This window comes from Myotis yumanensis, unplaced genomic scaffold (assembly GCF_028538775.1).
Source record: "Myotis yumanensis isolate MYYU_CA2020_CCGP unplaced genomic scaffold, mMyoYum1.0.hap1 SCAF_23, whole genome shotgun sequence".
Classification (NCBI taxonomy): Eukaryota; Metazoa; Chordata; class Mammalia; order Chiroptera; family Vespertilionidae; genus Myotis; species Myotis yumanensis.
In genome coordinates this window covers 10,504,011-10,625,906 of record NW_027223774.1, presented here as the reverse complement: position 1 = coordinate 10,625,906, position 121,896 = coordinate 10,504,011, and the positions used below count along the sequence as shown (strand labels likewise).

General features: G+C 56.2%; 4 protein-coding genes, 1 long non-coding RNA gene, 1 other non-coding gene and 2 pseudogenes across 9 annotated transcripts; 5 read left to right on the top strand and 3 right to left on the bottom strand.

Annotated features, from left to right (window-relative positions):
• The first annotated feature begins 1,093 nt into the window (after positions 1–1,093).
• On the top strand, positions 1,094–22,269 carry EHD2 (EH domain containing 2). Its single transcript, XM_070402258.1, is given in 8 exon segments — positions 1,094–1,189; positions 3,776–3,874; positions 3,876–3,974; positions 3,976–4,259; positions 5,003–5,100; positions 9,752–10,164; positions 17,199–17,363; positions 20,606–22,269. Coding segments are annotated over 7 exon segments (1,635 nt in total). The 5' UTR covers positions 1,094–1,189; positions 3,776–3,853; the 3' UTR covers positions 21,161–22,269.
• A 1,344-nt stretch (positions 22,270–23,613) lies between these two features.
• Positions 23,614–33,652, top strand: NOP53 (NOP53 ribosome biogenesis factor). Of its 2 annotated transcripts, XM_070402259.1 has the most exons (13): positions 23,615–23,865; positions 24,362–24,426; positions 26,487–26,595; positions 27,248–27,447; positions 27,794–27,864; positions 28,741–28,836; positions 29,991–30,095; positions 30,190–30,405; positions 31,012–31,187; positions 31,401–31,467; positions 32,181–32,257; positions 32,433–32,489; positions 32,706–33,652. In XM_070402259.1, the coding sequence occupies exons 1-13, from the start codon at positions 23,642–23,644 to the stop codon at positions 32,710–32,712; spliced, it is 1,470 nt and encodes a 489-aa protein (XP_070258360.1). In that variant the 5' UTR covers positions 23,615–23,641; the 3' UTR covers positions 32,713–33,652. The 2 variants fall into 2 exon arrangements, with proteins under 2 accessions (XP_070258361.1, XP_070258360.1); XM_070402260.1 differs by lacking the exon at positions 32,706–33,652 and having other exon boundaries at positions 23,614–23,865; positions 32,433–32,493.
• On the top strand, positions 31,513–31,621 carry LOC139000437 (small nucleolar RNA SNORD23). Its single transcript, XR_011469613.1, has one exon. It is a non-coding gene; the product is annotated as a small nucleolar RNA SNORD23 (small nucleolar RNA).
• Positions 33,653–53,118: 19,466 nt separating the features above from the next.
• On the bottom strand, positions 53,119–56,540 carry LOC139000102 (HLA class I histocompatibility antigen, B alpha chain-like). The gene is made up of 8 exons (XM_070402379.1): positions 56,431–56,540; positions 56,030–56,314; positions 55,522–55,797; positions 54,686–54,961; positions 54,452–54,562; positions 54,020–54,052; positions 53,834–53,883; positions 53,119–53,685 (listed from the first exon to the last, which is right to left on the bottom strand). Exons 1-8 carry the CDS (start codon positions 56,522–56,524, stop codon positions 53,623–53,625), a joined length of 1,188 nt encoding a protein of 395 aa, XP_070258480.1. The 5' UTR covers positions 56,525–56,540; the 3' UTR covers positions 53,119–53,622.
• Positions 56,541–63,084: 6,544 nt separating this feature from the next.
• On the bottom strand, positions 63,085–66,074 carry LOC139000101 (class I histocompatibility antigen, Gogo-C*0202 alpha chain-like; annotated as a pseudogene).
• A 12,159-nt stretch (positions 66,075–78,233) lies between these two features.
• Positions 78,234–81,671, bottom strand: LOC138999522 (saoe class I histocompatibility antigen, A alpha chain-like). Of its 2 annotated transcripts, none has more exons than XM_070401659.1 (7): positions 81,565–81,671; positions 81,164–81,448; positions 80,656–80,931; positions 79,755–80,066; positions 79,572–79,667; positions 79,112–79,144; positions 78,234–78,781 (listed from the first exon to the last, which is right to left on the bottom strand). In XM_070401659.1, exons 1-7 carry the CDS (start codon positions 81,656–81,658, stop codon positions 78,777–78,779), a joined length of 1,101 nt encoding a protein of 366 aa, XP_070257760.1. In that variant the 5' UTR covers positions 81,659–81,671; the 3' UTR covers positions 78,234–78,776. The 2 variants fall into 2 exon arrangements, with proteins under 2 accessions (XP_070257760.1, XP_070257761.1); XM_070401660.1 differs by having other exon boundaries at positions 79,791–80,066.
• A 7,280-nt stretch (positions 81,672–88,951) lies between these two features.
• LOC139000344 (nucleus accumbens-associated protein 1 pseudogene) lies at positions 88,952–90,528 on the top strand (annotated as a pseudogene).
• A 2,287-nt stretch (positions 90,529–92,815) lies between these two features.
• LOC138999858 (uncharacterized) lies at positions 92,816–97,814 on the top strand. Of its 2 annotated transcripts, none has more exons than XR_011469463.1 (6): positions 92,816–92,925; positions 95,083–95,107; positions 95,192–95,245; positions 95,417–95,491; positions 95,622–95,719; positions 97,450–97,814. It is a non-coding gene; the product is annotated as an uncharacterized lncRNA (long non-coding RNA). The 2 variants fall into 2 exon arrangements; XR_011469464.1 differs by lacking the exon at positions 92,816–92,925 and adding an exon at positions 93,194–93,208.
• The last annotated feature ends 24,082 nt before the right edge of the window (positions 97,815–121,896 follow it).

Sequence of the window (121,896 nt, the reverse complement as noted above, 5' to 3'; positions counted from 1 at the left end):
TAAAAATAAAAAAAAATAAAAATAAAAAGAACTGGAGAGAAACAGAGCAGCCACAGTGGCCAGAGGGCGGCACTGCAGTAAACAGAGAGATGCCGGAGGGCTTCTCTCAGGGGTGGCATCTGAGCAGAGACCCGAGGGGGAGGCGGGAAAAGCCATTCCTGCCAGGTGGGGGGGAACAGCACGTGCAAAGGCCCTGGGGTCGGAGGGTGGCTGCTGTGTTGGAGGAACCGCAGGGAGACCAGAGTGACTGGAGGGGAGTGAGCAAGAGGGACAGGGCGGGTTGTGCGGGACCTTGGGGGCTTTTGCTTTGAGTGTGAGGAGCCAGGGAGAGTAGCGAGCAGAGGAGTTTCCTGAACTCACTTAAGGCCTTTTTTCCCATCCTCACCCGAGGATATGTTTTTTAAAAATATATATTTTTATTGATTTTTTTACAGAGAGGAAGGGAGAGGGATAGAGAGCTAGAAACATCGATGAGAGAGAAACATCGATCAGCTGCCTCTTGCACACTCCCTACTGGGGATGAGCCTGCAACCAAGGTACATGCCTGGACCGGAATCGAACCTGGGACCCTTCAGTCCACAGGCCGATGCTCTATCCACTGAGCCACACCGGTCAGGGCTCACTTAAGCCTTTTAATCACCATTATTGTCGCTGCTGCTGTGATTGTTTTTATTCCCATGTTAAGAAGGTGGCAGAGCCCAGCGGGTGTGGTTCAGTGGTTGGACCTTGAACCAGGAGGTCACCATCCCCGGTGGGGGGCGTGCAGGAGGCAGCCGATCCATGATTCTCTCTCATCATTGATGTTTCTCTCTCTCTCCCTCTCCCTTCCTCTCTGAAATCAATAAAAATGTGTGTTTCTAACAGGATGGCAGGGATCAGGGAGTGGCCCAGACCCCGAGGTGGAGGTAGAATTTGAACCCGAATCTGAACGGGAATGAAAACCCCAGCTCCCACCCACCTCCCGAAGGCGCCCTCCCGCTCCCCACCAGGGGGCGCCAGAGGCCGGGCGCCGGGTTTGGGGAGGGGGGGCTCCTCGTCCCGCCCCCCCCGCCCCTCCCGCCCCTCCTCCTGGCTGCAGGCCCCACCCGGCTCAGACGGCTCCAGACGGGACCGCGAGCACAGGCCGCTCCGCGGGCGCCTCCGATCCCCGCGGGACCCCCGCCCAGCCCGGCCGCCCGCGCGCCCATCGGTGAGTGGCCCCCGACCGCGGCGGTCGCCTCCCAGCCTCCGCGACACCCAACCCCGAGCGCGCCCGGGCCCCCGAGGCGCCCCTGCTCGCCCCGGACCCTCAGTCCCGCCCGCAGAGTGTGGGTCTCCCGCGCCCCCAGGCCCTCCTGAAACCGGCCCTTCCACACCCCCAGCCCCTCCAGTCTGCAACAATGCCCCCAACTCTTGCGCCCCCCCCCCCAGTCTCGCCCAGTCTCCCCACCGCCCCCCAGTCTCCACCAGTCGCTCTCAATTCCCCTCCCCGTCCTCTCCGCGGGGCGATCCCGCCTCTGGGTCTCCCTCCGCCGCCCTCATCCCTCCTGGTCCTCCCGGGTCCTCCTCCCACCCAAAAGTTCCTCTCCCACCTCCCCGGCTCCATCGCCCTTCCCGCCACCCAACACCCCTCCAGCCACGTCCCCCGGGCCCCACCCACCCCAGGACACCACCCCGGCCCCCTCCCTCGGCCACAGCCGCGTCCCAGCTCCTGCCTCCTCTTTACCTCTCCCCCCTGACTCCTCCCTAAAAAAAAATCGTTATGATTTTATGGATTTTTAAACATACTTGATTTGCAACTATTTTGAAAATATGTGCTGCTTCTCATAGAGAAGAAGGGAGAGGGAAGGAGAGAGAGAGAAACATCCATGAGCGAGAAACATCCATTGGTTGCCTTCTGCACACACCCCACTGGGGAGCAAGCTGGACCGGGATTCGAATTGGCAACCTCACGGGATGATGCTCAGCTAACGGAGCCGCTCCGGCCGGGCTGATCGGCAATTATTTGTGACGCTCAAACTGTCCAATCTGTAGCCAGTGGGAGTCCCTTCAGGCCGGGCCGGTGCCCCTGTGACACGCCCCATCCCCCCTCCGTCTCTGAACACCTCCCCCCCCTCTGACCCAGGCTCACTTCTTGCCCTGCCCCGGCCCCAGAATCAGCTGTGTCTCTAAGGAGCCCTGGTTTCTTCTGGTGGAAAAGGATATTTAGAGGCTCCAACAGGACGAGAAGCTGGTTGTGTGCAGGGATCAGTAAAATGATAAGCATCTACTCGGACTGATCAAGGAGGGGGGAGGGAGCAAAGGCGCCAATGACTGAGATCGGGAGTGAACGCAGGGACATCACTACAGATCCTACAGAGGGGGGGAGGGAATATAGAGAACACAGCCTGGGGCTGGGGGTGCTTGTAGCCGCTGGGTTGGTGACTATTTCTCTTCCTAATTTTTCAGACCTGTGTTAAGATGCAGGCTCTGAGGTCAGGTTGCCTGGAGTCCCAGCTTGAGCACTTTTTAGCTTCTTGGGGACGTTACTGCTGCCGCTCTGAGCCTCCATTTCCTGGTCAGAAAAGTGAGGATAGTAACATCCCCACCTCACAAAGGCTATGAGGGTGAGCGTAGAGCGGCGCCTGGCATGCCGTGATCACACATGCGGAGTTATTCTTCCGGACGCCCCAGGCCCCTCACGCCCTGGGCACACCTGGGCGGTGTCCCAGCTTTATCTCTCGCCCCTCCTCCTCCGGCCCCTGTGTCCAGCCACCCGGTTCGTGCGTTTCACAGCTTCAGGCCTCTTCACTCACCGTGCTCTCTGCCTAGAGCAGTGGTTCTCAACCTTCTGGCCCTTTCCATACAGTTCCTCATGCTGTGACCCAACCATACAATTATTTTCGTTGCTACTTCATCACTGTCATGTGGCTACTGTGATGAATCGTCATGTAAATATCTGATAGGCAGGATGGTCTTAGGCGACCCCTGTGAAAGGGCCGTTCGACTGCCAAAGGGGTCGCGACCCACAGGTTGAGAACCGCTGGCCTAGATGCTCTCGTCAGGCCCACTCCGCAGGGAGCGGCTCTGAAATCAGCCCAGAGCTTGCGGATCTGTGGCCGGTTCCTCACGTCCCCCTCTGGGGCCCACACGTCCCCTGCCTGGCGTTTCCCCCGGCATCACTGACTGCTTGGCGCCCAGCCCTCTCCCCACGGGGAGCTCTGAGTGGGGGGGGGGAGTGGCCTCTGGCCTGTTTCTGGGTCCGTCATTCCTGACACCTGGGGGATTTCAGTGACGATGTGTGAGATGATGGGAGGGAGAAGGGAAAAGAAAAAGGCAAAGGATTCCCTCGCCGGTTTGGCTCAGTGGATAGAGCGTCAGCCTGCGGACTGAAAGGTCCCGGGTTCGAATCCGGTCAAGGGCACATGCCTGGGGGGTGGGGGGGCGTGCAGGAGGCAGCCCATCAATGATTCTCTCTCATCATTGATGTTTCTATCTCTCTCTCCCTTCTTCTCTGAAATCAATAAAAAAAAATATATATTTTAAAGGCGAAGGAATATATTTCTTCCGGGCGGCCTCTGCATCCTTCCCTTGTCCATTCCTTGGTCTTCCACACCAGTGCCCCTTCTCCGTCATCCCGTCGTTAGAATGGAACAATCACCTCCATTCTCCTTCAGCCATCACCTCCCGCCAGGCATCAGCTGCTCCTCCCTCTGCCCATTCCGCCGTCCTCCTCTTCCCGGTCCGCCTCTCAGCTCCCTTCCTTCTCCTCCTCCACCAGGCAGTCCTCCGTCAACCCCCTCTCCTTCTCCCGCAGGCAGCTCTCCGCCCGCGCATCTCCCTCAGCCGGCGGCGATCCCAGCGGGTAGCGCCCAGTGGGGAGCGTGCAGCCACCATGTTCAGCTGGTTGAAGCGTGGCGGGGGCGCGGGGCCAGCGGCCCGAGGCCGTCTGCACGGTGACCTCGGCCCTCAAGGAGCTGTACCGCACCAAGCTGCTGCCCCTGGAGGAGCACTACCCGCTTCGGGGACTTCCACTCGCCGGCCCTGGAGGACGCCGACTTCGACAGCAAGCCCATGGTGCTGGTGGCTGGCCAGTACAGCACCGGCAAGACGAGCTTCATCCAGTACCTGCTGGAGCAGGAGGTGCCCGGCTCCCGCGTGGGGCCCGAGCCCACCACCGACTGCTTCGTGGCCGTCATGCACGGCGAGACCGAGGGCACCGTGCCGGGCAACGCCCTCATCGTCGACCCGGAGAAGCCCTTCCGCAAACTCAACCCCTTCGGAAACACCTTCCTCAACAGGTGGGCACCGGAGGGGGCGCCTCTCCCTGTCCGGGGTGGGGCCCCCCTTTCTGTCCCTTCCCCGCCTGTGTTTCTCCCCTTTTCAGCCCCAATTCCTTTCTCTCTTCCTGAACCTTCCCAGCCCGGCCTCGGCTCTTCACCAGGGGAGCCAGCCTGCCCAGCTGGGTTGCCTTGGGCAAGTGTCTTGACCTCTCTGTGCCTCCATTGTCCTCATCTGGCAAATGGGGATCACCCTGGGCCCCACACCACAGGGCTGTTTGAGGACTAAGTGAATTACAATACACGAAGGTGCTGAGAACAGCCTCCAGCACAAAGTAAATGCTCAGTAAACTCCAGCTTGGATTTTTTTTTTTTTTTTTTTTTATATTTTATTGATTTTTTTACAGAGAGGAAGGGGGAGGGATAGAGAGTTAGAAACATCGATGAGAGAGAAACATCGATCAGCTGCCTCCTGCACACCCCCCCACTGGGGATGTGCCTGCAACCAAGGTACATGCCCTTGACCGGAATCGAACCCGGGACCCTTGAGTCCGCAGGCCGACGCTCTATCCACTGAGCCAAACCGGTTCTGGCGCAGCTTGGATTTTTTTATAGTTCTTATTCTCTGTCTCATCTCCCTTTTCGCTTGAAGTCTTCCCTTCTCTGAACCTGGTTTAAGCTCCGTGCCACCCTGGTGTCCCCTCTTGTGTGTCCTCTCCTCCTGTCACTCCCTGCACTGACCCTTGCCTTTCCTTCCACCCCAGGTTCATGTGCGCCCACCTCCCCAACCAGGTCCTGGAGAGCATTAGTATCATCGACACCCCAGGCATCCTGTCGGGTGCCAAACAGAGAGTGAGCCGTGGTGAGTGAGGCTGGACCCCTGGGTCTGAGGGAGGAGGGGCTGGGGGGCCTGGACCCCTGGGTCTGAGGGAGGAGGGACTGGGGGCCTGGACTCCTGGGTCTGAGGGAGGAGGGGCTGGGATCTGGACCCCTGGGTCTGAGGGAGGAGGGGCTGGGGGCCTGGACTCCTGGGTCTGAAGGAGGAGGGGCTGGGGGGCCTGGACCCCTGGGTCTGAGGGGGAGGGGCTGGGGGCCTGGACTCCTGGGTCTGAGGGAGGAGGGGCTGGGGGCCTGGACTCCTGGGTCTGAGGGAGGAGGGGCTGGGGGCCTGGACTCCTGGGTCTGAGGGAGGAGGGGCTGGGGGCCTGGACCCCTGGGTCTGAGGGAGGAGGGGCTGGGGGCCTGGACCCCTGGGTCTGAGGGAGGAGGGGCTGGGGGCCTGGACCCCTGGGTCTGAGGGAGGAGGGGCTGGGGGCCTGGACCCCTGGGTCTGAGGGAGGAGGGCGCTGACTACGATGACTACACGGGGACTCCCAGGTCAGAGGGAGGAGGGCCGGGTCCCTGCTAGGACTTGCCCAGTGTCAGCGCCCGGAATGGAAGGGAGCTGGTGGAGAGAGGCTGTGAGTCTCCCGCGTTGGCACACGTTGCCAGTGGGGGAGGCAGTGGGTGAACACGTGTGAACAGGCCGCAGCTGCACGTCTGGGCCCGAAGGACTGAGAGGGAAAGATCAAGAGAGGCTGGGAGAGATCCACAGCGTCAGAGACAGAGAGAGGTTCAGAGAGCGAGGCAGGGAGGCAGACAGGAGGCCCAGAGGGGAGGCTGAGCAGGCTGGGAGGCCATGGGCACTGGGAGCTCCAGGCTGGCCTTGGCCGCCGATGGGGCTGGGAAGGGGCTGGGAGGGAACCTGGGCGGGGGCCAAGGGCGGCCTGGAATTTATAAACAGCTGTGCAGGGGGAGCGGCGGGGGGCGAATTCCAGCGGGGCCTCCAGAGCCCGCCCCACCGCTGCCCGGAGCGCTCCGCATCTGCGCCCCGCACCCCCGCCCAGCGTTCCAGTCCCCAGCCCCGCGCCCCGCGCCTGGAAGGCCAGGAATTGGGGCAAAGGAGGCTGCAGTGTGGGCCAGAGGGGACCGGGAGGCTGGGCGCGGGGCGGGGCGGGGCGAGGGCGCGGAGGGTTACGGCGTCCCTGGCGGCGGCCCAGCGGCGCGCGTCCCGGGGGAGAAGGCAGGGGCAGCTGCAGGAACGATCTGGAGGGCGCGCCGCCAGCCCCCCGGGGGGGGGGGGGGGGGGAGGCAGGGGGCGGGGTCCCTGGGAGCATGGAACCTAGCGGGTCTGCAACCAGAGCAGGGGTGTCGGGGGGGCCCAAAGGCCGTGTGTGTGTCGGGGGGGGGGGTGAGGGCAGGGGGCAGGGTCTCCTTTCCTGGCGGGGCGGGGGGGCGGTAGAGTGCGCGCGCGCCTGGGAGTCTGTGCCTGTGCCTGGCTGTGACACTGTGTGCCTCTGGAGAACCAGGGGGGGGGGGGGGGGGGCTGTGGGGACTCCGAGGGACTGTGAGTGATGGTTCTCTGCGCACAGTGTGAGCTTGTGTGTGCAAGTGAGAGTGTGAGGGGTGTGCCTCTGTGGAACTGCGTGATGCTGTCCGTGCGGGTGCCTTTGCGCCTGGAAGGTTGCGGGGCCGCGCGCGCGCATCGTGGGTGTGAAGTGCCTCTGCTTGTGCGCGTGCTGGTGTCTGTGACGTTGTGCGCGTCTCCGCGTCTGTGCCTGTGTGACCCCGGATCTCTGTGAAGGTCCCAGGTTGTGGGCAAGAGTGTGTCTGGGTGTCTGCAACTTGTAGCGTGTGGCCGGGTGTGCGCTGGGCGGGCGCCTGTGAGTGAGCATGTGTGTGTGTGTGTGTGTGTGTGTGTGTGTGTGTGTGTGTGATTGTAGCATAATGGAGCGCTCTGGCCGGGTTCAAATCAGGACTCCGCTATTTTTAAACTGTGGGACCTGGGCAAGCTACTTAACCTCCCGGTGCCTCAGTCTCCTCATCTGTAAAATGGGAATAGTAATAGTATCAGCCTCACAGGTTGCACTGAGGGTTAAAACTAAATGTCAGAATGTGCAGAGCGCCTGGCCGGCGCGGCTCAGCTGGCTGAGCGCGTGCAGGTTGGATTCCCTGGTCGGGGCACATTCCCGGGTGTCGGGTTTGATCCCCAGTTGGGGTGCGTGCCGGAGGCAACCAATCGATGTTTCTCTCTCACATTAGTGTTTCTGTCCCCCTCCCTCTCCCTTCCTCTCTCTCTAAAAATCAATAAAAATCTGTTTAAAAAACCATGCAGAGCACTGAAAACAGTGTGGCACACAGTAGGTGCTGTGCAAGTGCTAATGGGACTGTTTTCCTGGGCGAGTGCGCGGGCACCCGGCCTGTCTCTGCCACGTCTCCATTCCCACGCTGACTCAATCTCCCTCCCGCCGGCCCTCCCGCATGAGGCACACTTTCCAAATCCGGGCTGTGTGTGTGTTTGTGTAAAAACGGGAGGGAGGGGCCCCAGCGGCCGTCCCGCTGGTGACCCGGCCCTTCCTCCCCCCAAACTATGTCCCCCACCCGGCCCTCCAGGCCCAGCTGCCACAGGGGCCCGGCTTCCTCCTGGGAGGCGGGCCGGCACCAGCTCTCCAGCTGGGCAGGGAGGCCCGTGGAGACTCCTGCTCTGTGGCCTCTTCCCTGTGTGCTTGAGGGCAGCCCTTAATCCAGCGGTTCTCAACCTGTGGGTCGCAACCCCTTTGGGGGTCGAACGACCCTTTCACAGGGGTCGCCTAAGACCATCCTGCATATCAGATATTTACATGAGGATTCGTAACAGTAGCAACATTACAGTGATGAAGTAGCAACGAAAATAATTTTACCTCCTGGGTCACAGCAGGAGGAACTGTATTTAAAGGGCCAGAAGGTTGAGAACCACTGCCTTAACCTCTCCATGTTCTCATCTGGAAAGTGGGGGGGGGGGGGGGGGGGGGGGGGGGGGGGGGGGGGGGGGGGGGGGCATAAAAGTGTGTGTCTTCCTGGGGCTGTTTGGAGGTTCAGTGAGTTATCCAGCAGAGCATGAAGTGACCTCAGGGAATCAGCTCTGGCTCCCTGTTCTGCCAGTTAACCTCTCGTCCCCCAGGGGGCCACTCCGCAGCCCCTCCTCTGAGAAGCCCTCCCGGACTCCCCAGACGGGGTCAGGCATCCCCTCTGGGCCCCCCCACCCCAGCCGGACCCCTCTGGGGACAGGTCTGTGTCCCAGTGGGCCGGGAGCCCAGAAGGGCAGGACTGGGCTGCCTGAGCAAGCCGTGTCCCAGCACAGGCCTGAATGATGCCCACCGGGTCTGGCATGCTTCCTGACTCGTTCCATGCACTCAGCGCTGCTGTGGGGTTTTGTTTGTTGGTTTTTTAAAAAATTGATTTCAGAGAGGAAGGGAGAGAGAAACATCAATGATGAGAGAGAATCATTGATCGGCTGCCTCCTGCACGCCCCCTTTTGGGGATGGAGCCCACAACCCGGGCATGTGCCTTTGATCAGAATTGAACCCGGGACCCTTCAGTCTAAAGGCCGATGCTCTGTCCACTGAGCCAAACCAGCTAGGGCAGCACTGCAGTATTTTAACAACCTGTACACCCGAACCAAGGCATACCACTAGCATCTGCTGAATGAATGAATGAATGAATGAGGAATGGATGGGTGGATAGATGGATGGATAGATGGATGGATAGATGGATGGATAGATGAATGGATAGGTGGATGGATAGATGGATGGATGGGTGGATAGATGGATGGATAGATGGATGGATGGATGGATAGATGGATGGATGGATGGATGGATGGATGGATGGATGGATGGATGAATGGATAGATGGATGGATAGATGGATGGATGGGTGGATAGATGGATGGATGGATGGATAGATGGATGGATGGATGGATGGATGGATGGATGGATGGATGGATGGATGGGTGGATAGATGGATGGATGGATGGATAGATGGATGCATGGATGGATGGATGGATGGATGGATAGATGGATGGATGGATGGATAGGTGGATGGATAGATGGATGGATGGGTGGATAGATGGATGGATAGATGAATGGATGGATGGATAGATGGATGGATGGATGGATGGATGGATGGATGGATGGATGGATAGATGGATGGATGGATGGATGGATGGATGGATGGATGGATGAATGGATGGATAGATGGATGGATGGGTGGATAGATGGATGGATGGATGGATAGATGGATGCATGGATGGATGGATGGATGGATGGATAGATGGATGGATGGATGGATGGATGGATGGATGGATGGATAGGTGGATGGATAGATGGATGGATGGGTGGATAGATGGATGGATAGATGAATGGATGGATGGATAGATGGATGGATGGATGGATAGATGGATGGATGGATGGATGGATGGATGGATAGGTGGATGGATGGAAAAGGGAAGGGCTGTAGCTAGATGGCTTGAGGGACTGGGGCCAAAGTGATGGGGGAAATTTTGGGGGCTGCACGAAGCGGGAGCAGTGGGGTACTCCCAGGACCTTGGCTATTTCACATAGACGGCCATTCTGATAGTCAACCCAAAGGGATGGACGCCTCCGATGGCTGGAGCGGGGACTGACCTTTGCCCTCCCCCTCGCCCTCCCCCCCCCCCAGGCTATGACTTCCCGGCGGTGCTGCGCTGGTTCGCGGAGCGCGTGGACCTCATCATCCTGCTGTTCGATGCGCACAAGCTGGAGATCTCCGACGAGTTCTCCGAGGCCATCGGCGCCCTGCGCGGCCACGAGGACAAGATCCGCGTGGTGCTCAACAAGGCCGACATGGTGGAGACGCAGCAGCTGATGCGCGTGTACGGGGCGCTCATGTGGGCGCTGGGCAAGGTGGTGGGCACGCCCGAGGTGCTGCGCGTCTACATCGGCTCCTTCTGGTCCCAGCCGCTCCTCGTGCCCGACAACCGGCGCCTCTTCGAGCTGGAGGAGCAGGACCTGTTCCGGGACATCCAGGGCCTGCCGCGCCACGCCGCGCTGCGCAAGCTCAACGACATGGTGAAGAGGGCCCGGCTGGTGCGGGTGAGCAGGCCCGGGGCGCGCGGCAGGGGGCGCGGGAGGCCGGGGTCGCCGGCCTTTCCTCCGACCCTCTTCTTGGCTGCTAGTGGTGGACGGACCAGCTCCCTGAGTAGTTAGCGGTCCGATCTAAGGGAGTTCGCCAGGCTGGGCACTCGGGCGCCCAGGGGACCGGCGGGAGCGGGATTGCGTGGCGAATTGCTCCTCTACCGTTGCGTTCCTGTCTCTGTCTGTTTCCATGTCTCTCTCTCTCTCCTCTGTCCTGTTATCCCTTCATTCATCACCTGCAACCAGTCAGATTGGACCATGTCCCACCCAGGACTCCTGTCTCAGCGAAAACCAAGCCCTCCCTGTGGTCCACAGCGATCCCTTCCACCCTCCACCCCACCCTGCCTTTCCTCCGTCATCTTCCACTCCCTTTCGTTATTCATTGCATGTCACACTGGCCTCCTCAGTCCTACCCCAGGGCCTTTGCACATGCCGTTTCCTCTTTTTCCCCATCATGCATTGCATATCGCATTGGCCTCCTCAGTCCTACCTCAGGACCTTTGCACACGCTATTTCCTCTTCCCATCATTCATTGCTTGTCACACTGGCCTTTGCACATGCTGTTTCCGCTTTTTCCCCATCATGCATTGCATGTCACACTGGCCTCCTCAGCCCTACCTCAGGGTCTTTGCACTTGCTGTTTCCTCTTCCTGGAGACCTCCCCCTACTCACCCCTCCTGGTACACCTACCCACTGTCACCTACCTCCATCTCATCTTTACTCAAGCGTCACCTCTCAAAAAGGCTTCCCTGCCTGCCCTCCCCTTTTTATGAAAATAATGCCCCCCCCCCCCCCCCCCCCCCCCCGCAAAGTCCTGCTTTATCCATCTTGCAGTGTTCTTCATAGGGTCATGCTACCTGGTCCTAAGTTACCCGTTCAGTGGGTTTCGCTGTTTATTGCTGTCTCTGCCGCTCGCGTTTAAGTGCCACAGAAGCAGGGATTTTTCTCTGAACGTGTCCCCTGCGGCACCCCCAGCCCCTGGAACAGAGCTGGTGCTCAGTAAACATTTATTGAACGAATGACGCTGAACAAACGCATTTAACAAAATCTCTCCTGTGCTTGGCCCTGTGCCGGGTGGTGCAGGGCAGTCCCATCCCCAGACGGTGAAGACCAGCATGGTCAGGGCTGGGACTGGGGAGCCTGGGGGAACCCAGGAAGGCTTCTTGGAGGAGGGGGCACCTGCGCTGCAAACTGGAGGATGAGGACCAGGAGGGGAAGGGGTTCTAGACAGTGGGAGCGGCGAGCGCATGGGCTGGAGATGAGAACATGGCAAGCTCAGGGAAGGGGGGAAATGTCCGTTGAACCCGGCGCAGGCGGTACCGCCTCTGAGGCTGGGAGGTGTGGGAGTCAGAGCACCAGGGCTTGGCCAGGAATGTGCGTTTTGTCCCAAGGTACTGGGGAGCCACGGAGGGCGCAGTCTAAGGGAGGGACAGCGTCAGACTAGCTGCCTTCTGGAGGGGCACAGACCAGGGAGGGGGCTGGATACCGAGGATCTAGGAGGAGCCTGGACGGGGCCATGGGGAGGGCGGGGAGCCCTGGTTTCAGGGCGATTTTGGAGGCCAAATGGAACATTCGTGGGGGCGGCTGCCAGGATGGAGGTGGGGCAGGAAGCTGGGCGAGCAGGGAGGCCCGGGAGGTGAAGGAGCCAGAGGTTTAGGGAGCAGCTTGGAGGGGGTGAGTCAGAGCCCCCACCCCCACCCCCACCCCAGGAATCCTCTTTGGGAGGGAGGGGCGCAGTGTGGACCGGAGCCTCAGAACCCACCTTTCTCCCCGCTCTGCCCAGGCTCTGGACGTCTCCCTCTCTCCTCACTGATGCCTCTTTCTCAGCCTCTCTCCTGATCTTTCTCTTCCTCGCTCCTTCCCTCATTCTTTCTCCCTTTCTCTCCCTCTCTCCCTGCGCCCCTCATTCATTCTCTTCCCCTCTTCCCCTCTCTCTAATTATCTCTTCCTCTCCCTCCTTCCGCCTCTCTCCTCTTCCTCCCTCATCCTATTATCTGTCTATCATCTATCTATCAATCATCTATCTATCTATCTATCTATCTATCAATCAATCAATCATCTATCTATCTATCTATCATCTATCAATCATCTATCTATCTATCTATCTATCTATCTATCTATCATCTATCTATCATCTACCATCATCTACTCCCTCCTTCTCTGTCTTCCTCCCAGTCTGTCTCCCTGGGGCCCGCCCTCGCCCCTCTTGGGTCCCAGCCCCCAGGCCCCTCCGGAGAGGCAGAGCGGCAGGAGCTGGAGCCCAGGCCGCGGGGCCGAGGGGCAGGGTCGGGCCGGACACCTGGAGCCCCGCCGGACAGGAGGCGGCTCCGGAAACCCGGACAAACCCCGGAGCCCTCCCACCTTATCTCTTCCTGGCACCTTCCCCCGCTTCCTCTCTGGAAAAGCCATCAGCGTCCCACCACCTCCCCGCTCTGGGTCCCCCAGGAGCCGCCCTTGGACCCGCCCCCTCGCCCCATTGGCCCGCGCCACAGGCCACGCCCACACCGAGCCACACCCCTGCCCTGATTGGCCCCCTCTCACCTTCCTCCTGCAGATCCATCCGTGGCTCCCCAGTGCTGTGCCAGGCCCAGGGTCCACTGTGACCAAGCCCGGCCCCTGCCCCCCACGTGTGCTTCTGCCACAGTCAGTCCCATCATCAAACGCGGCCGGGCAGCTCAGTTAGAGCATCGTCCTGATGCACCAAGGCCGCGGGCCCCATCCCCCGTCAGGACGCAGACAAGCGTCAGCCAATGCATGCGGAATAAGTGCAACAGCAGATCGATCTCCCTCTCCCTTCCTCTCTCTCCAAAATCAATCAATCAGATCAGATCAAATCAAATGCTCTCGTCCTAGCCGGTGTGGCTCAGTAGATAGAGCATCGGCCTGTGGACCGAAGGGTCCCGGGTTCGGTTCCGGTCAAGGGCAGGTACCTTGGTTGCAGGCTCCTCCCCGGCTCAGGCCTGGTGGGGTGCGTGCAAGAGGCAGCCAGTCAATGTGTTTCTCTCACAGCGATGTTTCTCTCTCTTTCCCTCTCTCTAAAAACCAATGGGAAAATATCCTCAGATGGGGATTTAAAAAAAGGAAAGTCCTCCCCCAAGGGTGCAAAGCCCTTCTGGACTCTTTTTGGCAGCCTCCCCCCCAGCCCCCCCACTTCAGAGGCAGGGTGCGGATGGGTCCCCCGGCTCTGCCCTTCCGCCAGGGGGGAGCTGCGCTGTGATACTTGAGGCCAAGGTCTTGGGAGGGTCTGAGTCTAGCGAGGCCACACGCCCGGGACCTTCATACCGAGCTGCTCTGAGCCGCCCAGTTACTGCCTGTTACTGACCTGCCCCCTCGCTGTTCTAGGCCCTGGAGACATAGCAGCGAGCAAGCCGGATAGCCTTTCCTTGTTGAATAATTTTTTTTAAAGTTATTATTATTGATTTTAGAGAGGAAGGGAGAGGGAGATAGAAAAATTGATCGGCTGCCTCCTACATGCCCCCCCATCTGGGGATGGAGCCCACAATCTGGGCATGTGCACTTGACTGGAATCGAACCCAGAACCCTTAGGTCTGCAGGCCAACACTCTATCCACTGAGCCAAACCAGCCAGGGCTAGAATTACCTTTTAATGGGGAAGTGGATATGAAATGAATCTGTAATATCGTATGCAATAAGGATTTTGAAGAAAAATGAGGCAGAGGAAAGAGAGACAGGGGAGGGGCTGTTTAAGGGGAGTTAGGGAAGGTCTCCCCGAGGAGGTGATATTTGAGGAGGGGCCTGGAGGAGGGGAAGGGGAGCTGAGTGGAGATCTGGGGGGACCATACCAGGCAGAGGGAACAGCAAGCGCAAAGGCCCTGAGGAAGGAACCTGCTTGAACAGGAGCCCAGGGTGGCCGGAGGACATGGGGTGTGTGTGTGTGTGTGTGTGTGTGTGTGTGTGTGTGCGCGCGCAGAACCAGCCAGACTCACCAGAGAATTGCTAACATTCTAAACGTATGATTCACTTAATAAGTGTTTTCGAGCCAACAGTTGAGACCAGCTCATGGTAAAGCATTCACGTTTGTCAGACACCCTCCCTCCCCCCCCCGGCCCCCAGCTCTCAGGGCTCCGCCCGCCCCAGGATTGGTTTCTGGGCCTTTTCCTAGAGATATTGTTTTCGTGTAAGCACATACATGCCGTTCTTTAGCTTCCTATTTAAAATAGGATGTAGTGTGCTCATGACTCTGCCCTCCTTGTTTGCTTTTTGATAACGTACAAGACTGCGGCTCAGAGGTCCGCCAGGATGGGTTGGTGCTCCAAATATTTCTTGAGTGTTTGTGTGCATGTTGTGCCAGCGTGGAGGACAGAGGGGCAAGGCCCTGGCCCGCCCGGAGCTCCCTGTCTGATGGAAAGAGACAGGACAAACCAACCAACAGATCAGTAAAATAATAATGAACTGTGATAAGTGTTGTGAACAAAACGATAAAGGTTGAAGACAGAAAATAACTGGATGGTGGGAGTGGGGACCCCTGCTTCCCAGAGGATGGCCTGTGTGAGGGGGTGACCGCAAAAGGAAGCTGAGGGAGCCGGCTGCAGGGAGCCCAGGCCAGAGTTCCAGGCAGAGAGTGGCATGTGCAAAGGCCCTGGGGTGCGGGATGAGTGGTGAGGAAGCTGGAGCAGCCAAGTCAGGCAGAGCATGCTTCTTAAACCTTCCATTCTCAGGACCTAAGTACACTCTTATTTTAAAAAATATATATATATATTTCTTTATTGATTTCAGAGAGGAAAGGGAGAGGTAGAGAGAAAGATAGAAACATCAATGATGAGAGAGAATCATGGATCAGCTGCCTCACACTGCATGCCCCACACTGGGGATGGAGCCCGCCACCTGGGCATGTGCCCTGACCGGGAATCGGACCCTGACCTCCTGGTTCATAGGTCAACGCTCAACCACTGAGTCACACGGGCCGGGCGAATATTAACTATTTTTGAAATAAAAAATGTCAGGGAGGACAGGGTGCCTGTCCTACATTTTTGCAAATCTCTTTGCTGCCTGTCTTCCCCTATCTTGTAGCCTTAAAAAAAACTCCACCGTCCACTCGGGAGGAAATGAAAAGTAAAAAAAGGAAAAAAGTGTCTTATTATTATTATTCAAATACAGTCACACCTTGGCTCCACTCTGCAAGGCCTCCCATCTGAACAGTTTACTTCTCACCCCAACGCCCCTGTCGTGCTGATACCTGTGTGATCAGTCACGTCTCCCAGGCGACAAGCAAGCGAGAGAAGGCACGTCTGCCAGCCAGGAAATTGTATTGTGAATATTTTCGTGGGTGTTTTGGCTCTTGTTGCTGCTTATGATTAGATTGTCCCTTTTTACTGCACATTTCCTTTCCTTTCTGTTAAATGTTCATTCATATTTCATGTCCTTTTCATTTTTAACGTGTTTATTTCTCAATTAACCAGTCCATTAGACATGTACTGTGTGTAAGAAAGGTTAAAACAGGGACTCATTTGGGGTCTGGAACTAATTCAATGTACATTGTTCCTAATGGGAAGAATGATTCGGCTGTCAAACCGCCTTCTGGGACGAATTAACTTTGAGAGCCGAGGTTCCAGGGCACTTTGGGTTGGCTGAACCCCGAAAGGGTCTCGAGACCCCCTGGGGTTCCCCGGACCACACTTTGAGAACTGCTGCTGTAGGGCCTTGTAGGAATTTTGAACTTGGATGGAAAGCAAATTGAGCCTTTGGAGCAGCATCTCGTGGTCTGCTGTTTGTTCTTTAAAAAATAAACAAACAGCCAAGCCGGTGTGGCTCAGTGGTTGAGCATCTACCTGAATCCGGAGGTCCAGGTTCAATTCCCAGTCAGGGCACAGGCCCAGGTTGCAGGCTCGATCCCCAGTAGGGGGCGTGCAAGAGACAACGGATCAATGACTCTCTCTCATCATTGATGTTTTTCTCTCTCTCTCACTCTCCCTTCCTCTCAGAAACCAATAACAGTATGTTAAAAACAAACAAACAAACAAACAAAACCCCAAAACCTCCCGCGGCTGCTTTGTGGAGAAGGGTTTGTAGGGACAAGAGAAGCCAGGAGGCCATGGGTGACTGGTGTGTCTCCCCAGGCAAGAGATGGCGACAAGGACAGGACTCCCTGGGGTTGGAGGCCAGGGAGCCGTAAGAAGATTGAAATCAGGACTGATTTCCTGACTTCTGGCCTCTGCTGGGGAGGGGTAGGTGGGGGTGCCATTTGTTCCCCAAGACGGGCACAGCTGAGGGGGACACAGCTCTGGGGGCTGGGCCCGAATTCCACAGAGGGCACCCTAAGACACCACGTCCCCAGGAATGTTGACAGGCTCAGCCCTGGGCCGGAGGGGCAGGGAGAGGCCGGGCTGTATGTGGGCCTGGGAGTGGACGCTGCTGAGGGCGCTTCAGCCTGGGAGGGGCCCAGGTTGCCCAACAGAAAGGAGGGGCCCTTCGACCTGTGGCCGCAACAGTGCAGCAGCTCCCCGGTAACAGTTTAAAATGCAAAGATCTGCCGAAACTGGTTTGGCTCAGTGGCTAGAGCGTCTGCCTGCGGACTGAAAGGTCCCAGGTTCGATTCCGGTCAAGGGCATGTACCTGGGTTGCGGGCACATCCCCAGTAGGGAGTGTGCAGAAGGCAGCTGGTCGATGTTTCTCTCTCATCGATGTTTCTAACTCTCTATCTCTCTCCCTTCCTCTCTGTAAAAAATCAATAAAATATATTTAAAAAAATAAAATAAAATAAAATGCAAAGATCTGAGGCCCCGCCCTGCACCTAGTGTATCAGCAACTCCAGGCAGAAGGCCTGGGAACCTTTTTAAAAAAAGATTTTTAGGGAAAGAGGAAGGGAGAGAGGGATCTAGACTGCAACCCAGGCATGTGTCTTGATGGGAAAGCGAACCGGCAACCTTTCGGTACATGGGAGGACACCCATCCCACCGAGCCCCACCGGCCTGGGCACCTGTGATGAGCCGCCAGGTGGCCTGCGGCAGGCTCAGTGCGAACTCTCCCCCACAGGTCCACGCGTACATCATCAGCTACCTGAAGAAGGAGATGCCCTCCATGTTTGGGAAGGACAACAAGAAGAAGCAGCTGATCATGAAGCTGCCCGTCATCTTCGCTAAGATCCAGCTGGAGCATCACATCTCGCCGGGCGACTTTCCGGACTGCCAGAAGATGCAGGTGGGCGGCCGCCCCGGAGCGAGGCTGGGGGTGGGGGGTTGCGGGGGGCAGGCAGGAGGGAGGCAGGCTTCTGTGGGCTCCGGGATGGGGCCTTGAAAACCAGAGGGATGCATGGCAGGTTCTGGAAGCATCTCCTGCAAATGGTTCCGTGGGAGCATGGTTTGATGAGGTAGGAAAAGGGAGTGAAGGAAAACCCCCCAAATAATGATGGCTTAATTAGGGTACAAGTTTATTTCTCTCCTTCATAAATAAAAGTCCTGGAAGAAGATGTAGGGCTGGTTTATGCTTCACAGAGCCAGGGACCCAAGCCCTTTCTTAGTTCCCCTCCAGGCCTGGCCTCCAGGCCCAAGAACCCCTCATGGCACAAAACGGCTGTGGAGACTCCAGCCCTTGCGTCTGCATTCCAGCCAGCAAGGAGTGGGGAGGGGAGGGGAGGGGAGGGGAGGGGAAGGTAATGGGACAGTCTCTCTCTTTATAAAGCAGTGCTGTCCCATGCACCTTCTACGATGATGAAAGTGCTTTATGCTGCGACCTCCAAAATGGTAACCACTAGCCACATCAGAACTGAAATTTTAGGTTGTATTTAATTTTAACTCACTTCCGTTTATTTTTTATTTATTTATTTATTTATTTATTTTTATTTTTATTTTTAAAAAAAATATATTTTGTTGATTTTTTACAGAGAGGAAGGGAGAGGGATAGAGAGCTAGAAACATCGATGAGAGAGAAACATCCATCAGCTGCCCCCTGCACATCTCCTACTGGGGATGTGCCCGCAACCCAGGTACATGCCCCTGACCGGAATCGAACCTGGGACCTTTCAGTCCGCAGGCCGACGCTCTATCCACTGAGCCAAACCGGTTTTGGCTAACTCACTTCAGTTTAAATAATCACATGTGGCTACTGTGTTGAACAGGGCGAGTCTACTAACGTTGCACTTGTAACCTGTGCTGACATCCAGTTGGTCAGAACGTAGTCGTGGCCTTGGCCAACTGCAAGGGAAGCTGGGAAGTGCAGTCTCTCTTCTATGAGGCCAGGAACCGCGTAGCATTCAGGGATCCCAGTGCTGGTCTTGGGGGACGAGAGAGAGGCTCCTCACGTATCCAGGCCCAGGGTTCACGGGTGCTGGGGAAAGCCGGGGGTCCGGGTAGACAGAGAGGAGGTGGGCAGGTCAGGAGTGACTGTGGAGAAGAGTCCAGGCTCGGGCACAGAGGCGGGAGCAGCCTGGCCCAGGCGGGGCCTGTACTGAGGGCTGACCCGCAAAGCCTGTGACCTTTGGGTCTGAGACATCTCCAGCCCAGGACGGAGGGATTCTGGGAGAGTGCATTCGCCTTGGCCGTTCACTTAGCTCCGTGAACTTGGGCAAGTTGCTTCGTTTTCTGAGCCTCAGTTTCTTCAGCTGGAAAATGGGCATCCTGGCAGCTCTGTCCGCCTGCTGCCGCGAGCACTGGGTGCTAATGCCTCAGAACAGGGCCTGGCTCAGAGTGTGGACTTGCTCAAGGCCTTTCAGCCTCGCCCTGACCGGTTTGGCTCAGTGGATAGAGCGTCAGCCTGCGGACTGAAAGATCCCGGGTTTGATTCCTGCCAAGGGCATGTACCTTGGTTGTGGGCACATCCCCAGTAGAGGGTGTGCAGGAGGCAGCTGATCGATGTTTCTCTCTCATTGATGTTTCTAACTCTCTATCCTTCTCCCCTCCTCTCCGTAAAAAATCAGTTTTGTTTTTTTTAAAAGGCCTTTCAGCCTCAGCACTACTGGCATTCGGGGCCAGAGAACTCTGTCCCAGGTTAGTGGCATCCTGGCCTCCACTCACCAGTAGTAGCCCGCCCCCCCGCCCCCTCCCCCCCCCCAGCTGTGACAATCAAAAATATCTCTAGAGCTTGCCAACTGTGAACTGCTGGGCTAAGAGCAGCTGCTAATATTTTTAGAGTATTTTTTTATTTTACTCCTCACCCGAGGATACGTTTATTGATTTGAGATAGAGAGAACATTGATGTCAGAAACATCGATCGGTTGCCTCCCACATGTGCCCCAACTGGGGATCGAACTGCGACCTTTTTTGGTGCACGGATGACACTCCAACCCAGCCACCGGCTGGGGCTGCAGCTGTTCATATTACGTTGACATTTTTATCCAGACGAATTAATTTAGCTTTTCCACCTCCTCACCCCCCTCCCCCCCAAATGAGGCCGGTGCTTGTTATCGACCTGTTTTACAAAGGTGGAAACTGAGGCCCAGAGAGGTACACCCCTTGCCCGAGAACACACAGCCCCTAGTAGCAGCGCTGGGTGGGCGCCCGCAGCCTGGCCTTGGAGTCCTGCCCCCGCCTCACCGTCACACCCCCATCACTTTTTGAAAACATATTTTTATTGATTTCAGAGAGGGAGGGAGGGAGGGAGGGAGGGAGGGAGAGAGAGGGAGAGGGAGATAGAAACATCAATGATGAGAATCATTGATCAGCTGCTTCCTGCGGGCCCCACACTGGGGATCAAGCCTGCAGCCCCTGCATGTGCCGTGACCGGGAATCGAACCCCGACCTCCTGGTTCATAGGTCGATGCTCAACCACTGAGCCCCATCTCTTCACGGTCAGGATCAGTGGGTCTCTCCGCCTCGGCTTTGGAAATTGCGTTGCCGTTATTATGGGTGTAAGTGACTGAGAGCTGCCTGGGTGAGAAGCCCTGTGGCCTCAGATCCAGCCCCACAGCTGCTCCAGCAAAAGAAGACACTCAGGGGCGGGGAGCCCCCAGGGCGTCCTAACGATCCCAAAGCGAACTCCCACATTGGCAGCCAGCCCTCAGCCCTGCCTGTGCCGTGGGTAACAGAGCTAACAGAGTGGCAGGAGTCGCATTCTTCAACTTGCATCATGGTGGGGTGCTGGCCGGGCAGCTGGGGTGCCAAGGGGGCGGGCAGGCCTGAGAGCCGACTCTTGCGTGCTCTGGAGCTGATGTCAAAATGTTGAAATCTTCCTCCGCCCGCTGCCAGGCTGCTGCCTGAGTCACTGGAGGTCCCCCGAGCCCCCAACTGTCCAGTGATTCCAGGGCCCGCCCAGCACAGGGGGCGGCCGCCGGGACCCTGTTCCCCAGTCCCTTCTGAGTGGTGGGTACCGGGCGGATATTCACACACGTTTGCGCCGCTGGGTCAAGAGCCGCTGCCCGGGTTGCTCAAGCGTCCTGGTGCCGCCAGGGGCCGGGGGCCTGGAGATGGTGCCCCCTGACTTCCGGCGTCCTCTCCCCGCCCCCACAGGAGCTGCTGATGGCTCACGACTTCACCAAGTTCCACTCCCTGAAGCCGAAGCTGCTGGAGACTCTGGACGAGCTGCTGACCCACGACATCGCCAAGCTCATGCCTCTGCTGCGGCAGGAGGAGCTGGAGAGCACCGAGGTGGGCGTGCAGGGCGGCGCCTTCGAGGGCACCCACATGGGCCCCTTCGTGGAGCGGGGGCCCGACGAGGCCCTGGAGAACGGCGAGGAGGGCTCGGACGACGACGAGGCCGAGTGGGTGGTGACCAAGGACAAGTCCAAATACGACGAGATCTTCTACAACCTGGCGCCGGCCGACGGCAAGCTGAGCGGCACCAAGGCCAAGACCTGGATGGTGGGCACCAAACTCCCCAACTCGGTGCTGGGCCGCATCTGGAAGCTGAGCGACGTCGACCGGGACGGCATGCTGGACGACGAGGAGTTCGCTCTGGCCAGCCACCTCATCGAGGCCAAGCTCGAGGGCCACGGGCTGCCCACCAACCTGCCCCGGCGCCTCGTCCCGCCCTCCAAGCGGCGCCACAAGGGCTCCGCCGAGTGAGCCCGCGAGGCCGGCGGGGCCTCCCTCCCCCCTGCCCTGCTGTGGCTCCCAGCTTCCGTCAGCTGCACGCACATCCCTACCCTGGCCACCTGCACTGCCTGCCACCTGCCCAGCTGAAGGGATGGGGGCCTCTCTACCCCCCACCGCCAGACAGAGGGGACCAGGGAGAGGGGGGCAGACTTCTCCGCTCGCCCTTCCCACCTCCACCCGCACGTCCATTTAGGCACACCACACCCACACTAACACACAGAGGCGTCCAGCGGGGCGGCCCTCGTTCAAGTATTTATTGAGCACCTACTGCGCTCTGTGTTCGGGGCTCGTTCTAGGCACCGGGGATTCCAGCAGAGAGCGGAAGAGACACGGATACGTGCCCTCGTGGAGCTGACCCTCCGGAGAGCGCCTACCTGTCACTCTCACACACAGACACACACCGGCCCGAACCAGTCCCGTCCTGCATTCTGGCCCGGACCCCTCCCTCTCCCCATAGAAGAGCAGCCACTTGGTTGAAATGACTAATAGACAGGCCCCTGCCCCCCTTCCTCTTGCCCATCCAGGCAAGGACCCCCCCCCCCCATGTTCTCAGGCCCAAGGGGACTCCCAGGGGAGACACAACCTCCTACGTCCGCACATGGACCCCTTACCCTCCCCCCCATCTCCTCACCCCAGAATGTGAGGCACTTACATCCTCCACCCGCCTGCCCTGGGCTGAAACCCCAGCCTGTGCCCCCCGCCCCCCCCAGCCTCGCTGCCCACCATCAGGTCATATTTAAGTGGCGCCCCTACCGCATAGGAAAGACCCCAGGGCTTAACTTTAGTCCCCTTTTCAGGGATGTCTTGGGGGGACAGGCTCTTGGTGCTACAGCCCCCCCTTCCCTGTAGGGGCCTCACCCCCCCCTTTCCTGCCATCACCCCATATTAGTCCTTGACGCTGGTGGGGACCCCATGGAAAAGACGGGGAAATAAATAGAAAACAGCTGCGGACGATGCCCGCTCCGGGGCGCTGGCTGGGATTCCCACGCTCCCCCCCCCCCCCCCCCCCCCCCCCCCGTGCCGGGAGGGGCCCGGGAACGCGACGGCGGCCCCAGCAATAAAGCCGAGGCTTCTCTCCACGGGGCAGTCGGCTGTCTTGGGACGGGCCGTGGGGGGATCGCCCTGCTCCGACCCCCGGGGGAGGAGATGGGGGGCAGGACTTGCGGGGGTCCCCTCCGAGCTCTCAGGGGCGAGGGCGGAGGCCGTGACTCAACGCTGCGGGGCCTGATGACTCAGTCTGGGCCGCGGGCCAGAGCGACATATTTTCCGTAGAAAAGTTACTCCGGGGCCCTCCCCGCGGGACACCCCTCCCTCCGCCGCCCGCCGCGGGGGCCTGGGAACCCGGCCCTGGGCGCGGGCTTGTGAGCGCGCGATCGGGCGCAGCCGGCCCCGCCCGCCGCCACCCAGCCACCGGGCTCGCAGCTCCGGACACGTCGCCCCGGGGACACACGGGCTCCTGGGGGGGCGGTGCTGCACCCCCGCACCCCGTGTGCGCGCTGGCGCCCGGGGACTGGGCGGCGGACACACGCCCCAGGCCACACCCACGGCGCCCGGGACGCGGCTCCCCGCGCCCCCTGGCGGCCGCTCCGGAGCGGGGCGGGCGGCGGGCGCCCGGGCTTCCAGGGCCCGGCTCCTTCCCGGGGCTCCGCGCCTTGGCCTCCCTGAGACCGGAGCCGCCGCCAGGAGGCCCCGGGGCCCTGGGGCGGGTGCCAGGGCCGCCGAGCTTCCTTCCTTATTTGTAAACAGTGGAGACGTCGTTGAGTGCACGATGAAGCGCGGCGGGGAGGCCGCGGCAAGAGCCCACGTTCCGGCGCCGGGCACGCTCCTGAGCGCTTTGCAGAAATGCGTGGACCTCGTTTCTGCCTCAGAAAAGCCCACGAGGCCGAGGCGCTGCTATCGCCCCCATTGTGCAGACGGGGAAACCGAGGCCGGGCGCCGCGGCTGGCCCCAGGTTCACGGCCCCGGCGGGGTCCCGACAGGGCGTTTCTAACATTCCCCGCACTTGCATTCCTGCGCCTCCACCTCCACGTTCCGAGAGCCCGCGGGGTTCCGGGGTTCCAGGGTGGGTACACGGACCGGCCGAGCGCTCTGAGGTTGGAACGTGTCTCGCTCCGCATCTGCCAGTCATGGTTCCGATTTTTCTTTTCTAAGGAGACTATTTTTTAAAAAAAGTAATACTACGATTTAAAAATATTCCTGGGCGTCTGGGCAAGATGTTTGGCGAGGGCGAGAGCCAAGTACCCAAAAACCCGCAGCGGACGGGAATCCACGGAGGAGGGAGGAGCCATTTGCCCTTTCTCAAGATGGCCGCCTCCCTGCGCCTGGGCTCCTGCATCCACTTTACCAAGATGGCGGCCACCGACGTGGGTGCCGGGAGTGAGCGGGAGGTCTGCGCGCGCATGCCCCACACCGCATTTCCGCTTCCGGCAGCCGGAGTCTTCCTTTAACAACATGGCGGCGGGAAGCAGCGGCGGTAGCGGCAAGCTCCGCTCGAAAAGCGAGGCCGATTCCGGCTTCCTGGGGCTGCGGCCCACCTCGGTGGACCCGGCGCTGAGGCGGCGGCGGCGAGGCCCCAGAAATAAGAAGCGGGGCTGGCGGCGGCTCGCTCAGGAGCCGCTGGGGCTGGAAATCGATCAGTTCCTAGAGGACGTGCGGCTGCAGGAGCGCACGAGCGGGTGCGTGGGGGCGGGACTTCCGGCTGCTGGGCCCCGTTCTGTACGGTCCGGGAGGCCGAGCGAGCGGGGGGTGGGGGTTGGGGGGGACTTCCGGGGTGCTGGGAGCATCTGTGCGGGGACCCTGGGTGGGCGGCTGAGGCACTTGGTAGGGTGACCAGGTACGGGATTCCCGGTTAAGTTAGAATTCAGATAAACCGGTGCTGTAACTGCCTAGAGTCTGTGTGACCCGTGCACCCAGCCTGGCGTCGTGGGCTTTAAGTATTACGTTCTGTAAACCGACGGCGGAAGCCTTAGCCTGAAGGGGTCCCACCCCGGCAACAGGGTGCTTGACTGGGCATAAGCGGAAGCTGGGCCCCCCCTGCCAGGCGAAACCTACTCCTTCCGCAGCACCTTGCTCCCTCCCCGACATCTGGAAGTCGATCAATTCCTAGAGGATGTGGCTGACATTATTTTATTTTTATTTGTGTGGCTGACATTCTGTATTTCCATCTCCCAGTGGCTTGGTGTCGGAGGCCCCCGATGATAAACTCTTCTTCGTGGATACTGGCCCCAAGGACAGAGGTGAGTGAGGAAGGGCGTTGTGGTGTTGCTAGGCAACGGTGGGTCGTTGTCAAGCCCACCTCAGCTTCTGGGAGCGTCCGCGCGGATGACGTGGCTCCGATGGCAAACCCTTCCTAAAAGGGCCTTCACTGTAAACTGAAAGGTTCGGAGTGGGCCGGGGTCTCGCACCTGTGACATGAGGCCATAACGTATCCAAAAAGATTTATTCCAGGCACCTGGGTGCAGGTGGGCTGAGCTGGAGAAAGGCATCAGTGAAGAGAGCAGGAGAGAGAGGTTTTTATTTTATTTACTTATTTTTTTTTTTTTTAAGAATATTTTTATTGATTTCAGAGAGGAAGGAGAGGGAGAGAGAAACATCAATGATGAGATCATTGATTGGCTGTCTCCTGCACACCCCCTCCTGGGGATTGGAGTTGGACCCACAACCCAGGCATATGCCCTTCACCAGAATTGAACCCGGGACCCTTCAGTCTGCAGGCTGACGCCCTATCCACTGAGCCAGACTAGCTAGGGTGAGAGAGGTTTTTATCAATCCTTGCTGACTGCAAGCCGCTCTGCTGATGTAAGGGTCCGGTCGGTCCTTGGCTCCTCCCATGCCAGGCGTCTTCTGGTCACCTGGGCTATGCTGTGCTCAGGGCTGCAAGCTTTCTGCAGGGTGTCCGCTGAGCACAAGAAGTCTTTCTCGGCCCCGGTTTATTCTCTTTAACCCTTTAATAAACACGAAGGCCTGGGATGAGCAGAAAGCAGGCCAGGCCCTGACGTAAAGGAGTCGTGTTTCCTTTTTGGGGTATCAGAGATCTCAGTGCACAGAAAAGCTGGCGGGGGTCTGTCTCGATGAGTAGGTTAGACGTCAAATAGCGGGGCGCATTCGTTTGCCGAAAAGCAAGTCAAGGACCCGCAGGGAAGGAATCAGACCGGTTTTAGTTACTAAAACGTGCTTTGATAAGGAGTAGAGGGCGCACTTGAATGAGTAGGTGAGACACTTGCCTCGACCTGCTGGTTATCTTTTGGCGGAATGCAGGGCCGGGAGGTGCTGAGACAGGTGGGGGAGTGAGTGAGGGACAGTGAGGGTGTCTGTCGGCACCTGGAAACAGACCGGGAACAGGCACCTGCTATAACGGAGGTGCGGGGGGCGGGGGGGGGCGGGGCGGGGGCAGAGCAGGCGAAGGGGTCTGCTTCATGGGAGAGCTGACGGCCGTGTGGAGCACGTGGCACGCGGCTTCACGGTCACGTTGGAGAGCAGTCAGGGGACCTGTTCTCACCAAGCGAGCGACCGTGTCAGTGAGCAGGAAGAGAGGGACCGAGCCGCCTCCAGGCAGAGGAGACCTTAACCGAGGGATGGGTGACTGACTGTTGACGAGGTGGGTTTCCCAGAAGAGGATCTGGGCTCGGGGCTGTCAGGACCTGCCCTCGGACCGGGGAGGAAGCAGGGAGGCTCTGCGCTGGTGGGACGGAGGTCTGGGAACAGGAGGGGCCTGTGTAGGTCCTGCTTTAGGTTAAAGAGGAGGCAGAGAGGCGGCAGTGGCTGCGAGCTCACAGGCTGCCCACACCGCCCTGAGAGGTCGGCATTCACCTCATTTTGGAGCGCAGAGGAGCAAGGTTGTTTCCACGTGGTCCCACGGTCCATGGGCGGGAACGGGTTTTGTCCTGGAGTTCTCGCGTCTCACTGTGAGGTTTTAGAAGAAAAAGGCTCTTGTGCTGAGAATCGGCCTTGTCGGGTCCTGAGCCCACTTCCTGGCCTTGGTGTCACCTGGCCACCTGCTTCCTCCCTTGTTAGTCCTCCTGGTTCTGTGGCCATGTCCCCGTTGTGTCTGGGAGCCTCGTGTGTGTGGGGCTGAGCCCCTCTGCGCCCAGCACAGGGCTGGTCCGGCTGGCCCGGGGGATGGGGTGGTGGGAGGCAGAGCCTTGGGGGCGTCCTTCCCCAGGCAGGGGCCTGAGTCAGCCGGGGCCCCCAGGTCTGCTGGGACGCAGGTCCCTGGAACGGCAAAGTGGTGGGTGCGGAGCTGGTCTTGGGCACGAGGAGGCCTCGGCCTTGATTCCTCTCCTTTCTCCACCCCCAGAGCGCGGCAGGAAGAGCACCAAAGGCCAGAAGAGGCCACTGCTCCTCAAGAAACCCCTGCGGGTCGACCTGGTGTTAGAGAACACATCCAAGATCCCTGCCCCCAAAGAGTGAGTGCCACACGCTTGGGCCCTGCTTCCCCCCTGGGCAGGGCCTCCTGCCTGTGCAGCAGCCCCTCTCACGTCCTGGCCCTGAAGGAACTCCCGGGGAGGGAGGGGCGTGAGGGTCACTTGGAGGGCAGGGATGGGGTCAGATTTGGGCCTTGGAGAACGATTGGAGGGCGTGAGGCAGGGCCGGGGTGCTGTGGTGGAGCAGGCGAGGTGGGACCTGGACCTGCCCAGGGATTTGGGAGGGGGTGGGCCAGGCCGGGCTTAGTGACTGACCCTGGAGGAGGGGGCAGGTGGTCAGTGCGTGGAGGGTGGGCCGGCCCGGAGATGGGAGTGTGGCAGGAGGAGTAGCTGCGGGGACGTTGCTGAGGTCGGTGGTGTGTGGGTGGGAGGTGCCTGGGAGACGTCGGGGCAAGGGCCCCAGAGGCGTTGCTTTGCTGGGTCTCAGGCTCAGAGAGGCCTGGGCTGCAGACAGACGGGGGAGATGCTCTCTAAGGCTGCTGGGAGGAAGCTGGCCTGGGGAGGGCGCCTGGGAGAGGGGCTGCTGGAGGCGGGTGCCCGAGTGTGGGGCGAGCAGGGGTGGGGGCCGACTGGGGGAGCCAGGCCCTTCCCAGGCTCCCCGCACCCACTTGGCCTGTGCGCTTCCCCCGCCCAGCGTCCTCGCCCACCAGGTCCCCAACGCCAAGAAGCTCAAGCGGAAGGAGCAGCTATGGGAGAGGCTGGCCCAGCAGGGCGAGCTGCCCGGAGAGGTGCGCAGGGCGCAGGCCCGGCTCCGCAGCCCTCCTGTGGCCAAAGCCAGGCCCGGGCCCCAGGACACCGTGGAGCGGCCCTTCTACGACCTCTGGGCCACAGACAGTGAGTGCCGCTGTCACCTGTGGGCAGTCTGTCACCTGTGGGCGGGCGCAGGGCTGCGGCACACACTGTACTGATGTCTAAGGGTTTCCCTGCGGGTGTTGTCCACCCTCTTCTGCAGGGTCTTGAGGTGACGCCCTGAGTGCCGGCTCCCGCCCTCAGCCCCGGGCTCTCCTGCCTTGGGGAGTCCACCAGCTGCTTTTTGCCTGGCTTTCGAGGCCCCTCGGGGTCTGAGAGTCAGTCTTCCCTGGCCCGGGCTTCAGAGCCATCTTTGTGATAAGGGGAGGGTCGGATGGGGTCATGATGGTTCCCCACACGGGCCAGCCCCCAGCACCCTCTGCCTCCGCAGACCCTCTGGAGCGGCCGCTGGCTGGCCAGGACCCCTTCTTCCTGGAGCAGACCAAGAAGAAAGGCGTGAAGGTGAGGCTGCGTCTGAGTGGCATTCGGGCGGTCAGGGTCTAGGGGTTGGGGAGCAGCGGACGGCTCTGCATTTGGCATGCGTGGTGGGGCGGGGCCTCGAAGGGAGAGAGCAGGTGCTTCAGGGAAGCCCTTGCTGCAGAGAAGAAGGTACTGAGGGTTAGGGACCTGGGGAGCCTCCAGGCCAGGCAATGGGGGGACCTGCAGGGGTCCTCTGCGGGGTGGGGTGGCGGGGGGAGGTGGAGGGGGCAGCTCAGGTTTCAGAGTTTTATTCTGCTGATGTTTTATTGCAAAGGAGAGGGTGGGATCTGGACTCTGGGGAGACGGGGTTGAGGTGGGAGGGGGATGAGGGCAGGGTATCCAGGGTGACCCCGGCTTTTGCTGGAGACGGGGCCTCTGCTGGGGAGGCCCGACGGGCAGGGGCAGGGACGAGGAAAGTCCGCAAGTGGAGGTGCTGTGAGGCTGCTGCTGCTCAGCCCGGAGGGAGCACTCGCATCACCGGGGTCTTGTTGAGGTGCAGAGGGTCCGAGTGGACCTGGGATTGTGTGGCTCTCACAGGTCCCCAGGGGGGTGGAGGGCTGCGCTATGAGTCTGTCGGCAGGCGCTGCTCTGACAGGCACGGCTGCCGGGTCGGTGACAGGCCGCGGTGACTCAGTCAGGTGTCACCCACCCCCGCCCCCCATGGGGGTCACAGGGACTGGTCTCAGGAAAGGTGGGCAGAGCCCCTGCGGGGAGCCGGCTGGTCCTGGGGATGCCACTCCCGGGGGAGCCAGGTGGCCGTTGTCCCAGACGCTGGCTCCCACAGCGCCTCCCAGCCTGGACTCATGGGGAGGGGAGTCCCGGAGCTCCCAGGCCTCACCTGCTTTGGGTTTTGTCCAGCGGCCGCCGCGTCTCCACACCAAGCCGTCCCAGGTGCCTGCTGTGGAGGTGACACCCTCCGGAGCCTCCTACAACCCGTCCTTTGAGGACCACCAGGTACACAGCCCTCTCCTCAGCCGGTGCCTATGTCGCGGGGTCGGCACTCCCTCGCCTGGCACGTTCTCCGTGCCCACCCAGAGCTGGGGACTCAGAGTGACCGAGTTAGTCCCAGCCTGTCCTCCTGGGGCTCGTAGTCCAGTGGAGGAGACAGTGATGACCCAGAGGGCGGGGCTGGGAAGGGGGGGACTCAGAGGGACCACCACACCCAGCTTTGGGGTCAGGAGGGCTTCCTGGAGGAGGGGACACAGCTGAGAATGGGGCATGTGCTGTGGGAAGAGGAGAATGGGAGTTTCAGGCGGGTCCAGTGGGAACAGCTTTCGGGAAGTTCACGGCGCGTTGGTGCAAAGGGGCCTTAATACACCATTAACAGACGCCCTGTGACCAAGTGAGGTTTGTCTGAGGCCGAGGATAGTTTAGCAACAAGAAACCGGGCTGTGAGAGTCACTGTGCATCTCACAGACATTTGTTGAGCACAGGTGTGAACAGTGGGGACACCCTCCCTCGGGGAGCACATGTTCCCGGAGAGAAATGAGGTCACGCGTGAATGCTGTTCCACATCGGGCATTAGCGGGTGTCTGAGCACCAGGAGTGGAGGGCGGGCCCACGTGGTAACGGCGTGGCAGAAACAAACGCCGCGCCCGGATGGTGGGAGGAGGAGCCGGGCCGCAGTCCGCTCCCCTTGGACAGGCGAGGGCGGCGTGGGTGCTGGGGGGAGGGGGGTCAGTCATTTTCTAAAAACACGGAATGCTTTGCAGAGATGTGACTCCTGTGCCATAGGATGCGCCCACTTAGGTGCACATGTCAGTGGTGCCGCGTGTATGCGCTGAGCCCTGTAGACGGCACCACCATGCTCATCGCCCCCAGTCCCCTCTCCCCGTCGTAGGCACCATCACGCTCTTTCCTGTCCACGGATTTGCCGTTTCTGGGTGTTTCATGTAAATGAAACTCGGTGTGTGCAGCCCAGACTGTCCTTAGGGGACTGGCAGGGAAGCCAGGACCCCCCTCTGGCCGCTGCGGGGAGGGCGGGGTGAGGCTGTAACTGGGGAACAGCGAGAGGAGGGGCTGGGGTGGGGGCCAGGTCTGTAACTCCAGGAGAGGCCCGGGGCTCGCCCTTACCCCACCCTGTCCCTACCCCACCCTGTCCCTCCCAGACGCTGCTCTGGGAAGCCCACGAGGTCGAGCTGCAGCGGCAGAGGGAGGCGGAGAAGCTGGAGCGGCAGCTGGCCCTGCCCCCCACCGAGCAGGCCGCCACCCAGGTGAGCCCACCCTGCCCGCCCTCCCCTCCTCCCAGTCTGCCCCTCGCCTGGCCCCTGACACCCTCCCTGTCCACCGACACCCTCTCTCCCCCAGGAGTCTGTGTTTGAGGAGATGTGCCAGGGGCTGCTGGAGGAGTCGGATGGGGAGGGGGAGCCAGGCGAGGGCCAGGACCAGGCGCCCGAGGGGGCTGGAGACCAGGCCAGAGATGACGAGCTCGGAGGAGCCGAGGCCACCACACCTGCCCGCCTGGCCGCTGTGGAGAAGAAGACGGAGCAGCAGCGTCGGCGGGAAAAGGCCGCCCGGATGCTGGTGAGCACCGTGGGCTCGGGTCTGCTCTCTCTGCTCCCGCAGCCTGATTTCTTCTGTCTTCAGCCCACTTTCTATCGTGTCCGCAGCCCGCCCTCTCTGGTCCCCGAAGCTGCTGCTTTTTTTCCGTTCGGTCGGGATCTTCGCAGCTGCTCTGCCAGCTGAGTGAGACTATTTCCCAGCGCCCTCCGGACGCCACTCTGGGTTCAGAGGGTGCAGGGGGACAGGCTGGACCCGTGGTCGGCAAACCACGGCTTGCGAGCCACATGTGGCTCTTTGGCCCATTGAGTGTGGCCATGAAGTTTCAATCGCACTGTACGTGCGCGCCCGCACGTGGTATTTTGTGGAAGAGCCACACTCAAGGGGCCGCAGTTTGCCGACCACTGCACTAGACCAAGGCCCTCCTGCCCATTCGGGGCGCTGGGATTGATGGGTGAGGAAGGTTCGGGGAGGCCAAGCGGTGAGGAAACTGGGGCCGCTGGCCTGTTGTGACCTGGGCTCCGTGGCCAGGAGAGCCATCCTGTGGGAGGTGGCGGAGGTCCCAGGTGGAGAGCAGGCCCCGCAGGGCGGAGGGTGCTGTGCTGAGGCCTGACTCCAGCTGTCCTGCAGCGGGTACAGCAGGCCGCGGTGCGGGCCGCCCGGCTGCGGCACCAGGAGCTGTTCAGGCTGCGCGGGATCAAGGCCCAGGTGGCACAGCGGCTGGCGGAGCTGGCGCGGCGGCGGGAACGGCGGCGGGCACAGCGGCTGGCCGAGGCCGACAAGCCCCGCAGGCTGGGGCGGCTCAAGTGAGGCCCGGGCTGGGGGACCCTGGGGGAGGCCGGCAGGGGTCCTGATCCCCATCCCAGTGCCCTGCCTGTGCTCAGCCTGGCCCTCCTGCGGGACCATGTCTCCCCCCGAAGCCCTGTGTCCTCAGAGGCCACTGCTCAGCCCACTCTCCCAAGAGGGGTCTTTGGACTCTGCCTGGTCCCGGCCCCTGAACGCCCTGCCCTGCTCTCCAGGTACCAGGCCCCCGACATTGACGTGCAGCTCAGCTCGGAGCTGGCCGACTCGCTCCGGACCCTGAAGGTACTTGCCCAGCTGGGGGTGCTGAGGTCTGTGGGGAAGAGCCCGTGCCCGGTGATGACACCATCCTTGCTCCCCGTGCCCCCCAGGGGCTGTGGGCGACACTCTGGCTGCCCCCAGGCTGGGCCAGTGGGCTGATGCCTGGGGGCTGAGGGCACGGGTGAGATTGCGGTCCCCAGGGGTGCGGGGCAGCTGACGTGAGGGCTTCAGAGGCCTTTTGTCCCAGCCAGGCCCTGTCGCAGCCCCTGGTCTGCTGCCCTTGTCCTCTCCTGTCCCAGAGGGTCACCCTAAAGCTCAGAACGGACCATGTTCCTCCCCCACTTGGAACCTCCATGGCTCCCCAGTGCCCCGGAGGGAGCCCTGTGTCTCACCCGGCCACTGGCCTGCAAGGTCTGGCCTCAGCCTGCAGCCCCGTGCTGCCTCAGTGGGCCTGCTGTGCCCCTCTTTGACCCCTGGCCCCTGGCCTGGCCGCTCCCTCTGCCTGTGCTCCCCCCTTCCACCTCACCGGCCTCTTTCCGGTGATTCTGCAAACCCAGCACAGGCAGCGGGAGGTCAGTACCGTCACCCTTCGAGCTCAGGGCCAGCTGAGCCCTGGTGCCCGAGGCTCTGCTGACGGGAAAACTAGTGAGCCCCCCCTGAGCCCTGGCTGGACCCTCGGAGAGGTCAGAGGCCTGGGGTTCTGCCAGGCGCCCAGTGACACCTCCTCTGTCCCGCAGCCCGAAGGCAACATCCTCCGTGACCGGTTCAAGAGCTTCCAGAAGAGAAACATGATCGAGCCCCGGGAGAGAGCCAAGTGAGGGCCGCTGCCTGGGGGGCCTCGGAAGCTGCGGGGCGGGCGGGAGGGGCCTCAGAGACCACCTGCAGGGGCTTTGGAGACTGCCCGGGGGGGCCTTGGAGGCTGCCTGGGGAGGCCTCCCCGCATTTGGTGGGCATGTACGTCACTAACCGCTCTCTCCTTTTTTCTCCAGGTTCAAGCGCAAGTACAAAGTGAAGCTCGTGGAGAAGCGGGCGTTCCGGGAGATCCAGTGAGTGACACCCCTTCTCCTTCCTGTGGCATCCACGGGTCCCCAGGCCTGTCCCAAACCTGGTAACTGCACCAGATGCACCTGAACCCAGAGTTGGGGGGCAGAAGGGTCCCCAAAAGGAAATGGAAGAGCCCAAACCAGAGGGGGTGTCAAGTGGGTGTAAACATGGGGCCCCCACTGCCCTCGTCCACCCTCAGCCCCCTCCTCTGCCCCCAGGTTGTAGCTGATGGTGGATGCGGAGCCTCATTCTTCAATAAAGCACCTTCGGACCAACACCTAGGCCTTGTGTGTTACTCCCCCTGCTGTGGGCAGCTTCCCTGTCCGTCCCCCTCTCGCTCACAGGGATGTAGGTTCCAGAACCTTCATGTCCTCCAACCCTGGTGAGAACCCCAGACGTAGCAGAGGGCCTGTCCCTTGGGGACAAAGGGGGCCACCCCTTCCCATGAGGAGGGTCTGAGAGGAGACGCGCTGGCAGGCTGGCGGGGAGGGGAGGTCCACACCTGGTGTCTGGCTTGGGGGAGCCCCCTGCTCTGGCCCAGGCGTGAGGGGCAGGTCTTTTTTTTAAAATATATTTTATTGATTTTTTACAGAGAGGAAGGGAGAAGGAAAGAGAGTCAGAAACATCGATGAGAGAGAAACATCGACCAGCTGCCTCCTGCACACCCCCCACTGGGGATGTGCCCGCAACCCAGGTACATGCCCTTGGCCGGAATCGAACCTGGGACCCTTGAGTCCGCAGGCCGACGCTCTATCCACTGAGCCAAACCGGTTAGGGCGAGGGGTGGGTCTTGATGACAGGCTGTCACAGTGGGGGTGGCTCTCAGGCAGAGCCCTCACGCCCACCCGGTGCAGGATGCTAGACTTACCCATTTTACAGGCGAGGGAACAGAAACATGAAAAGGGACTTTTCCTTCCCCCACACACCTAGTAATATTTTTCGAAACCTTAATTCTACAAGCAATAAGGGACTGTTGTCACTCTTAGTCATGGGTACGGTGCATGAAGATACCAAAACCTGTGGCCGTCATCGTGACCTGCCCTCCATTCAACCCGCTCGCAGAGCTGGCTGCCACTGCGGCTGGGGTGAAGGGTGCCATTATGTCCCAGGTGCCACTATTAGAAAACGTACTGTTCGAGTGAAAATAAAAGTATTTTTGATTTTTCTTGGGTAGAATCCTACCGTGCGTGGTTTCTAACTTGCCTTGAGGTGCACGATAGAGAGCCAGCGGGGTCTACAAGGCGCTTCCTCGCTCTGTCACAGCTCATGCACTTCGCTAGAGAGCGCGTCCCATTCCACTCAGACACCCATATCGCCCCTCGTGGCGCTGGAACGAATAGCTGCACGTGCCCTGTCGCGTGTCCGGAGGACGAGCCTGGAGTGAGCCCCTGGGCTGAAGGGAAGTATATCTAAGGGCTCATTCACGAGTTGGCCAAGTTGTCCTCTGTAGCTGTGCTGACTGTTACCCTCCAGCATAGAGCCCCGTGTTTCCTCGTGGCTCCACTACCAGGTGATTTTGCTGTTTACCTTGTTGTGCCTGGTTGCCCACGAGGTCAAGCATCTCTGTAGGACCACTGGCTGTTTCCTCTTCTGCGCAGGTTCAGACCTATTGACCGTTTTCTTTCTAGGCCGTTTGTTATTTTCTTGTTTATTTGTAGTGGCTCTTTATTTATTACAGATCTGAAGTCACACATATTCCAAACATTTCTTCCGGGCTATTCCTTTTGACTTTGTCTAGAGCAGTGGTTCTCAACCTTCTGGCCCTTTAAATACAGTTCCTCATGTTGTGACCCAACCATAAAATTATTTTCGTTGCTACTTCATAACTGTAATGTTGCTACTGTTATGAATCGTCATGTAAATATCTGATATGCAGGATGGTCTTAGGCGACCCCTGTGAAAGGGTCGTTCGACCGCCAAAGGGGTCGTGACCCACAGGTTGAGAACTGGTCTAGGGTATCTTTTGTAAGAGACAAGTGTTCAGTATTTTTAGTTCTCGGTTAAACATGCTCTATTTTTTATTGCGGCTGCTTGGAAAGATTTTTCCAGGACAAGATACTTACGAAAATAGAGCAAGCAATTTAGAAAAATTGGTGAAGGGGGAGATGTCAGAGCCACCCCCACCCACCCCACAACATCCTGTAAAACATCATGACTAAGGAACTGTTCCCCTCTCCTCTCCTGTCTTAAAAATAAAAGGGCAAATGTACAGACAGAACAGCTGGGTGGGGAGAGGGAGGATGGTAGGCTGAGATGAATGTGAAAGCTTCCAGGTGCCCGCTAAAGAGCCGTAGCAACCTATGTACAACTCAGCAATAAAGATTTTTTTTTTAAAAAAAAGGCTTAAGCCCTGGCCTGTGACCCAGTAAACATCCTGGGGAATGAATCTGAGGAACCTGCTGGGAGAAAGGAGGAAACCCTTAATGTCCAGAGGCGGCCATCAGCGCATCCGCCGACTTCATGGACGGGGCGAGGTGGCCACAGCTGCTCAAGGGCGAATCCTGCAGCCTGGACGGGAGGCCGAGTATGCAGGAAATTCTCGCTGTTTTACGGCCCGAGGAAATGGGCCCGTTCCCCTGTGCGCACAGCCGGTTCTGTGGCGAAGGCATGTGCGTGCTTTACTGCACGTCAGTTAAACATTCCACATCTGAATTTTCCCGCAAAAGGAAAAACTTGGGGATGCTGAACTCTAGTTAAACGATTTGCAAGCTGAGCTGACGCCTGTGCCTTCCTTGGAAGTGCCTTAAACAATCGGGATGAATGGGCGGATGCAGCAGAAACCGGTGTGGCTCAGTGGTTGAGCATCGACTTATGAACCGAGGGTCACAGTTCGATTCCCGGTCAGGGCACATGCCCGGGTTGTGGGCTTGATCCCCAGTGGGAGGAATGTAGGAGGTGGCCAACTGATGATTCTCATTATTGATGTTTCTCTCCTCTCTAAAGTCAATAAAAATACTTTTTAAAAACAAAACCAGAGCACAGTGAAATGTGAGTGGAAGGGTCTCGGTGGCAGGGTACACAGAAAGCTTGACTGTGTGAAAATATTGCTAATAATTCTGGGAGACAGGCCAAGGGAGCTTGTTTTGGCTACTTATTTGCACTGGTTCCTTCCAGGGCCCTATGTCTCCTTTTGAATTTGTAACTTTTCCTAAAGGGGTTCCCCAAACTGGAAAGCTTCAGGCACCGCAAGACCTGGACCTGCCCCTGTGATATAGAACAAATGGAAAGATCTACCCACTAGCTGGGTCATCTCTGCCGCAGAATGAGGGCGACTTGACTCTTTCAGAGGACGGAGGTCATCTGTAGGCGGCAGCCTGGAATTGTTCAGAGCTGGGATTTGGGATCCAGCGTCCTGATTTCAAATCCCAGCTCAGTTGCTTATCAGCTGTGTGACCTTGTGCAGGTTACTCACCCTCTCTGTGCTTCAGGGTTCCTATTTGGAAAATGGACATCACGATGTTACCCACCTCACTGGTTTATCACAAGGACTAAGTGAGTCTGCATCTGAAAGCGCTTGGAACGGGGCCTGGCACAGAGTAAGTCCAGATGAGTGTTTGCTATGAAAACAACGTTAGGAAAAAAACAAAACTGGCTTAAAAAAAAAAAAAGCATGGAAACTTGCAATCTGAGCCAAAGACCCCTCACAAAGACTTTACCTTTTGGCCCACTGATTGCACTCTTGGGGACGTGCCCTAAGGGAATGGCCGGAAACTTGGGGGAAAGCATAATGCAGAGGCAGGTCCCGCAGAGCGCCGTGTAGAATGGAAGGAAATGCGGTCATGGACTTGGGCAGCCCCGGCCACTCCAAGGAGGGAGACTCTGGCCGCTAACCCAGGGGTAGAACATAACGGACTTGTTTATGTTCTGATGCTTTATGGACAAACAGGTCCTCGCGGGCTCATCAGCCTGCCGCTGCCCAAGGCCTCTGTGGGGACCCCAGGGGCTGCTTTCTCCTTCCTGTGACTTTTCTATCACAGAGAAAACTTTTTAAAAAAATAGGAATTTGAAATGTGGACAGAGATTCCTCGCTGTATGCAACGATGCCTGCCACTGTGCTATCTGGAAGATCAGAAACAGAAACAGCCCAAATGTAGAACAGTAAGAAATGGGCTTTGACAAGTGGGGTGTTCACACTTGGGGTATTTCACTACCACTTAGGAAAGATCAGCTTTTGGAAGGATTTTTAATGATCTGGGGAAACACTTACGATCTGTCCCAGAGAACTGTTAAATGGGTAAAGGGCACAATATGACCCCGACTAGTTTACAATGTGTATAAACACACAGGCAGAGAAGGCCCGGGAGGATGTACGCTGGGGCTGACGGGCCACACTTGGATGGGGAATGATGGGGATTGCTACTGTGAACCCTGAGAAAGGAGACACTTACTAAGGACTCCTGGTGGCTAACTGGGCTCAAATTAAAACAAAAAACAGCCTAACCAGCCATGTCCACACAGACGCCTCTTATGTAAATTGCATTGGGTGCCTGCCCGCACTGCTTTCTGCCCTGTGATCCATAAAGCAGTCCCTGGAATCCTATTTCAACCAATAGGATGGAGGCTTTCCCCATTCAATCGGGAGCTGTGCAGCTCAACCAGCCAGAGCAACTCTATTCTGACCAATCAGGACTGTGCTTTTTGGACCAATCGAACTGCAAGGATTTGGAGTCCTCATTTGCATGAGGAAAAACTACTCAGGGACCAGGGTTGGGAACTTCTGTGTAAGCCAGCTCCCTGCGGGTCTGGGAGCAGTTTCCCTTCCCACCTAAGACTGAGGACTGTTGCCCTGGCTGAGCTGAAACACGGACCATAATGCAGAGGCAGGTCCCGCAGAGCGCGGGGTGGAGGGGCCTGGCCCCAGGCTGCCTCGCTCTGTGACAGTTGAGCTGTTTTGCGCTGAATAAAATTTCCTTTGTCACCGCACCCCAAACTGGGGATTCCTGTTGGTGTTGAATTGGTGCCAACGATCATCTGTTGACATTACTCTCTTCCTCACATCTGCTTTTCTGTGTCTCGGCTTCCGCCCTGGTCTTTTGTTTTGTTAATCCTCGCAGGAGGATATTTTCCTATTGACTTAAAAATATATTTTTATTAATTTCAGAGAAGAAGGTAGAGGGGGAGAGAGAGAGAAACATCAGTGATGACAGAGAATCACTGATCAGCTGCCTCCTGCATGCCCCTTACTGGGGGTTAAGCCCACAGCCCGGGCATGTGACTTTGACTGGAATGGAACCAGCTTGGGCCCCACTGACTTTAGAGAGAGGGGGAGGGAGGGAGGTAAGGAGAGAGAGAAACACCAGTGCAAGAGAGAGACACATTGATTGGTTGCCTCCCACATGTGCTCCAACCCAGGGCCAGGGATCCCACCTGCAACCCAGGTACTTGCCCTTGACCGGGAATCAAACCCAAGACCCTTCCATGTGCGGGACAATGCTCTAACCATTGAGCACACCAGCCAGGGCTCCCTGCTCTTTATTCTGGGGGACACTGTGGGCTTGGCTGGCCTCACTGCCGGGGCTGGAGCAGCCACTGCATTTCCCAGACACTCTTGCCATTGGATTCTGGACGCAGGATGGTCCCCGCAGTTAGAGTCCCTTCAGAGAGGTGGACGGCAGAAGTGATCCAGGTCGCAGCCAGGACAATGATCTTGAACCAGGGGTGCCGGTGGTGGCCTCAGAGGCAGGAGCACCTCTGGTCCGTGGGCTCTGTGATGTCTGCTATCCTGGGCATCATCCCTGAGGCCGGGCCCACAGCCCACTGCTCCACCTCCCAGGGTTCTGTAAGCACCCGGTTCCCTGTATTCCATATCTTCCTGTTTAAAACACCGGGGGTGGCTTCTCTATAGGTTTCAATTCCTGCTCTCACAAGCATGAACTACTTTTACGTAAAAATCATTTTAAGCCTCAGGCAGGGCAAGGAGACCTGGGTGCCTGCAGCCAAGGAGAGAATGAGGCCCGTGATGCAACCTGGGACCAGACAGAGTCCCTCTGGCTGCAGGGGCAGGAGATGAAGCAGGAATAACAGCGAGAAAACAATTGCAGTGGTGTGTGTGCGGGCGGGGGCGGGGGGGGGGGGGGGGATGCAGTGGTGGTGCTGGGCCAAGGTGCAATCAGTGGAGGCGAGAAGTGGTCAGATTCTGGATCTTTAAAAATATATACAGCCCTAACCGGTTTGGCTCAGTGGATAAAGTGTCAGCCTGTGTGCTAAAGGGTCCCAGGTTCGATTCCAGTCAAGGGCACATGCCTGGGCTGCGTGCAGGACGCAGCCGATCAATGATTCTCTCTCATCATTGATGTTTCTATCTCTCTCTCCCTCTCCCTTCCTCTCTGAAATCAATAAAAATATAAATATATGTATTTTTGGTCAATGATGAGACGGAATCAGCTGCCTCCTGCAGGCCCCACACTGGGGATTGAGTCCACCACCTGGGCATGTGCCCTGGCAGGTAATGGAATCATGACCTCCTGGTCCCTAGGTCGACGCTTAATTACTCAGCTACACTGGCTGGGCTTTTTTTTTTTTTTTTTTTTTTTAAATCCTCACCCAAGGATAGGTTTTATTGATTTGAGAGGGGGTGGGGGGTGGGGAGAGAAGGGGGGTGGGGGGAGAGGGAGAGAGAGAAACATCAATCAGTCGCCTCTCACCAGGGATCAACCTGAAACCCAGGTATGTGCCCTGACCGGAAATCGAACCCACAACCTCTCTCGTGTACAGCGTGACACTCCAACCAACCGGGCCACCCGGCCAGGGCTCCGGATCGTTTTGAAGGTGGAATGACCGATTGGCCAAGAGGCTGTGTGTGGGTGTGAGAGGGCGGGAGGGAGACCAAGGATGGTCCAAGGGTGTTCTGGTGGAACGTCTGGGTGGACGGCGGGGCCTCTGCTGGGAGGGACATGGACGGTGCTGGGAACACAGTTCCGGAAAGTAAGGCTCTAACACCCTCCTGGCTTCTGGGGAGACGCAGAGGGAGAAGGGAATGAGTGGAATGTGAGTGAATGAGTGAATGAATGAATGAATGAATGAAGGGGCAGGAGTTAAAAGCAGGTAAGCTGAGATGGGGACAGCCGGGAGAGTGGGTTTGGGGCAGAGAAACCCGACTGTGGCTGCCTATTGTGCTTGTCAGGGGGGCAGGGGGACGTGGTGAGGCACAGGGGTTGGGGCTCGGGGACTGACTGGTCTGGGGAGACGGTGCTGGCGTGGGGGTGGGGCCTCTGAGGCAGTGGGAGTGGGTATTAAAAGGTACTTGTGGGCCTTTTAGGGAGGAGGGGCCACGCTGGTGTGGTTCAGTGGTTGAGCGTCAACCTATGAGCCAGGAGGTCGCAGTTCGATTCCCGGTCAGGGCACATGCCCTCCCCAGTGTGGGGCGTGCAGGAGGCAGCCAATCAATGATTCTCTCTCATCATTGATGTTTCTATCTCTCTCTCCCTCTCCCTTCCTCTCTGAAATCAATTAAAAAATATTTGTTTTAAAAAGAGGGAGGTGGGAGAGGGAGATCAAGTTAAGGGGTGGGAGGAATGAGTGGAACTGAATGAATGGATGGGAGACAGCAAAAGGGACACAGAGGAAGCGGCCAGAGAGGTGGGGAGAGGGGACCAGGCGGCGGATGAGTCACCATCCCCAGCGCACAGGCTGGAAGCACCCCCAGGAGGGCGGAGGGTGGGTCAGGGGGTGAATTTCTGGGAACTGAACTGCTGGAGGTTGGGGGAGTGGGGGTAGCTATGAGGGGGTGGGAGCACCCAAGGCGGGGACCCAAGGTGACCGCGCCAGGAGCGGTCTCGTGGCGCCGCCTGTGGTCCTGCGTGAACATTAACATCCTTCTCTCTGAGTGTCCCTTTGTGGACGGTCAAATGCAGGATCTCCCAAGTTCAAGGGGAAGCGAGACAGATGAGAGACAGTGGCCGCCAGGGGGCGCCCAGAGCCCACACGGAACCGGCCTGGGAGGTTCAATTTCATCCGCCCTGTTAATTCCCCCGCAGGGTCACACCTATTCTGACCTATATCACCAAACGCGAGCCGAGCCTGTTCTAGAACCTCCGAGAAGGGGAATCGTGCGGCATCATCATACATGAGCCTGGCCCGTTCTAGATCCTAGGAGTCCTGTCCTCAGAGGAGAGCGAAAAAGCCTCAAGACAAAGAACCCAGCGCCACCCTCCCTCTAGAGCAGCGGTTCTCAACCTGTGGGTTGCGACCCCTTTGGGGGTCGAATGACCCTTTCACAGGGGTCGCCTAAGACCATCGGAAAACACAAACATAATTACATATTGTTTTTGTGATTAATCACTATGCTTTCATTATGTTCAATTTCTAACAATGAAAATACATCCTGCATATCAGATATTTACATGACGATTCATAACAGTAGCAAAATTACAGCTATGAAGTAGCAACAAAAATAATGTTATGTTTGGGGGTCACCACAACACAAGGAACTGTATTAAAGGGTCGCGGCATGAGGAAGGTTGAGAACCACTGGGATAGAGCGTGCCCGTGGCTTCCTCCCTCAGGCGTGTGTCCCTGCCCTCTCTCTCCTGAGCCCCAAGATTCTCCAAAGACTTGCAGCCAGGGGACCAATGACCTGTCCCAAGGCCCCCTTGTCTCTGCCTCCCCAGTGAGCCACGGCAGCCCCATCGCCTGTAGCTTCTCCTCCCCTGAGCCCTTCCTGTGTCACTGTCCCAGCTTTAATGAACACACTCTCACCAGCACCTGGACTCATGCTTGACATCTCTCCTGCACGAAGTCAAGAACCCACACACCGCAGGCTGGCCCGAGGCAGACTCACTCCAGGTCTGGTCCCAACTGGTAGGTAACACATCCATCCACCCATCCACTCACCCACCCACCCACCCATCCACCCACCCATCCACCCATTCACCCACCCACCCACCCACCTCTCCACTCACCCACCAACCCATCCATCCACCCACCCACCCATCCACCCATCCACCCATCCACCCACCCATCCACCCACCCATCCACCCATCCACCCACCCACCCACCCATCCACCCACCCACCCACCCATCCACCCACCCATCCACCCATTCACCCACCCACCCACCCACCTCTCCACTCACCCACCAACCCATCCATCCACCCACCCACCCATCCACCCATCCACCCATCCACCCACCCATCCACCCACCCATCCACCCATCCACCCACCCACCCACCCATCCACCCATCCACCCACCCATCCACCCACCCATCCACCCATCCATCCATAAAGAGTGCGTGCTGTGCCCTGACCGGTTTGGCTCAATGGATAGAGCGTTGGCCTACAGGCTGAAGGGTCTCAGGTTTGATTCTGGTCAAGGGCATGTACCTTGGTTGCAGGCTCATCCCCAGTAGGGGGTGTGCTGGAGGCAGCTGATTGATGTTTTTAACTCTATCCCTCTCACTTTCTGTAAAAAATCAATAAAAATATTGTTTGTTTCTTTGTTTTTTAAAGAGTGCATGCTGTATGATTCGGTTTCTCTGAGGTTCTAGAAAAGGTCAAGTAAATTTTTAAAAAAAAATAATTTAAAAAAGGCCCGTCTAGAAAGGCCTGAGGAGGTGACATCTGAGCAGCAGCCCATGTCTCCGGTACCCCGAATGCTTTGGGGCCCCTGCAGGTGCCATATTCCTTGTGTAGCTTGCACCCAGATACCTGCCCTGGCTCCTGCAGGTCCCGTATTCACCAGAGTAGGTCACACCAGGGTCCTGCCACCCACACAGGTATGCACCCTGGCAGGGCGCAGTGTGCCTGTGCAAACCGAAGTGGCCTGGCGGGTACTGGGGGGGGGGGAAGGGGCTTTGGACAAATCTGCCCCCACCGGGGAAGAGCCTGTGAGCCCCCCTTTTCCATCAGAAAGAGGCCTTTCCCTTTAAGGAAGCAGATCAACTTCCGATCAGTGGAAGGAAACGCGCTCCCACCCCCACCCCATTCAGCTTGAGGGCTTTCTCACCTGCTCGTGCTTTCCTAGAAAGATAAGGGTTATCTTCTCCGGAGAGCAAGATAAGAATTTGCCGGGAGCTGACAAATGATTTAGTTCGCTTTCCTGTTTCACAGATGGGGTTTACAAGATTCAATTGTTCCCAAGGTTTGTGGACATTCAAATACATGGCATGTTGTTTTAAAGATGGGTTTGGTGAAAATTAATGATGCAGGGGATTACTTCCTTAAAGTTGCAATTGTATGACAAACATTTCCTGAGTGCCTGTTGTGTGCCACTCACCAACTGCTGGGCACATTCTGGGAGGGTGGTGGTGGTGGGGGGGACAGCTAAATGCATAAAAAGTCACAGTCAGCAAGCCCTGGCCGGTGGTGCTCAGCGGGGAGAGTGTCGGCTGAGCGCCCACGTGTCTCGAGTTTGATTCCAGGTCAAGGGCATGTACCTGGTGGTGAGTTCTGTCCGTGGCCCTGGTCGGAGCGTGTGCGGGAGACGGCCAATCCATGTGTCTCTCACACCAATGTTTCTCACTCTCCCTTCCTCCCTTCCACTCTCTAAAAACCAATGGAATAGGCTGTGTGTGTGTGTGTGTGTGTGTGTATGTGTGTAGCTGTGCTGTTGTGTGTTAATATCTACCTCCAAGCATAGCAATGTGGCTGTATAGTCTCACTGTGTGTCTTCCCTGGCATGAGAGTGTGTGATATTGTTACTATATCGTTGCAGCTGTGTCTCCTGGGGCAGGTAGAGGTGTGTGTTGGTGTGTGTCTCCTGGGCAGGTAGGGGTGTGTGTTGGTGTGTGTGTCTCCTAGGGTAGGTAGGGGTGTGAGTTGGTGTGTGTGTGTCTCCTGGGGCAGGTAGAGGTGTGTGTTGGTTTGTGTGTGTCTCCTGGGGTGGGTAGGGGTGTGTGTTGGTGTGTGTGTGTCTCCTGGGGCGGGTAGAGGTGTGTGTTGGTGTTTGTGTGTCTCCTGGGGCAGGTAGAGGTGTGTGTTGGTGTGTGTGTGTCTCCTGGGGTGGGTAGGGGTGTGTGTTGGTGTGTGTGTGTCTCCTGGGGCAGGTAGAGGTGTGTGTTGGTGTGTGTGTGTCTCCTGGGGTGGGTAGGGGTGTGTGTTGGTGTGTGTGTGTCTCCTGGGGCAGGTAGAGGTGTGTGTTGGTGTTTGTATGTCTCCTGGGGCAGGTAGAGGTGTGTGTTGGTGTGTGTGTGTCTCCTGGGGTGGGTAGAGGTGTGTGTTGGTGTGTGTGTGTCTCCTGGGGCAGGTAGAGGTGTGTGTTGGTGTGTGTGTGTCTCCTGGGGTGGGTAGGGGTGTGTGTTGGTGTGTGTGTGTCTCCTGGGGCAGATAGAGGTGTGTGTTGGTGTGTGTGTGTCTCCTGGGGTGGGTAGGGGTGTGTGTTGGTGTGTGTGTGTCTCCTGGGGCAGGTAGAGGTGTGTGTTGGTGTTTGTGTGTCTCCTGGGGCAGGTAGAGGTGTGTGTTGGTGTGTGTGTGTCTCCTGGGGCGGGTAGGGGTGTGTGTTGGTGTGTGTGTGTCTCCTGGGGCGGGTAGGGGTGTGTGTTGGTGTTTGTGTGTCTCCTGGGGCGGGTAGAGGTGTGTGTTGGTTTGTGTGTGTCTCCTGGGGTGGGTAGGGGTGTGTGTTGGTGTTGTGTCTCCTGGGGTGGGTAGGGGTGTGTGTCTCCTGGGGCAAGTAGGGGTGTGTGTTGGTGTGTGTGTGTCTCCTGGGGTGGGTAGGGGTGTGTGTTGGTGTGTGTGTGTCTCCTGGGGCAGGTAGAGGTGTGTGTTGGTGTGTGTGTCTCCTGGGGCAGGTAGAGGTGTGTGTTGGTGTGTGTGTGTCTCCTGGGGCGGGTAGGGGTGTGTGTTGGTGTGTGTGTGTCTCCTGGGGCGGGTAGGGGTGTGTGTTGGTGTTTGTGTGTCTCCTGGGGCGGGTAGAGGTGTGTGTTGGTTTGTGTGTGTCTCCTGGGGTGGGTAGGGGTGTGTGTTGGTGTTGTGTCTCCTGGGGTGGGTAGGGGTGTGTGTCTCCTGGGGCAAGTAGGGGTGTGTGTTGGTGTGTGTGTGTCTCCTGGGGTGGGTAGGGGTGTGTGTTGGTGTGTGTGTGTCTCCTGGGGCAGGTAGAGGTGTGTGTTGGTGTGTGTGTCTCCTGGGGCAGGTAGAGGTGTGTGTTGGTGTGTGTGTGTCTCCTGGGGCAGGTAGTGGTGTGTGTTGGTGTGTGTGAGTCTCCTGGGGTGGGTAGGGGTGTGTGCTGGTGTGTGTGTCTCCTGGGGCAGGTGGAGGTGTGTGTGGGGGGCACGCTGATGGCATTAGTGATCACATCTGTATGTGCAGCTGTGCTGCTGTGTATCGGAGCCCCTGACTGGCTTCTGCAGTGTGTGTCTTGTCTGTAACTGAGTGCCCCAGTGAGAGCTTGGGTCTCAGGTGAGCTGTCCTGCCCCTCCTGGCTGTGTGTGTGTGTGTGTGTGTGTGAAAGAAAGAGAAAGAGAGAGAGAGAGACCCACCCAGGAGTCCTCACTAATGCCTCCAGCCTCTCCACTTCTGGACAACAGAGACCCCTTTGTTCTCAAGGTGGAAGGGGTGTCTCTCTCCTTTTGAGGCCCCTGGCAAGTTCTCAGCTGGTCAACAAAACATCCATTGAGCTCTGCCCAGTGCCTGGCCGCTGGCTGGACGTGCTGGGAATGTCAGTGACCTGAGACGGCCAGTGACCAGTGTGGTTGGGGAAGTGATGTGAGAGCCCAGAGGGGACACTGGCCCAGCTTGTAATGGTTTTGTTACAAAATAATTTTTGGGAAAAAAAAAAGGGAAAATCACGATTCATACAGATCTAAAAGTAAACATGCGGTAAAGGTGAGATGTTACACTCTGTTCAAGGGAGACAAAGAACAGATGCATTTGTAGATCAAGTGTACTGCTCAGCGGGTGAGCATCGACCCATGAACAAGAGGTTCACAGTCGCCGTAACCGGTTTGGCTCAGTGGATAGAGCATCGGCCTGCGGACTCAAGGGTCCCAGGTTCGATTCCGGTCAAGGGCATGTACCTGGGTTGCGGGCACATCCCCAGTAGGGGGTGTGCAGGAGGCAGCTGATCGATATTTCTCTCTCATCGATGTTTCTAACTCTCTATCCCTCTTCCTTCCACTTTGTAAAAAAAATCAATAAAAATATATATTTAAAAAAAAAAAAAAAAGAGGTTCACAGTTTGATCCCCAGTCAGGGCATGTGCCCGGGTCATGGGCTGAATCCCCAGTAGGGGGCGTGCAGGAGGCAGCCAATGGATGTTTCTCATCGATGTTCCCATCTCTCTATCCTTCTTTCTTCCTCTTTAAAAATTCAATAAATACATATTTTTTAAAAAAGAATATTGAAACAAATGGTGGAAAAATATTTGTGTGGGGGGGGTGTCCTGTGGTCTGAAGGTTTGTGCCCCCAAATCCATATGTTGAGTCCTAAGCTCCAAAGGTGATGGTATCAGGCGGTGGGGCTTTGGGTGGTGATCAGGTCAGGAGAGTGGGGGCCTGGTGGATGGCATTAGTGCCCTTAGAAAAGAAGCACCGTTTATTTTTTTTATTAAATACTAGAGGCCCAGTGCACAAAAATTTGTGCACTCAGGGGGGTCCCTCAGCCTGGCCTATGCCCTCTTGCAGTCTGGGACCCCTCAGAGGATGTCCACCTGCTGGCTTAGGCCTGCTCCCCGGGGGATTGGGCCTAAGCTGGCAGTCAGACATCCATCAGGCAGCCCTGGAGCCCTCAGGGGATGTCCACTTGCCAGTGGGGAGCAGGCCTAGCTCCAGTCGGACATCTTTAGCGCTGCTGAGGAGGTGGGAGAGGCTCCCACCACCACCGCTGTACTGGCAGCCGTCAGCCTGGCTTGTGGCTGAGCAGAGCTCCCCCATGTGGGAGCTCACTGACCACCAGAGGGAAGCTCCTGCATTGAGCATCTGCCCCCTGGTGGTCAGTGTGTGTCATAGTGACTAGTCATTCCTAGTCTTTCTGCTGTTAGGGTCAGTTTGCATATTACCCTTTTACTATATAAGATAGAGGCCTGGTGCACGGGTGGGGGCCGGCTGGTTTGCCCTGAAGTGTGTCCCAGATCAGGGTGGGGGTCCCGCTGGGGTGCCTGGCCAGCCTGGGTGAGGGGCTGATGGCTGTTTGCAGCTGGTCACACCCCCTTCAGGGTGGGGGTCCCCACTGGGGTGCCTGGCCAGCCTGGATGAGGGGCTGATGGCTGTTTTCAGGCTGGCCACACCCCCTTTCGGGTGGGGATCCCCACTGAGGTACCTGGCCAGTCTGGCTGAGGGGCTGAGGGCCGTTTTCAAGCTGGTTGGAGACTGAAGCTCCTTTTTTTCTTTTGTTTTAATTCTGGGATTTATTTACCTTCTATAATTGAAACATTGTTGCTGTCACTGGCACTCCCAACTCTGAGGCCGCAGCTGGCTGAAAGCAGGTATCTGGGGTTTGTTTAGCTTCTATAAATGAAACATTGTTGCTTTCAGGCTCAGAGCCGGGCTGCAGCAGGCGGGGAACTTTGGCTTCCTCCATCACTGGAGCAAGCAAGCCTCATGTTCGCTTCAGCTGCATGGCTGCTGGCCGCCATCTTTGTTGGCAGTTAATTTGCATATCACCCTGATTAGCCAATGGGAAGCGTAGCGGAGGTACGGCTAATTACCCCTTTTGTCTTTTATTAGATAGGATATTTTTATTGATCTCAGAGAGGAAGGGAGAGGGAGAGAGAGTTAGAAACATCAACGATGAGAGAGAATCATAGATCGTCTGCCTCCTACATGCCCCACACTGGGGATCGAGTCCGCAACCCGGGCATGTGCCTTGACTAGGAATCAAACTGTTGATTCAGGAATCAAACTAGGAATCCCGGTTGGTAGATCAACGCTCAACCACTGAGCACACCTGCTGGGCAGGAGGCCCCAGACTGATCCCTCACCCACCCCTGCCCTTGGAGGACACAGCAGGAGGTGCTGACTGTGAACCACGTAGAGAGCCCTGCCAGGGTTCTTGTTCCAGCATCTAGAAGGGTTCAACAATCTGGAGAAGGGCTGTGTGTAACTTAATAAAGAGTCTAGAGACAAAGCATAATTTTGAAAGGCATTTGGGGGTCAGAGGAGCCTAGCTAAAGAAACTAAGTTCTCCTCATCTCATCTCAGGACCCCTTGCTTTTTATTAACACAATTTGTCCTAAGGCGAGGCAGAGATATACACTTCAAAGGGTAGGGTTTTGTATACACAGTCCATTGTCAGAATGGAAGAATTTGCCTACGGTTGTTCAGGTGTTTGGCCAGTAGGAGGCAATAACATGTAGATTAAGATGCCCTGAGCTGTCTGGCAGCAAGCAATCATCCCTTTTCAGGTTTGGGGAAATGCCCTCAGCCATTCCATATGTGACTCAGCCCTTGTTGAGTCCCCAAGTTCCATCAACCTTTTGATGAAACGCTTGCAATTATGACATGCTGGAACTGGCTTCCGGCAGAGCCCCACTCCCTCATGCTGGCACCTTGGTCTTGGCCTTCCAGCCTCTAGAACTGGGAGAAATCCCTTTCTGTTGTTCACGAGTCTTGCAGTCTGTGGTTTGTTTTGGTATAGCAGCTCAAGTGGACTGAGACGGGGAAAGGGTTGTCTCCCCAACAGACAATTCATTTTCGAGTCTGTGGAGAAGAATTCTTTTGTGCTGCCATCGCTTATCCACAGGGGACGGAGCTGTCCGACAGACACCACAGAACCAGGTACATGTGAACGATGTCATGGGTTGGGTTGTGTCCGACCCAGAACTCACATGTTCAAGTCCTGGCCCCCAGGACCCCGGAATGTGGACTGATTTGGAAACAGGGGCGTTGCAGATGGAATGAGTTAAGATGAGGTCCTACTGGGGAAGGGTGGGCCGAAGTCTGACATGACTCATGTCCTTATAAAATGTGAGACTTTGGCCCTGGCCGGTTTGGCTCAGTGGATAGAGTGTCAGTCTGTGGACTGAAGGGTCTCAGGTTCCCAGGTTGGATTCCAGTCAAGGGCACGTGCCCGGGTTGCGGGCTCGATCCCCAGTTGGGGGCGTGCAGGAGGCAGCCTATCCATGATTCTTTCCCATCATGGATGTTTCTGTCTTTCTCTCCCTCTCAGTTCCTCTCTGAAAGCAATTTTATTAAAAAGCAAACATGGGATCACATGAGAAAGAGGCTAGCCCCGCTCACACACATGATCTCCCTGGTCCCTGACACTTGGGGAAGTAACAGAAGTGTTTTTTGTGTACTTCCCAGGTCATCCTAAGAGGGTTTTTTTTATCCTCCGTTTTTATTAAAGTCAGTTAAGAAATTAATGCGAGGGTTCCACAGACCACAGTTTGAAAAGGTTGTTCTGGATAAATCGGGGAGAGAATCCCAACTGGCCCCTGCCTTTCCCTCCTCTTCTCTTCCCAGAATCCCTCTCCATAAGGCGGAATCTGCGCCCCCAAACTGAGCTCACAGCTTTTCCCCTGGGACCTTCTAGGAGAGACCTCACCCTGGAAATGCGACAGGGAGTGTCCTCAGCCTGGGCGGGAGGTGGAGGGACAGGCGTGTCCCCTCTGGGACAGGGAGCAGTTTGTGCCTGAAGACACCAGGCCCACAGACACCCACTGTGGTTTCTACACCCCAGCTGAGTGTGCGCCTCTATACACAGCACCGTCCACACTGTCTAACGGGGTTTATCCATCCCATCCGCCAAATTAGAGGGTCAGCCGTGTAAAAAACATGCAGGTGTAAGAAGCAACCTACTGAAAACCCAGTTCCTACCTGATTTTGTCTGTAACCCGACAGAATCTCACAGAAATAGGAATGGAATAAACACACAGAAAATGGGTAAAACAACTCTTCATTCTCCCATGTGTTTATCTTCCTCTAGGAAATAAACTCTCCACTCACGCAGGAGGGATGCTACCCAAGTCCAACATCAGACATGTGCCAATGGAAGGCGGGTATTGCTCATACCCACACTGAGATCAAATTTACATAACATCTTCAATATTCCTTTTAAAGAGAGGGAGAGAGAGAAAGAGAGAGAGAGAGAGAGAGAGAGAGAGAGAGAGAGAGAGAGAGACTTCTTTCAACAGCTGCACTGCTCAAAGGGAAACGTATTTCCTCAATAATTTCATGTAACTTTATTAACCTCCTTAGATTAGGAATTGACTTGAACATCTCCCAGGGCAGCATTTGTTTCACATGGATTGTTGTGGATTTTATATGATGAATGGTATTGACGAAATGATTACCAAATAAGGATCATTATTGATGATGTCTACATATTTCTCATCTCAACTGTGATTTCAAAAACCCAGGAGTTCTAGGACCCCTCAGGAGCAGCAGGGAGGGGCTGACAGGGGAAAACAGGGCCCTAGAAGGAGGCAAGAGCAGGAGGAGCCCGAACACCCATCTCTCCACACTGCGGGGTCCTGTGTGCAGGGAGCCCTGGGCCTGTGGGACGATGACGGGGAACATTGACCCTGTGCTGTCACACGGGGGGACACCCAGAGAATGAGACCAAAATTCACCCATGAAAACAGGAACGGGCATAATATCTACCAAAGCAAACAAACCACAAACACTCAGGAGGTGAGGGCGGAGGGGGGGACCCAGGCCTGAGCCCAGACTGACATTTGTATAATTCAATTAGGGATCCCCCTGAAAAGTCTGGTCCCCACCTGGCAGCACCCATAGTTATTAACAATCTTATTGACTATTTCCCCTATGCATGTAATCATATTTTAATTAAAAAACTGTGATCCTCCATGTCGTAGTCAATAAATTATTGACGGTATCATTTGTGGTGGCCATGTAATGCTACATGGGGGGAAGTATTGATGATTGAGCTCCACAGTGTCAGTGGCTAGTATTCTCTCTTCTTCCAATGGAATTCTCGCCTTGTGATCCAATGGAGACCACTCTGTCTACTGTCAGAATGAGAGTTTTCCCTCTAGAAAGCCGTCTCCTTTTCCCTCAGAGTCCACATCGAAGACCCCCAAGAAGGCCCGGAGAATGACGTATGGGGACAAGGGTCCTTGAGGCCACAAAGCCAGACTAGAGCGCGGAGGATTCACAGAGTTCTCCCTCGGTATTTTCTCAGGCTCCACATAAAGGATCTGAACGCAGAAACCATGACGTTGTTCACGACTGTAACAAACAAAAACACCCCCCTGCACGTCACAGACCAATCTTGGGCGAGGAAGGAAGGCAGGGACCTCAGTTGTAATCTGGGGGACGTAAGTCTTTCTCAGTCCATCCTGCGACTGCCCGAACGGCCTTGGCATTGACTCTCTTCAGACTCGAGAAGAAATCAGCCACCTTCTGAGGACTGAAAGGGCGAGGGCTAGGCCCTCCACCTTGCCCCAGGGTAAGGGCTAGGCCCTCCACCTTGCCCCAGGGTAAGGGCTAGGCCCTCCACCTTGCCCCAGGGTAAGGGCTATGCCCTCCACCTTGCCCCAGGGTAAGTGCTCCATCTTACCTTGGCCACATGCTTGGCAAGGAGCTTCTTCCCGGAAGTCTAAGCCTCTGCTAGCCACACCCAGGAACAAGACACAGACTTGTGCCTGGCCAATCGGCAGAGCACAGTCCTTTCTCCTCCCCTTCCTCCAACTCCCCCTATATAACCGGTCTCCACACAGAGTTATCTCTCTCTCTGCTTCCTGTCGCTGCGTCGGCAAGGTGGGGGAGCCGAGCTAGCTCGAATAAAGACTCTTATGCTTTTGCATCGGACTGGCTGGCTCCCTGATGTGGTTTCTTGGGGATCCTGAAATCTGGGCATAACAAGGACCTGCCTCCACCCTGCCTCCCTACACTGTGTTGGGCAGGAATTCCGACCGCTGCCGGGATGCAGGAAAACGAGTTAAGGTTTCTTGTCAACATTTGTTTGGGGACTTGATGGAGTCAACCACTTTCTCTATAAAACTCCTACACTGTCCACAAGAGTAAGACACTCATTCTGTGAAGTAATAAAGGGTCACAATGCATCGGGAAAAAGTTCCCTTCTCTCAAGGGGCCGTGTGGAGTCACTAATTGGATTGGAGGCCCGTGGTCCCTTCACTCCTGTCCAGGTAGAGTTGCCAACAGGTAGCCCTCGGCGTCCCTTGAGAAGAAACTCTCAGGTTCCATTCCCATCTGTGTGTTTCTACACCGACTGCTTCATCCTGACTTCCTTACCCTCCAATGGAACTGCTTCCCTTATCTTATCCGTCTCTGCTCAGGAATGTACAGTGTCCCATGGGGCAGAGTGACTCGCCCTAAATTACAAGATCTGTGAGATCCCTGTGATCTCATTAAATCGTCTCCTTTTATTATTTCATTCAAAAGGGGAAGTGGGACAGCTGGCATCCTGACTAACTTTCGGGGCTGTGACAGCCCATGTGGGGCGCCGCATTAGGATGCATTGGGGGTACAGTAGGATTGCCCAACCGGTGAAAGGGAGCCATCATTTAAGTTGGGTGGTTTGAGGAAGGTAAGGGCTGAAAATCCCCTTCTGGAGAACAAGTACATTCTCACCAACATGGGTAGGGGTTCTTTTCTCTACACTTTTGCCAACAGGCATCTCTCCGTTCGGTTCATCTGTCCTTCTGAGCCTTTCACTCTCTCCCTCGTCCCATGTGTGATCTCTTGTCATCCCGTGGGTGACGCTCTGCCTCTGACTCCCCCTGACATCCCATCCTGCTCTCAGTCTCTAGGTGCAGGGAGTGCGGCCAATGCATTTGTCAGCATATTTGAAACAACTTACTTTCCCACCAGGAATATCTGAGAGAGAACGAGTCCACATTCTTGTGAACAATTGATTTTGTCTGACTTTGTCATTCTCAATGCTGGGAGGGGTGCAGCAATATCACATTATGGCTGAATTTCAGTTTCCCCCTCTGGCTAAAACTGTTGGGCAATTTTCCTAACTGTACGGGCCATGTAACCATCCTCAAAGGACGATGCACTGGACATGGTTCATGAGTGAGTGGGACTCTGGTAATGGGCCAGCATCTTCAATTATTGGGACACTGTTGTTATAAATGGATCTGAGAAAGTGTCTGGTCTTTGCCCCTGGCTCCTGGCACTGAGCTCCTACAACCCTGGGCATCTCCTGAGTGACAAGTGTCTCTGGGACGCTGAGGAGATAGATGGCTCTTGGCTGAGAGGCCTGGAGGCTTCAGGGTGGGGGCTGGTCCCCAGAAAGACCAAGCTGAGCAGAGGGTTGGAACGCCCAGGCCCTAGAAGTAGGCAAGAGCAGGAGGCGCCTGAGAATGCATCTCTCCACACCACAGTCCCGTGTGCAGGAACCCCTGGGCCTGCAACAAAAAAGAGCCCTGATACTGTGAGACGGGGACACCAAGAGAATTAAATCAAAACTCCTACACAAACACAGTTACAGGCATCATAGCCACAAAAGCAAAGAAACAACAAACACCCAGAAGACAGGTTCTGAGGGCCAGACCCAGACCTGAGCCTAGGATGACGAGGGTCCTGGAGATGCGCTGCATTAGAAGTGACAAGAACTGGGGGATGTGAGTCCCTGTGACCACAGGTCCTGGTGGGACAGGGATCCACTGAGGGACAAGGTCAGAGGAGCAGAGAGGTGACCCGGCCGAGGAGTGGCCACGTCAAAGCCCACGATGCACTGAGCACCACCTGGGCACAGGCACCGACCTCACTCCGGTCTCACAGCCCCTCCATCCCCCCTGCAAAGAGCACAGAATACACAGGAATCTGCAGAATCCTTGGTGCTTCCATTTATTTCCTCTGAGAAAATACTTAATTAGAGGATCTCCTTTAATTACCCGTCACCAGTCACGGCAAGAATTAAAAAACCAGGTGAGCCCGGCTGTGGTGGCTCAGTGGGTTGAGCGTCTCCACATGGACCAAGAGTTCCTGCGTTGATTCCCAGTCAGGGCACGTGCCTGGGTTGCAGGCTTGATCTCCGGTGGGGACGTGCAGGAGGCAACCGATCAATGAGTCTCTCAAATCATTGATGTTTCTATATCTCTCTCCCTCTCCCTTCCTCTCTGAAATCAATAAAAATATTAAATTAAAAAAAAAAACCCAGGTCAATCCACAGTCTCATTTCAACACAGAGCAGGAAGTTGCAGCTCACAGCCCCAGGGGGTAAAGGCAGGGATCCGGAGGGCCCAGCCCCGCCTCTGCTGACAGGAAAGCGCCTCTGCTGACAGGAAAGCGTGAGGAGCAGGGCTCTGCCAGCCCCCCAATCAGAGGTTCTTGAGTCAGGAAGTGGAAGCGTGAACACATCTTCCATCACTCGGTCCCCACAAGGCAGCTGCCTCACGCTGTGGAGGACAAGCATCATGAACAGACTCAGGTCAGTGGCTGTAACTGGTAACATTCTCAGAGTCCACTTCATGCTCACAGTGTCCCTCACACTCCCCAGCACCCAGTCCTCCCCTCTGCCCATCCCTCCCCACGGCAGGGTCTCACCTCTAGTAGCCGAGAGAGAGACACATCAGAGCCCTGGGCACTGTCACTGCCTGAGGGGGACAGACAACAGGATGGGGTCAGATCCCCAGGGTAGGAGACTAGGAGGAACTATGGGCAAAGGGGGGGGCGGGCATGGCTCCCGTCTGCCTGTCACAGGGTCTCAGGGGTCACCCCCCCCATACTCACTGGCAGCCTGAGCATAGCTCCCTCCTTCCCCACCTGCGGGAAGAAAACATCCTGTGAGAGACCAGGGAGGAGGCAGGGCCATGAGGTCCTAAAGGAAGCCCTAGTCCTGGGCCCCAGAGAAGTTTCCAGAACCCTGTAGACCTAGGGCAGGATCAGGAAACCTGTGGGAAATGCATATGTGGGGACGGGACCCACCGCCCTCCTGGAGGTCTGTGCTTAGCAAGGACCTGCCCTCTGACCTGGGGCTGCTGGGAACGGGGTCCCCACCACCAGCTCCCACGGGCCTCACTAAAGAGTAAGTGTGAGCACAGAGAGCCCCACACTGGCCATCACACTGTGGGGATAGTGCTTCCCATGAATGAGGCGGGACACACGTCTACCTGGGCTTGAACCCCCAGGGGGACAAGACACTCAGACCCCACCCCTGCCCACCTGAGCGCCTCCTCCGCCACATCACAGCTCCAACCACAGCTCCCAGCAGAGCCAGGACCCCGGCGAAGCCCATGATGATGATGATGATGAAGAAGGTGTGAGAAGGCGGCTCTGGGAGGAGAAGGGAAGGGAGGGTGAGGGCCCTGACCCCAGGCCTCAGCCCCGACCCCACTGAAGTCCCCCAGGGTCCCTGCTGCCCTGAGAAGAGGCTCTGTGCCCACGGCCCCTCCTCACCCCATCTCAGGGTCAGGGGCTCGGGCAGCCCCTCGTGCTCCACATGACATGTGTATCTCTGCTCCTCTCCAGGGGGCACCCCCACGGCCGCCCACTTCTGGAAGGTCCCGTCCCCCGCAGGCCTGGTCTCCACCAGCTCCATGTCCTGGGTCTGGTCCTCCCCGTCACGCTGCCAGGTCAGGCTGATGTCCGCAGGGTAGAAGCCCAGCGCCCAGCACCTCAGGGTGACCTCATGCTCAGAGATGCGGTGGTGGGTCACGTGTGCCTTTGGAGGGTCTGAGGGGAGGGGAGAAAATGCAGGAACTTTGCTTCCGCCATGGGACACTACGGTAGCACTCATGTGACCATCCTGAGAGTGGACAGCACACCTGGGTGGGGGAGGGAGCACACAGCCCACACACCAGCCTGCACAGAGGCTCCTGGAAGGACGTCCTAGTATTAGGAAAGTTATAGAATCAATGCGATGCAGCCCAGGGCAGGAGGCAGGTCTCTGAGGGGAGAAAAGTGATTTGTGGTCCCGACCTGAGTGGAGGCCATGTGACTCAGAAAAGCTGGGGTCAGGCCTCAGACACAGTGGGTGTGGGCAGTGGACAAGGCCTGAGAGAGATGGTCCCCGTGGGTCCCAGAGCCGCTGCAGAGCCCATGGGTACCGCTGATGGGCTATTTCAGGGGGTCTCCCTGCACCCCAGGAGAGCCTGTACCCCTTACTGTCCCTAAGAGGAGGAGGTGTCCCTCTGGTACCGGACCTGGACATCCAGGGGACACTGACCCCCTGTCCTGTCTCCTTGTAGGAGCCCCAGCCCCGGGGAGAGGAGGCCGCCCCAGGGCCCTGGTACCTGCGCGCTGCAGGATCTCCTTCCCTTTGTCCTGGTCCATGAGCAGTGACTTCACACACCGGCCCTCCAGGTAGCTCCTCGCACGCTCTGCCTCACTGGCCGCCTCCCACTTGCGCCGGGTGATCTGAGCCGCCATGTCGGCCGTGGTCCAGGAGGTCAGGTCCTCGTTCAGGGCGATGTAGTCGGCGCCATCGTAGGCGTATTGCCAATACGCACGGAGGAGGCGCCCGTCGGGTCCCACTTCGCAGCCAACCATGTACTGGATGGTGTGAGACCCTGACCCCGCCCGGCGGTCAGCACCGCCCCGCGGTCAGCCCCGCCCCGCCCGCCCCGCGGGGACAGAATCTTAAACTGAAAGTGACATTGGGTCAAAGTCCCGGGTGCTCCTCCCGGGTGGGGGCCGGGCGGGTTCCGCCGCCTCGGGGTGGACGCTCGGACCCGGACCCTCAGGGCGACCCCGGCCCGTCCGTGGGGAGGGGGGTGGTGACGGGCCCGGCGCGCGCCTCACCGTCCTCGCTCTGGTTGTAGTAGCCGCGCAGGTTCTGCAGGCTCAGTCGGAAAGTCTGTGCGATTGCCTTGAACTTCTGCGTCTGCCGGTCCCAAAACCCCGGGTCCTCCTGCTCCACCCACGGCTGCTGCATCCACGGCGCCCGCGGCTCCGCCCTCGGACTCGCCGCGTCGCCGTCGAACCGCACGAACTGCGTGTCGTCCACGTAGCCGACGGCGAGGAAGCGGGGCTCCCCGCGGCCGGGCCGGGACACGCTGGTGTAGAAATACCTCAGGGAGTGGGGGCCTGGGGGGCGGACGGAGGGCAGGGCCGGGGCTGGACACGCGCCTTCGGGGTCCCGCGCCCCCGCCGGGTCCCCTCGCTCATCCCCGCACAGCGGTCCCCTCCGACCCCGCACTCACCGGCCCAGCTGGGGGTCAGGACCAGCGCCCCCGAGAGCAGCAGGAGGAGGGTGGGGGGCCTCAGGACCCCCATCCTCGGCGTCTGGGGGACCATCCGAGCCTGGGCGCTTCCGCGGAGGAGTTATAAGCGGAGCCGCGGGGACGCTGATTGGCTGCTCAAGAAACCGCTCAGCCAATGGGAGTGAGAAGTGTGGCCGCGTCACGAGTCTCCAGGAGGGAGGCGCCGACACAGGTTGGAGAGGAGAAGTGAAACCCAGGCGCTGGGGTGTCCCCCACAGGGAGCTGCACCCCCAGACTCTGTCCCCTGCGGAGACCTGAGCGCAGGCCTGGGCGCTGGGACTCGGTCCTGTCCCGCCTCCTGCGCGGGGCGCCCGTCACACTGTCCCCGAGGCCTGGCCCAGGCGCTGTGCTGTTCAGGGACTTTCCAAGATTTTGGTGTCACCATCTCTGTGCGGCCTCACACACAGGCAGGCGCCCAGACAACCTTGTGGATGTGGTGACGTCATCATAGTGACCACTCACGGAGTCACACAGGGTGAAAGTTATTATCCATGTCGCATGCTCACTGCCTGTGAGATGGTAACAGAAGTCATGTTTTTATGAAAAACACCAGTTTCCCAAGTGAACAGGGAGGTGAGAGGAGGGGACCTGCTGCCAGGTTACATCCTTGCACGTCTCCCTGGGAGACGCTGGGTTTTCATATTTGATTCTGAGTTTTATCTGTTATTGTGGCTGCAGCAGATTAAGAAATAGGCGGCCCCACAGAAATGGGCAGGAGCAGTGTTGTTACTCCCCTTTTCAGATAAGGGAGGATGGTCACCTGTGACAGTCACTACGACCACACAAGTGGTAGTTTTCGAAAAGGGCTTTGCAAAGTGAAACCTGAAACCATATTGACTATATTCTTCTAGTTTTGATTTTTTTAAATATATATTTTTTAATTTCAGAGAGAGAGAGGGAGATAGAAACATTAATGATGAGAAAGAATCATTGATCAGCTGCCTCCTACATGCCCCACACTGGGGATGGAGCCCACAACCCCGGCATGTGCTCTGACAAAAAGTTGAACTGTGACCTCCTGGTTCATAGATCAATGTTCAACCACTGAGCCAGGCTGGCTTGGGAATATTGAATAGTTTCTGTTCTGTTCTGTCACAGTCCCCATTGCTGTCTTGCTGGGTGGCTCTTGTCCTCATGCAGGTTATGTAAAGTGATGCCTTGTGTCTCTAAGTCCCAGAGACCTTCCTGTGCTGATGCATTTAATCACATCATCGAAGCTCACAGGTGTTGCTGTTCCCACAGAGCCCCTAGGAAAGCGTGTCAGCACTGGGAAGCGGCCTAGCTCACGTGGAGGGACACACCTGTTCCCACATTCTGGTTTTCTCTTGGGAGCTGACATTTTATCAAGACAATAGGACTGTCAGTTGGCACCTGCCAGGTGATATTTCTTGAAGGGAGAAGCTCACGTTCATGTCTGAGAAAGTGTGAGCCAATTCACCAAATCTCAGCAATGCTAGTGTCTGTGTCATTCATTCGTGCACATAAACATGGGCCAGACCTGGTGTGGCTCAGTGGCTGAGCATTGACCTATGAACCAGGAGGCCAGGGTTCCATTCCCGGTGAGGGCACCTTCAGGGCTTCATATCCCCAGTGGGGGGCGTCCAGGAGGCAGCCCATCAATGATTCTCTCCCATCATGGATGTTTCTCTCCATCTCCCTTCCTCCTGAAATCAATAGAAATACATTTTTCAAAAAAATTTTAAAAAGAGTTGGCCAGCCCTATCCGGTTTGGCTCAGTGGATAGAGCGTTGGCCTGTGGACTGAAGGGTCCCAGGTTCGATTCCGGTCAAGGGCATGTACCTTGGTTGAGGGCACATCCCCAGTAGGGAGTGTGCAGGTGGCAGCTGATCGATGCTTCTCTCTCTCATCGATGTTTCTAACTCTCTATCCCTCTCCCTTCATCTCTGTAAAAAATCAATAAAATATATTTAAAGAAATAAAAAGAGTTGGCTGGAAGCGGCTGTGGGAAGGAGAGTGAAGGGGGAGGGGCAGCCGCGGGAACAGCTGTGAAGGCCCCCCCGACCCCCAGTTCCTGTGAGGTCCTGGCCGCCTGCGCTGTCGCTGTCGCTGTGCCCGTGCCCTGCGGCCCCAGTGATGACCTGATGGGAACACGTGGGGCCCACGCGGCCGTGTCTGTGTGAAAGGACGCGTGGGGAGCCGTGCTTGTCGGGCGGAGTGGGGGGGGGAGCACTCCCCTGTGGGCTCCTCCCGCAGGTGGCGTCTGGGACGCGGCCCCCCACTCTGAGGCGGGGTCCCCATCAAAGGACGCTCCCGTCCGTGGGGTCCTTCCCTTCCCTCAGGAGTTTAGAGGACGTGACGCGGGGCCACCTTCCCAGGGCTCAGCCCGGATCCCTCCAGGCCCGAGCCCCCTGCCGGCGCTGGACCCGGGGGACCCGGGAAGGAGAGCGCTTCCCACGCGGAGCCTGCACCTCCCAGCGCTTCTCCCTCCCGGATTCCCCGCGGTTTCCCTGTGACACACGGGCCTCCCGCGGAGGAGCCCTGAGCAGCGTCACTGTGAATATCACAGCAACTGCCATCCACAGGTGAGATCGTCAATAGTCACGCCCAGCAGCCCAGGAACCCAGGGGCTCCACGACCCTTCAAATAAGCAGCTACAGACACAGAGCGAGGAGGCAGGAAGCAGGACATGGCAGGTCTGCATCAGCCACATGAGCGTCCCCTGAGGCGGGGACACAGAGAGCAGAAATGGAGGCAGCACATGGCAGTGGTAACAGGGCCGCCTGAGTCAGGGTGCAGTGGGGGCCTCTGGTCTCAGGGGATCGCATGGGGAGGCCTTGCAGGGGAGAAGGTGCCACAGGCCTGCGGGTGACTGCAGGGGAGGCACGTTGGAGACACCGGCTCTGGCCAGGGGGACAGTGACCATGGCAGCGGAGATGGACCCCAAGATGGCAAAGCTCATGTTACACCCTGAGTGGGAGCAGAACCCCGTGTCTACATTTCAGTGATGAACTAGAAACCCAAGTGACACCTCTATACACAGCACCGTCCACACTGTCTAACGGGGTTTTATCCATCCCATCCGCCAAATTAGAGGGTCAGCCGTGTAAAAACATGCAGGTGTAAGAAGCAACTCGCTGAAAACCCAGTTCCTACCTGATTTTCTCTGTAACACGACAGAATCTCACAGAAATAGGAATGGAATAAACATACAGAAAATGGGTAAAACAGCTCTTCATTCTCCCATGTGTTTATCTTCCTCTAGAAAATAAACTCTCCACTCACGCAGGAGGGATGCTACCCAAGTCCACCATCAGACATGTGCCAACAGAAGGCGGGTATTGCTCATATCCACACTGAGATGGAATTTACATAACATCTTCAATATTCCTTTTAAAGAGAGAGAGAGAGAGAGAGAGAGAGAGAGAGAGAGAGGGAGAGAGAGGGAGAGAGAGAGAGAGAAGGAGAGAGAGACTTCTTTCAACAGCTGCACTGCTCAAAGGGAAACGTATTTCCTCAATAATTTCATGTAACTTCATTAACCTCCTTAGATTAGGAACTGACTTGAACATCTCCCAGGGCAGCATTTGTTTCACATGGATTGTTGTGGATTTTATATGATAAATGTTATTGACGAAATGATTACCAAATAAGGATCATTATTGATGACGTCTACATATTTCTCATCTCAACTGTGATTTCAAGAACCCAGGAGTTCTAGGACCCCTCAGGAGCAGCAGGGAGGGGCTGACAGGGGAAAACAGGGCCCTAGAAGGAGGCAAGAGCAGGAGGAGCCTGAACACCCATCTCTCCACACTGCAGGGTCCTGTGTGCAGGGAGCCCTGGGCCTGTGGGACAATGACGGGGAACATTGACCCTCTGCTGTCACACGGGGGGGGGGTGCACCCAGAGAATGAGACCAAAATTCACCCGTGAAAACAGGAACAGGCATAATATCTACCAAAGCAAACAAACCACAAACACCCAGGAGATGAGGGCAGAGCGGGGACCCAGGCCTGAGCCCAGACTGACCTGCCCCAGGAAGGCCTCGCTGTCCAGGGTCCAGGAGATGGGCTGCATTAGGACACGTGACGAGGCCTGGGGGATTGAGTCCCTGTGACCACAGGTCCTGGTGGGACAGGGTCCCACTGAGGGACAAGGTCAGAGGAGCAGAGAGCTGACCCGGCCAGGGAGTGACCACATCAAAGCTCACGATGCACTGAGCACTGACCAGGCACAGGCCCCGGACACGCTAAGTCCTCACAGCCCCTCCTGCCCCCCCCTGGCACAGGCTCAGCACTGCTAACACATGGGACCTGCAAAGTTCTCAGCGCTTCCATTCATTTCCTCTCAAACTTTAGGATCTTCTCCTTTAATGAACCCATCAACGCTTCATGGCAAGCAAGGAACAAAGTCACATCCGAGTCTCATTTCAGTACGGGAGAGAGATCTTGTAGGTCAGAGCCCCAGGGAGTAACAAGAGTGATGGGGAGGGTCCAGCCCACCTTTGCTGGATTCCTCAAGCTGCGTCCCCTCCACCAGGCCTCCAGCTGTGAGACTGAGAGCAGGGCAGCTCCCAGGCAAGTGGCGACTTGGTGAGGAGATGACTCTGTTTGTGAGAGAAACCCCTTCCCCCTCCACATGGAGAGGCTCCTGCTCTTAGTCAACTGACCGCGTCTCTGGGACTCCCCATCGCTCAGCGCAGGCCCAGTCTCCTGCGTGTCCATGGAGACAGCACAGTGCATGCAGCTCCCAGAACCCGCCCTCCTCTGGGGACACAATGCCCACCCGGGGTGCAGGGCCGACCCAGGAAGCCTTCCCAGAGGAGGCGGCAGGAAGGACGAATCCAGGACTCAGACCCACAGAGCTGCTGGGGGATACGCAGCCTCCTTTCCAGGCTCCCGGTTGCCCGACTGTCCCTCCTGGGACTGACCAGTCCCTCCATCCTTGGCCCTGCAGGTGTGGCCCTGGCAGCAATGAGCCTGAGTCAGGGTCGGGGTCTAGGTAAGAATTGAGGGCGGGGCTGAGGGACTCCCGGGTCAAGTTATCATGGACATTGTGTCCACACGTCTACACACTTCTGACAGCATCTCGCATGCTCTTCCTACTTGCCTTGTTTTTTCCTTCGGTTTCTGTTGGTTCCATATTATTTCCCCTCCAGATGTATCGGGGTGTCATGGACATGGAACATGGTGTAATGACTTGATATATGAATATATTGTGAATTGATGACCACGATATGAGTCGTTACATATCCATCCCATCACTCAGTCACCACTGATGTGACTTAAGATCTACTCTTAGCAATTGTTTTTACGTCATTATTATTATTGACACTATTACAGATGTCCCCATTTTCCCTACTGTTACCCACCTCCTTCCAGCCTCCAGCCCCCATCCCCTCAGGCCATCACCACACTGTTGGCTATGACCATGGGCTATGATGTGTATATATCCTTTGGCCAATCTCTTCACCTTCTTTCTTCAGTTTCCCCTCTTCCTTCCCCTCTGAGATCTGTCAGTCTGCTCCATGTATCCATACCTCTGTTTGTATTTTATCAGTTTATTCAGTTCATTGATATAAAGTGACATCATATGGTATTTGTGTTTCTCTGCCTGGCTTGTTTCATTTAGCATAATACTCTCCAGGTCCATCCATGCTGATTCAAAGGGTGAAGGTTTCTCTTAGCAAATTTCAAGTCTACAATACGTACTGTTGAGTCTACTATAGTCCTCATTACTTAGGCTGTTTCCATGTCTTGGCCATCCTATATAATAAAAAGCTAATATGCAAATCAACCAGACAGCAGAACTACTGGTCACTATGACAGGCATTGGCCACCAGGGATCAGACGCTCAATGCAGGGGCTGCCCTCTGGTGGTCAGTGCGGTCCCACAGGGGGAGCGCAGCTAAGTCAGAAGTCCGGCTCACAGTGGCAAGCACAGAGGCGGTGCTAGTGCCCTCTCCCACCTGCACAGCAGCGCTAAGGATGTGGGACTGCTGGCTTAGGCCAAGGGGGAGCGGGCCTAAGCCATTAGTCAGATATTCCCCAAGGGCTCCCAGACTGTGAAAGAGCGCAGGGCTGAGGGACCCCGCCCCGCAAGTGCACGAATTTCGTACACCAGGCCTCTACTTGTAAATAATGCTGCAATGAACATGAGGATGTAGATAGCTCTTCAAGATATAATTTAATTTCTTTCAAGTATATACTCAAAAGTGGACTTGCTGGATCATATGGTAGTTCTACCAGTCACAGCAAGAATTAAAAAACCAGGTCAGCCTGGCTGTGGTGGCTCAGTGGGTTGAGCATCGCCCCATGGACCAAGAGGTCCTGGGTTTGATTCCCAGTCAGGGCATGTGCCTGGGTTACAGGCTTGATCCCCGCTGGGGGCATGCAGGAGGCAACCGATCAATGAGTCTCTCTCATCATTGACATTTCTATCTCTCTCTCCCTCTCCCTTCCTCTCTGAAATCAATAAAAATATTTAAAAAATAAAATAAAAACCAGGTCAAGCCAGTCTCATTTCAATACGGAGCATGAAGTTGCAGCTCACAGCCCCAGGGAGTAAAGGCAGGGATCGGGAGGGCCCAGCCCGCCTCTGCTGACAGGAAAGCATGGGGAGCAGGGCTCGGCCAGCCCCCCAATCAGAGGTTCTTGAGTCAGGAAGTGGAAGCGTGAACACATCTTCCATCCCTGGGTCCCCACAAGGCAGCTGCCTCACGCTGTGGAGGACAAGCATCATGAACAGACTCAGGTCAGTGGCTGTAACTGGTGACATTCTCAGAGTCCACTTCATGCTCACAGTGTCCCTTAGACTCCCCATCACCCAGTCCTCCCCTCTGCCCACCCCTACCCACGGCAGGGTCTCACTAGAAGCCAAGAGAGACACATCAGAGCCCTGGGCACTGTCACTGCCTGGGGGACACACAACGGGAAGGGGTCAGAGCCCCAGGGCAGGAGACCAGGAGGAACTATGGGGGAAGGGGGAGCATGGTTCCTGTCTGCACTGTCACAGGGAGTCAGGGGTCACCCCCCCATACTCACTGGCAGCCTGAGCGTACCTCCCTCCTTTCCCACCTGCGGGAAGAAAGCATCCCGTTAGAGACCAGGGAGGAGGCAGGGCCATGAGGTCCTAAAGGAAGCCCTAGCCCTGGGCCCTAGAGAAGTTTCCAGAACCCTGTCGACCCAGGGCAGCATCAGCAAACCTGAGGGAAATGCATGTGTGGGGACTGGACCCACCGCCCTCCTGGAGGTCTGTGCTCAGCCAGGACTTGCCCTCTGACCCGGGACCGCTGGGAACGGGGTCCCCACCACCAGCTCCCACGGGCCTCACTAAAGAGTAAGTGTGAGCACAGAGAGCCCCACACGGACCATCACACCGTGGGGATAATGCTTCCCATGAATGAGGCGGGACACACGTCTACCTGGCCTTGAACCACCAGGGGGACAAGACACTCAGACCCCACCCCTGCCCACCTGAGCGCCTCCTCCCCCACATCACAGCTCCAACCACAGCTCCCAGCAGAACCAGGATCCCGGCGATGCCCATGATGATGATGATGATGAAGAAGGTGTGAGAAGGCGGCTCTGGGAGAAGGGAAGGGAGGGTGAGGGCCCTGACCCCAGGCCACAGCCCTGACCCCACTGAAGTCCCTGGGTCCCTGCTGCCTTGAGAAGAGGCTCTGTGCCCACGGCCCCTCCTCACCCCATCTCAGGGTCAGGGGCTCGGGCAGCCCCTCGTGCTCCACATGACATGTGTATCTCTGCTCCTCTCCAAGGGGGCACCCCCACAGCCGCCCACTTCTGGAAGGTCCCGTCCCCCGCAGGCCTGGTCTCCACCAGCTCCATGTCCTGGTTCTGGTCCTCCCCGTCACGCTGCCAGGTCAGCCCGATGTCCGCAGGGTAGAAGCCCAGCGCCCAGCACCTCAGGGTGACCTCACGCTCAGAGACACGGTGGTGGGTCACATGAGCCTTTGGAGGGTCTGACGGGAGCAGAGAAAAAGCAGGAACTTTGCATCTGCCATGGGACACTCCAGCAGCGCTCATGTGACCATCCTGAGAGTGGACAGCACACCCAGGTGGGGGAGGGAGCACACAGCCCACACACCAGCCTGCACAGAGGCTCCTGGAAGGACCTCCTAGTCCTTAGAAAGTTCTAGAATCAAAGTGATGCAGCCCAGGGCAGGAGGCAGGTCTCTGAGGGGAGAAAAGGGATTTGTGGTCCCGACCTGAGTGGAGGCCACGTGATTCAGAAAAGCTGGGGCCAGGCCTCAGACACAGTGGGTGTGGGCAGTGCACAAGGCCTGAGAGAGAAGGTCCCCGTGGGTCCCAGAGCCCCTGCAGGACGCATGGGTACCCCTGATGGGCTATTTCAGGGGGTCTCCCTGCACCCCAGGAGAGCCTGCACCCCTAACTGTCCCTGAGAGGAGGGGAGTCCCTTTGGTACCTGACCTGGACATCCAGGGGGCTCCCCCCCTGACCCAAGGAGGGGTGTCTGACACTGACCCCCTGTCCTGTCTCCTTGTAGGAGCCCCAGCCCCGGGGAGAGGGGGCGGCCCCAGGGCCCCTGGTACCTGCGCGCTGCAGGGTCTCCTTCCCTTTGTCCAGGTACATGAGCAGTGACTCCACACACAGGCCTTCCAGGTAGCTCCTCGCATGCTCTGCCTCACCCACTGCCTCCCACTTGCGCCGGGTGATCTGAGCCGCCATGTCGGCCGCGGTCCAGGAGGTCAGGTCCTCGTTCAGGGCGATGTAGTCGGCGCCATCGTAGGCGAATTGCCAATACCCGGGGAGGAGGCGCCGGTGGGGACCCAGCTCGCAGCCATACATGTACTGGATGGTGTGAGACCCTGACACCGCCCCGCGGTCAGCACCGCCCCGGGATCAGCCCCGCCCGCCCGCCCCGCGGGGACTGGATCTAAAACTGAAAGTGAAACTGGGTCAAAGTCCCCGGAGGCTCCTCCTGGGTGGGGCCGGGCGGGTCCCACAGCCTCCGGGTGACGCTCGGACCCGGACCCTCGGGCCGATCGCGGCCCATCCGTGCGGTCGGGGGTGGTGACGGGCCTGCGCGCGGCTCACCGTCCTCGCTCTGGTTGTAGTAGCCGCGCAGGGTCTGCAGGTTCCCTCTTAAAGTCTGTGCGTTTGCCTTGTAGATCTGCGTGTTCCGGTCCCAATACCTCGGCCTCTCCCGGTCCACCCACGGCTGCTGCATCCACGGCGCCCGCGGCTCCGCCCTCGGACTCGCCGCATCGCCGTCGAACCGCACGAACTGCGTGTCGTCCACGTAGCCGACGGCAAGGAAGCGGGGCTCCCCGCGGCCGGGCCGGGACACGATGGTGTAGAAATACCTCAGGGAGTGGGGTCCTGGGGGGCGGACGGAGGGCAGCGCCGGGGCTGGACACGCGCCTTCCCGGTCCCGCGCCCCCGCCGGTCCCCTCGCGCCTCCCCGCACAGCCGCCCCCTCCGACCCCGCACTCACCGGCCCAGCTGGGGGTCAGGACCAGCGCCCCCGAGAGCAGCAGGAGGAGGGTGGGGGGCCTCAGGACCGGCATCCTCGGCGTCGGGGGGACCATCTGAGTCCGGGCGCTTCTGTGGTGGAGTTCTAACCGGGAGCCACGGGGACGCTGATTGGCTGCCCAAGAAACCGCTCAGCCAATGGGAGTGAGAAGTGTGGCTGCGTCACGAGTCTCCAGGAGGGAGCCGCCGACACAGGTTGGGAGAGGAGAAGTGAAACCAGGGCGCTGGAGGGTCCCCCACACGGAGCTGCACCCCCAGACTCTGTCCCCTGCGGAGACCTGAGCGCAGGCCTGGGCCCTGGGACTCGGTCCTGACCCTCCTCCTGCGCGGGGCGCCCGTCACACTGTCCCCGAGGCCTGGCCCAGGCGCTGTACTGTTCAGGGACTTTCCAAGGTTTTGGTGTCACCATCTCTGTGCGGCCTCACACACAGGCAGGCGCCCAGACAACCTTGTGTATGTGGTGACGTCATCATAGTGACCACTCACGGAGTCACACAGGGTGAAACAGTTATTATCCATGTCGCATGCTCACTGCCTGTGAGATGGTAACAGAAATCATGTTTTTATGAAAAACACCAATTTCCCAAGTGAACAGGAAGGTGAGAGGAGGGGACTTGCTCCCATGTTACATCCTTGCATGTCTCCCTGGGAGACGCTGGGTTTTCCTATTTGATTCTGAGTTTTACCTGTTATTGTGGCTGCAGCAGATTAAGAAATAGACGGCCTCACAGAAATGGGCAGGAGCAGTGTTGTTACTCACCTTTTCAGATAAGGGTGGATGGTCACCTGTGACAGTCACTACAACCACACAAGTGGTAGTTTTCGAAAAGGGCTTTGCAAAGTGAAACCTGAAACCATATTGACTATATTCTTCTAGTTTTGATTTTTTTTAAATATTTTTTTAAATTTCAGAGTGGGAGAGAGAGATAGAAACATTAACGGTGAGAAAGAATCACTGATCAGCTGCCTCCTACATGCCCCACACTGGGGATGGAGCCCACAACCCGGGCATGTGCTCTGACAAAAAGTTGAACTGTGACCTGGTTCATAGATCAATGTTCAACCACTGAGCCAGACTGGCTTGGGAATATTGAATACAGTGGGGCCTTGACTTACGAGTGTCCCGACTAACGAGTTTTTTTGAGATACGAGCTGTCTCTCGGCTGATTTTTTGCTTTGAGTTGTGAGCTAAAATTCGGGTTATGAAGCAGCTTCAGATACCTCACCGCTAGTTGGTGCAGCGAACAGTGAACACCACAACGTTAGCCCAGCATCACGTGTCTCACTCGTTTACTTCTTGATTTGACATATGAGTAATTTGAGTTATGAGCTCCGTCACGGAACAAATTAAACTTGTAAGTCAAGGCCCCACTGTATTTTCTGTTCTGTTCTGTTCTGTCACAGCCCCTAGGGCTGTCTTGCTGGGTGGCTCTTGTCCTCATGCAGGTTATGTAAAGTGATGCCTTGTGTCTCTAAGTCCCAGAGACCTTCCCGTGCTGATGCATTGAATCACATCATCAAAGCTCACAGGTGTTGCTGTTCCCACAGAGCCCCTAGGAAAGCGTGTCAGCACTGGGAAGCGGTCTAGCTCACGTGGTGGGACAGACCTGTTCCCACATTCTGGTTTTCTCTTGGGAGCTGACATTCTATCAAGACAACAGGACTGTCAGTGGGCACCTGCCAGGTGATATTTCCTGAAGGGAGAGGCTCACGTTCATGTTTGAGAAAGTGTGAGCCAATTCACCAAATCTCAGCAATGCTAGTGTCTGTGTCATTCATTCTGGCACATAAACATGGGCCAGACCTGGCGTGGCTCAGTGGCTGAGCATTGACCTATGAACCAGGAGGTCAGGGTTCCCTTCCCGGGGAGGGCACCTGCAAGGCTTCATATCCCCAGTGGGGGGCGTGCAGGAGGCAGCCCATCAATGATTCTCTCCCATCATGGATGTTTCTCTTCCTCTCCCTTCCTCCTGAAATCAATAAAAATATATTTAAAAATTTTTTTTAAAAAGAGCTGGCTGGAAGCCGCTGTCGGAAGGAGGGTGAAGGGGGAGAGGGAGCCGCGGGATCAGCTGTGAAGGCCCCCGAGGTCCAGCGAGGTCCTGGCTGCCTCCGCATTCGCTGTGCCCGGCCCCGCGGCCTCAGCGATGACCTGACGGGAACACGCGGGGCCCACGCGTCCGTGTCCCTGTGAAGAGGATGCGTGGGCATCGGTGCTTGTGGTACGGAATTGGAGGGGGAGCAGTCCCTTGGGGGCTCCTTCCGCAGGTGGCGTCTGGGACGCGGCCCCCCTGACTCTGACGCGGGGTCCCATCAAAGGAGGCTCCTGTCCGTGGGGGCCTCCCCTTCCCTCAGGAGTTTTAGGACGTGACGCGGGGCCACCTTCCCAGGGCTCAGCCCAGGTTCCCCCAGGCCCGAATCCCCTCCTGGCGCTGGACCCGAGGGATCCGGGAAGGAGCGCACTTCCCACGCAGAGCCCGCACCTCCCAGTGCTTCTCTCCCTCCCGGATTCCCTGCGGGTTCCCTGGGCCACACGGGCCTCCCGCGGTGGAGTCCTGAGCAGCGTCACTGTGAATATCACAGCAACTGCCCTCCACTGGTTAGATTGTCAATAGTCACGCCCAGCAGCCCAGGATCCTAGGGACTCCCTGAACCTTCAAATCAGCAGCAAGGGACACAGAGCGAGGAGGCAGGAAGCAGGACATGGCAGGTCTGCATCAGCCAAGTGAGGGTCCCCTGAGGCGGGGACACAGAGCAGAAATGGAGGCAGCACGTGGCAGTGGTAACGGGGCCGCTGGCGTCAGGGTGCAGTGGGGGCCTATGGTCTCAGGGGAACGCATGGGGAGGCCTTGCAGGGGAGAAGGTGCCGCAGGCCAGGGGGTGACTGCAGGAGAGGCACGTTGGAGACACTGGCTCGGGCCAGGGGGACAGTGACCATGGCAGCGGAGATGGACCCCAAGATGGCAAAGCTCATGTTACACCCTGAGTGGGAGCAGAACCCCGTGTCTACATTTCAGTGATGAACTAGAAACCCAAGTGACACCTCTATACACAGCACCGTCCACACTGTCTAACGGGGTTTTATCCGTCCCATCCGCCAAATTAGAGGGTCAGCCGTGTAAAAACATGCAGGTGTGAGAAGCAACTCGCTGAAAACCCAGTTCCTACCTGATTTTCTCTGTAACACGACAGAATCTCACAGAAATAGGAATGGAATAAACACACAGAAAATGGGTAAAACAACTCTTCATTCTCCCGTGTGTTTATCTTCCTCTAGAAAATAAACTCTCCACTCACGCAGGAGGGATGCTACCCAAGTCCACCATCAGACATGTGCCAATGGAAGGCGGGTATTGCTCATACCCACACTGAGATGGAATTTACATAACATCTTCAATATTCCTTTTAAAGAGAGAGAGAGAGGGAGAGAGAGAGAGAGAGAGAGAGAGAGAGGGAGAGAGAGGGAGAGAGAGAGAGAGAAGGAGAGAGAGACTTCTTTCAACAGCTGCACTGCTCAAAGGGAAACGTATTTCCTCAATAATTTCATGTAACTTCATTAACCTCCTTAGATTAGGAACTGACTTGAACATCTCCCAGGGCAGCATTTGTTTCACATGGATTGTTGTGGATTTTATATGATAAATGTTATTGACGAAATGATTACCAAATAAGGATCATTATTGATGATGTCTACATATTTCTCATCTCAACTGTGATTTCAAGAACCCAGGAGTTCTAGGACCCCTCAGGAGCAGCAGGGAGGGGCTGACAGGGGAAAACAGGGCCCTAGAAGGAGGCAAGAGCAGGAGGAGCCTGAACACCCATCTCTCCACACTGCGGGGTCCTGTGTGCAGGGAGCCCTGGGCCTGTGGGACGATGACGGGGAACATTGACCCTGTGCTGTCACACGGGGGGACACCCAGAGAATGAGACCAAAATTCACCCATGAAAACAGGAACAGGCATAATATCTACCAAAGCAAACAAACCACAAACACCCAGGAGATGAGGGCAGAGCGGGGACCCAGGCCTGAGCCCAGACTGACCTGCCCCAGGAAGGCCTCGCTGTCCAGGGTCCAGGAGATGGGCTGCATTAGGACACGTGACGAGGCCTGGGGGATGTGAGTCCCTGTGACCACAGGTCCTGGTGGGACAGGGTCCCACTGAGGGACAAGGTCAGAGGAGCAGAGAGGTGACCCGGCCAGGGAGTGACCACATCAAAGCTCAGGATGCATTGAGCCCTGACCAGGCACAGGCCCGGGACATGCTAAGTCCTCATGGCCCCTCCTGTCTCCCCTGGAACAGGCTCAGCACTGCTAACACACGGAACCTGCAAAGTTCTCCGCACTTCCATTCATTTCCTCTCAAACTTTAGGATCTTCTCCTTTAATGAACCCATCAACGCTTGATGGCAAGCAAGGAACAAAGTCACATCAGAGTCTCATTTCAATACGGGAGAAAGATCTTGTAGGTCAGAGCACCAGGGAGTAACAAGAGTGATGGGGAGGGTTCAGCCCACCTTTGCTGGATTTCTCAAGCTGCGTCCCCTCCACCAGGCCTCCAGCTGTGAGACTGAGAGCAGGGCAGCTCCCAGGCAAGTGGCGACTTGGTGAGGAGATGACTCTGTTGGTGAGAGAAACCCCTTCCCCCTCCACATGGAGAGGCTCCTGCTCTTAGTCACCTGACCGCGTCTCTGGGACTCCCCATCGTTCAGCGCGGGCCCAGTCTCCTGCGTGTCCATGGAGACAGCACAGCGCATGCAGCTCCCAGAACCCGCCCTCCTCTGGGGACACAACGCCCACCCCGGGTGCAGGGCTGACCCACGAAGCCTTCCTGGAGGAGGCCGCAGGAAGGACCAATCCAGGACTCAGACCCACAGAGCTGCTGGGAGATACGCAACCTCCTTTCCTGGCTCCGGGCCGCCCGACTCTCCCTCCTGGGACCGACCAGTCCCTCCATCCGCCGCCCTGAAGTGATCTGCCCTGGCCTGCCGGGGTGGCCCTGGCAGCAATGAGCCTGAGTCAGGGTCGGGGTCTAGGTAGGAATTGAGGGCGGGGCTGAGGGGACTGCAGGGGCTCCTGGGTCGGGGTATCATGGACATTGTGTCCACACTTGCCTTGGTTTTTCCTTTGGTTTGTGTTGGTTCCATATTATTTCTCCCCAGACTTATCGGGGTGTCATGGAACATGGTGTAATGACTTGATATATGAATATATTGTGAATTAATGACCATGATATGAGTCGTTAACATATCCATCCCATCACTCAGTCACCACTGATGTGGCTGTGAGAACTTTTAAGATCTACTCTTAGCAATTGGTTTTTACTTCATTATTATTATTGACACTATTACAGATGTCCCCATTTTCTTTTTTTTCTTTTCTTTTTTTTCTTTGGTTTTAGATATTTATTTATTTATTTATTTTTCCCGCCCTCAAAACTATTTATTTTTAAAAATTGTGGTAAAATACACATAACATAAAATTGAACATTTTAACCATTTTTTTAGTGTGCAGTTCAGTGACATTAAGTACATTCACATCATTGTGCTACCATCACCACCATCCATCTCCAGAACTTTTTCTTTTTTTTTTAAATTAAATCTTTATTGTTCAGATTATTACATGTGTTCCTCTTTTTCCCCCCCATAACTCCCCTCCTCCCAGTTCCCGCCCCACCCTCCGCCCTCACTCCCCACCCACTGTCCTCATCCATAGGTGTACGATTTTTGTCCAGTCTCTTCCCGCATCCCCCACATCCCTTTCCCCCCCAAGAATAGTCAGTCCATTCCCTTTCTATGTCCCTGATTCTATTATAATCACCAGTTCATTCTGTTGATCAGATTATTTATTCACTTGATTCTTAGATTCACTTGTTGATAGATGCTTATTTGTTGTTCATAATTTGTATCTTTACCTTTTTCTTCTTCTTCCTCTTCTTAAAGGATACCTTTCAGCATTTCATATAATACTGGTTTGGTGGTGATGAACTCCTTTAGCTTTTCCTTATCTGTGAAGCTCTTTATCTGACCTTCAATTCTGAATGATAGCTTTGCTGGATAAAGTAATCTTGGTTGTAGGTTCTTGGCATTCATCACTTTGAATATTTCTTGCCATTCCCTTCTGGCCTGCAAAGTTTCTGTTGAGAAATCAGCTGACAGTCGTATGGGTGCTCCCTGGTAGGTAACTGAGTTTCTTTCTCTTGCTGCTTTTAAGATTCTCTCTTTGTCTTTTGCTCTTGGCATTTTAATTATGATGTGTCTTGGTGTGGTCCTCTTTGGATTCCTTTTGTTTGGGGTTCTCTGTGCTTCCTGGACTTGGAAGTCTATTTCTTTCGCCAGGTAGGGGAAGTTTTCTGTCATTATTTCTTCAATTAAGTTTTCAATATCTTGCTGTCTCTCATCTTCTGGCACCCCTATAATTCTGATGTTTGTACGCTTGAAGCTGTCCCAGAGGCTCCTTACACTATCTTCATATTTTTGGATTCTTTTTTCATTTTGCTTTTCTGGTTGGGTGTTTTTTGCTTCTTCGTATTTCAAATCTTTGACTTGATTCTTGCGTTCCTCTGGTCTGCTGTTGGGAGTCTGTATAATATTCTTTATTTCAGTCAGTGTATGCTTAATTTCTAGTTGGTTCTTTATCACAACATCGAGGGTCTCATTAGATTTCTTAAAGATCTCCCTATATTTATTGGCGGTCTCACCAGTCTTTTCGAGGTCCTTACTAAATTTATCGGCGGCTTCTAGACAGTTATTGAGAGACCTTAAAAGTGCGGTTTTGAAGTCTATATCCTCCATTTCTGACAATTGTTTCCTGTTTCTTTGTCTCCACATTTTTTTATGCTTTCTTGGTGCACCCCCTAGTGGTCTTTCTGCATAGTCTTGTTGTAGTTAAGCCTTGATGGTTGTATGTAATACTGGGAGGGATTTGACCTCCAGGCCAACTGGCTGTGAGAATCAGCTGTGTCTGCAGTGGGAGAACTTCTGCCATCTAGGGATGTGCTAATCTAGCCTTTGCCTGAGGCTATTCGGCAAATGCCACTGTTCAGGGCTTGGGTGAGGCGGGTCCCATGGGATCAACAGGGAGGACGGAGCAAGCAGTTATGGCTGCTCTCAGTCCCGTCCCCAGAGGCTCTGGCTCTCAGTGTCCCAGCAACCGCTGCAAACTTCAGAGAGAAAGCTGCCCTCGAGTTCCGACTGATGCCAGACAGTCCCGCTTCTCCCGTATGAGTCTGGGTTCCTAGAGACTCGCCCGGATCTGGAGCTCAGAGCCTGAGACTCCCGCCCAATTGAAACAGACAACCGCGCCCTCAGCCGCCAGCCCGCTCTGCATGCACTCCGCCCCTTAGTATTTTCCTTCCGCACTGAGCCTCCTCTGAGTCTCGGTATGTTTTTCTCTTTCCTTCTAGTTGTAGAATTTCCAACCAGCCAGCCTTCCTGTGGTTCTGGGTGATGTTCGTTCCGTCTTTTAGTTGTATTTTTGAAGTGGTTGTGCGAAGCAGCAATCTCTGGTGTTTACCTATGCCGCCATCTTGGTTCATTCCCCAGATGTCCCCATTTTCTCTACCTTTACCCACCTCCTTCCAGCCTCCAGCCCCCATCCCCTCTGGCCATCACCACACTGTTGTCTATGACCATGGGCTATGATGTGTATATATCCTTTGGCTAATCTCTTCACCTTCTTTCTCCAGTTCCCCCTCTTCGTTCCCCTCTGAGATCTGTCAGTCTGCTCCATGTATCCATAACTCTGTTTGTATTTTATCAGTTTATTCAGTTCATTTACATAAAGTGACATCATATGGGATTTGTGTTTCTGTGCCTGGCTTATTTCATTTAGCATAATAGTCTCCAGGTCCATCCATGCTGATTCAAAGGGTGAGGGTTTCTCTTAGCAAATTTCAAGGCTACAATACATATTGTCGAGTCTACTATAGTCCTCATTACTTAGGCTGTTTCCATGTCTTGGCCATCCTATATAATAAAAAGCTAATATGCAAATCAATCAAACAGCAGAACTACTGGTAGCTATGACAGGCACTGGCCACCAGGGGGCAGACGCTCAATGCAGGGGCTGCCCTCTGGTGGTCAGTGTGCTCCCACAGGGGGAGCGCTGCTAAGTCAGAAGTCGGGCTCATAGCTGGCAAGCACAGAGGCGGTGGTAGTACCCTCTCCCATCTCCACAGCAGCGCTAAGGATGTCGGACTGCTGGCTTAGGCCCAGGGGAAGTGGGCCTAAACCATTCGTCAGATATCCCCCAAGGGTTCCCAGACTGTGAAAGGGGGCAGGGCTATGGGATGCCCCCACCCCCCACCAAGTGCACGAATTTCGTACACCAGGCCTCTACTAGTAAAAATGCTGCAATGAACATGAGGGCGTAGATAGCTCTTCAAGATATAATTTAATTTCTTTCAAGTATATACTCAAAAGTGGACTTGCTGGGTCATATGGTAGTTCTATTTTTAATGTTTCAAGGAACTTCCAAACTGTTCCATATTGGCTACACTAATGTACTCCCATCAACAGTGCACAAGGGTTGCCTTTTCTCCACATCCTTGCCAGCACTTGTTTGGGTATTTATTGATGATACTCATTCTGACAGGTGTGAGGTGATGTCTTGTTGTGGTTTTTACTTTATTTGCATTGTCTTCATGATCAGAGATGTTGAGCAACAGGGTTTTGGTTACCAGAGAGAAGGGGGTGGGGATTGTAAAGGGTAAAAGTGGTGAAGATGATCTGACTTTGGGTGGTGGGCACACAATGCAACATACACATCATGGGTCATAGAAATGTGCACTTGAAACCCATATGATCATAATAACCAACTAGAGGCCCAGTGCACAGGATTCATGAACTTGGGGTAGGGGTCGGGGGAAGCGGGAAGTGGCCTTTGAAGATAAGACCGCTATGGGAGCGCCACTCATACTGGTCAGCACAGCAGCTGTGGACCCATCAGCCGAGCGGCGCTCCCACTGTGTAGCACTCTAACCACCAGGGGGCAGCTCCTGGTCATTGTGCATCATAGCGACTGGTCAACTGGTTGTTGTGGTCATTCCGCAGTTCAGCCGCTGGGTTTTTATTATATAGAATGTCACACCAATAAATTTAACTTTTAAACAATGAATGAAAGAAATGAACCTTGATTCAAGTTTTATAGGTTGTCAGTACTTACCTGCTCATTGGGACCTTTACATACAGAGAGGGCACAAGGAAATGAATGTGCCTCCCAACCCCCCTCCTCCCTTTAAAGAAATTGAATCAAAATGCTATGATCATGGCGCTGGAGTAGGAGCTCCTCCGTTCTCTAATCATGTAAACATACATCGGTTTTATTTCTATTTTTCAATTACAGTTTAAGATTATATTGGTTTCTGGTGTCTTTCATAGTGGTTAGACATTTGTGTAATTCAACTAGGGATCCCCCTGAAAAGTCTGGTCCCCACCTGGCAGCACCCATAGTTATTAACAATCTTATTGACTATTTCCCCTATGCATGTAATCATATTTTAATTAAAAAACTGTGATCCTCCATGTCATAGTCAAGAAATTATTGACGATATCATTTGTGGTGACCATGTAATGCTACAGGGTGGGAAGTATTGATTATTGAGCTCCACAGTGTCAGTGGCTAGTATTCTCTCTTCTTCCAATGGAATTCTCGCCTTGTGATACAATGGAGACCACTCTGCCTACTGTCAGAATGAGAGTTTTCCCTCTAGAAAGCAGTCTCCTTTCCCTCAGAGTCCACATCGAAGACCCCCAAGAAGGCCCGGAGAATGACGTATGGGGACAAGGGTCCATGAGGTCACGAAGCCAGACTAGAGCGCGGAGGATGCACAGAGTTCTCCCTCGGTATTTTCTCAGGCTCCACATAAAGGATCTGAATGCAGAAACCATGACTTTGTTCACGACTGTAACAAACAAAAACACCCCCCTGCACGTCACAGGCCAATCTTGGGCGAGGAAGGAAGGCAGGGAAGTCAGTTGTAATCTGGGGGACGTACGTCTTTCTCAGTCCATCCTGCGGCTGCCCGACCTGCCTTGGCATTGACTCTCTTCAGACTCGAGAAGAAACCAGCCACCTTCTGAGGACCTGCCTCCATCCTGCCCTCCCTACACTGTGTTGGGCAGGAATTCCGACCGCTGCGGGGATGCAGGAAAACGAGTTACGGTTTCTTTTTTTTTTTTCTCAAACATATCTTATTGATTTTTTTACAGAGAGGAAGGGAGAGAGAAAGAGAGTCAGAAACATCGATGAGAGAGAAACATCGATCAGCCGCCTCCTGCACATCCCCCACCGGGGATGCGCCCGCAACCCAGGCACATGCCCTTGACGGGAACCGAACCCGGGAGCCCTCAGTCCGCAGGCCGATGCTCTATCCACTGAGCCAAACCGGTTTCGGCGATTTACGGTTTCTTGTCAATCTTTGTTTGGGGACTTGATGGAGTCAACCACTTTCTCTATAAAACTCCTACACTGTCCACAAGAGTAAGAAAGGCATTCTGTGAAGTAATAAAGGGTCACAATGCATCGGAAAAACGTTCACTTCTATGAAGGGGCCGTGTGGAGTCACTAATTGGATTGGAGGCCCGTGGTCCCTTCACTCCTGTCCAGGTAGAGTTGCCAACAGGTAGCCCTCGGCGTCCCTTGAGAAGAAACTCTCAGGTTCCATTCCCATCTGTGTGTTTCCACACCGACTGCTTCATCCTGATTTCCTTACCCTCCAATGGAATTGCTTCCCTTATCTTATCCGTCTCTGCTCAGGAATGTACAGTGTCCCATGGGGCAGAGTGACTTCCCGTAAATTCCAAGATATGTGAGAACCGTGTGACCTCATTAAATCGTCTCCTTTTATTATTTCATTCAAAAGGGGAAGTGGGACAGCTGGCATCTTGACTAACTTTCCCGGCTGTGACCCCATGTGGGGCACCGCATTAGGATGCATTGGGGGGTACAGTAGGATTGCCCAACGGGTGAAAGGGAGCCATCATTTAAGTTGGGTGGTTTGAGGAAGGGAAGGGCTGAAAATCCCTTTCTGGAGAACAAGTATATTCTCACCAACATGGGTAGGGGTTCTTTTCTCTACACTTTTGCCAACAGGCGTCTCTTCGTTTGGTGCATCTGTCCTTCTGAGCCTTTCACTCTCTCCCTCGTCCCATGTGTGATCTCTTGTCATCCCGTCGGTGAAGCTCAGCCTCTGACTCCCCCCTGACATCCCCTCCTGCTCTCAGTCTCTAGGTGCAGGGAGTGCGGCCAATGCATTTGTCAGCATATTTAACACAACTTACTTTCCCACCAGGAATATCTGAGAGAGAACAAGTCCACATTCTTGTGAACAATTGATTTTGTCTGACTTTGTCATTCTCAATGCTGGGAGGTGTGCAGCAATATCACATTATGGCTGAATTTCATTTTCCCCTCTGACTAAAACAGTTGGGCAATTTCCTAACTGTATGGGCCAGGTAACCATCCTCAAAGGATGATGGACTGGACATGGTTCATGAGTGAGTGGGACTCTGGTAATGGGCCAGCATCTTCAATTATTGGGACACTGTTGTTATGAATGGATCTGAGAAAGTGTCTGGTCTTTGCCCCTGGCTTCTGGCACTGAGCTCCTAAAACCCTGGGCATCTCCTGAGTGACAAGTGTCTCTGGGACGCTGATGAGATGGCTCTTGGCTGAGAGGCCTGGAGGCTTCAGGGTGGGGGCTGGTCCCCAGAAAGACCAAGCTGATCAGAGGGTTGGAACGCCCAGGCCCTAGAAGGAGGCAAGAGCAGGAGGAGCCTGAAAATGCATCTCTCCACACCACAGTCCCGTGTGCAGGGACCCCTGGGCCTGCGGGACAATGACGACAAAAAGGAGCCCTGATCCTGTGAGACAGGGACACCCAGAGAATTAAATCAAAACTCCTACACAAACACAGTTACAGGCATAATATCCACAAAAGCAAAGAAACAACAAACACCCACAAGATAGGTTCTGAGGGCCAGACCCAGACCTGAGCCTAGGATGACGAGGTTCCTGGAGATGCGCTGCATTAGAAGGGACAAGAGCTGGGGTATGTGAGTCCCTGTGACCAGAGGTGCTGGTGGGACAGGGTTCCACTGAGGGACAAGGTCAGAGGAGCAGAGAGGTGACCCGGCCGAGGAGTGGCCATGTCAAAGCCCACGATGCACTGAGCACCACCTGGGCACAGGCACCGACCTCACTCCCGTCTCACAGCCCCTCCATCCCCCCTGCAAAGAGCACAAAATACACAGGAATCTGCAGAATCCTTGGTGCTTCCATTTATTTCCTCAGAGAAAATACTTAATTAAAGGATCTCCATTAATTACCCGTCACCAGTCACGGCAAGAATTAAAAAACCAGGTCAGCCCAGCAGTGGTGGCTCAGTGGGTTGAGCGTCGCCCCATGGACCAAGAGGTCCTGGGTTCGATACCCAGTCAGGGCACGTGCCTGGGTTGCAGGCTTGATCCCCGATGGGGGCGTGCAGGCTGCAACAGATCAATGAGTCTCTCTCATCATTGATGTTTCTATCTCTCTCTCCCTCTCCCTTCCTCATTGAAATCAATAAAAATATTTTTAAAAAAATTCAAACACCCAGGTCAATCACAGTCTCATTTCAATACGGAGCCAGAAGTTGCAGCTCACAGGCCCAGGGAGTAAAGGCAGGGATGGGGAGGGCCCAGCCCCGCCTCTGCTGACAGGAAAGCGTGGGGAGCAGGGCTGGGCCAGTGCCTCAATCAGCGGTTCTTGATTCGGGAATTGGAAGCGTGAACACATCTTCCATCTCTTGGTCCCACAAGGCAGCTGCCTCACGCTGTGGAGGACAAGCATCACGAACAGATTCAGGTCAGTGGCTGTAACTGGTGACATTCTCAGAGTCCACTTCATGCTCACAGTGTCCCTCATACTCCCCACCACCCAGTCCTCCCATCTGCCCATCCCTCCCCACGGCAGGGTCTCAACTCTAGAAGCTGAGAGAGACACATCAGAGCCCTGGGCACTGTCACTGCCTGGGGGACACACAACAGGACGGGTCAGAGCCCCAGGGCAGGAGACTAGGAAGAACTATGGGCAAAGGGGGGGGGGGGGCATGGCTCCTGTCTGCACTGTCACAGGGTCTCAGGGGTCACTCCGCCATACTCACTGGCAGCCTGAGCGTAGTTCCCTCCTCTCCCACCTGCGGTAAGAAAACATCCCGTGAGAGACCAGGGAGGAGGCAGGGCCATGAGGTCCTAAAGGAGGCCCTAATCCTGGGCCCAGAGAAGTTTCCAGAACCCTGTAGACCCAGGGCAGGATCAGGAAACCTGGGGGAAATGCATGCCTGGTGACTGGACCCACCGCCCTCCTGGAGGTCTGTGCTCAGCAAGGACCTGCCCTCTGACCTGGGGCTGCTGGGAACCGGGTCCCCACCACCAGCATCATCAGGTGATAAGTGGGTCCCTATTTTCCCACGGGCCTCACTAAAGAGTAAGTGTGAGCACAGAGAGCCCCACACTGGCCATCACACCGTGGGGATAGTACTTCCCATGAATGAGGTGGGACACACGTCTACCTGGGCTTGAACCCCCAGGGGGACAAGACACTCAGACCCCACCCCTGCCCACCTGAGCGCCTCCTCCACCACATTACAGTCACAAGTCCCAGCAGAACCAGGACCCCGGCGATGCCCATGATGATGATGAAGGTGTGAGAAGGCAGCTCTGGGAGGAGAAGGGAAGGGAGGGTGAGGGCCCTGACCCCAGGCCTCAGCCCCCACCCCACTGAAGTCCCCCAGGGTCCCTGCTGACCTGAGAAGAGGCTCTGTGCCCACGGCCCCTCCTCACCCCTACTCAAGGTCAGGGGCTCGGGCAGCCCCTCGTGCTCCACATGACATGTGTATCTCTGCTCCTCTCCAGGGGGCACCCCCACGGCCGCCCACTTCTGGAAGGTCCCGTCCCCCGCAGGCCTGGTCTCCACCAGCTCCATGTCCTGGGTCTGGTCCTCCCCGTCACGCTGCCAGGTCAGCCTGATGTCCGCAGGGTAGAAGCCCAGCGCCCAGCACCTCAGGGTGACCTCACGCTTAGAGACGCGGTGGTGGGTCACGTGAGCCTTTGGAGGTACTGAGGGGAGGGGAGAAAATGCAGGAACTTTGCACCTGCCATGGGACACTCCAGCAGAGCTCATGTGACCATCCTGAGAGTGGACAGCACACCTGGGTGGGGGAGGGAGCACACAGCCCACACACCAGCCTGCACAGAGGCTCCTGGAAGGACCTCCTTGACTTTAGAAAGTTCTAGAATCAAAGTGATGCAGCCCAGGGCAGGAGGCAGGTCTCTGAGGGGAGAAAAGGGATTTGTGGTCCCGACCTGAGTGGAGGCCGCGTGACTCAGAAAAGCTGGGTTTAGGCCTGAGACACAGTGGGTGTGGGCAGTGCACAAGGCTTAGAGAGAAGGTCCCCGTGGGTCCCAGAGCCCCTGCAGGGTGCATGGGAACCGCTGATGGGCTATTTCAGGGGGTCTCCCTGCACCCCAGGAGAGCCTGTACCCCTAACTGTCCCTGAGAGGAGGGGCAGTCCCTCTGGTACCTGACCTGGACATCCAGGGGCTCCCTCCCTGACCCAAGGAGGGGTGTCTGACACTGACCCCCTGTCCTTCTCCTTGTAGGAGCCCCAGCCCCTGGGAGAGGGGGCGGCCCCAGGGCCCCTGGTACCTGCGCGCTGCAGGGTCTCCTTCCCTTTGTCCAGGGCCATGAGCAGCGACTCCACACACCGGCCCTCCAGGTAGATCCTAGTATGCTCTGCCCAACCCACCGCCTCACACTTGCGCCGGCTGATCTGAGCCGCCAGGTCGGCCGCGGTCCAGGAGGTCAGGTCCTCATTCAGGGCGATGTAGTCGGCGCCATCGTAGGCGTATTGCTCGTACCCGCGGAGGAGGCGCCCGTCCGGTCCCACTTCGCAGCCATACATGTACTGGATGGTGTGAGACCCTGACCCCGCCCCGCGGTCAGCCCCGCCCCGCGGTCAGCCCCGTCCCTCCCGCCCCGCGGGGACTGGATCTAAAACTGAAAGTGAAATCGGGTCCAAGTCCCCGCGGGCTCCTCCCGGGTGGGGGCCGGGCGGGTCCCGCCGCCTCGGGGTGACGCTCGGACCCGGACCCTCGGGGCGACCCCGGCCCGTCCGTGGGGAGGGGGGTGGTGTCTGGCCTGGCGCGCGGCTCACCGTCCTCGCTCTGGTTGTAGTAGCCGCGCAGGTTCTGCAGGCTCAGTCGGAAAGTCTGTGCGGCTGCCTTGAAGCTCTGCGTCTGCCGGTCCCAATACCCCGGGTACACCTGCTCCACCCACGGCTGCTGCATCCACGGAGCCCGCGGCTCCGCCCTCGGACTCGCCGCGTCGCTGTCGAACCGCACGAACTGCGTGTCGTCCACGTAGCCGACGGCGAGGAAGCGGGGCTCCCCGCGGCCGGGCCGGGACACGCTGGTGTGGAAAAACTTCAGGGAGTGGGGTCCTGGGGGGCGGACGGGGGGCAGGGCCGGGGCTGGACACGCGCCTTCCCGGTCCCGCGCCCCCGCCGGGTCCCCTCGCGCCTCCCCGCACCGTCTCCCCCTCCGACCCCGCACTCACCGGCCCAGCTGGGGGTCAGGGCCAGCGCCCCCGAGAGCAGCAGGAGGAGGATGGGGGGCCTCAGGACCCGCATCCTCGGCGTTGGAGGGACCATCTGAGTCCTGGCGCTTCCGTGGAGGAGTTATAACCGGGAGCCGCGGGGACGCTGATTGGCTGCTCTGGAAATCGCTCAGCCAATGGGAGTGAGAAGTGTGGCCGCGTCACGAGTCTCCGGGAAGGAGGCGCAGACACAGGTTAAGAGAGAAGTGAAACCCAGGCGCTGGGGAGCCCCCCCCACGGAGCTGCACCCCCAGACTCTGTCCCCTGCGGAGACCTGAGCGCAGGCCTGGGCCCTGGGACTCGGTCCTGACCCTCCTCCTGCGCGGGGCGCCCGTCACACTGTCCCCGAGGCCTGGCCCAGGCGCTGTGCTGTTCAGGGACTTTCCAAGGTTTTCGTGTCACCATCTCTGTGCGGCCTCACCCACAGGCAGGTGCCCAGATAACCTTGTGTGTGTGGTGACGTCATCATAGTGAGCACTCACGGAGTCACACAGGGTGAAACAGTTATTATTCAAGTCGCATGCTCACTGCCTGTGAGATGGTAACAGAAGTCATGTTTTTATGAAAAACACCAATTTCCCCATAGAACAGGCAGGAGAGAGGAGGGGACCTGCTCCCATGTTACATCCTTGCACGTCTCCCTGGGAGACGCTGGGTTTTCATATTTGATTCTGAGTTTTACCTGTTATTGTGGCTGCAGCAGATTAAGAAATAGACGGCCCCACAGAAATGGGCAGGAGCAGTGTTGTTACTCACCTTTTCAGATAAGGGTGGATGGTCACCTGTGACAGTCACTACGACCACACAAGTGGTAGTTTTTGAAAAGGGCTTTGCAAAGTGAAACCTGAAACCATATTGACTATATTCTTCTAGTTTTGATTTTTTTTTAAATTTTTCGCTTAAAGTATTACAAAGGGTATTACATAAGTGTCCTTTTTCCCCCTCCCCCCCGCCCTTGACAAGCCCCTGCCCTCCCTTACCCCCCAGTGTCTTATGTCCATTAGTTATGGTTATATGGGTGCATACAAGTCCTTCGGTTGATCTCTTACTCCCCTCCCTCCTGTCCCCCAACCCTCCCTGGCCTTCCCACTGCAGTCCGACAATCAGTTTGAGGCAGCTCTGCCACTGTATTTATTATTGTTCAAAAGTTTGTAATGGTCTTTATTATCCATGAAAGAGTGAGATCATGTGGTATTTTTCCTTCATTGACTGGCTTGTTTCACTTAGCATAATGCTCTCCTGTTCCATCCATGCTGTTGCAAATGGTAGGAGTTCCTTCTTTTTAACAGCAGCATAGTATTCCATCGTGTAGACGTACCACAGTTTTCTAATCCATTCATCTACTGATGGGCACTTAGGCTGTTTCCAGATCTTAGCTATGGTGAATTGTGCTGCTATGAACATCTGGGTACATATATCCTTTCTGATTGGTGTTTCTGGTTTCTCGGGATATATTCCTAGAAGTGGGATCACAGGGTCAAATGGGAGTTCCATTTCCAATTTTTTGAGGAACCTCCATACTGCCTTCCATAGTGGCTGCACCAGTCTGCATTCCCACCAGCAGTGCACAAGTGTTCCTTTTTCTCCACATCCTCTCCAGCACTTGTCGTTTGTTGATTTGTTGATGATGGCCATTCTGACAGGTGTGAGATGGTACCTCATTGTTGTTTTGATTTGCATTTCTCGGATGATTAGTGACTTTGAGCATGTTTTCATATGTCTCTTGGCTTTCTGAGTGTCCTCTTATGAAAGGTTTCTATTTAGATCCTTTGCCCATTTTTTGATTGGATTGTTTATCTTCTTTTTGTTAAGTTGTATGAGTTCCCTATAAATTTTGGAGATTAAGCCCTTAAGTTTTGATTTTTTTAAATATATATTTTTTAATTTCAGAGAGAGAGAGGGAGATAGAAACATTAATGATGAGAAAGAATCATTGATCAGCTGCCTCCTACATGCCTCACACTGGGGATGGAGCCCACAACCCGGGCATGTGCTCTGACAAAAAGTTGAACTGTGACCTGGTTCATAAATCAATGTTCAACCACTGAGCCAGGCTGGCTTGGGAATATTGAATACAGTGGGGCCTTGAGTTACGAGTGTCCCGACTAACGAGTTTTTTGAGATACGAGCTGTCTCTCGGCTGATTTTTTGCTCTGAGTTGTGAGCTAAAATTCGGTTTATGAACCAGCTTCAGATACCTCACCGCTAGTTGGTGCAGCGAACAGTGAACACCACAACTTTAGCCCAGCATCACGTGTCTCACTCGTTCACTTCTTGATTTGACATATGAGTAATTTGAGTTACGAGCTCCGTCACGGAACAAATTAAACTTGTAAGTCAAGGCCCCACTGTATTTTCTGTTCTGTTCTGTCACAGTCCCCAGGGCTGTCTTGCAGGGTGGCTCTTGTCCTCATGCAGGTTATGTAAAGTGATGCCTTGTGTCTCTAAGTCCCAGAGACCTTCCCGTGCTGATGCATTGAATCACATCATCAAAGCTCACAGGTGTTGCTGTTCCCACAGAGCCCCTAGGAAAGCGTGTCAGCACTGGGAAGCGGTCTAGCTCAGATGGAGGGACACACCTGTGCCCACATTCTGGTTTTCTCATGGGAGCTGACATTTTATCAAGACAACAGGACTGTCAGTTGGCACCTGCCAGGTGTTATTTCCTGAAGGGAGAGGCTCACTTCCATGTTTGAGAAAGTGTGAGCCAATTCACCAAATCTCGGCAATGCTAGTGTCTGTGTCATTCATTCTGGCACATAAACATGGGCCAGACCTGGCGTGACTCAGTGGCTGAGCATTGACCTATGAACCAGGAGGTCAGGGTTCCATTCCCGGTGAGGGCACCTTCAGGGTTGTGGGCTATATCCCCAGTGGGAGGCGTGCAGGAGGCAGCCCATCAATGATTCTCTCCCATCATGGATGTTTCTGTCCCTCTCTCTTCCTCCTGAAATCAATAGAAATATATTTAAAATTTTTTTTTTTTAAAAAAAGAGTTGGCTGGAAGCGGCTGTGGAAAGGAGGGTGAAGGGGGAGGGGAGAGCCGCGGGACCAGCTGTGAAGGTCCCCGAGGTCCAGCGAGGTCCTGGCCGCTTGGGCGTTCGTTGTGCCCGGGCCCCGCAGTCTCAGCTATGACCTGATGGGAACACGCGGGGCCCACGCGGCCGTGACCCTGTGAAGAGGATGCGTGGACATCTGTGCTTGTGGGGCAGAATTGGAGGGGGACCGCTCCCCTGGGGGCTCTTTCCACAGGTGGCGTCTGGGACGCGGCTCCCCTGACTCTGACTCGGGGTCCCATCAAAGGAGGCTCCCATCCGTGGGGCCTTCCCTTCCCTCAGGAGTTTATAGGATGTGACGTGGGGCCACCTTCCCAGGGCTCAGTTCAGGTCCCCCCAGGCCCCAGCCCCCCTCCAGGCGCTGGACCGAAGGGGCGCTTCCCACGCAGAGCCCGCACCTCCCAGCCCTTCTCTCCCTCCCGGGGCGGGGCTCCCGCAGCCGCACCTGCACCCCCCCTCCCCCCCCCCCCCCCCCCCCCCGCGCTGCCCGTCTTTGATGCCTGCTGGGGAAGGGGATGCTGGTGGTGACCCCAGGCCCGTCTGGGACCCGGTGCAGGCCTCGGGCCACCCCCACACCCGGACCCACTCTGGCAGGTCCTCAGCCTCGCCCCCGTGAGGGCAGCCCCCCTCCTGGCCCCCCGCCCGAGGGGAGGGGAGCCACGCACAGGGCCCAGGATGCGGACATGGTCCTCCGGACTGGAGCGGCCCTTCCCCCTGCTTGGACCCAGTGCTCAGCTGCTGGGCTGCGGCCTGTCTGGGCCAGTTGGGAAAGTGAGTACGTGCTGGAAGGAGCCCCCGTCTGACCCGCCCAGACCAGGACCCGCAGGGAGGGGAGCCTGGGGGGAGGGAGGGGGCTCCTCAAGGGGCCCCATCCTTGCAAAGGGGGCTGGGGCCGGGAGGGGAGCCTGGGAGTGTGTGCTGAGTGCTCCCTTAGCACCCACCGGGGAAGGTCTATTATTATTGTTACTAGAGGCCCAGTGCATAAAAATTTGTGCACTAGAGGGGGTCCCTCAGCCCGGCCTGTGCCCTCTCACAGTCTGGGACTCCTCAGGGAATGACCACCTGTTGGCATAGGCCTGCTCCCCGAGGGATTGGGCCTAAGCTGGCAGTCAGACATCCATCAGGCAGCCCTGGAGCCCTCAGGGGATGTCCACTTGCCAGTGGGGAGCAGGCCTAGCTCCAGTCGGACATCTTTAGCGCTGCTGAGGAGGCAGGAGAGGCTCCCACCACCACCACTGTACTGGCAGCCATCAGCCTGGCTTGTGGCTGAGCAGAGCTCCCCCTGTAGGAGTGCACTGACCACCAGGGGGCAGCTCCTGCATTGAGCGCCTGCCCCCTGGGGGTCAGTGTGTGTCTTAGTGACCAGTCATTCCCAGTCGTTCTGTTGTTAAGGTCAATTTGCATATTACCCTTTTATTATATTGTTATTATTATCTTTAAGTTAAGAAACCTCTCGCTTGAGAAACCAAGATGGCGGCATAGGTAAACACCGGAGTTTGCTGCCTCGAACAACCACTTCAAAAATACAACTAAAAGTCTGAACGGACATCAACCAGAACCACAGGAAGGCTGGCTGAGGAGAGACTCTTCAACTAGAAGCAAAAACAACAGCATTCCGACGCACAGAGGAGGCGCAGTGTGGAAAATTTAAAGGTACGGTGGTGCGGCGGTGCGCGCGCAAAGCGGGCTGGTGGCTGAGGGCGCGGTTGTCGTTTTCACTCAGGAGTGAGTCTCAGACTCTGGGCTACAGATCCGGGCGAGTCTCTAGGGACCAAGACTCAAACGGGAGAAGCCGGACTGTCTGGCTACGGTCCCTCCGAGGTTTGCAGCGGTTGCTGGGACAGAGAGGCAGAGCCCCTGGGGACGGACTGAGAGCGACCATAACTGCTCCCTCCCCCCGCCCTGTGGATCCCGCCCCGCCCAAGCCCTGCGCACAGCCATTTGCCGATCGCCTCAGGCAAGGGCTGGACTAGCGCCTCCCCAGAAGACAGACGCTTTCCAAACAGCTGATTCCTACAGCCAGTCGGCCTGGTGGTCAAATCCCTCTAGTGTTAACTACAACAATTAAGGCTTGGCTAGAACAAGACTGCGCACAGAGACCACAAGGGGGTGCACCAAGAAAGCATAAAAGATGCGGAGACAAAAAAACATGACAGAAATGGAGGATATGGAGCTAAGAATCGCAATTTTGAGGGCTTGCCATAAATTTGTGCAGAGCCTCACGAAAACTAATGAGACCCTCGATGCTACGATAAAGAAATTAGAAAGTAAGCATACACGGACTGAAATAAAGAATATTATACCCAATAGCAGACCAGAGGAGCACAAGAATCAAACCAAAGATTCGACAAAAAACACCCAATTGGAAAAGCAAAATGAAAAAAGAATCCGAAAGTGTGAAGATAGTGTAAGGAGCCTCTGGGACAGCTTTAAGCGGACTAATATCAGAATTATTGGAGTGCCAGAAGATGAGAGACAGCAAGATATTGAAAACCTATTTCAAGAAATAATGGCAGAAAACTTCCCCCATCTGGAGAAAGAAATGGACTTACAGGTCCAAGAAGCTCAGAGAACCCCAAACAAAAGGAATCCAAAGAGGACCACACCAAGACACATCATCATTAAAATGCCAAGAGCAAAAGACAAAGAGAAAATCTTAAAAGCAGCAAGAGAAAGAGGCTCAATTACCTACAAGGGAATACCCATACGACTGTCAGCTGATTTCTCAACAGAAACTTTGCAGGCCAGAAGGGAATGGCAAGAAATATTCAAAGTGCTGAATACCAAGAACCTACAACCAAGATTACTTTATCCAGCAAAGCTATCATTCAGAAGTGAAGGTCAGATAAAGTGCTTCACAGATAAGGAAAAGCTAAAGGAGTTCATCACCACTAAACCAGTATTATATGAAATGCTGAAAGGTATCCTTTAAGAAGAGGAAGAAGAAGAAAAAGGTAAAGATACAAATTATGAACAACAAACATGCATCTATCAACAAATGAATCTAAGAATCAAGTGAATAAATAACCTGATGTACAGAATGAACTGGTGATTATAATAGAATCAGGGACATAGAAAGGGAATAGACTGACTATTCTTGGGGGGAAAAGGGGTGTGGGAGATGCGGGAAGTGACTGGACAAAAATCATGCACCTATGGATGAACACAGTGGGTGGGGAGTGAGGGTGGAGGGTGGGGTGGGAGCTGGAAGGAGGGGAGTTATGGGGGGAAAAAAGAGGAACAAATGTAATAATCTGAACAATAAAGATTTAAAAAAAAAAAAAGAAACCTCTCGCTTAAAGGAGACCATTTTTATTTTATTTTCCATTAAAAATATTTTTATTGATTTCAGAGAGGGAGAGGGAGAGGTAGATAGAAACATTAATGATGATCCTGAGGCACAGAAACATCGATGAGACCATCAAACCTCAGAGGGAAGGAAGGGGAGGGTGGGGGTAACGGGGAGAGATCAACGAAAGGACTTATATGCCTGCATATAGGCCTAACCAATGGACACAGACAACAGGGGGGTGAGGGCATAAAGGGTGGTGGGGTGAGGAGTAATGTGGAGATAAGAACACATATGTAATAACTTAATCAATAAAGATTTTTAAAAATTAAAAAGGTAAAAAAATAAAGAAACATCAATGATGAGAGAGAATCATGGATCAGCTGCCTCCTGCAAGCCCCCCACTGGGGAGGAGCCCACAACCCAGGCCTGTGACCTTGATCTGAATGGAACCCGGGTCCCTTCAGTCCTCAGGCCATTGCTCTATCCACTGAGCGACACCAGCCAGGGCAGTAGACCATCTTTAAAGCTCCACTTGGCACCTGCTTGGCCGGTTCACAAAGTCCAGGAGGGAGAGAGGAGCCATCACCTCTCCCCGGAGGCCTGGCAGCTTCCCCTAAGGGCTCCTCTGTCTAATCCACCTGGAACCCAGGGGCTGTGTGGGGACCCCAGGCCTTGGGCCCAACATGTCAGACTCCAGGGACAGCAGGAGACCCCGTTTCATTGAAGGAAGGAGGGATGTGTCCTGAGGAGGACAGACCTGCCCGTGGCTCAGCCCCTGCGCCTGGAAGGGCCCGCTGCCCCAGGGACCGCGGGTTGAACGGCAGCCCTGTGGCCGGGAACCAGCCCCTTCACCTCAACCAGGGGGACTGAGAAGGAAACTCAAATCCAAGAACAAACCCTAAGATGCGGCTCATGGGCGCGGCTTGTGCTGGTTTGACGATGGGCTTGGGGGAGGGGGGACGGGGGGCGGGGGACCGGGGCGCGGCCTGGGCCATGATGAATGGCCAACCCGGCTGCCGCTGCTGCTGAGGCTGAGGCCACGGAGGAGGCGGAGGTTGAGGTTCTGGCGCAGGTGGTGCGCCCCCAGCCCAGGTCTGGCCCCAGCTGCCTCTGCGGATCCAGCAGGAGCCCCCGGAGCGCGGCCTTGCGCAGCTGCCACCAGGGCCCAGACCCTGCAGGTGGGGATCCGGAACTTGGGCAGCGGCTTTCTGGGGCGCCTGGGTGAGCAGCGGCCTCAGGCCTGTGCTGGGATGTGTCATGGTCACAGGCCCTGCCTCCCAGCCCACCGGGCCTGCTGGCTGCTGCAGCTCCTCCTTCCAGGAACTGTTCACCAGCAGCCCAGTGAGCGCTGCGGTGGAGCTGCGGGCTGTGCAGCCCCGTCCTCCCTGCACATCCTCAGCTGCTGCCGGGCCGCTGAGCGTGACCGTGGGGATCAGGGCTGGCTCCTGTGCGTGGGGTGTCCTGCAGATGCAGGAGGTCACGGAGGAGGGCGCTGAGCTCTTCCTCCAGGGGAGACTCCCAGCGGCCACTCCAGGGCCTCCCTGCCCAGGAGGCTCCGCCTTCCAGGCCCAGATCCCTGGGGCTCAGACCTGGAGCTGGGCGGCCGCAGCACCCCGTGGCCCCTGAGGCCTGTGTCCGCCCAGAGCAGGGGGAGCCCGCGGCCGAGGGGCTGAGGGACCGCAGCCACAAGGAGGCGGGGTGGGCGGCAGCGGTGGCCATGGCAGCGGAAAGGTGACGGGTTCCCCACATTGGATCTGGCCCCCAGCCGGCCACCTGGGAGGCCTTGGCTGCAGCGGCGGCAGGGGGCGTGGTGAGCTGCCCAGCATGTCCCCGGGGACCCGCCCTGGTACCCCCGAGCGCCTGTCCTAGAGACAGGCTGGCTCCCATCACAGTGAGGAGGGTGAGGAGGAGGATGCGGGCCAGGAGGGCGCAGACAGCAACACCGGCAGGTCTGCACCATGGGCACCACGCACAGCATGACGCATGGCGGCCACGGTGTCCAGGAGGGGGAGGCCCTTCCTGAGCAGGTGACCCCTGAACCCCGAATCGCATCCGGGTGCGGCAAGACGTGGCGTCTCCCCCAGCCGAGCGCATCAAGCAGATCGGTCCCCGCCGCCACCCCCAAGCGCTGTGAGGAGGGCGGCCCCTCTGAGCAGCTAGAGCTGGTGACAGGCACTAATACGTGGGTCCCCAGGGCACAGCTCAGGGCCTGCCCTGTCCCCGCGGGCACCGGGCCCAGCGTCCTGCTGCGGCGCCCCTGGCCTCCTCCTGCGTCCGGACACACTGGCTCCCAGCTGCGGCGCTGGATCCGCTCTTCCACCAATGACCCCAGATGCAAACCGCTAGACAGTCGGCCCCCATGCTGTCCGGTACAACTGCCAGGACTTTGCTCCGAACTTCAAGGAGAGCGAAATGAATGCACAGACTGCGAGACTCGTGAACAACAGAAAGGGATTTCTCCCAGTTCTAGAGGCTGGAAGGCCAAGGCCAAGGTGCCAGCATGAGGGAGTGGGGCTCTCTAAGGGGTTCACAGCCAGCACCTCCCGCTGTGTCCTCCAAGGGCAGGGGGTGGGGTGAGGGATCAGTCTGGTGCCTCCTGCCCGGCAGGTGAGCTCAGTGGTTGAGCGTTGACCTATGCTATGAACGGGAAGGTCACAGTTTGATTCCCAGTCAGGCCATATGCCCGGGGCTCGATCCCCAATAGGGGGCGTGCTGAAGGCAGCTGATCAATTTCTCTCTCACATCATTGATGTTTGTATCTCTCTCTCCCTCTCCCTTCCTCTCTGAATCAATAAAAACATATATTAAAAAAAAAATGGAACTTTGGACACAGTGACTCGCATGGGGAGAACGCCGTGTGAAGATGAAGGCAGAGATTGGTGTGACACCTCCACACGCCAAGGAACAAGATTCCCAGCAAAACACCAGGAGCTGGGAGAGAAGCGTGGAAAAGACTCCTTCTCACAGCCCTCCCAAGGAGCCTTGAACCTGGAGTCCAGGACTCTAGAAGTGTGATAGAAACTGCTGTGGGTTAGCCCTGGCTGGTGTGGCTCAGTTGGTTGGGCCTTGTCCTGTGCACAGAAAGGTTGCCCATTCAATTCTCAGTCAGGGCACATGCCTGGGTTTCGGGCTCAATCCCCGGTAGGGGGTGGGGGTATGGCTGATGGATGTTTCACTCTCACATCGATGTTTCTCTCTCCCTGCCTCCCTAAAAATCAATTTAAAAAAAAAAAAAAAAAAGAAGCATGCTTCAGCAAAAGTTTCTTTCTTTCATACATTTTGGTGGTTTAGGCCACTCAGTTTATAGTACTTTGTGGCCACAGCCCCAGCAAACAGATACAGATGTGTTGTAGACGAGGCATAGTTTCCCACCGAAGGCAACATTTTCCCTACGGGATGTCGGAGCTGATGACTCAGAGGATGAGCAAGAACCAAACAGGAAGGGTAGGAGCAGCGTGTGCAAAGGCCCAGAGGCAGAAAAAAACGGGCGAGGTCCCTGATGAGACCGCAGTGTTTCCATGTGGCTTAGGCTCTGGGAGAAGGAGCAAGAAGGGACCGATGCCACGAGGCAGGGGCACACGGTGCTCAGGTTTGGGGTTTTGTTCCCAGGGCAGGGCCCCGGAAGCCACTGAAAGAGACCGTGCCCAGGACAGGGCCACCAGCCAGCCCTGCGTTAAGTGCCCTACGCCAGGGGCCGTCACAACTTTCCAAGCCCACCAGGGTCAGAGGTCGCACAGCATCAGAGGTGCAGGCGCCCTGGAAACTGGTCTGCCACCTGCCCTGGGAGGTGAGGGTCACAGCAGGTGGGGACCAGGGGGGCCCAGGCGGGAACTGGGGCGGGAAGGCACCCCCCCCCCCCCCAGCAGAGTCCACCTCTGCGGAGCTGTCCCCAGGCGCCCGACCCGGTTCCAGTTCCTCCCGCGTCTGTGAAACCATTGGACACGCAAGTCAACCCCAGGAGAGAAGTGCCATTTCCAGGGCTTCTCTCTCCTCATCGCCACGGCCAAACCGCTCCCGGCGCAGGGACTGTGTCTGTTTTGTTGGCTCTGTGTCCCCAGAACTGGGACTGCAGGCAGGTCGGCTGTGTAGTCCCTGGAGGCAATAGCACCCCTTTTCCAGACGGGGAAACTGAGGCTCAGAGAGAGGCGTCCCCCAGGAACCCCTTTGTTCAGCTGCCGGCACTTTCCAGGACCCCCTCGCCCGAGAGCTGGAGGCACAGAGAGAGGGGCTGCAAGGGGCCTAGGTGTCACCGGGAGGGGGGCTGGCCGGCTCCTGGGAACCTCGGTTTCCCCGGGGGGGGGGCTCCCCCCCCACCCCCGTGTGCCTCCCGCCCCCTCCTGGGAAGAGAGGGGCCCAAGAGCCCACCCTCCCAATGGCTCAGCTGGTTAGAGGTCATCCATACGCGCCAAGGTCATGGGTTCAATACCAGGTCAGGGCACACACAAGCGTCAACCAACGGATGCATTCATTCGTGGGGCAAAGCGAGGTTCCCTCTCTCCCCGGCTCAGGTCAATGAATAAAAATGAAAAACAAACAGCCAGCCCCTCCCAGCCCCTCCCAGCCCCGCTGTGAGTCACCCCCGCTCCTTCCTGCGCAGCGGGAGCGGTTGGCCCGGAACGCCCCCCCCCGGGACGTACCACTCAGGCCCCGAGGGGGGGACCCTGGAGGGTAGCGCAGGGCTCCTCCCAGGGACCCCGGTGTCCGACGCTCCCTGGCCCACCAGCAGGGGGCCGGGTGTGAGGGAGGCTGGGCGAGGGGCTCAGAGCGGCGGGCGGAGGGGCCCCGTCCCGGCTGTGGGCGCTTCTGCCCCCGCACCCCCCCCCCCCGCGTTGGTTCGCGCCGGGACCGCGAGGAAGGTGCTGGCGGCTCGGGTCCAGAGGGCGCACATTCCGAGTCCGCGCCCCGGAGGCGGCGTCCCCCGCGAGCGATGCAGCGATCCCGGGCCGCGGGGCTGGCCGTCAGAGTCGTTTACTGGTGAGCGCGTCGCCGGGGCCGCGCCCGGGTCGAGCCTCGGCCCGAAGGAGCTGGGGGCGCCGGGCGCCGGGGCGGGGTCCGGGCCCCTCCCCCAGGGCCGGACCGCGCGGGAGGGGTGCGCGCGGGCGGGGGTGGGGAGTGGGGGGGCGGGCAGCGAGGGCCTCGCCCCTCGGTTCTGGGACCGTCTGCACCGCTCAGGCTGCAAAGGCTGCCCCGAGACGCGGTGTGGCCCTTGGGAACCTCGGGCTCGGGACACAGTTTGGGGGGCGGTGGAGCCCGCTCGGTAAGGGGAGCGCCCCCCCTCCTCCGTCCGAGCTCAGATGTCCCCTCCTCCAGCACCGGGAACAGCCATGGGGGGTGGGGGCGGAGGGTTGAGAAGGTTCGAGAAGGTTCCGCGTAGGTTTGGAAAGGAAAGAATGCGGTGGATGGACCTTTTCTGGCCTCAGTTTCCCGGCCCGTAGAGGGAGAGAGCTGATCGTACTGGGCCCCAGGGATGGAGCCACGTGTGGGGGTCTGTCTGTCTGTCCAGTTCCCCGCTGCAGCGGGCAGCCCCCAGCGGTGACTGCTCTGTCCGCTGGCCCCTGGCACTGCTGGCACCTGGCACCCACAGGCACCCAGAGGCACCCACAGGCATCTGGCACCCACAGGCACCCACAGGCTCCTGGCACCCACAGGCACCCACAGGCACCTGGCACCCACAGGCATCCACAGGCACCCACAGGCTCCTGGCACCCACAGGCTCCTGGCACAAACAGGCTCCTGGCACCCACAGGCACCCACAGGCACCTGCCCCGTGGCACCGAATAAATGCACCATCTGTGAATTTCCCCTCCCAGAAACCTCTTGAGGGTGGGGAACTTCAGCTCCATTTTACAGGAGGGGAAACTGAGGCTGCGAGTGGGTCCCGCAGGTCAGCAACTTGAGGTCCTGACTGCAGGTCACAGGGGGAACGGATCTGGGTCTGCTGGCCGGCCTGTCCGAGAACTGCCCGCCAGGACAGCCCGTGTGTGTGTGTGTGTGTGTGTGTAATCCTCACCCAACGATATTTTTTCCATTGATTTTTAGAGAGAGTGGAAGGGAGGGAGGGTGGGGCAGAGAGTAAAAGGGATGTGAGAGAGACACCTCAATTGGTTGCCTCCCACATGCGCGCACTCCCCCCCCCCCCCCCCCCCCCCCCAACCAGGGCCTGGATAGAACCTGCATCCCAGGTGTGTGCCCATGACCGGGAATGGCCCTGACAGGGAGCCGCAGCCATGACCCTTCTGCACGGGCTGATGCTCTAATCCAGCGGTTCTCAACCTTGGCTGCACATGAGAATACCTGGGAATCTTTTTAAAATCCTGATTTCTGGGCCTCGTCCTCCGGAAATTCTGTTTCTTTGTGATGGGGTGGGGCCACAACATTAGTAACAAAGAAACAGAATTTCCCGAGGATGAGGCCCAGAAATCGGGATTTTAAAAAGATTCCCAGGTGATTCTAATGTGCAGCCAAGGTTGAGAACCACTGTACTAACCACTTACCACACGGCTTGGCCCTGGAAGCCGGAGGTTTTGACGATCAGATCTCAGTGTTAGAAATGCTCTGGGCAAAGCACAGGTGGAGTGCCCAGGCTCTGGTCCTGAAATAGCCTGCGGGAGGCTTAGGTTTCACCTCAGAGCTGGAAGGGCCTGGGGCGGGGGAGGGTGGCTGGCGGGGTGGTGGCTGGCGGGGTGGTGGCTGGCGGGGTGGTGTGTGGGCTGGGCTGCGGGGGGGGGGCAGGGTGCTGTTTCTGCAGTTCTCATCCTAACCCAGTCTCTCCTGTTCCCTCCCGCCCTTCCCCTCCTGCTCATGCTTATGGTCTCCGTGTCGCCCCCTTTTCCTGTGCGTCTCTCTGTCTCCTGTCGCCCTGGCTCTGTGGGTTTCCTTTGTGTGGGTGTCTCCCTCCTTCCCGTGTCCCTGCCTCCCCATCTCTGTGCCACTCCCCAACCCTCTCTGTGTGTCTTTCCTCTCTCTTGCGGGTGTCTGTCCCCTCCTTGGTTTTATCATCTGTGTCCCCTGCTTCATTTCTTCCTGCCCCCCTCCTGTTTCCCTCCATCTCCCCACAAACCTCCATCTCTCCCCGTATTCCAACTCCTTCTCCCCCACCTTCTCCCTCTCTCCCGGACTCTCTCCCACCAGTGGTGCCTGAGGCTACAAGCCCAAGGTAAGCTAGTGGCTGGGAAGACAGGGAGGAGGGCTGGCTGGGGGGTGGCCCCCGTTGACCCCTATTGTGACCCCACCCCTGCAGTATCTTCAACTCAAGAAGAAGTTAGAAGATGAGTTCCCCGGACGCCTGGACATCGTGAGTCTTGGGGGCAGGGGAGGGACTCACATGAGGGTCACACTGCCTGTCCCTCAGCCCTGGTGTCAGTGGGTGTAGGGGCAGCCCACCCTTCACCCTGTTCCTCACCCCTGGGAAGGGTCCGGTGTCCCCAAGAGGGCGTCTCAGCCCCTCCACCATCTCTCTCCCCAGTGCGGCGAGGGGACTCCCCAGGTTACCGGGTTCTTTGAAGTCATGGTAGCAGGGAAGTTGGTTCACTCTAAGAAGGTATGTCTGTCTCCATCCTGCCTCATTTTGGGGCTGTGGGGGGGGGGGGAGTGGGGGGAGGTGGTGGTGGATGGGGGTGGGCTTGGCGTCTTGGTCCCAGCTCACCCCGTTCCTCTTCCTTCCATCCCAGGGAGGCGATGGCTTCGTGGACACAGAGAGCAAGTTTCTGAAGCTGGTGGCCGCCATCAAAGCCGTCTTGGCTCAGGCCGGAGTGCCCTGAAGGCGGAGGTGAGGGGCCCCGCTCCTAGGCCCTAGAGGGGACCCCTGGTTCCTAATGTGCTCCAACCCGGTGCTGCCTCCGGCCCAGTGCGCTCCCGGGCCAGCGGCCACTGCCACGCTGTTCTCGGGGCCGTACCCCTGCCTTTCGGCACCTTCTGAACCTGATTTCCGATTTCCAAGCCAACAGGTTCCGGGCAATCCCCAAACCCCACCTCTTCTAGGACAGGGCCCCGTCCGGAACCCGGGAGCGCATAGAGGCATTTCTGCCACCCTCCAAACGCCAATGCCACCCTCCCCACCTGGTGTCTAGCACTGAGGCCCCGACCCCCGTGCACTGTGGGCTCAGGTACCTGTGCCAGGTGCTTCAGCTCGAGTCCTGATAGAGAGCTCTGCCAGGACAGAGTGAGGGCCCCAAAGTGGAGGGTGATGTCGACATTTCAGTTAGCGCGATGCCAAAGTGCAAAGGTCATGCCCTGTGTGGGTCTGAAATGAAGGGAGCCTCCCCTGATTGGAAACAACGACCAAGAGCCGTGTCATTTCAAGGCTGCAGGAGCTGAGGTGGTGTGGGCTGTTGCCGTCAGGAGATCAGGAGTGTGTGTGTGTTGGGGAGGGGGGGGCAGGGTGCCACCACATGGGACTTGAATACGTAATGACTCGAATGGAGCGCCTCCCATTGCGTAATCACACCATTTGTCGCTTCCAAACTGTCAGGAAGTCAGAGGCGTTGGCTGTGTCAGCCCGCGGTTCCCTCGGATCCCAGAGAGGTCCGTCTGGGGTGATTTCAGCCGCGAAGCAGCAGCAGGATTGACGTAAAGGAAGGAGAGAGGGAAAGAGTGATTGCGTGGTTTGTGAGTGCAGGGGGTCCCCAGACCAGCCTCAGGTGTGGCGACTTGTAGAAGGACTCAGAACTCGGGGAAGCTGATCTACCCCGGTTACAGTTCATTACGGGTGAGGGGTAGAGGCTGTCAGCCCAGGAAAAGGGTGCGGGGAGGGGGGGGGGGCGGTCCAGGAGAGACCAGGCATGAGCCCCCAGTGAGGTCAGGCCAATGATACTTAGTCCTCCCAGCAGAGGCGTGTGGCCACAGGCACGCAGTACTGCAGCCCGGGGAGGTCACCTGGTCCTTGGGGGTCAGTCATGCAGACAGCGGAGTGCCGCCTGGTTAGCCTTTATTTCCCGTCGTCCCCCCCCCCCCCCCCGCCCCAGGTCAAGGCCCCACCACCAATCCCATTGTTAGCACAGCTGAGCCGGTGTGGCCCTGGGCGCCAGGTAAACCACCACCAGGCAGGGCATTCCGGGGAGACTCCAGTGAGCCCGTCTTGGGGCAGGGTGGGCCCTACCTAATCAGGTGGTGGCTGGTGAAGTGGTCTGAGCGGGGTGGGCTGGTTGGGGGGCGGGGTCAAACCATTTCAGTTGTGCTGTTTTCTCTCTGGAAACTGACTTAAGGGGGTGGGGAGGAGTGAGTCAGGCTTTCTGGAAGTCCGCTGGGGGCCACCCACCGGCCCGTCCGCAGCGGGACCTCTGCTTGCCTCTGAGGGTTTCTCAGGAAACTCCAATGAGAAGGAGGTTGGGGCCCACCTTGCCTTTGGCTTAGAATGTTCCGCATGGTCGGCCACCCTCCTTGTGCCTGATTTTCCCCTGGGCTTGCATCTCCGTCTCCCTCTCATCGCTCTTCCCTTATGATGGGTCCCAACCCGGCCTCTCGCCCTGCAAGCTGACCTCCCCACCTTCTCTCTCACAGCCGTGACCTTGGCCCGGCCTCTCGGCAGACGCTTCATGATGGGATGGACTGAAATGTCTCCAGACGCCGGTCTTTTCCTGATGTTCTGCGGCTGCCGGGCAGACAGCGCCCTGGTCTGTGCGTGTGTGTGTGTGTGTGTGTGTGTGTGTGTGTGTCTTTCCCTGGAATCTAGCGTTGCACACTGGCCCTGTCCCCCCCTTTCGCCGTCTCCCTGCCTACACCCCCGATGTCTCCCTGTCCCCCCTCTGGTGTTTGGGCTGGTCCAGCTCCAGGTTTCTTTCCCAAGGAGGAGCCAAGAGGGGGATCCGGTTTCAGCCGTGTTTGCAACGTTGACAGTTCAATAAATACTGAATGAGTTTAGCAGACGTGCCCGTGTCCCTGCGTGTCCGTTTTACTCCGGGAAGCACCCCTCCGTCTCCATCCCAGGGACGTAGCCCCCAGCTATCGGGGGCTCGGGATCCAGGCGCCTTGCTCATGAATACGCACTTGTAGCAGCTCTGAGCTTACGCAGCAGCCTGGACAGGAATTTAAACGCCACTGACTCCCAGATCCTTTGTCCAAATAAGTCACGCCAGTGACCTAAAGTCTCAAACACTAGTGTTAGTTTGCCAGGGTTTCCATGGCAACATACCACACAGACCAGGCGGCCCCAACAACTTCCTTCCTCACCGTCCGCAGGCTGGAAGGCTAAGGTCAAGGTGTCCACATGTCTGCTTTCTTCTGAGGCCTCTCTTGCAAAGAGTCACCTCCTCGCGGTGTCCTCACATGAGCTCTGCCTGTGTTCCCTGTGTCCAAATTTAATTTCTAAGACCCAGTCAGATTGGAAAAGGACACACTTTTTAGCAGCCTCTTTAATTACGTTTTTAAAGACCCATCTCCACACAGTTTTTGACAGGGCTTCAATATGTTAATTTGGGGGTGGGGGTGAGGGTGGTGGTTGGGGGTGGTGGTTGGGGGTGGGGGGGTTTGGGGGCGGGGGAGCTTATTAGTCCCATAATGATGGCTCCCAGGGAGAGCGGGGTGGTGATTCCATGAACGGAAAGTGGCAGGAGCGACTGTGGCAGGAGGCCCTGGGAGAGCCCAGGGGTAGAGACCAGCCCTGCAGCTCTGCCCAGGCCCCCTGGGGCCACCAGGAGTGGTTGGGCGCGTTCCCAGGTTGATAGACGCACAACAGCCTTGCATCTGCGGTTCAAGCAAGTCACATGGTTGAACCCAAAGTCCAGGGGACCTGGATCCTGGAAGAGGCTTTGGACCTTGACGGCTAAGTTAGGAACTGCTTGCGTTCGACCAGCCCCTCGAGCAGGGTCAGGGCATGTGGTCCATGGATGCGGCTTAAGGACCTGCATCATCAGCTATTGCATGGCATCACTGTCCTGGGGCAGCTGCTGGGCCGGTCATGCTGAGGATGGGGTGCTCTGAGGATGGGGTGCTGTGTGGAAGGCAGGCAGACAGACATGAGCAGAGCAAGGACGATGGGCCAGGGTGGAAAGTCCTGGGTGCCTAGCAACGGACAGTTGTGAGTGGGACCTCACCCCCAGGTGACCTGTCCTCCCCTAGCACATCGCTGGTCATGCTGGTCATGCGGTTTGGACCCCCTGGCCTTTCCTCCCTGGAGATAACACCCAGGCCTCAGTTGCATTTCAGCTCCAGGCCTGGAAAAGCAGCAACACCAGACAAGCAACACCTCAGCCACGGCCACGGCCATGGCTGCCTCAGGGCCAGCGGCATTGGGTAATGACCCTGCCCTGGGCCGACCAATCAGTCAGTGGATACCCCAACTCTGAGAGGACACCCTGGAGAGCCGCTGACTAATCTATTGAGATCTTAAATCTCAATCTCCACCCTTAAAATCCCTAGGACCCAGTGGGTTCTTCCTCCTGAGAGTACCCCCTATCTCGCCAGGGGCGTTGTATTACCTTCCTCACTCCCAAGCTCCAAGGGCCCTTCACCCTTATAACTAGTTTCCTGAGCCCATTTCTTCTGTTAATTACTTCTACTTCTGTGATTTTCCAAATAAGTGTTCTCTTAATAGTTTGCACCTTAGCTCTGAATTCTTTCCCAGCCAGAACTCAGGTACCGAGGATGCTGAACCCAGGTCTGGTCCCACCCCACCAGCCAACACCAGGTCCATTCCTGCCACCCAACACTCAGGTGCTACCATGTTGATATTCTGGACTAGAAGTCTCACAGGCATATATATATGTGTGTGTGTGTGTGTATACACATATATATATTCAGTATCAATTAAAATAAATTATATAAAATATATTTTAATTGATTTTTGAGAGAGGAGGGGAGAGGGAGAGAGAGAGAAACATCTATGTGAGAGTGGAACATCCATCAGTTGCCTCCTGCACACCTCCTATCAGGGATCAAGTCCAAAACCCAGGCATATGCCCTGACCGGGAATCAAACCAGCAACCTTTTGGTGCATGAAATGACGCCCAACCAATTGAGCCCCAGCGGCCACTGATTAATATTTCATGTGGCGAGACTATAAGATCTATGGGAGTCCGGCCACTTTTTCCTGCTTCATTCAAACATACCTCAGCCAGTTAATGTTTTTAGAATTCCATTCTGATATTTCACTACCAGGGAAGGTGTCATCCTTTTAAAAAATATTTTTATTGATTTCAGAGAGGAAGGGAGAGGGAGAGAGAGATAGAAACATCAATGATGAGAGAGAATCATTGATCGGCTGCCTTCTGCACGCCTCACCCTGGGGATTGGGCCTGCAACCCAGGCATGTGCCCTGACCAGGAATCAAACCCTAACCATGACCTTCTGGTTCATAGGTCGATGTTCAACCACTGAGCCACACCCGCCGGACGGCCTTTTATATCTTAAATGCACCTACCTATCCTGAGAAAGTCCATTCAAATCACTAAAACATAAAACATTTTATTTGTATCAAATCCTGTGTTCAGGAGGGGGAAGAGAGCCTTAGAAACAGCTACCACCGTTTTTAATTTTACCTCATGCGTGGAGGAGAAAGAGAAAGTGCTACAGTTTATCCTAGTTTTACTCACCCAATTCACACCTCCCCGCTAAGAAGATTAAGCCAGAACTCCACTTCCTGCCTGAACCTGACTCCGCAGTTTGCAAACAGTGATTCTATGTGTGGTCAACTTGTCAACCGCATGTTCTTGGATCACTGCCTATCACCAGGAAGCCACATGGTGGGGGTGGGGGGTGGGGGGGCGGAGAGGGGTGGGGGGGGGCGGTCCCAGTTGCATCCCCAGGGATTGACTACTGGTCATTGAGATTTAGCATAGTCAAAGGAGTCACCACCTTTGGCTTGGGACATGACGCTTTTCAAAAAAATAAGGAAGAGGGAAAAATACATCTCTCTTCTCAAATTATTTCACTCCTTGCTGGCCGTGGGACCTCAGGTGAGTGAACTCGCCTCTCTGGGTGAAGATTTGGTGGCGGGAAGAAGCAAGGGAGTGAGGTGTGGGATCAAGGCTACCTCGCCCTGGGATCAGGCATGGCCAAGGCCATGTGCAAAATGGGAGACATTGCCTTCAATGCCTTTGGGACCCCTTGCTCTTTGGGTACCTCTGCCGCCAATATATTCTTCTGGAGTCTTTTTTTTAAAATATATTTTTATTGATTTCAGAGAGGAAGGGAGGGGGAGAAAGATAGAAACATCAATGGTGAGAGAGAATCATTGATCGGCTGCCTCCTGTGCGCCCCCTACTGGTGATCTAGCCCGCAACCCAGGCATGTGCCCTAGACTGAAATCGAACTTGGGACCCTTCAGTCCGCAGGCTGACGCTCTTTCCACTGAGCCAAACCAGCTAGGGCATGATCTGGAGATTCTTAACAATAAATGTCCTTGAAGTTTAAATTCTTTGTGAAGCGGGAGGAGCTCCTATCATGAGGTTCTAGTGACTATACCTGATTGCATTTACTCAAACGGCAAATGAGAAACATTTTGCTGAGAACCTCAATATCATCTGTCTTTTGGAGGATTTTGTTTCCTATGACGTGTATGAGACGGTCTACGAGGATACCAACGGTGCTTAGCAGTAAAGGGCATTTTGCTAAGTTGTTTGATCACGGGCCCTTGCTCAAAGTGTTCATCTTTTCCTTCTAATCTGGTTTTCAGCATTTGATCCTGTGTTTCTTCATAATTATGCACAGGACCTGCCGAGGGATCGCTTTCGGGGTCCATATGAATACCCACGGCAGGATGTAGCACACGATTGTCCCGCCATCAGATGCCAAAGCAAGTCCTACTTCGCCAGTGCAGTCACCTGGAAGAGAAGAGAAGAGCATGAGGATTTATGACAAACACAATATAAAGCTCCATTTTGGATGGGAAACAAATGTTTCAAGATCTGTTTGAGATGGCCCGTTTCACTGCTGGTAGGGCCATGCTGATATAAGGTGCTTCTCAGGTGGTATGGAAAGAGACTTGAAGAGAAAATGCGTTTAAAAGTTGCTTCTCGGCCCTGACCGGTTTGGCTACAGGTGATGGATAGAGCATCGGCCTGCGGACTGAAGGGTCCCGGGTTTGATTCTGGTCAAGGGCATGTACCTTGGTTGCGGGCACATCCCCAGTGGGGGATGTGCAGGAGGCAGCTGATTGATGTTTTTCTCTCATCGATGTTTCTAACTCTCTATCCCTCTCCCTTCCTCTCTGTAAAAAAAAAAATCAATTATATATATATATATATATATATATATATATATATATTTTCTTTTTAAAATATATTTTATTGATATTTTACAGAAAGGAAGGGAGAGGGATAGAGAGTGAGAAATATCAGTGAGAGAGAAACACCGGTCAGCTGGCTCCTGCACTCTCCCCACTGGGGATGTGCCCACAACCAAGGTACATGCCCTTGACCAGAATTGAACCTGGGACCCTTCAGTCCGCAGGCTGACGCTCTATCCACTGAGCCAAACCCTTTAGGGCTAGGTATACCTATTTTCATCCCTTGACAGCTGCTCCCCGAGAGCCTGCCATCTTGCCTCCAGCTGGGTCCAATAGGAAGATGTTTCTGTACACCTGAAACCTATATAATTTTATTAACTGATGTCACCCCAATGAACTAAAAAAAAAAGAATGTAGTTTTCAGTGTTTATCCACGTTGTAGCATGTGTTAGGTAGGACCTCATTCCTTTTTATGGCTGAGTAAGGCTCCATAGTCTGGATATCCCAATGGAATGACCAACTCATCAGCTGATGGACAGCTGTGTCCACTTTCAGCTGTTAATAGGGCTGCTTCGAACACTTGTGTCCAAGTATTTGTTTGAGCCTTGGCCGGTGTGGCTGGCTTAGTTGGAACATCATACCATATACTGAATGTCTTCGGGTTCCATGACGGGTCAAGGCACATACCCAGGCTGTGGTTTTGATCTTAGATGGGGTGCATATGGGATGCAGCTGATCAATATTTCCCTTGGCCAGACACCCTTGGTCCTGCCCTCAAGAGGACTCGGTAGTGTGCTATTCCAGAAGAGACTTATTTTAGAATCTATGGGAGAGACGATGATCTGCGTGATGGAATGGAAAAGGGAACCAAATTATGAGATCTCCTTGCTGGATTCAGCTCACCGTCTGAACTGCCTCTTCCTGTGTCAGGGTGGGGTCTCCCCTCACTGGACATGATTTCTGCTTCCAGTTATGAGTGCTTGCAATTTTATGGTTTTCTGAGTGTTTTAGAATCCTCTGTTCCTTTTTTATTTCCCTGCTCTCTTGTCCTGTATGTTGAGGACTTTCTATGTTTGAATGCCTTTCTCTTATTTCTCGTGTTCCTCCTGCAGACTTTTGGTGTGTGGTTACCTAGACCCTTGACTTAGGACAAATGAAGAGCCTCTCCATACATTGGAGGTTGAAAACCCAAAAGAAAAGAACAAACACACACACCCCAAACCACCCCGAGGCTGAACCCCTACCTCACACCACACACCATCACTGCTAGATGTATTCAAGGACAGTTTACAGTGGGCAAAGCAGAGACAGGGCTTCTAGAGTTTTATGTCAATTTGAAAATGAAACACGTGGTCAAAGTCATTTTTAACTTTTATTAATATATTTATTAGGTTTGAGGGCATCCGTTTGCCACGGTTGGAAAGGACAAACGGATATGTAACAGGCAACGAGAAGCACTGAAATCATCCTTAAAATCCAGAAGTTCAACTGATAAAAAAATACAAATGGGACCGATGTCTGTAAGAGTTCATTGCCGAGAAATAGAATCAACTCTAATGAATGAAGAGAAATAAGCAAAGAAATAATAAAATAACATAAAATAGAAGAAAACCCACAAACACATGATGAGTCTTCCTGGTGTCCAATGATGCTGTGAGAAGGGGGTGAATTCTCTGAGTCCAGGGAATGCGATAGGAAAAGCACGAGGAAGCCGCCAGGCCAGTGAGGGCAAACCTATGACACACGTGTCAGAGGTGACACGCGAACTCATTTTTTTTGGTTGAATTTTCTTTGTTAAATGGCATTTAAATATATAAAATAAATATCAAAAATATAAATCTTTGTTTTACTATGGTTGCAAATATCAAAAAATTTCTATATGTGACACGGCACCAGCGTTAAGTTAAGGTTTTTCAAAATGCTGACATGCCGAGCTCAAAAGGATCGCCATCACTGTGCCAGTCACAGATATGCACACTCAGAAAGCTCGCCCAGTCCTAGGGGCGCCAGAGCACGCCGGCAGGGGGAGCGTGGAGGCTGGGCTGGGTCCTTGGGAAGGTTCTGGGCAGCAGCTCTCCAGTGGATCCCGCACAAGGAGGAGCTATGGCGGTCCCAGCCCTGAGAACCAGCAGCGAGGTCACATGCGCCCTAATGGGCTCAGCCTGGACCGGACAAAGCAGCCCTAGCCCTACGCCAGGCGCATGAGTAGTGGCCAGGAAGGGGGCAGAGCCAAGGCCACCTCCCCAAGGTGGATGCCTAGCGGTGCGCTGACTCTGCACAAGAGCAACTGGCGCCCGAGATGCACTGACCAGGGCTTCTCCCACCTGCGTGGTCGCACACCCGGGTCCCCTCTGGTCCCGTGGCATCTGCAGGACTTGGCGGGGACACACTCCCTCGGAGATCCAGTAACTGGAAGAGGTCCACGTCGCTGTCACCCACAAAGTCGTACCAGGACCTGGGGGAGGAAAAGGGCTCCTCCGCAGAGCAATAGGGTGAGAGCAGGTCTGTGAAACCAGGGTCTGGAGAGAAATTCCCGGAGTCATCGTCAGGGCCATGAGACGAGACTGTGGTCTCCGATGGAGCTGGAGTTGGATCTGGATCTGGTACTGGAGCAGGAGCAGGAGCAGGTGCAGCGGGGACTGTGCCCTGGACGCCCTGCACAGGGTCCCAGCAGGCCCGGCTGTAGCTGGAGGCGCTGGGATCTGCTGCTGGGAAGACTTGCAAGGGTCTGTGCGGAGGGAGGCTGCAGAAACCTGGGCCCCCGTGGTGCAGGGGGGCTGCGAAGAGCACTGAGCGGGCTGGGAGCACAGGACCCAAGGGGAGCACAGGAGCGGCTGGGAACACAGGGCCGGTGGGGGGCACAGGACCGGCTGGGAACACAGGGCCGGTGGGGAGAACAGGACCGGCTGGGAACACAGGGCCGGTGGGGAGCACAGGACCGGCTGGGAACACAGGGCCGGTGGGGAGAACAGGACCGGCTGGGAACACAGGGCCGGCTGGGAGCACAGGGCCGGCTGGGAACACAGGGCCTGTGGGGAGAACAGGAGCGGCTGGGAACACAGGGCCGGTGGGGAGCACAGGACCAGCTGGGAACACAGGGCCGGTGGGGAGAACAGGACCGGCTGGGAACACAGGGCCGGTGGGGAGAACAGGACCAGCTGGGACCACAGGGCCCGTGGGGAGCACAGGACCAGCTGGGACCACAGGGCCCGTGGGGAGAACAGGAGCGGCTGGGACCACAGGGCCGGTGGGGAGAACAGGAGCGGCTGGGAACACAGGGCCGGTGGGGAGAACAGGAGCGGCTGGGAACACTAGCACCTCAGGGCGCTCAGGTGTGGCAGGCAGCACAGGGCTGGCAGTGGGCACAGGTTCCTCCTGGGACGCAGGTCCCGCAGGCACAGGCGCAGACTGAGGGGCGCAGACTCCCGGTTCCTGGGGCACAGCATGGGCTCCATGGCCTTGCTGCCCGCGCAGTCGCTGCAGCCTGCGGCCTTTGGCCCTGCGGTTCTTGAGCCACACCTGGGGAGAGAGGGGACAGGGAGCAAGTGGAAGAGGGGAGAAGCTGGGCGCCTCCGCCTGGGCCCAGGGCCGAGGAGGCGCAGGGAAGAAGGGCCGGCCTCACCCTCTCCCTCCGCCCCCAGACCCAACTACTGGCCCCTGGTTGCCGGGGGCTCTGGGAGGGCATGGGTTGGAGGGTGGGCAGCGGGCAGTGGGAGCAAGTGGGGTGATGGCCGGGGGTGGGGGCCGTACCTGCACTTGGTACTCCTGCAGGGTCAGCCTGGCCGCCAGGGTCTCGCGTTCCTCATAGGTCCCGTAGGGTTTCCCCTCAAAGAATTCCTCCAGGACCCGCAGCTGCTGTGCGCTGAACACCGTGCGCCTCCGCCGTGTCCTCTTCCTCTGTGCGCTTGGGGACATCCGGGAGCCTGGAGAAGGGGAAAGCGAGGTCAGAGGAGCTCCAAGGACTGTCCGCAGCCCACCCGGCCTGGGCCACCACACACCCTTGTGAGCATGTGGCGACTGGTGCCTGAGAGCGTGGCCTGTGGCGCAGTGGCCCTGACCCGGCACCTGCCCGCCCCGGCCACCGGCCTCTGTAGGCCTGGGCGTCCAGCTCTCCGAAAGGGGCCCGGGAGCAGCGCCTGCGTTCTTCTTGCGGGGCCCACAGCCAGGCATGGCGGGGCCCTCAAACTCACCCAGGCTGGTGCCCCGGGTGGGCTACCCCTCCCCCGGCCCTCACCCCGACGGTGTCATTCCATCCCTCAAACCCACCAAGCCTCCCAGAGAAGCTGGCCCTGGTCTGGATGCCCAGGAGCCTCCAGTCCCAGCCCCAGGATCCCACCTCGGGTCCCAAGGCCTCACGGTGGGCCCAGACTCACCCGTGGGAAACCTGGGTTCTTGCATCCTGGATGCTCCTGGGCCCTCTGCGCTGGAAGCTCTGGCCACCAGCCCTGCCTGTGCCCTCTTCAATACTATTAGGCACTTGCCACCCACATGTGTCACTATCAAGTTTTAAAGGCGTTTAGCTTTCTGGTCACGCCCCTTTAGTGTGTATACTGTTGTGGTTAGTGTGGGGAGGATGGAGGAAGTTGGATGTGGTTTTATAGAAATCAGTTTTGCTCTAACAATTTCGGTGAAAAAGAAAATCTAACTGCCCTCTCATTCTTCAACTTGTACTTACCCTACGTGACCTCTGAGGAACTCGAGACCCTGGCGGCCAGGCTGAGCCTGCAGGAGCACCAAGTTGAGGACTTTCTGTAGTGCTGTGTTTGAATTCCCTTCTCTTATTTCTCGTGTACCTCCTGCAGACTTTTGGTGTGTGGATACCTGGACCCTTGACTTAGGACAAATGAACAGCCTCTCCTTACATTGGAGGTTGAAAATCCAGGAGAAACACACACACACAAACACACACACACACACACACCACAAACCACCCCGAAGCTGAAGCCCTACCTCACGCCACACACCATCACTGCTAGATGTATTCAAGGACAGTTTACAGTGGGGAAAGCAGAGACAGTGGACAGGGCTTCTAGAGAGTTTTATGTCAATCTGAAAATGAAACACGTGGACATGGTCATTTTTAACTTTTATTAATAAATTCATTAGGTTTGAAGGCATCCGTTTGCCACGATGGAAAGGACAAACAGATATGGAACAGGCAAGGAGAAGCACTGAAATGGTCCTTAAAATCCAGAAATTCTACCGATAAAAAAATACAAATGGGACCGATGTTTGTAAGAGTTCATTGTCGAGAAAGAGCATCAACTCCAATGAATGCAGAGACATGAGCAAAGAAATAATAACATGACATCAAATAAAATAAACCGCCCCAACACGTGATGAGTGCTCCCGGGGTCCAATGATGCCGCGAGAAGGGGCTGAATACTCCGAGTCCAGGGAACGCGATGGGAAAAGCACCAGGAAGCCGCGAGTCACAGATGTGCACACTGGAAAAGCTCGCCCAGTCCTAGGGACGCCAGAGCCCACCGCCAGGAGGAGCGCGGAGGCTGGGCTGGGTCCTTGGGAAGGTTCTGGGCAGCAACTCTCCAGCGGATCGCACACCAGCAGCAGGTATTGAGGCCCCAGCCCTGAGAACCCGCAGGGAGGTCACCTGCGCCCTAATGGACTCAGCAGCCACTGCCTGCCGCCACGCGTATGCGCAGTGGCCACCAAAGGGGGTTGGGGGGCTGAGCCCAGGCCACCTCCCCTAGGTGGATGCTTAGAGGTGCGCTGACTCTGCACAAGAGCAACTGGCGGCAGAGACGCACTGACCTGCGCTTCTCGCACCCGCGTGGGCGCACACCCGGGTCCCCTCTGATCCCGCGAAATCTGCAGGACTTGGCAGGGACACACTCCCTCAGAGATCCAGTCACTGGAAGAGGTCCACGTGGCTGTCACCCACACAGTCGTACCAGGGCCTGGGGGAGGAGAAGGGCTCCTCCGAGAAGCAATAGGGTGAGAGCAGGTCTGTGAAATAAGGGTCTGAAGAGAAATTCCCGGTGTTGTCCGTGCCCTGAGGCGAGACTGCGGCCTCAGATGGACCTGGGGTTGGAGCTGGAGCTGGATCTGGATCTTGGGCTGGGGCCGGAGCAAGAGCAGGAGCAGGAGCAGGAGCAGGAGCAGGAGCAGGTGCAGCGGGGACCGTGCCCTGGACACCTTGCGCAGGGTCCCAGGAGGCCTGGCTGTAGCTGGAGGCGCTGGGATCTGCTGCTGGGAAGACTTGCAAGGGTCTGTGTGGAGGGAGGCTGCAGAAACCTGGGCCCCCGTGGTGTAGGGGGGCAGCAGGTAGCACAGGGCCGGTGGGGAGCACAGGGCCGGCTGGGAACACATGGCCTATGGGGAGCTCAGAACCAGCAAGGAGCACAGGACCCGCGGGGAGAACAGAACTGGCCGGGAGCACAGGGCCGGCGGGGAACACAGGGCCGGGTGGGAACACAGGGCCGGGTGGGAACACAGGGCCGGCGGGGAGCACAGGGCCGGGTGGGAACACAGGGCCGGCGCGGAACACAGGGCCGGGTGGGAACACAGGGCCAGCGGGAACACAGGGCCGGCGGGGAGCACAGGGCCGGGTGGGAACACAGGGCCGGCGCGGAACACAGGGCCGGCGGGGAACACAGGGCCGGGTGGGAACACAGGGCCAGCGGGAACACAGGGCCGGCGGGGAGCACAGGGCCGGGTGGGAACACAGGGCCGGGTGGGAGCACAGGGCCGGGTGGGAACACAGGGCCGGGTGGGAACACAGGGCCGGGTGGGAACACAGGGCCGGCGGGGAGCACAGGGCCGGCGGGGAACACAGGGCCGGCGGGGAGCACAGGGCCGGCGCGGAACACAGGGCCGGCGGGGAACACAGGGCCGGGTGGGAACACAGGGCCGGCGGGGAGCACAGGGCCGGCGGGGAACACAGGGCCGGCGGGGAGCACAGGGCCGGCGCGGAACACAGGGCCGGCGGGGAACACAGGGCCGGGTGGGAACACAGGGCCAGCGGGAACACAGGGCCGGCGGGGAGCACAGGGCCGGGTGGGAACACAGGGCCGGGTGGGAGCACAGGGCCGGGTGGGAACACAGGGCCGGGTGGGAGCACAGGGCCGGGTGGGAACACAGGGCCGGGTGGGAACACAGGGCCGGCGGGGAGCACAGGGCCGGCGGGGAGCACAGGGCCGGGTGGGAACACAGGGCCGGGTGGGAACACAGGGCCGGGTGGGAACACAGGGCCGGCGGGGAGCACAGGGCCGGCGGGGAGCACAGGGCCGGGTGGGAACACAGGGCCGGGTGGGAGCACAGGGCCGGGTGGGAACACAGGGCCGGGTGGGAACACAGGGCCGGCGGGGAGCACAGGGCCGGCGGGGAGCACAGGGCCGGGTGGGAACACAGCGCCGGTGGGGAGCACAGGGCCGGGTGGGAACACAGGGCCGGCGGGGAACACAGGGCCGGGTGGGAACACAGGGCCGGGTGGGAACACAGGGCCGGGTGGGAACACAGGGCCGGCGGGGAACACAGGGCCGGGTGGGAACACAGGGCCAGCGGGGAACACAGGGCCGGGTGGGAACACAGGGCCGGCGGGGAACACAGGGCCGGGTGGGAACACAGGGCCGGCGGGGAACACAGGGCCGGGTGGGAACACAGGGCCGGCGGGGAACACAGGGCCGGGTGGGAACACAGGGCCGGCGGGGAACACAGGGCCGGGTGGGAGCACAGGGCCGGCGGGGAACACAGGGCCGGGTGGGAACACAGGGCCGGCGGGGAACACAGGGCCGGGTGGGAGCACAGGGCCGGCGGGGAACACAGGGCCGGCGGGGAGCACAGGGCCGGGTGGGAACACAGGGCCATCGGGAACACAGGGCCGGGTGGGAACACAGGGCCGGCGGGGAACACAGGGCCGGGTGGGAACACAGGGCCGGCGGGGAACACAGGGCCGGGTGGGAACACAGGGCCGGCGGGGAACACAGGGCCGGGTGGGAACACAGGGCCGGCGGGGAACACAGGGCCGGGTGGGAGCACAGGGCCGGGTGGGAACACAGGGCCATCGGGAACACAGGGCCGGGTGGGAACACAGGGCCGGCGGGGAGCACAGGGCCGGGTGGGAACACAGGGCCAGCGGGAACACAGGGCCGGCGGGGAGCACAGGGCCGGGTGGGAACACAGGGCCGGCGGGGAGCACAGGGCCGGGTGGGAACACAGGGCCGGCGGGGAACACAGGGCCGGCGGGGAACACAGGGCCGGGTGGGAACACAGGGCCGGCGGGGAGCACAGGGCCGGGTGGGAACACAGGGCCAGCGGGGAGCACAGGGCCGGCGGGGAACACAGGGCCGGGTGGGAACACAGGGCCGGGTGGGAACACAGCGCCGGCGGGGAGCACAGGGCCGGGTGGGAACACAGGGCCGGCGGGGAGCACAGGGCCGGGTGGGAACACAGGGCCGGCGGGGAGCACAGGGCCGGGTGGGAACACAGGGCCAGCGGGGAACACAGCGCCGGCTGGGAGCACAGGGCCGGGTGGGAACACAGGGCCGGGTGGGAACACAGCGCCGGCTGGGAGCACAGGGCCGGCTGGGAGCACAGGGCCGGGTGGGAACACAGGGCCGGCGGGGAACACAGGGCCAGCGGGAACACAGGGCCGGCGGGGAGCACAGGGCCGGGTGGGAACGCAGGGCCGGCGGGGAGCACAGGGCCGGGTGGGAACACAGGGCCGGGTGGGAACACAGGGCCAGCGGGAACACAGGGCCGGCGGGGAGCACAGGGCCGGCGGGGAGCACAGGGCCGGGTGGGAGCACAGGGCCGGCGGGGAGCACAGGGCCGGCGGGAACACAGGTGTGGCGGGCAGCACAGGGCTCGCAGGGGGCACAGGATCCTCCTGGGATGCAGGTCCCGCAGGCGCAGGCTGAGGGGCGCAGACTGCCGGTTCCTGGGGCGCAGCGTGGGCTCCCTGGCCTTGCTGCCCGCGCAGTCGCTGCAGCCTGCGGCCTTTGGCCCTGCGGTTCTTGAGCCACACCTGGGGAGAGAGGGGACAGGGAGCAAGTGTAAGAGGGGAGAAGCTGGGCGCAACTGCCTGCGCCCAGGGCTGAGGAGGCTCAGGGAAGAAGGGCCGGCCTCACCCTCTCCCTCCGCCCCCAGACCCAACTATTGGGCCGCGGTTGGGGTGGGCCCCGGAGAGGGCATGGTTTGGACGGTGGGCAGCGGGCAGTGGGGTGATTCCCGGGGTTGGGGTGGGCATGGGGGCCGTACCTGCACTTGGTCCTCCTGCAGGTTCAGCCTGGCCGCCAGGGTCTCACGTTCCTCATAGGTCCCGTAGGGTTTCCCCTCAAAGAATTCCTCCAGGACCCGCAGCTGCTGTGCGCTGAACACCGTGCGCCGCTGCCGCGTCCTCTTCCTCCAGGCGCTTGGGGACATCCGGGAGCCTGGAGAAGGGGAAAGCGAGGTCAGAGGAGCTCCAAGGACTGTCCGAAGCACAGCAGACCTGGGCCACCACACACCCTTGTGAGCAGGTGGCGGCTGGTGCCTGAGAGCGTGGCCTGTGGCACAGCGGCCCTGACCCGGCACCTGCCCGCCCCGGCCACCGGCCTCTGTAGGCCTGGGCGTCCAGCTCTCCGAAAGGGGCCCGGGAGCTGCGCCTGCTTTCTTCTTGCGGGGCCCACAGCCAGGCATGGCGGGGCCCTCAAACTCACCCAGGCTGGTGCCCCGGGTGGGCTACCCCTCCCCCGGCCCTCACCCCGACGGTGTCATTCCATCCCCCAAACCCACCAAGCCTCCCAGAGAAGCTGGCCCTGGTCTGGATGCCCAGGAGCCTCCAGTCCCAGCCCCAGGATCCCACCTCGGGTCCCAAGGCCTCACGGTGGGCCCAGACTCACCCGTGGGAAACCTGGGTTCTTGCATCCTGGATGCTCCTGGGCCCTCTGCGCTGGAAGGTCTGGCCATCAGCCCTGCCAATGCCCTCTTCAATACTGTTAGGCACTTGCCACCCACATGTCCCACACTAAAGATTTAAAGGCGTTTATCTTTTTGGTTACGCCCCTTTAGCTTCTGTATATGGGTGGTAAGTGTCAGGGGATGGAGGATGTTAGTTGTGGTCATGATTTCTTCTCGTTTTTAGTTTTATTCTTCCTCTTTTATTAATCCTATTAACCTTATTTCTGGACCAGCATTTTGAAGAGTTTCTGTGGTGCTGTGTAGTTCTCTTCTCTTATTTCTCGTGTACTTCCTGTAGACTTTTGGTGTGTGGATACTTGGACTCCTGTGGCCAGACAGCCTTGGTCCTGCTCTCAAGATGATGCGGTAGTGTGCTGTTCCCGAGGTCACTTTTATTAGAATCCATGGGAGATGGATTGGGGTCTCCCCTCACTGGACATGATTTCTGCTTCCTGGGAGCACATTGGTCTCCACGACAGTTGATGGCCCTGTTGTCTACAAGGGATCACCCAACCAATTCCTTGGTTTATGAATTGTGACTGGAGGCCCCCTTCTCCATGATGTCTAAAAGGAAAACAGGGTATAACAAACCAAAAAAAAATATAAAGTATTAGGCGTCATGTGCCACCGATTGGATGGGCAAAGCTGAGGGGAGGGGCCGGGCTTGGGATTTGGGGAGCGGATGGGGTGTGGGCTGGTTTCTGGGACAGACTTGGTCATATCTGTCCAGGTCCCACAGCCAATGACCATGAGTAGGACACCAGTAGTTGAGCAAGTGTGGGCTTTTTAACTCTTTAAGAATGTTTTAAAGAAATTTTGCTATTTTTTGATGAGAGAGAGAGAGAAACAAAGATGTGAGAGAAGCATGGATTGGTTGCCTCCCACAAGCACCCTGACCTGAGCCAGAGATAGAACCTACAACCAGGTATATGCCCTTGACCAGGAATCCCTTGACCCAGAATGGAGCCCTCAGCTTTCCCGTGCATGACACGACCTCTCACCTACTGAGCCACACCAGCAGGGCTCCCTTTGTCTTTCAGTTGGATCTTGTCATGTATTTATACTTAAAGAGATTATTGCCAGTTATGCGTGCTGGTCAATTTATGGTTTTCTGAGTGTTTTAGAATCCTCTGTTCTTCTTTTATTTTCCTGCTCTCTTGTCCTGTATTTTGAGGACTTTCTATAGTGCTATGTTTGAATTCCTTTCTCTTATTTCTCGTGTACCTCCTGTAGAGTTTTGGTGTGTGGTTACCTGGACCCTTGACATAGGACAAGTGAATGGCCTCACCTTACATTGGAGATTGATAATACAGAAAAAAAAAAAACAACCCAAACAAAAAACACCACATACCCAAACCACACCGAGGCTGAAGCCCTACCACACACCACACACCATCACAGCTAGATGTATTCAAGGACAGTTTACAGTGGGGAAAGCAGAGACAGTGGACAGGGTTTCTATAGAGTTTTATGTCAATCTGAAAATGAAACACGTGGTCAAGGCCATTTTTAACTTTTATTAATGAATGCATTAGGTTTGAGGACATCTGATTGCCACCGATGGAAAAGGACAAACAGATGTGTAACAGGCAAGGAGAAGTACTGAAATGGTCCTTAAAATTCAGAAATTCTACTGAAAAAAAAAAACCACACACACAAGTGGGACCGATGTTTGTAACAGTTCATTGTCGAGAAATAGCATCAATTCTAATGAATGGCCGAAGCCGGTTTGGCTCAGTGGATAGAGCGTCTGCCTGCGGACTGAAAGGTCCCAGGTTCGATTCCGGTGAGGGGCATGTACCTGGGTTGCGGGCACATCCCCAGTGGAAGATGTGCAGGAGGCAGCTGATCGATGTTTCTCTCTCATCGATGTTTCTGACTTTCTGTCTCTCTCCCTTCCTCTCTGTAAAAAATCAATAAAATATATTAAAAAAATTCTAATGAATGAAATGAGCAAAGAAATAATAAAATAACATAAAATAAAATACCCCCCCCCCAACACGTGATGGGTGTCCCCAGTGTCCAATGATGCTGGGAGAAGGGGCTGAATTCTCCGAGTCCAGGGAACGCGATGGGAAAAGTACCAGGAAGCCGCGAGTCACAGATGTGCACACTCGAAAAGCTTGCCCAGTCCTATGCGAGTCAGAGCCCGCCGCCAGGAGGAGCGCGGAGGCTGGGCTGGGTCCTTTGGAAGGTTCTGGGCAGCAGCTCTCCAGCAGATCCCACACCAGCAGCAGCAGCAGCACTTGAGGTCCCAGCCCTGAGAACCCTCAGCGAGGTCACATGCGCCTTTATGGGCTCAGCCTGGACTGGGGACTCAGCAGCCCTGGCGGGCTGCCACGCGCATGCGCAGTGGCCACCAAAGGGGGCTGGGGGGCAGAGCCCAGGCCACCTCCCCAAGGTGGATGCTTAGCGGTGTGCCCACTCTGCACAAGAGCAACTGGAGGCAGAGACGCACTGACCTGCGCTTCTCGCACCCGTGTGGGCGCACACCCGGGTCCCCTCTGGTCCCGCGACATCTGCAGGACTTGGCAGGGACACACTCCCTTGGAGATCCAGTAACTGGAAGAGGTCCACGTCGCTGTCACCTGTGGGGAGCGGTCTCGGTTTGACAAGGTCCCGAGGAGACAGTCTTTCACAAGGTGGGCTGTCACACGCTCTATCCCACTAAAGTTCAAGTTACTGACTTAGCTTGCTAAATGCCAAATAAGCAGGAAAATTGTGCTGCAGCAGTATAGCTTGTGAGAATAAGGAAGTAGTCTAGCTGAGCTTAGATCATGAAAGTCGGTCTCAGCTGCCGACTGACTGGAAAAAAGGAAGTTGGCCGAGACTGTTAGAGGAGATGCTTGCGCTGATCAAATCGAAAGTTGCTTAAGTTCTGCTAAGCAACCATATGTAACCAGTGAATGTATAAAAAGACTGTGTGAAATAAACTCGGGGCTGCAGTCTTGAACTGTCAGTCCTCCCGATCCCATCTTTGTGTCTGTCTCTTTTCTTAATCCTCACCCGCCTTTCAGGTACTGTTCGACTGTAGTGCCGGCGGGCTCCGGCAGGTGGCGCCCGAACAGGGACCTGAAACAGGGGACCAGGTGAAGGACACTGCCGAAGCAGGGGACGCGTCCGGATCAAGGTAAGCAGGGGCAGTGAGCATTAGAGTCGCGAGAGAATAATTATGGGGCAAGGCAATAGCCGAGTTTTGTTTATGCACGTGCTTAAAAATATGCTTCGCGCTAGGGGAACTAGGGTTAGCCAGAAACAGCTTGAGCGCTTTTTAGACTTTGTAGAAGAAGTTTGTCCATGGTTTCCAGAAGAAGGAACTGTAAATTTAGAAACCTGGGCAAAAGTAGGAGAGAGATTACAAGATCATTATTCTGTGCATGGGCCAAAGAAGGTTCCGGTAGACACATTTTCGTTGTGGAATTTAATCAGGGATTGTATTGATCCCAGACATGAAGGAAATAGGTGGGAACCTGAGCCCAAGTTGAGACAACGGAGCCCTTCTTGTCCTAGTCTCGGAGGACAGAAAAGGGGAGAGCCTGTAAAGGCACCCTCCGCTCCGCCGCTGCTGGAGCCTGAGGATAAGCTAAATTTGCCACCGCCTCCATCTCCTCCACCAGCAGAAAATCCTTATAGTAAAAAGCCAGAAAAAGAACCCCTTATGGCTTTTCAGCAGACCTTGGAAGATCATGATTATGATAATCCTTTTGAATTGCCTAAAGATCAGGAAGCCTTGGAGGAGGTTGCTGCTCATTATCATGATGATGACGAGTGGTTAGTGCTCTCGACCAGAGGCCCGTTAAAAGAGGAACAAGGTTCCGAGGATAGGGATAGAAAGTTAGAGGAAGAAATGAGAAAGCTGCAAGAGGCCATAGCAGCCTTGACTAGCAAGGTTGAGCAGCAAGCTGTGTCTAGAAAAGTCATAACACCTATATCCTCACGGGCGTCCTCTCGAGCGACCCTACATGAGTCAGCTACCCCGCCACCTGTAAAAACGCCAGTAATAGCTGTGGCACAAGAGGCCCCGGAGCAGAGATCTTTAACTATACCTTCCTTGCCTAATCAAGACCCTCCATGGGGACCCACAAATCTTAGGGTAGATAATAGGCCGCAGGGAGCTGGAGTGTCTCCCCTTCAGCTTACCCTGCAAAAAGCAGTAGAAAGAGGAGAGGACACTGGGGGTTTTCAATTATATCCCATAATGGAGAGAGATGATGGACAGGGAGGAAGGCAAAGATACCATCAGCCTCTTCCTTTTAAGCAGTTAAAAGAATTAAAAACAGCATGTGCCCAATATGGCCCAACAGCTCCTTTCACTGAGGCTCTCCTAGAGAGCCTGGCCACTGAGGCACTGCCTTCTAACGATTGGAAGCAGTTAGCTAGGGCATGCTTGAGTGGAGGAGATTATCTTCTATGGAAGTCAGAATTTGCAGAGCAATGTCAAGCTACTGCAGAATTAAACAGGACTCAGCAAATACCTGTTGTATTTGACATGTTAGCAGGAGAAGGGATTTACCGAGAAACTGATCAGCAAATTCACTTTTCTCCAGGTGTCTATGCCCAGACTAATACAGCAGCCTTAAGGGCATGGAAGAAATTGCCATCTAGTGGTAGGCAGACGGAGGACTTGTCCAAAATCCGTCAGGGGCCTGATGAGCCTTTTCAGGACTTTGTTTCCAGGTTGTTACAAGCAGCAGGAAGACTTATAGGAGACAGAGAGTCAGGCATGTTACTGGTGAAACAGCTTGCCTATGAGAATGCTAACTCAGCATGTCAGGCGGCTATACGCCCCTTCAAAAAGAAAAGCAGTTTATCTGATTATGTGAGGCTTTGTTCAGATATTGGGCCCTCCTATGTCCAAGGACTCGCTATTGCTGCTGCTTTACAAGGAAAATCTGTCAAAGAAGTTTTGTTCCAGCAGCAAAAGTCTAAGGGTCAGCGAACAGCTGGTCCACCTGGTAGTTGTTATGGATGTGGACAACTGGGTCACCAAGTCAAGCAATGCCCTAAGAAACAGGATGGGAACAAACAGCCTGGGAACTGTCCTAGATTCAAGAGAGGCAAACATTGGGCAAATGAATGCCGTTCTAAAAAAGACAATCAAGGAAATCCTTTGCCCCCGATGCAGGGAAATGGGAGGAGGGGCCAGCCCCAGGCCCCTCAACAGTGTTACGGGGCACTGCAGAGCGAACCCAGCCTGCAGCAGGGAAATCCATTCAGGAATTATACAGGGCAACTCCAGGAAGCGCAGGACTGGACCTCTGTGCCTCCACCTACACAGTATTAACTCCAGAAATGGGAATGCAGGCCTTGCCCACAGGGGTATATGGGCCGCTCCCGAAAGGCACTATGGGTTTAATTTTAGGTAGGAGCAGCATTACCATGAAGGGATTGCATGTGGCCCCTGGAGTTATTGATGAGGACTACACAGGAGAAATAAGAATTATGACACATTCCCCTACAACAATTTCTGTAATAAAGTCAGGGCAAAGAATAGCACAGCTCTTACTCATTCCCTATTCCAAGGCAGGTAGAACAGCAACAAGTGCCTCCCGAGGGAGGGGAGGATTTGGGTCATCAGATGTTTACTGGGTACAGGCCATCAAGGCACAGCGACCTGAACTCGTACTTACCATAGATGGCAAGAAATTTAAAGGGGTATTAGATACAGGAGCTGATGTCTCTGTTATTGCAGACCAACATTGGCCGCCGAAACCAGTTTGGCTCAGTGGATAGAGCGTCTGCCTGCGGACTCAAGGGTCCCGGGTTCGATTCCGGTCAAGGGCATGTACCTGGGTTGCGGGCACATCCCCAGTGGGAGATGTGCAGGAGGCAGCTGGTCGATGTTTCTCTCTCATCGATGTTTCTAACTCTCTATCTCTCTCCCTTCCTCTCTGTAAAAAATCAATAAAATATATTAAAAAAAAAAAAAAAACAACATTGGCCATCCTCTTGGCCAAAACAATCGGCTATGACTCAACTACAAGGAATAGGTCAGGCCAATGCCCCAGAACAGAGCAGTAATTGCCTACAATGGAAAGATGATGAGGGTCATGAAGGAACTTTTCAACCATATATCATTCCAGGATTGCCTGTGAACCTATGGGGAAGGGATGTCATGCAGGACATGGGAGTATACATCTATAGTCCTAGTGTAGCTGTGTCTCAGCAGATGTTTGATCAAGGGCTACTGCCCACACAGGGTTTGGGAAGGAAAAATCAAGGAAGAGCTGAGCCTATTATACCACAAGTAAGACCTACTAGAGCAGGACTAGGGTATTTCTAGAAGGGGTCGTTGACACTCCTGCAGTCCATGCAGACCCGATTACTTGGAAATCGGATGCCCCTGTGTGGGTTGATCAATGGCCCCTAACAACTGAAAAAATTAAGGCCGCAGAGCAGCTGGTGCAGGAGCAGCTGGATAAAGGCCACATAGCTCCTTCCAACTCGCCTTGGAACTCTCCTATTTTTGTTATCAAGAAGAAGTCAGGAACGTGGAGACTTTTGCAGGATTTGAGAAAAGTAAATGAAACTATGGAATTAATGGGTGTTTTACAGCCAGGTTTGCCTTCGCTCTCGGCAATTCCAGCTAATACATTTAAAATTATTTTAGATCTGAAAGATTGTTTTTATACTATCCCTCTGGCACCTCAAGATTGCAAAAGGTTTGCATTTAGTGTCCCTTCCACCAATTTTTGAGAGCCTATGAAAAGATATCAATGGCTAGTCTTACCTCAAGGTATGGCTAATAGCCCCACTTTGTGCCAAAAATTTGTAGCACAAGCTCTCAGCCAGACTAGAAAACTTTTTCCTCAGGTATATATAATTCATTACATGGATGATATATTAATGGCACATGAACAAGAAAGTCTTCTCTTAGCTGCATACGCTCAGCTACAATTAGGACTTAATGAGATGGGATTAGTCATTGCGCCTGAAAAGGTGCAGAGAAAGCCCCCTTATTCATATTTAGGGTATCTACTACATCCACACAATATAACTCCTCAGAAAGTGCAACTCTGAAAAGATCACTTAAAGACTTTGAATGATTTCCAGAAGCTTCTAGGGGATATAAATTGGCTAAGACCATATTTAAAGATTACAACTGGTCAATTAAAACCTTTATTTGACATTCTAAAAGGAGATGCACAGCCTACCTCTCCAAGAGAGCTCACCGAGGAGGCACGTCAAGCTTTGGCCCTAGTAGAAGAGGCTATCAGTCAGCAGCAGGTTACCTACTTTGATTACTCTTCAACATGGTCCGCATATATTTTAGCCACTCGACACACCCCTACAGCGGTGCTGTGGCAAAAAGGACCCTTACTGTGGCTCCATCTTCCAGTATCTCCTGCCAGAATCCTTACACCATATTTTGATCAGGTTGCTACTTTAGTACAAATGATTAGAGTAGAGGCTCGAAGAATTATTGGAAAAGAACCACCCAATATCTGCCTCCCATATACCAAGCAACAGTTAGATTGGCTCTTGCAAAACAGCGATAATTGGGCCATCGCTTTGGCACAATATTCAGGTGTCCTAGATAATCATTATCCAAAGGAAAAATTATTACAATTCGCTAGCAACCATGCCTTTATATTTCCCAAAGTGGTAAGGGATGCTCCAATTGCTTCAGCTGTCTTGGTTTTCACTGATGGCTCTTCCAATGGAAGAGCAGTATTTTCAATCCAGGGTCAAGTTACTGTCTTTAATACTAGATACACCTCTGCTCAAGTTGTAGAACTCCATGCTGTTTTAGCTGTTATTAAGCATTTGCCTACTCAAGCTTTTAATCTCTACACAGATAGCCACTATGTTGTACGGGCTATGGAGGTAATAGAGACTGTACCTTTCATAGAGACTACCAATCCACAGGTACAGAGACTTTTTAGGGAAATACAACATGCTCTTCTGCAGCGTACTTTACCCTGTTTTTTTGGCCACTTACGGGCTCATACTGGCCTTCCAGGCCCTCTTTCAGAAGGAAATAATCAGGCAGACCTAGCTACACAACAAATTTTTTACTCTCAAGAACAATTAGCACAGCAATCTCATGCTATACATCACCAAAATAGCAACAGCCTTCGCCAGCAATTTAAAATTACCAGAGAAGCAGCCAGACAAATTGTCAAACAGTGTGCCCATTGTCCTGAAACTCATACTGTTCCTCATTATGGAGTTTAACCCTAGAGGGTTAAAACCCAATCACTTATGGCAGATGGACATCACTCATATTGCCTCTGTTGGCAAATTAAAATATGTGCATGTCACTATAGACACCTTTTCAGGGTTCTTGATGGCTACTGATCAAGCTGGAGAAGCAAGTAAACATTGCATAGCTCATTGCTTAAAATGTTTTGCAGTCATGGGACAACCCAAATGCATGAAAACGGATAATGGACCAGGCTACATAGGTCAAAAGTTTCAAAAATTTTGTCATACTCTAGGGATTGATCATAAAACAGGTATTCCTTACAACCCTCAAGGTCAAGGTATAATTGAGAGAGCGCACAGCACCTTAAAAAATCAGTTGCAAAAAATAAAAAAGGGGGAGCTATATCCTATATCTCCACAGAATTCTCTACATCATGCTCTCTTTATTCTTAATTTTTTAATTTTGGACTTACAAGGGAACTCTGCCGCCCAGCGATTTTGGGGTGCAGGCACCAAAAATACTTATGCTCAGGTGCGCTGGAAAGATCCCTTGACAGGCTCATGGTATGGGCCCGATCCAGTGCTAATCTGGGGGCGAGGGCATGTGTGTGTTTTCCCACAGGATGCCGAAGGTCCGAGTTGGCTCCCAGAGAGACTGGTACGACCTGCGGGGAACCGGGGACCTGGTGAGGAAGATGAAGAGGCTTCAACTTCGTGATACACCATATGGGCAGGCGTACTCCACGCGCCATGCAGAGCTGCCCACCTGGGGCCAGTTAAAGAAGCTTACCGCAGAGGCCAAGCAGGTCGTCAATGCAAGAGGAGTCGCCAAGACCCCTGCTACCGTGTTCCTGGCAATGCTGGCCATCCTTGGATGTCAGATGGCCCCAGCAAAAGCGGAGGTATATTGGGCATATTTGCCGGATCCATCTCTGCTTCACGCTTCTCTCTGGGAAGATCGATCTGTGCCAGTGTACGTTAACAACACCCGGCTGCTCGGGATGCCCTCTAGTGGACATATTCGGGAGCAGAGGCCTGTGAACTTCAATTACACAGCCTGCGGTTCAGGTACCCCTATTTGTTTCTCAAGGAACAGTTCTGTTGCAGGCTGTGTCCCACTACGGGGGGGTTACCTTCCGCGTCAGCGGGACAACAGTGGGATGGAATGTGCACATCCTCGGCCTTGCTGGGAAAGGTACACCTCTGAACATATCTCTTCCTGAGGATTTGCCCCCCTGTGAAAGGCCTGTAGCCACAAGGGAACAGTCTGTGCCATGGGAACGATGCCATACAGAGGAAGCTGTGGCCTATGGCATTAATGGAACTAACACATCTATAGTGGACTGGTCTCAGATGAATATGACATCCTGGACACAAGGTCTTTATGAGGGACTTTGGGGGATTGGGGGAGGTGCCATTCAGCTACAGTTGTAGAAGCTAAAGGCTAATCTGGGAGACGTCTACGTCTGGAAACATGTCAGTACAACTACCCATTGGGAGGCGAATGTTACTGCTTGTGTACCAGATCCTTATGCTTTATTGGTGGGAAATGTAAATATTACTTTTGAGAGAACAATGTTTAACATCTCCTGTAAGAACTGTCATTTAACTAATTGTATTACTAATATCCCATTAGGGAAGCAAGTGGTTGTTCTACACCAACCAGCCTTTGTCATGCTACCTGTCAATATCTCTGAACCATGGTTTTCAGACAGGGGTATCCAAGTTTGAAAAGA

Bases quoted from the DNA above. Each gene is read 5' to 3' on its own strand.
- LOC139000102 (XM_070402379.1), bottom strand. From the start codon at position 56,524: ATGGTCCCCCAGACGCCGAGGATGGGGGTCCTGAGGCCCCCCACCCTC. The intron at 54,053-54,451 runs GTGGGCAGGGGT...TTCTTCCCGCAG, and splicing joins GTGGCGGAGGAGGCGCTCAG to GTGGGGAAGGAGGGAGCTAT. The intron at 53,686-53,833 runs GTGAGACCCTGC...TGTCCTCCACAG, and splicing joins CTCTCTCTCGGCTACTAGAG to CGTGAGGCAGCTGCCTTGTG.
- LOC138999522 (XM_070401659.1), bottom strand. From the start codon at position 81,658: ATGGTCCCTCCAACGCCGAGGATGCGGGTCCTGAGGCCCCCCATCCTC. The intron at 81,449-81,564 runs GTGAGTGCGGGG...TCCGCCCCCCAG, and splicing joins CCTGACCCCCAGCTGGGCCG to GACCCCACTCCCTGAAGTTT. The intron at 80,932-81,163 runs GTGAGCCGCGCG...GGGCGGGGTCAG, and splicing joins CTACAACCAGAGCGAGGACG to GGTCTCACACCATCCAGTAC.
- NOP53 (XM_070402259.1), top strand. From the start codon at position 23,642: ATGGCGGCGGGAAGCAGCGGCGGTAGCGGCAAGCTCCGCTCGAAAAGC. The intron at 27,865-28,740 runs GTGAGGCTGCGT...GGTTTTGTCCAG, and splicing joins CCAAGAAGAAAGGCGTGAAG to CGGCCGCCGCGTCTCCACAC. The intron at 28,837-29,990 runs GTACACAGCCCT...TGTCCCTCCCAG, and splicing joins CGTCCTTTGAGGACCACCAG to ACGCTGCTCTGGGAAGCCCA.